Here is a 141,951-nt window from a genome sequence, read left to right as displayed (position 1 = left end):
TCAGGGTACAGTGGTGTAGTGGTTAAGTTATTGGTCGAGCAGGTAGATTTCTGGACCATTGATCCAGAAGCACAAGTTTAAATATCGTAGAGGCTGGGAAATTAAAAATAAATAATCATTTAAACTTGGATTTAAAAAAAAATCATGGTAACTATTAGCTTAGCTTAAAACCACCACTGCTTCAGTAATATTAAGATATTCTGTACCCAAACTGGGTGCCATTTTTTTTTTTAAGATCGTTCCACATTTTTATGATTTTTGTTTCCGACACTTTTTTTGTAGAAAATTCTATATCTTAAAAACAACTTGCAGAGAAACAACTTTTCTTACTTTTCGTGCTTTTAGCAATGAAATTAAATTTGTACCCAACAGTACCAATTCAACCAGCCATATTTTTCCTATATTAAAGAAGAGTCTCAACCTTTCTTGAAGAAGGGTCTCAATCCGAAAAGTCGCCCATTCCTTCTCTCCAGAGATGCTGCCTCACCCGCTGAGTTACTCCAGCATTTTGTGTCTACCTTTTTCCTATACTAAAATGTATCATTAGTATTGAGCAGTTCCATATGATCTCATAGCATTTCTCTGCTCTAAATGAATTTGATCCCACTAGACACCTCTCAATCCTGATACCATTTCAGTAATATATCTCTACAACTTTGATATTATTTCTGTAGCAAAGTACAGGAGCTGGGTTGAATGGGGAGGATTTCATGCCTGGTTCAGGTGGACATTAAGTGCCTCTAATTTTCATTGCCATTGAAGGGAGGGCTGTTATGGAGAGTCATAAAAGTATTACTGACATTGGTATTTAATCTAGGGTAGGCAAAAATGCCGGAGAAACTCAGCGGGTGAGACAGCATCTATGTAGCGAAGGAATAGGCGACGTTTCAGGTCGAGACCCTTCTTAATCTGATGGGTGTATTATTGTTTTCAAGGGAGACGTAAACATCAATATTGTTTTGGGAGTCAAATCTAATATTTTCCTTCATTTTTATTTGAAGGGTTGCATGGGTGTTTTTTTTTGTAATGAAGTGTATGTGTAATGTTTTCATGATGAACAGCAGTAAACACAGTGAAACGTGCTTATGCTGTATTGTGACTGAGGATAACTATATGTTTCTTCCTCATTACATGTCAGATGTAAATTTGGGATTTGGTGTCTGCTTAAAAACAATCCGAAATGATTCAAAACGTAGAAGCACCCGAGTCACACAAGCTTATCTTACTCGTCTTACATGCCCAAAATTGCAGATCACATAACTCCTTAAGCCACTACAATCACCAACCATGATTGATACTTCCTACAGTATATGCTGCTCTATTTCCTCAGTCCCAGCATGTGCTTTTCATCTTTACTTATTACTGTACGAGGCATTACTGTACGAATGGCTGTCTGCTCTATTCTAGGACATAGTTATAACAGATCAGCCTTGCTTTCAATTATGAGTTTGTCTTAATATTTCTGTATGGGATCTTGTAGCTGTCAGCATTGCAGCTGATTTATTCGGTTTTAGGTCCATTTTTTTGTCCAAATTCTACACCTGAGAAGTACCAAACAAGATGATTTTACCCTGCTCAAGGAAGATCTAGTTAACTTCTTTAGTAACAGTTGACAGTCTTATGTTTCATTATTGTAAGGGACAACTAGCACCACTAATTATGTCAACTTTATCCCAGCCTGAATCCGCAAATACAACTTCCCAAACAATCGGGATGGAGGAATATGGAATGAAAGGCTCCTTCTCTGAGTTAGATTCATCGTTACTTGTGGTGAATATTTGTGTTTTTTAAAAAAAAATAATGTACAACCCAGGTTACATTTTTATGTCTCTATTTTCTTTTATGTATTTTAGTATCCAACTATTTACCTTGATTTCATTTGCAAATTTATCTCACACTTACTTTTTAGATTGAGTTTTATTTGTCAATTTTGGAGCAGAGGAGGCTGAGAGGAACTTTATTGGGATATACAAATTATGATGGGCAGAGATTAGGTGGATAGTAGGAAGCCTTTCTCCCAACCAGAGGATTCTAAAGCTACATTGGTTTATTATTGTCACTTGTACCAAGATATAGTGAAATACTTTATTTAGCTTGCTATCCCGACAAATCAAACCAAACGTAAGTACAACAGGAAGTGCAAAAGGGAAAATAAGCAAAGTTCATAAGTTTACAAAGAAAATCCAGATTTAAAAAAAATGCAAGTCTGCAAGGAGATAGATTGGAAGATTAGGAATTCATCCTTAACATATGAAAGGTCTATCGCGGAAACGTGGTTGGGAGAGGGACGTGACCGGCAGCTCAATGTTCGGGCTTCTGATGTTTCAGATGTGAGCAAGGGAGGCAAAAGAAGTGGACGAGTTGTGCTACAACTCAGGGAGACTGTCACAGTGGCATTCCGAGAGGACATACTGGAGGGTTCATCCACTGAGGCAATATGGGTGGAGCTTGGAAATAAGAAAGGTTTGAACATTCTAATGGGATTGCACTACAGGCCTCCCCAATAGCAAGTGGGAAATAAAGGAACAAATATGTAGACAGATTATCGAAAGATACCAAAGCAACTGGGTTGTCTTAGCAGGTCATTTTAACTTCCGAATATTGATTGGTACTTGCTCAGTGCCAAAGGCTTAGATGGGGCAGAATTTGTGTGGGGTATTCACAAGGGTTTCTTGCAACTGTATGTGGGTAGGCTAACCCGAGAAGGGAACATACTGGACCTTGTGTTGGGAATTGAGCCTGGCCAGGTAACTGGTGTTTCAGTGCTAGAGCATTTTGGGGATAGCGATTACAACTCCATAGTTTTTGACGGTAAACAAAAATGCTGGAGAAACTCAGCGGGTGAGGCAGCATCTATGGAGCGAAGGAAATAGGCAACGTTTCAGTTCGAAACCCTTCTTCAGACTGACGTGAAGGTGGGGGGGGGGGGGGGGGGGGGGGGGGGCGGAAGGAAGAGGTGGAGCCAGAGGGCTGAGGGAGAGCTGGGAAGGGGAGGAGAAAGTAAGGACTATCTGAAATTAGAGAAGTCAATGTTCATACCGCTGGAGTGCAAACTGCCCAAACGAAATATGAGGTGCTGCTCCTCCAATTTACGGTGGTCCTCACTCTGGCCATGGAGGATGCCCAGGACAGAAAGGTCGGATTCGGAATGGGAGGGGGAGTTGAAGTGCTGAGCCACCGGGAGATCAGGTTGGTTATTGCGAACCGAGCGGAGGTGTTCGGCGAAGCGATCGCCAAGCCTATGCTTGGTCTCACCAATGTAGAGCAGCTGACATCTAGAGCAGCGGATGTAATAGATGAGATTGGAGGAGGTGCAGGTGAACCTCTGCCGCACCTGGAAAGACTGCTTGGGTCCAATGCTAGTTTTTGAGATTGTTTTGAACAGGATAGTACTAAATTGGAGTAAGGTAAACAACAGCTTTTTTAGGCAGGAGCTTGGGTGGGTACACTGGGAACGGTAGGCCTAGCTCACGCACAGCGGAATCCAAGATGCGTAATGTGGCTGCAGATGGCTCCTGAAATGCACTACGTCTGTGCCCGGGCTGTATTAGACAGGAACTACGTGCTGTCCAGGGGCACCCTGGGCGATTTCCGGGACTGCTGGGCACCGGGGGGGGTGGAATGGAATGTACCCTCAGTAAGGATGGGGAAATAGTAATTTGAGAATATTTGTTTTGCTCGTATTGTGGTGGTGAGTTTGTTTTGAATAGTTTAGTATTGTACATATTGTAAATAGTTGAATAAATTAGAGTGAGGAGAGCCGCTGAGAGCCAATGGGGGGGGGGGGGGGGGGGCACTGAGACAGAAGGGGGGACCCGGCAGGGTCTGCCTGCTGCCACGTTTGATGGCAGACCTGGTTCACTGTTGCGAGCAGAAGATTAGTGTAGATTGGCTATTTCATACTAGCCAATTATAGTGTTTGTTAGTAGTGACTCCGCCTACTATGTACTTCATATTATCAAGAGCCTGCTTACGCTAGTTAGAAATGAATAGCAGCTCGAAGATGTGATGACTGCAGATCCTTGATGTATGTAGATTTAATAAATATGTGTTGTATCTTAAAGTGTGTATGACTTGACTCATTACAATTAGACTGTTCGATTAACTTTTGGTAACTTTGTCGGTGCCAGAAACTTGGCTACTCTTGTATGAATATACTTGTACTAATGTATGATTTTACTGGGTTGTATTCAAAACAAAGAATTTCACCGTATTAGGTACATATGACAATAAAGTATAATTGAATCATTGAATTGTTATTGGGTAAGTCTACATCTGGTGTGAGTGTTTTTTAAAGACCAGTTGAACAAAATTTAGAACTGGCTTGTACCAGTGAGGAGAAGGGATAAGGAGGCCAAGGTAAGCGAACATTGTATGACCAAAGATGGTGTAAATTTGGTCAAAAAGAAAAAGGAATTGCATGTAAAATTAAAGACGATGGAATCCGACAGGGTCTTTGAGGAACGTAAAGTAAGAAGTAAAGAACTCAAGTGAGCTATTCGAAGGGCAACAACGGGCCACAGAATTGCTTTGGTGAGTCAGATTGAAGAAAATCCCAATGCTTTTTATACCTTTATTAAATTAAATACAAGAGGGTAACCAGGGAGAAGGTAGGACTACTCAAGAATAAAGAAGGAAATTTGTGTTGGAATCGTGGGATATTAACCAAAGAGAATGAGCTAGAAGACAGTGAGGTCAGTGGAGAATATTATGCAAGGGCATCGAGATTAAGAAAGAGGTGTTCGGGCCCGTGAAGAGCATTAAGGTTGATAAATCCCCAGGACCTAATTGGATTTATCCTGGGTTATTGAGAGAGGCAAGAGTTTGTGGGTGCCTTAACAAAGATATTTGCATCTCCTCCAGCCACAGGCAAGGTCCTGGAGGACTGGAGAGTAGCTAATGTTGTCCCTTTATTTAAGAAGGGAAGTATAGAGAATCCTGGTAATTATAGGCCAGTGAACCTCACATTTGTGGTGGGGAAGATATTCGAAAGGATTCTTCGAAATAATATTTACTCCCATTTGGTGAATTAAGGACAGTCAGCGTGGCTTTGTGCATGGCAGGTCATGTCTTACTAATTTGATCGTTTTTTTGAGGAGGTGATAAAGGTGATCGTTGAGGGGAGGGTGGTGGATATTGTTTACGTGGATGTTAGTAAGGCATTTGATAAAGTCCCCCATGGTAGGCTGATCCAGAAGATTAAGATGCACAGGGTTGACAGTGACTTGGTCAGATGGATTCATAACTGGCTTACTGATAGAAGACAGAATTGTGGTGGAAGGACAATATTCAGGCTGGAGGTCTGTGACCAGTGGAGTTCTGCAAGGATCAGTACTGGGACCACTGATGTTTGTGGTATATATAAATGACTTGGACATAAACATGGATGAATTGGTTAGTAAGTTGGCAGATGACACCAAGATTGTTGGGATCGCAGACTGTGAGTAAGGCTGTTAATGTATATGGTGGGATATAGATCAGCTGCAGAAATAGGTGGAAAAATGGCAGATAGAGTTTAATCCGCGCATGTGAGGTGTTGTACTTTGAGAGATCAAATGTAAGGGGAAAATATGCAATTAATGGTATGACACTCAACAGTATTGATGTACAGAGGGATCCTGGGGTCTAAGTTCATAACTTCCTGAAAGTGGCTACAGAAGTACACAGAGAGGTGCTTTCATAAATCAGAGCATTGACCATAAGAGTCAGGAAATCATGTTGCAGCTTTATAGAACTTTGTTTCGGCCACATTTGGGGTATGGTATGCAGTTCTGGTACCCAGAAGGATGTGGAGGCTTTGGAGGGTGCAGGGACGATTTACCTGGATTAGAGAGAGGGTAATAGCAACAGGGGATGTTGGACAGACATGTATTGTTTTCTCTGGAATGCTGGAGGTTGCGGGGAGACCTGATAGAAGTATTTAAAATTATGAGAAACATAGATAGGGTGGACAATCAGAACCTTTTTCCCATGATGGGCACAGACATCGAGGGCCAAAGATCTTGTTCTTATAGCTGCAGTGCATAACAGGTTAAAAATGTTCTGCTGTTACCTACTGAGGCCACGCAGGCAGCACCTCCCAAGCTTGTGCCCTCTACCACCAAGGACAAAGGCTGCAGAGGCATCAAAGGTCACCACCTGTAGATTGTCCTTGAAACCATAGACCAACCTGATTTGGAAATAGTTTGCCATTCCTTCATATTAACCAGGTCTAAGTCCTTGAACTTCCTCCCCCATAAAATTCTGAGATTCTGTTTCGCAGGAGTTAGAAGAGGGAGCTTACCACCGCCACCATCGTAAGAACAATTAGCACTGGGCAACAACTCTTGGCATTTCCCAATGCTACTGCGATCCAAAAAATAAATGTTGTACCAAATAATAATTTGCAGAGACAAATCTAAAATGAGAATTAAAAAACAAAAAAATTATAGTTTAATACCTTCTGGTCTGGTTAGATTACATGTGTTTTATGAAAGCATCTGGGAAAGAGACAATACACAATTCTGCGATTTAGAAAACACATCATGAGCTTTTCCTTGCCTTGTACAAAAGGTTGCAAATGAAGTGCCGTGAGGGCAATGGCATTTTTTAAACAGAAACAGCAAATTGCATTTTTTCTCCTACAGTATACTATTACTAAAAGTCTCATCTTGACCACTTCCAGCCTACGTTGTAAATAAATTTTAGAAAAAACACTACCCTATATCGCTATGATTTTTTTCGCCTTCTTACTCACCGTCCTCTCCTCTAAGCGCCCCAAGGTTTTTTCCGATCGGTGAAATAATAAAAAAGTTATGAATGTTTAAAAAATTATAACAACATAATGGTTGAACACAAACTCAAAACCGACGCTAGGGTCGGGTGAGCGGGCGTATGGAAGGGCAGTGGGATATATCTCCGCTTCTTTCACTTCTTCGTTAGTTCTGGGGTTTTTCTTTTTCGTGTCTTTCTCTAAATTCTTTCTTTTCTTTTTCTTTTCTTTCCCTTTTTTCCTTTTTCCTTTTTTCCGATTTAGTTATTAGTTTAGAAAATGTTAAAATTGAAGCAGTACGAAAATTGTATAACTGTTATGTCGATTACTTTCTCTTTGTACAATTGCTTCTAATAAAATAAATATTAAAATTAATGTTTAAAAAATCGTGAGATCAGCAGATTGGTCTTCTCGCCTATCAGTCACCATGATGAAGATAATGCCCCTTCCGGGGGGCCAGGAGAATAAAGCCCCGGAGGCCGGACTTAAGTCAGTCACCCCGGAAGACTGTGAGTGAGAGTTGAGTCCAGAACTGTTAGTCTAACATCGGTAGTGGGGAAACTGCTGGAGTCAGTTATTAAAGATGGGATAGCAGCACATTTGGAAAGTGGTGAAATCATTGGACAAAGTCAGCATGGATTTACAAAAGGTAAATCATGTCTGACGAATCTTATAGAATTTTTCGAGGATGTAACTAGTAGCGTGGATAGGGGAGAACCAGTGGATGTGGTGTATCTGGACTTCCAGAAGGCTTTCGACAAGGTCCCACATAAGAGATTAGTTTACAAACTTAAAGCACACGGCATTGGGGGTTCAGTATTGATGTGGATAGAGAACTGGCTGGCAAACAGGAAGCAAAGAGTAGGAGTAAACGGGTCCTTTTCACAATGGCAGGCAGTGACTAGTGGGGTACCGCAAGGCTCAGTGCTGGGACCCCAGCTATTTACAATATATATTAATGATCTGGATGAGGGAATTGAAGGCAATATCTCCAAGTTTGCGGATGACACTAAGCTGGGGGGCAGTGTTAGCTGTGAGGAGGATGCTAGGAGACTGCAAGGTGACTTGGATAGGCTGGGTGAGTGGGCAAATGTTTGGCAGATGCAGTATAATGTGGATAAATGTGAGGTTATCCATTTTGGTGGCAAAAACATGAAAGCAGACTATTATCTAAATGGTGGCCGACTAGGAAAAGGGGAGATGCAGCGAGACCTGGGTGTCATGGTACACCAGTCATTGAAAGTGGGCATGCAGGTGCAGCAGGCAGTGAAGAAAGCGAATGGTATGTTAGCTTTCATAGCAAAAGGATTTGAGTATAGGAGCAGGGAGGTTCTACTGCAGTTGTACAGGGTCTTGGTGAGACCACACCTGGAGTATTGCGTACAGTTTTGGTCTCCAAATCTGAGGAAGGACATTATTGCCATAGAGGGAGTGCAGAGAAGGTTCACCAGACTGATTCCTGGGATGTCAGGACTGTCTTATGAAGAAAGACTGGATAGACTTGGTTTATACTCTCTAGAATTTAGGAGATTGAGAGGGGATCTTATAGAAACTTACAAAATTCTTAAGGGGTTGGACAGGCTAGATGCAGGAAGATTGCTCCCGATGTTGGGGAAGTCCAGGACAAGGGGTCACAGCTTAAGGATAAGGGGGAAATCCTTTAAAACCGAGATGAGAAGAACTTTTTTCACACAGAGAGTGGTGAATCTCTGGAACTCCCTGCCACAGAGGGTAGTCGAGGCCAGTTCATTGGCTATATTTAAGAGGGAGTTAGATGTGGCCCTTGTGGCTAAGGGGATCAGAGGGTATGGAGAGAAGGCAGGTACGGGATACTGAGTTGGATGATCAGCCATGATCATATTGAATGGCGGTGCAGGCTCGAAGGGCCGAATGGCCTACTCCTGCACCTAATTTCTATGTTTCTATGTTTCTATGTTTCTATGTTAGTCTGCGCCGTGAGTGAACTGAATGTGAGTCTGCATGGTGAGTGAACTGAACTGTTAGTCAGCACCGTGAGTGAACTGAACTGTTGGTCTGCACTGTGAGTGAACTGAACTGTTGGTCTGCGCCATGCAAAAGAGAAAGTATTAAATCAAAATGTCACTGAACATACAGCAAATATTCTGCAGACATAACTGCAAAGTAATTTATTGACTAGATCTTACATGAGCAGTGTAAAACCGCCAGAAAAAATAGCAGAAATATAAAATTCTTAATTTGCCTCAGTAGTTACCATTATGATCAGCTGTAGGTGGCATATTAAATAAGCGAATAAAATCCATACATTAAAAGCTTCAGTTCTGATCACACTATCAGGTCACACCGGCAGGTCAGGAGTGCTCCCGGCAAGCAGCGCGGTCCGAGCCAAGCCTTCCAGTAGGCCCGGCTCGCCCACCACAGACGTCGACGAGACCCGCGCCGTAAGAGCGAGGAGGGTCCTGCGAGCAACCGCCGAGAGTAATGAGTGCCGTCGGAGAGTGAGGAGGGCCAACATAGAGCTACCTGGCAGGGGGCCGCCGAGAATGAAGAGGGAGGAACCCAATGGAGCAGCTGAGAGGGGACCTGGCTGCGGGGGCCGCCGAAAATGAACTGGGAACCCAATGGGGGGAGGTGGGGCCTGCTGCCATGAGCAGCGGCAGGCAGTAGATGGGACTAGTAATGTTGACGCATCCAAGATGTGGCAACACTTGTGTATTGTCCAGGTGAGGACTGCGATATTATTTTATCGGGTTGTATGCAAAACAAAGCTTTTCACTGTACCTAGGTACATATGACAATAAAGTATCACTGAATCGTTGAATATACTGCCACATTCCAGAGGACTAGTGAAGTTTCCAGTTGAAACATTATTACTTGTTCAATAATTCATAAGCTAAAGGTATCATGTTGTGAGATGGCTGATAATTGAACTATAGGAGCAACAGCTCAGTTGGCTATATATTGATGTTAGGAACCCTCACCATCTGGGAACAAAAGTAAAAAGGATAAAAAAATTAATGATGTGTAGTAAACATCGATTTCAAAAGGAAACATCTTGCTTGATCAAGCGTTTAATTATTTGACCATGTAACAGACAGTAGCCTAGGGTAATGAAATAGGTGTAATTTATCTACATTAACAAAGCAATTGAGAACAAGTAACAGAACTGATAGCTAGTAGTAAGGGACTGCAGATGTTGGAATCCAGCAGATAAAGGAGAGCTGCCGGTGGAAATCAGTGGGTCAGGCAGCATCCCTGGAGAGAGATGTGAAGAGTTGACGTTTCAGGTCAAGACATTTATATAAAGGGTCGCCACTGGATAAGTCAACTGTCAATTTCCCTCCACTGATGCCAACTAACCAGTTGAGTTCCTCGGGCAGATCTCTTTTTGCTTCAGAACAGATAATTATCTGGCTTTTAGACGACAAGGTGTGAGTGAGGGTTAATCAGTTTCTGTGTAGGAAAGAACTGCAGATACTGGTTTAAATCGTAGATAGACACAAAATGCTGGAGTAACTCAGAGGGGACGGGCAGCACCTCTGGAAAGAAGGAATGGGTGAAGTTTCGGGTTGGGATCCTTCTTCAGACTGATCAGTCTGCTTGTATTATTGTAAAGCCATGTGCAGGCATCTTCGATCACCAGGCGTAGTTCAGTGCTCCTTAGTTGAAATCGATTATTGACGGTGTAACAAGTCTGGCGCGTTGTCTCAGCTGCATTGTGAGTTGTCACAAAGATCCTAACAGTGGACATGTAGCACCCGTATTTTCGACAAAACGTACAGATGCAATGCAGATTGAAGTCAGGGATGCAGACTCCAGAATCTGTCACAAAGGAAGGTAAAATAAAACTTTCCTTTGTGGCAGAAGATGGAATGAGATCCAGTCAGGACTGGAACTACTATAGCTATTGCAATAAGAGCTTGATTATCTAGCATGTCCCACAGTTTACCAATGCTTACAAAACAATATGTCAATTAGTCCATGAAAACCCACCTTTCTGCAACTTGAAACAAATAAATGATCTTTGACCTGAGGCATTAACTCTGTTTCTCTTTCCACAGAAGGGGGATTTCCATTGGACAGCACAGTGGAGCAGTGGTAGAGTTGCTGCCTTACAGCTCCAGAGAGTCGGGTTCGATCCAGATCTACAGGCGCTATCTGTACATTCTCCCCGTGACCTGTGTGGGTTTTCTCCGGGATCTCCGGTTTCCTCCCACACGCCAAAGACGTACAGATTTGTAGGCTAACTGCCTTGGTATAAGTGTAAATTGTTGCTAGTGTGTGTAAGATAGTGTAAGTGTGCGGGGATTTCTGGTCGGGGTAGACTCAGTGGGCCGAAGGGCCTGTTTTTGCGCTGTATCTCTAAACTAAACTATACTAAAAGAAGGAGTATCTGGTGTACAGGGAGTCAGCACTGGGGATTGTATGGTCCATGTGCGGAGTGTCTGATCCATAGAATGTTACTGACAGGGGAGTGTGTGGTCCAGAGAGTGTCAGTGCTCGAGGAGTGTCTGTCCAATGACAGTCAGTGCTGGAGTAATACTACAGCATCGTAATATCAGTTTTACTGTAGTGATATAGTGAACATTTTTGTTTTGCGTGATAGCCAGTCAAATCATACCACAGAATAGTGCAATGAAGACATAAACACGTGCAACAGATAGTGTAAAGAGCAACATAGAGTGCAGAATATAATATTACAGCAACTGTGAAAGTGCAGATAACAAAAAAGTGCAAGTGCTACAACGAGGTAGGTCAGTAGATCGGGATTACACCCTTAACTTATGAGAGGTCCGTTCAGTAGCAGGGAAGAAGCTGTTCCTGAATATTAAGGGAATAAAGGGATTCGCGTTTCTGCTGAACATTATGGCTGAGTTAGAAGAACAGCCATGATTTTCTCAAATAGAGGAGAAGGTGTTAGGGTCCAATGGACTACGCCTGGTTCTATTTTGATATTCTTGGCAAATAAGCTATTTGCAAGCAGTGATGCTGTGGGTTTTGCAGAAAGAGACCTTCTGCAGATCCTCTCTGATCAGACTCTGTTACCTTACTGCGTCCATAAGACTGAACCTATCATCTTAGAGAAGTGTGGATTTGACTGACAAGTTCTTGCATGTTGCCTGAGTCTTATTCAACATAACCAAGTCACGTGGACTGACCAGAACAAGTCCTCCCCACAAAACCACTCAGAAAAGGGCAGCGCAGTGGGACAGTTGTTGCCTCACTGCGCCAGAGACCCGGGTTTGATCCTGACTACAGGTTCTGTCTATATGGAGTTTGTATGTTCTCCCTGTGACCACATGGGTTTTGTCTGGGTGCTCCGGTTTCCTTCCACATCCCAAAGACGTACATGTTTGTAGGTTAATTGACCTGTAAATTGTCCCTTGTGTGTAGGATAGAACTAGTGTATGCGTGATCTATGGTCGGTACAGACTCAGTGGGCCAAAGTGGTTCCACTCTGTATCTCTGAAACGAAAACACTTGGTTAATGGCAAAACCCTGAGCCCAGTTTCATTGTCTGTCTAAGCTGGCATGCTTTCACAATGGTATTGAATATCCCTGACGTTCAAAAGCAAACAAAAACTTCTACTGTTGAAATTAATTATTAAAAGCATTGCTAGAAGCAAGAACCTACGCAAATTTAGGGCTTCCTCATTTGGATATACATTCACCAATGTTTAGAACTTGCCTGTGGAAGATTGAATGTTAAAGAAGTGAATAGTATGCAAAAGTAGAGAGGGCAGTCTTGCATATCTTGCTACAAAACCCAATTTTGCTCGCCAGATATCTTGGCAAATGCGCATGAATTCCTATTTATTCAGATGTGTAAAGCTAGCTAATATTTTTAGGTATTTCACGGTTGGCAAACTAACAGTTCAGATAGTTGCTGAGGACCTGCAGGATGCCATTTGGCCCATCAAGCCTCACCTACAACTGAAGTCCAGCTTCCCACATTGACCCATTTCTCTTGATTTCTGAGGAATTTAAAAACCTGATGCAGGGTTTTGACTTAAAAAAATATATATATTTTTATTAGAAGCATATACATATCAAAATGTGAAAATCAAAACACATTTTGTATATCAATTACATATTGTTAATAGATGGGATTCCAGCCATCAAAGTAATAGGGGTCCTCATTTATCAATTGCATATTAACTCTGCTTCTATTTGTTTATTTATTTATTTATAGATAGGATGAAAAAAGAAGAAAAAAACACGATAAAAAAGAATAGAATAAATTACCAATAATACAACTTTGGAGATAGGTCTGTAGATTATAAAACATAACTATTCATCTAATCCTGGGCTCAAGCTTCAGTCAGGCTTCTGTGCCGGACAATTTACCCTTTCAAAAAATCAATAAATGGAGACCATATACTAGCAAATAATTCTTGTTTGTCAATTAAGACAAGTCTAGTTCTTTCCAAATGTAACGTCCCTGACATCTCCATAATCCACATTTTAATTGTGGGGGTTGTTGGATTTTTTCAAAATGTTAATATTAATTTTTTCCCAGTTATTATACTATAATCAAGGAGGTTTCTTTGGCTTGTAAGTTTTAGGCTTTGTTCTGATATTCCTAATATTATTATGTTTTGAATCGGGGTCCAATTGGGTATTAACAACTTCAGAAATTATTCTAAAAATATCTGTCCAGAAATGTTTGATTTTTATACAATTTACAAAAGTATGAGTTAAATTACCCTCTGAGTATTGACATTTATCACAGATGGGAGAGATGTGTGGGAAAATTCTATTTAATTTTGTTTTAGAGTAATGCAGCCTATGTAGGATTTTGACTCTTAAGGTTCACCATTCCTCCTCCCCCCCCCCCCTCCCACCACATCCCCTGCTGGAGTTACTACAACATATTGTTTGATGATTCAGATTCCAGCATCTGCAGAGTATTGAGTCTCATATTTAAATACCCTTTGCATCCGTGAGTTGAGACAATGCAGTAGCTGAACAGTTACAACTGTGAGTGAAAGTAAAATGAAAGTTACAGCATTTAGAATAAAATTTCTCTTCATCTCAACCAAAATGGTCAATTCAGAGCCTAATCTCTTGCTCTTGCCTCGCTATTCAGGGGAGATATCGCCCGCAGCATCTGTCCGGTCCAACCACTCATCTGCCTCAGATGTAGTAAATGTAAAACACACTTTTGCTAAACAAGAACATCGTGAATGAAGCTATACCATTATCCCACTGAATTCAGAAGGTGACTCCTAAAATTATACACGATTGACAGGTAATTCACAGAAAACCCTTTAAATTCGTGCCCATGTTGTCATTGATCTTAGTGGTCTGAATAGCCACATTTGTGCAGTAAATTGCTTCTTGTAAATGAGGCGTTCAACTCTCTCAAAATCCTGTGTCATTCTGTTGTAAGTTTTGACATCCACTGCAAATGTAATGTCCTGCAGAGCTATTGCATTGCATTTGCCAGGAACAGCTGCCATTCATCTTGTGGCATCTTGATAATGCATGTGTTTGCCGACACAGAATGTAATAAGGCCTTGGAGGAAGGAAATAATTGGGGCTGATCTTCTGCACTGACCTGCTGCCAGATACGTCTGTAACTGTGCTATTTCTGAAACAAGGCTACAATTTAGCCTTCTGCTCAGCAGAGGCATTGCCACGGGACACCTGCAATGCACACAGACTGGGAAACCCGCCACTGAACCCTTGCCAGTGTAACCTGGCGCGGTTGCAATGGGTATATCCAAATAAATGGGTGAATTTGGCTGCTGGAGTAAGGTAAGAGCAGATTTTTGTTTAATTAAGGCAGTTGAAATGTTTTAAATGTGTGTATATGTATATATGTGTGTGTGTATATGTATATATGTGTGTGTGTATATGTATATATATGTATGTGTGTATATGTATATATGTGTGTGTGTATATGTATATATATGTATGTGTATATATATGTGTATGTCAAGTCAAGAGAGTTTATTGCCATGTGTCCCTGATAGGACAATGAAATTCTTGCTTGCTGCAGCACAACAGAAATTGCAGTATTGACATTTATCACAGATGGGAGAGATGTGTGGGAAAATTCTATAAGCATAAACACAGAACAGTTCAGTGTGTCCATATAGCATAGACCATATACATATATACACATAAATAAACAGATAAAGTGCAATAGGCTGTTATAGTTCAGAGTTTGTTTGATGGTGAGTTTAATAGCCTGGGGAAGAAGCTGTTCCTGAACCTGGATGTTGCAGATTTCAGGCTCCTGTACCTCCTACCTGATGCAGCAGAGAGGTGAGTGTGTGGCCAGGATGGTGTGGGTCTTTGATGATGCTGGCAGCCTTTTTGAGGCAGTGACTGCGATAGAACCCTTCGATGGTGGAGAGGTCAGAGCCGATGATGGACTGGGCAGTGTTCACAACTTTCTGCATTCTTTTCCGCTCCTGGACGTTCAAGTTGCTGAACCAAGCCATGATGCAACCAGTCAGTATGCTCTCTACTGTGCACCTGTAGAAGTTTGAGAGAGTCCTTATTTACAAACTGACTCTCCATAATCCTCTCAGGAAGTAGAGGCGCAGATGTGCTTTCTTTATAATAGCATTAGTGTGCTGGGACCAGGGAAGATCTTCGGAAATATACCAAAGATAGACAGAAAGAGCTGGAATAACTCAGCGGAGTAACTGGCAACCTCTCTGGAGAGAAAGGATGGGTGACATTTCAGAGTGACTCCCTGTGTGTATATACACTAGCACTATCCTTCACACTGGGAACAATTTACCAAAGTTAAACACACTTTGGAGTGTGGGAGAAGCCGGAGCACCCTGAGAAAACCCATGCAGTTACGGGGAGAACGTACAAACTCCGTATAGACGGCAACCGTAGTCAGGATCGAACCCGGATCACTGGGTAAGACAGCAACTCTACTACTGTGCCATCGTGCCACCCTATTGTTTAATTGATCCTGAGCTGTTTTCAATGTGTGTGAATTGCAATGATATTTATGAACATTTACAAATGTCACAGTTGTTGAACCTGGAGGCTGATGATAAGACTGAAGAGTCATGTTCAAAGAAACAGCAATATCTTACGACAATCTCAGGGAAGAGCAGAAACTCTAATGTAAGTTGATCAATATGAAACATTAACCATATTTATCCCTGCTCTCTGAACTGGTTACTCTTTCCAGCATTGTCTGTTTTTACTTCAGACTTCCAACATTGGCAGTACTTTGTTAAGGCTTGGTAATAAACTCCTCCTCAAACTAATGCTTAGGAGTTATAATCCCAACTGAAGTGTTGTGAAATGAAGCTGGCCATCTATCACAAAGTGGGAACTAATCATTAGTAAAGCCACATGTGGCCAGTTTCCAGAATTAAAAAGTGATAGAGCATGAAAGAAGGCCCTTCTATCCACGATGTGTGCCTCGGTTCAAGGAACCGGCAATCACTTGCACACAACCCTACAACTCATCTCTATTCCACCAGAAATCTGTGTTTGATTTTGATCTCGGGTGTTATCATCCTAGAGTTTGCACATTCTCCCTGTGACCACGGTTTCCTTCAGGTGCTCCAGTTTCCTCCTACTTGCTCAAAACGTGCAGGTTTGTGGGTTTATTGGCCTCTGTAAATTGCCCCTAATGTGCGTTGGGATTGGTCGAGAAAGGGCCTGTTTCCATGTTGTATCGCCAAAGTAACAAACTAAAATCAGGGATTTATCCAATTCCATTCTAAATGTTATTATTGAATAATCTTCCTCTGCCCGTTCAGGCAGCAGTCCCTGATTGTAACTTGCTGTGTGAAAGAAATTCTCCTCAAATTGCCACTGGCCCTTTTGCCAATTCCCATAGATCATTTTTTCTCCAGTTACCAATGTATCTATCAGTGGAAACAACGTCTCCACTTACTTTATCAAAACCTTTCATGATTTTGAGAACCTCAACTTAAATCTCCCCTTAACCTTCTCTTAGCAGGGAAACCACAGCTTCTCTAGTCTCCATGGGATATAAATTCCTGCCTCCCAGGCACCATTCAAGCAAATCTCCACTGCACCCACTTGAAGGCTTTTATATCCTTTCTAAAGTATGATGCTGTCCAGAATTGGATAACATGTTCCAGCTGAGGTCTAAGTGATTTATAAAGGATTACTATAACATTGTTGCCTTTGTACTGTAGACCTGTGTTATAGAGCCAACAATTCAGCATGCTTTATCAACGTGAATCTCAACTAGTCTCGCAACTTTCTGTGTGTACCTACCCTCGGGTCTTTTATTCCTTAACTCAGTTGAAAATTGTAGCAAGGAGGCAGGCGTGCCGCTTGGATTATTTTAAAGTAGTCCTCAGTCTCCTAGCATCCTCCTCACAGCTAACACTGCCCCCCAGCTTAGTGTCATCCGCAAACTTGAAGGCAATATCTCCAAGTTTGCGGATGACACTAAGCTGGGGGGCAGTGTTAGCTGTGAGGAGGATGCTAGGAGACTGCAAGGTGACTTGGATAGGCTGGGTGAGTGGGCAAATGTTTGGCAGATGCAGTATAATGTGGATAAATGTGAGGTTATCCATTTTGGTGGCAAAAACAGGAAAGCAGACTATTATCTAAATGGTGGCCGACTAGGAAAAGGGGAGATGCAGCGAGACCTGGGATGTCATGGTACACCAGTCATTGAAAGTAGGCATGCAGGTGCAGCAGGCAGTGAAGAAAGCGAATGGTATGTTAGCTTTCATAGCAAAAGGATTTGAGTATAGGAGCAGGGAGGTTCTACTGCAGTTGTACAGGGTCTTGGTGAGACCACACCTGGAGTATTGCGTACAGTTTTGGTCTCCAAATCTGAGGAAGGACATTATTGCCATAGAGGGAGTGCAGAGAAGGTTCACCAGACTGATTCCTGGGATGTCAGGACTGTCTTATGAAGAAAGACTGGATAGACTTGGTTTATACTCTCTAGAATTTAGGAGATTGAGAGGGGATCTTATAGAAACTTACAAAATTCTTAAGGGGTTGGACAGGCTAGATGCAGGAAGATTGCTCCCGATGTTGGGGAAGTCCAGGACAAGGGGTCACAGCTTAAGGATAAGGGGGAAATCCTTTAAAACCGAGATGAGAAGAACTTTTTTCACACAGAGAGTGGTGAATCTCTGGAATTCTCTGCCACAGAGGGTAGTCGAGGCCAGTTCATTGGCTATATTTAAGAGGGAGTTAGATGTGGCCCTTGTGGCTAAGGGGATCAGAGGGTATGGAGAGAAGGCAGGTACGGGATACTGAGTTGGATGATCAGCCATGATCATATTGAATGGAGGTGCAGGCACGAAGGGCCGAATGGCCTACTCATGCACCTAATTTCTATGTTTCTATGTTTCTATAACAACAATTACGGCCATTGCTCAGGAGATTTGTACACCTCAGGCTGGCTAATATTTAAAAATTGGTCAAGGTCAAGGTTCAAGGCCACAGTTTATTGTCACATGTACCAATTAAGGTACAGTGAACTTTGAATTACAATACAGCCATACTAAAAAAAAGCATCAAGACACACAACTACTTAAAGGTTAACATAAACATCCACCACAGTGGATTCCCCACGTTCCTCACTATGATGGAAGGCAAAAAAGTCCAATCTGCTTCCTCTTTTATTCTCCCGCAATTGGGGCAATCGAACCATCCGCAGCCGGCCGTCGAAGCCCCCACGTCGGGGCAGTCGAAACTCCTGTGGCTTGGAGTTCCCGAAGTCGGTCTCTAACCAGAGACCGCGAGCTCCGCGATGTTAAAGTCCGCAGGTTCCTGCGGTTGGAGCCCCAAAGTCGATCCCGGACAGGGATCGCGAAATTTTGTGATGTTAAGTCCTGCATGCTCCCGCAGTGGAGCTCATGAAGTCGGTCTCCATCAAAGACAGCCAACTCCTCAATGTTAGACCGCAGTGCGGTCAGAGTTACGATATGGAAAAAAATGGCATCTCTGTTGAGGTAAGAGATTAGAAAAAGTTTCCCCCATCCCCCCCACACAAAGAACACTAAAAACATACATTTAACACATACAAACAAACAACAAAGAAGGAAGGGACAAACAGACTATTGGCGAGGCAGACATTGCCTCTTTGGGTGAACTATTGCTAAATTTACTTCAATCCAAATGGTTTCAAATTTATTTGACTCCGAATCTTGTGAGCTGGACCCTGTAATATGGGTTTTGCTGAGTGAAATCCATCAGCATCAATGAAACACTCTGCTTTAACAACTTCCAGTTTGAAAAGAGATTTGGCAGGCGATATGGACTCAGTCCAGATTACAATATTTGGTGTCCTTCCCTGTAACACAATACAATTCATGAAGGTACAAAGCATTTCCAGATATTTGGTTCAGATAGGTTATCAAACTGTGTTCCTCCCAAAGTTTGACAAGCAAGTCAACTCTGTGGTAAAAGCTGGTTTGTTCCAGCTTCGTACAAGAGCTGTAATCAAATCATTCCCCAAATTCGTCGACCTTGAAAAAAATCATCCACGCATTCATCTTTTCCCGCCTTGACTACTACAACTCCCTATACACTTGCATCAGCCAATCATCCATGTCCCGTCTGCAATTGGTCCATAAACGCCGCAGCAAGACTTCTGACGGGTATCCGTAAAAGGGACCCCATCACCCCGATCCTGGCCTCTGTCCACTGGCTCCCAGTACGGTACAGCTCCTCTTATACGTATACAAAGCCCTTAACGAGCTTGTCCCCCCCCACCCCCCATATCAAAAATCTTCTAACCCACCATTCTACCTCCAGGTCCCTCAGGTCGGCCGACTTGGGGCTACTGACTATCCCGCGGCCTAGGTTTAAGCTCAGGGTTGACCGTGCTTTTGCGGTTGCAGCACCTAAACTGTGGAATAGCATCCCGCTCCTCATCATAACTGCCCCCACCATCGACTACTTTAAGTCATGACTCAAAACCTATTTCTACTCCCGAGCGTTTTTGAGCCCCTATCAGGGGGCGCTGTAAACAGTTTATGTATGTTTTGTTAGGTCTGTCTACTGTTGTATGTATCAAATTAGTACCTGCACTGATGTGAAGCACTTTGGTCAACATGAGTCGTTTTTAAATGTGCTATACAAATAAATGTTTTATTATTATTATTATTATTATTATTATTATTATTATTATTATTATTATTATTATTATTATTATTATTATTATTATTATTATTATATGATGCCTTATTTGTTTTCCTGACATTGTTTTTCTTTATTTCATATCTCCAGGTACCTTCAGGATTGTGTCTGTGCAGAGGTGCAAAGGGACTTGGGAGTGCTGGTGCAGGATTCCCAAAAAGTTAATTTGCAAGTCAAATCGGCAATAAGGAAGGCAACTGCAATGATTTTGAGAGGACTAGAATATAATAAACAGGGATGTAATGCTGAGGCTGTATAAGGCATTGGTCAGACTGCATTTGGAGTATTGTGAGCAGTTTTAGGCTCCATAAATGAGGAAAGATGTGTTGGCGTTGGAGAGAGTCCATAGGAGGTTTATGAGAATGAACCTGGGGATGACTGGGTTAACATATGATGAACGTTTGATGGCACTGGCCCTGTACTCGTGGGAGTTTACAAGGATTGGGAGAGGGGGGCTCATTGAAACTTACTGAATAGTGTAAATCCTGGATAGTGGATGTGGAGAGGATGTTTGCACTAGTGGGAGAGTCTAGGACCAGAGGCCATAGCCTCAGAATAAAAGGACGTACCTTTAGAAAGGAGATGAGGAGGAATTGCTTTAGTCAGAGGGTGGTGAATCTGTGAAACTCATTGTCACGGAAGACCGTGGAGGCCAAGTCAATGGATATTTTTAAGGTGGAGATTGATAGATTCTTGATTAGTAGTACGGGTGTCAGTGGTTATGGGGAGAAGGCAGGAGAATGGAGTTGAGAGGAAAAGACAGATTACGGATGATTGGATGGCGGAGTAGACTTGATGAGTCGAATGGCCTAATTCTGCTCCTTGAACATATAAACTTCAGACATTCTGCCTGCGACTATTCATTTCCTCTGGGTGGTCCATTTTCCACCTACATTTGAGTTTAGTTTAAGTTTAGTTTATTGTCACATGTACCGAGGTTCAGTGAAAAGCTTTTGCTGCGTGCTAACCAGTCAGCGGAAAGACAATACATGATTACAATCGAGCCATCCACAGCACTCGGATGCAGGATAAAGGGAATAACGTTTAGTGCGCGATAAAGCCAGTAAAGTCCGTTCAATCCCCAAAATCCACAAACCCGGCTCTCCCGGCAGACCCATTGTCTCTGCGTGTTCGTGCCCCACCGAACTCATCTCCACATACCTTGACACCATCCTATCCCCCTTGGTCAAATCCCTCCCCACCTATGTTCTAGACACCTCAGACACTCTCCGCCGCCTCCACGCATTCCACTCTCTGGGCCCTCACCCCCTCATCTTCACCATGGATGTCCGGTCACTCTACACCTCCATCCCCCACCAGGATGGCCTCAAAGCCCTCCGGTTCTTCCTCGACCAGAGGAGCAACCTTTACCCAGCCACTGACACTCTCCTCCGCTTAGCGGAGTTGGTCCTCACCCTCAATAACTTTACATTTGACTCCTCCCATTTCCTCCAAACACAAGGCGTAGCTATGGGCACATGCATGGGCCCCAGCTACGCCTGCCTCTTTGTCGGGTACGTTGAACAATCCTTGTTCAATGCGTACCAGGGCCCCATCCCCGACCTCTACCTCCGCTACATTGACGACTGCTTTGGTGCCACCTCCTGCACCCACACACAACTGACTGACTTCATCCACTTCACCACCAACTTCCATCCGGCACTCCAATACACCTGGACGATTTCCGACACTTCCCTACCATTCCTTGACCTCACCATCTCCATCGCAGGGGACAGACTCCTGACCGACATACATTATAAACCCACTGACTCACATGGCTATCTGGACTACACGTCTTCCCACCCTGCCCCCTGTAAAGACTCCATCCCTTACTCCCAATTCCTCCGCCTACGCCGCATCTGTTCCCAGGATGAGACATTTCATACCAGGGCATCGGAAATGTCCTCGTTCTTCAGGGAACGGGGATTCCCCTCCGCCACCATAGATGAGGCTCACACCAGGGTCTCATCCATACCCCGCAACACTGCTCTCTCTCCCCATCCCCGCACACGCAACAAGGGCAGAGTCCCTCTGGTCCTCACCTTTCACCCCACCAGCCGGCAAATACAACACATAATCCTCCGCCATTTCCTGCCACCTCCAACGTGACCCCACCACTCGCCACATCTTCCCATCTCCCCCCATGTCTGCCTTCCGCAAAGACCGCTCCCTCCGCAACTCCCTCGTCAATTCTTCCCTTCCCTCCCGCACCACCCCCTCCCCGGGCACTTTCCGTTGCAACCGCAAGAAATGCAACACCTGTCCCTTCACCTCCCCCCTCGACTCCATTCAAGGTCCCAAGCAGTCGTTCCAGGTGCGACAAAGGTTCACCTGTATCTCCTCCAACCTCATCTACTGCATCCGCTGCTCTAGATGTCAGCTAATTTACATCGGTGAGACCAAGCGTAGGTTGGGCGACCGTTTCGCCGAACACCTCCGCTCAGTCCGCCTTAACCTACCTGACCTCCCGGTGGCTCAGCACTTCAACTCCCCCTCCCATTCCCAATCCGACCTCTCTGTCCTGGGTCTCCTCCATTGCCAGAGTGAGCAACAGCGGAAATTGGAGGAACAGCACCTCATATTCCGTCTGGGGTCCTTGCGCCCTTATGGCATCAACATTGAATTCCCCCAATTTGGCTAGCCTGTGCTGTCCCCTCCCCTTCCTTCACCCTCTAGCTGTCTCCTCCCACCCTCCCATCCACCCGCCCTCGGGCTCCTCCTCCTCCCTTTTTCCTTCTTTCTTTCCCCACCCCCCATCAGTCTGAAGAAGGGTTTCGGCCCGAAACGTCGCCTATTTCCTTCGCTCCATAGATGCTGCTGCACCCGCTGAGTTCCTCCAGCAATTTTGTGTACCTTCGATATTCCAGCATCTGCAGTTCCCTTTTGAACACTTTGTCTACTCCACTGCGATATCTCTTCAAGGTATGCCTACTTTGAAGAAGTTCTCCTCCTCTCTCCGGAGACAGTTTCACAACCTCCTCTCTAACTGCACACCTTCTGTGATCCCCCCTGCCCTCCAACTGTACGACCATACCCTTACCCAGACTCGATACCACAGCCACATCTGCTTCCTCGGGTCCTGCCTGCGCCATCATCTCATACCCCACGGCTTCCAGCTCCAGTTCCCTACCTCCCAGTTCGGACCCCAACCGGACCATCGGTACCGACTGGTTATCCACCGGCATACCCAGCAATTCTCCAACCGGGCACTGAGATCCACCCTGGTCGCGATGCGCCGGCACCAACAGGACCTCACATCGACACTCCCTGGACTTCAGGCCTCACTAACCCAGACCTGCAACGGACCCCAGCTGTATTTCATCCGCCGGAAGATCCACCTCTTAAATAAAAAATTCCTGGCCTACCTTAATTCCACCAAGGACCTTAAATTATCCCGACTCCAGGCCGCTCCCGACGCCTACACTCCACGACTCGACCGCCCGCAGACTCCGGGCCCCAACCCTGGCCCGCATCGCCTGCCCGAGTCCCGCGACGCCATCTTGGCCTCGAGGAGCGACTTCCATACGCACCGGGACGCCGCCTTCACCGACCTCTACATCGATGCCGCCGCCGACCCTCACCTGCCGACCGATGACGCCCAGCCTCGCAGCTTCAACGGTAACTTGGACTCGCTCCCCCTCGCCGATTCCTCCGGGATCGCCACCCGACCCGACAACGCCGCCGGACCGGGGCTATCTCAACATGGCCGCCGCTACGCACCCGATTCATCTCGCCGCCGACCCGCCGACCATCCGCCCACCGGGACCACCCACGCATCGCCCGCGGACCCCGACTCAACCACCACTGGACTCCGACCATCGGGTCCGGTGACCCGCGCCGCTGGACTCCGACCATCGGGTCCGTTGACCCGCGCCACTCCACCCCCCTCCAGCAACCCACAGCCGTCGCCTTACCTGGAGCCTGGACTCTGCACTGGGCCTGCAGCCTTCACGCTGCTTACTCCCACTCTCCTCGATTTAATTCCACCGGGTCCTAGCGCCCGTCTGCCCAGCCGTGCTAACCTCAGTGGCTGCTCCACTGACCCTCCCCCATCCCCCCCCAACCATGGCACACCCGCTCTTCCCCACCCACCTCACAGCCCTCTCTCCCCCCCACCCCCTGACCACCCACCACCCCTCCAACACCCACAACCCCGTTCCCAGTCTACCCACCTGCCTTCCTCTGGCCCCAACTCCCACCCCTGCCGGGTGTTCACCATCCCCCCCGACCTCCCCCTCTCCCCCACCCAATGGTCTGTCCTCAGCAGAGGTCCCACCTTTGTCCCCCTCCGTCCCCATCTCAATGAGTTCCGCGCCCACCATGACTTGGAGAGCTTCTACCGTCGTCTCCGCCTCACAGCGCACTTCCATGGGAAGGAGTCCTCGCCCCCTAATGATGACCCCTTTTCCCGTCTCCAACGCACCCCCTCCTCGTGGAACCCCCCTCAGAAAGTCCCGGCTCTGGAACTCTTTATCCCGAACTGCCGCCGCGACGTCAACCGCCTCAACTTCTCCACTCCCCTGTCTCACTCCAATCTTTCCCCCTCTGAACGCACTGCCATCGAATCTCTCCGCAAAAACCCAGACTGGGTCATCAAACCAGCCGACAAGGGAGGTGCCGTGGTAGTCTGGCGCGTCGATCTCTACAAAGCTGAGGCCACGCGCCAACTCTCGGACACCTCCTCCTACTTACCCTTGGACAATGACCCCACTGACGAGCACCAGGCCACCATTTCTAGCACCATCACCGACTTCATCAATTCCCACGCCCTACCTGACCAAGCCTCCAAACTCATCGTTCCCCAGCCCCGCACGGCCCGTTTTTACCTTCTCCCCAAAATCCACAAACCCGGCTCTCCCGGCAGACCCATTGTCTCTGCGTGTTCGTGCCCCACCGAACTCATCTCCACATACCTTGACACCATCCTATCCCCCTTGGTCAAATCCCTCCCCACCTATGTTCTAGACACCTCAGACACTCTCCGCCGCCTCCACGCATTCCACTCTCTGGGCCCTCACCCCCTCATCTTCACCATGGATGTCCGGTCACTCTACACCTCCATCCCCCACCAGGATGGCCTCAAAGCCCTCCGGTTCTTCCTCGACCAGAGGAGCAACCTTTACCCAGCCACTGACACTCTCCTCCGCTTAGCGGAGTTGGTCCTCACCCTCAATAACTTTACATTTGACTCCTCCCATTTCCTCCAAACACAAGGCGTAGCTATGGGCACACGCATGGGCCCCAGCTACGCCTGCCTCTTTGTCGGGTACGTTGAACAATCCTTGTTCAATGCGTACCAGGGCCCCATCCCCGACCTCTACCTCCGCTACATTGACGACTGCTTTGGTGCCACCTCCTGCACCCACACACAACTGACTGACTTCATCCACTTCACCACCAACTTCCACCCGGCACTCCAATACACCTGGACGATTTCCGACACTTCCCTACCATTCCTTGACCTCACCATCTCCATCGCAGGGGACAGACTCCTGACCGACATACATTATAAACCCACTGACTCACATGGCTATCTGGACTACACGTCTTCCCACCCTGCCCCCTGTAAAGACTCCATCCCTTACTCCCAATTCCTCCGCCTACGCCGCATCTGTTCCCAGGATGAGACATTTCATACCAGGGCATCGGAAATGTCCTCGTTCTTCAGGGAACGGGGATTCCCCTCCGCCACCATAGATGAGGCTCACACCAGGGTCTCATCCATACCCCGCAACACTGCTCTCTCTCCCCATCCCCGCACACGCAACAAGGGCAGAGTCCCTCTGGTCCTCACCTTTCACCCCACCAGCCGGCAAATACAACACATAATCCTCCGCCATTTCCGCCACCTCCAACGTGACCCCACCACTCGCCACATCTTCCCATCTCCCCCCATGTCTGCCTTCCGCAAAGACCGCTCCCTCCGCAACTCCCTCGTCAATTCTTCCCTTCCCTCCCGCACCACCCCCACCCCGGGCACTTTCCGTTGCAACCGCAAGAAATGCAACACCTGTCCCTTCACCTCCCCCCTCGACTCCATTCAAGGTCCCAAGCAGTCGTTCCAGGTGCGACAAAGGTTCACCTGCATCTCCTCCAACCTCATCTACTGCATCCGCTGTTCTAGATGTCAGCTAATTTACATCGGTGAGACCAAGCGTAGGTTGGGCGACCGTTTCGCCGAACACCTCCGCTCAGTCCGCCTTAACCTACATGACCTCCCGGTGGCTCAGCACTTCAACTCCCCCTCCCATTCCCAATCCGACCTCTCTGTCCTGGGTCTCCTCCATTGCCAGAGTGAGCAACAGCGGAAATTGGAGGAACAGCACCTCATATTCCGTCTGGGGTCCTTGCGCCCTTATGGCATCAACATCGAATTCCCCCAATTTGGCTAGCCTGTGCTGTCCCCTCCCCTTCCTTCACCTTCTAGCTGTCTCCTCCCACCCTCCCATCCGCCCGCCCTCGGGCTCCTCCTCCTCCCTTTTTCCTTCTTTCTTTCCCCACCCCCCATCAGTCTGAAGAAGGGTTTCGGCCCGAAACGTCGCCTATTTCCTTCGCTCCATAGATGCTGCTGCACCCGCTGAGTTCCTCCAGCAATTTTGTGTACCTTTTAAAGTCCGTTCAAAGATAGTCCGAGGGTCTCCAATGAGCTAGATAGTAGCTTAGAGGTTCTCTGGTTGTTGGTAGGATGGTTCAGTTGCCTGATAACAGCTGGAAAGAAACTGTCCCTGAAACTGGATGTGTGCGTTTTTATACTTCTATACCTTTTGCCCGATGGGAGAGGGGAGAAGAAGGAGTGTCTGGGATGCGACTCGTCCTTGATTAAGCGGCTGGCTTTGCCGAGGCAGCATGAGGGGGTAAATGGAAGTTGGTTTGTGTGATAGTCTGGGCTGCGTCCACAATTTTCTGCAATTTCTCACGGTCTTGGATGGAGTTGTTCCCAAACCATGCTGTGATGAATCCTGATAAAATGCTTTCTACGGCACATCTGTTGAAGTTGGTTAGAGTTGTTCGGGACATGCTGAACTTCCGAAGCCTTTTAAGGAAGTAGAGGTGTTGGTGAACTTCCCCAAAGCAGGCTGCTGTAAATTGCTCATTATGTGTACGTGAGTGGTGGAATCTGGAGACGATGGAGACGTGGGCAGAATGAAAAGGTGTCAGTAAAGGATCAGTGTAGCTGGGGTTCTTGATGGTCATTTGATGGTCACCTAATGGGCTGAAGTGTCTCTATGTGCTGCATGACTCTATTTACCTCTGCTTCATTTTCTACGTCAGTGACTCCTACAACTGTAAAAAAGAGATGTCACTTTATCCAATCAGATTGAAAAGATTGGTTTAAGCTGTGAAAGGGTATTGGAGAGAGGGTCATCCTACATTGATGTGAAATTATCACATAGGCAATGTTTTCACAAGCAATATTGGTCTCAGATTGATGCAGACACTCTGCTGTTAAATAAACTGCCAAAAATATAACATAGAGCATAGAACAGTGCAGCACTAGAACAGGCACCTCAGCGCACAATGTCTGTGCTGAACATGATGCCAAGATCAACTCTTATTAGCTGCACATAAGTCATATCCCTCCATTCCATGCATATCCACATGTCTATCCAAAAGTCTCTTAAATGCCACTTTCATATCTGTGAGTAGCAAAAATGCTGGAGTTGGGAGCTTCTCCTGTTATCCTATAAATGTCACTTTCTAAAAGGAACTATGCTTTGAAAAGCATCACTTAACTTACACACTGCAGGGGGATGTGCAGATTTTGGCTGTCATTTATATACTCTGACAACATTTCACCAACTGCTGTGTTTTAATCAATCACTTCAGAAAGAAATGGATTTGTCTGCCAGTCTTTTATGTCATGCAGAGTAACTTAAGAATCCACGATAAAGTAAGTTTATTCAATGGAGCAGGCTTGATGAGACAACATTTTTATTCAATGCTTGGTGTTCCTTGTACTTATAATTTATTAGCCTCGTGAGATTGCCACACCAGGGAGGAGGTGAAATCTTCTGGATGAGATGATAAACTAGCTTTGTGCTTTATGAATTTCCATCTTGGCTTATGGAGATTGCTGGAGGATGGCCAACATGTACCGTCCATCCAATTATCTGTTGTTGGATATCTAATATATTTGGCCTGCAGTTTTCAAGAGAAAATTAGATTTAGCTCTTAGGGCTAAAGGAATCAAGGGATATGCGGAAAAAGCAGGAACGGGGTAGTGATTTTGGATGATCTGCCATGATCATATTGAATGGCGGTGCTGGCTCGAAGGGCTGAATGGCCCACTCCTGCACCTATTTTCAATGTTTCTATGTCATATATCGAGCACTGTAGATTTCCTTCTCTCAAAGATAGTGGTAAATCAGATGGGTTTTATAATATTCCAAGGGCTTTGTAGCTTTTCTTTAAATTCCAAATTTGATTTGCTTTTTTGTTAGCAAAATTCAACTTGTCAAACTGACAATGATGGGATTTCTCTGGACAATTCATTTCCAGTTCTGTGGAAGATCTCACGGCACGGGTTGAAGGAGGTAAGGAATACATCTGGATAACATTTCCCTCTCAGTTAACGTCACAAAAATAGATGATCTGGTCCTTGACACCTGTTCTCATACTGCATTTGTCTACAATCGTGGGAACACTTCAAAAGCACTTTCCAATGTCCTGAAGATGTTATAAAAACACCAAAATAAATTATTTCCTTTCATTAAAGAATTGTTTCTCATGTTTGTTTACTGCTTTCAAATTCCCAACTATTATAACAAAGAATCATTTTAAAATATTGTAATTTCTCCCATTGTAAACTCAAGATTTAAAGCACCTTTATGACAGAGTGCAGTTTGGGGTCCAGGGAATATAACACTGACATTTCAGCTACTTTTCAAACTTTTCAAAATGTAAAATGCCTGTCTTTTAAATCTGCCCCATGTTTTCTTGTGATGCACCCTCTGTTGAAAATATCAAGTTACAGCACACCAAACTTTCCCAATATTCCCGAAGTTTAGAGGTCAGCTTATTCAGTATTATGTTGTCAGAGGCTGAGCAGTAGTCAGTGACTTTACTTTAGAGATACAGTGTGAAAACAGGCCTTCAGCCCATCATGTCGGTGCTGACCAGTGATCACCCTGTCCACTAGCACTATCTTCTACACGAGGGACATAGTACAATTTACAGAAGCCAATTAACCTACAAACCTGAACGTCTTTGGAGTGGGGGAGGAAACCCACGCTGTCACAGGGAGAACGTACAAACTCCATACAGACAGCACCTGTGGTTAGGATCAAATCCGTGACTCTGGCACTGTAAGGCAGTAACTGTACCACTACATCACTGTGCCACCCTGTCAATAGTATCCTGCCACCAGGTGTACTTATTGCCTAGGTGATCCAGTGCTGAATATTAGTGCAAGATGACGGCATACCGCTAAATAGCGTCTGCCCTGTAAGATTCCATGAAGAATGTAGCAAAAACAAAATAAATAGGGAATGTATTTTGGTATAGGAAATCTCATAAAGATAGTGTGGTGATCTTGAATTTATTATATATGTAACACCACCATCAGAACATGAAATCAGAGTATATTCACATCCAAGATTAGTAACAAAGAAAGACATAAAGTGCTGGAGTAAATCAGCGGGTCAGGCAGCATCTGGAGAATATGGCTAAGTGACGTTTTACGTCAGGTTATCCTGCTGGGAAGAAGGGTCCCATCCCACAATGTCACCTATCCATGTTCTCCAGCTTGACGCGCTATTCCATGCAATTAAATGGTGTGACTGTATTAGGATAGCTTTATTGACAGAATGTAAGATAAAATTCTCAAACCTAAATATAATGAAACATAAGTAATATTTCAATTTCTGATGTGCTGATAGAAAGTCAGCAGACTGATACTTTATAAATTAAAACCACAGTGCCCTCTAAATTATCAGCATGTCAAACTGCAACTGTGGGTAGAAAGAGAGTTGATGTTTCGAGTCGAGGACTCTTGGACAGAATGTGGCCAGAAGGCAGGAGATGGCGGGCCGTGACCTGCAGAGGGAGCCGCCGAGCCTGGCCCCTCCTCATCCCCGAGAACCGGAGAGGATAGAGGAGGCTAGCGGACACAAGAGAAAGGGCTGGTAGGAGAGTGAACCACTTGTCTGGAAAACTGTGTTTGACTCTTGTTTTCGAAGGGCTTGGAATGCAGTGCTGCTAATTTAGCTGACTACTCCGTTTTACATTTTACTTGAAATTGTCTGTTAAACCCTTACACTACAGAAACATTGCCTGTCCATTCCCTCCACAGATGCTGCCTGACCTGCTGTGTTACTCCAGCACTTTGTGTTTCGCTTTCCTTCAACCTCACTCACTTTCTCCAAATCAAAGATGTATCTGTGGCCATTTACAAGGCTCCAAGCAATGCCTCTCTTTATTCGGGATAAGTGGGATAGTTTTTGTGTCAGTTCCCTCCAGCTACACTTCCTCAACTTTTTCTAGAACATTATTGACTGCATTTGTTCTGTTTTCAGTACTCATGCGGAACTTGAGCATTTCATAATTTTTGTTACCAGTTTTCACCCTGCTCTCGCCTTTACATGGTCAATCTCTCTTCCATCCTTTTTTTGGATCTCTCTGTCTCCCTCTCAGGAAATAGCCAGCAACTAGCATCCAGTTCAAGACTACTGACATCCACAGCCATCTCAACTCTTCATCCTGCCCTGCCTCTTGTAAGGACTCTTTTCCGTTCTCTCAGTTCCTCTGCAACTGTTGTATGACTTGAATGTTAAGGCTTTCAAAGATAGTAAGGAATTCTATCCTTTCCAGTTAATATTGCATGGAGGCAGCAACGTTATACTCTAATATCATCACAACGAATATTAAATTCATCAGGGCTGTGGAAATTGTCTTACATATTTGGCACCAAAATATAAAATCTGTTGACGGTGTATAATTTTATTAATTACTCAAAGACAACTACACATTGTTAGGTTCCATAGCACATTATCCATATCTTTCTTTTCAAGATTTAACCCAATTATAAAGCAAAATATATTTCTAGTACTGTGACAATAATCCAATGTTTGTATTCCACAGGATGTTGTATTTGTCAAAAATTTAAGGGAGGATTTAGTCATAGAGTGATACAGCAGGGAAACAGGCCCTTCGGCCCAACTTGCCCACACCAGCCAACATGTCCCTGTCACACTAGTCCCACCTGCCTGCGTTTGATCCATATCCCTCCAAATGTGTCCTATCCATGTACTGTCTGACTGTTTCTTAAACGTTAGGATAGTCCCAGCCTCAACTACCTCCTCTGGCAGCTTGTTCCATACACCCACCACCCTTTGTGTGAAAAAGTTACCCCTCAGGTTCCTATTAAATCTTTTTCCCTTCACCTTAAACATATGTCCTCCGGTCCTCGATTCCCCTCCTCTGGGCAAGAGATTCTGTGCATCTACCCGATTTATTCCTCTCATGATATTATACACCTCTATAAGATCATTCCTCATCCTCCTGTGCTCCAAGGAAGAGACCCAGCCGACTCAACCTCTCGCTATATCTCAGACCCTCTAGTCCTGGCAACATCCTCGTTAATATTCTCTGAACCCATTCAAGCTTGATAATATCTTTCCTATAACATGGTGCCCAGAACTGAACACAATTGTTTTCAATGAGTCTCTTTATATTATGAATAGCAAATTATCTGCTGAAACTCTCTTTCTCAAACTAATTCATCAATCTTTGTGTCATTTCTGATTTGTGTGTTAGAATATAAAGACAAGTTCAAGAAATAACAATTGTCTGTAACTTGGGGTGAGATATAAAGATTCAATAAATCTTCCCTTTTTATCTCATTGGAAATAAGATGTTTCAAATTTCTGGCCAACAACAAAATATTATGATTTTGCATTTCGATTTGAAGATTGTTACTAATAGTTCTATTGCGAAAAGATACAGGTAATTCTGTGATCAATGTGTTCCGAAGAAATCTCGTAGAAAATCGAATTCGTAGAACAATTGTGTCAATGGGTAAAAGGGGATTAGGGGCTAGAGAGAATTTCAGATTTACAATAACAATGCTTTTTTCCCCCGGCAGGATTTTCAAAAATAATGGTCTTTTTAATAGCTTTCAATTTATATATTTGTTACTACAAAATAGTAATTGTTACTACAAACTACTAAAAATGCTGATGGCTGTTTAATACATTGTTTAATAGAGTATCATTGCACAAATGTCAATGGATTGCTTATTGATTTCAATGGTAATCTGTGGTGAAACTGACAGATTGTGTTTTTAAAAATCATGGTGCCTGATTACTGTAGGGAAGCTACATAGAAACATACTTTTTCCCAAGACTGTTTTCCTTTGGAAGACAGCTTTTTTCTGCTTGCCAATTTCCAAAGTAACTTTCAAGTAGTTCTCTCATTTCCCATCAAAATCGCATTTCAACCAGTTCAGCTTTTGTAATACAAATAGTGTTCCCTAATTCATCAATTACGTCATATGGAAAAACGTATGTTGTTAGTGCTTTGACTGACAAATGTTAAATATCCAAATAGCTACCAAACTTGTGCATTTTATATACAGCCAGTGTTATTTATTGTATGTCTTTTCATTATACTTGAATTCTATTGAACTGTTAAAATTTTTACAGCAAGTTAAAATTACAAATTATAACAGTAAAATACATTGTTTATTGTTGTAAATTAAAGACAAGTTGACCTGAAATTATGCTGAGCAATTGATAGCAAATATTTTTGTATAACATTTTCCCTTTCATCAACAGGGATATTGTGCATAATAGATCCATTTGCACCGTGCACTGGATCAAAACTGTCTGTTCATCCACAACTCTCAATAGCAAGGGGAGGTGAAATTTTCATCTCATCCATTGGAGTTGAATTCAAATCAAGTCTCATGGAAGCCATCATGACTCCAAGTCACTTTAAACCTGCATTAACATCTCAACTAGTACACAAAGCAGTTTTGGTCTTGGTTATATTAATTGTCCAAAGACATGTTACCGTATATGCTGCAGTATTAGTGTTATGATAGCATCCACCTGAAACAATGAAGGGTTGTCAATTTTTGATTTAAAATAACATGTTTCTATAGACGGCCCAGGTAACAGTCAACCATTACATCCAGATTTGTGAACCATGGTCAAATTTAGGATGGGTACACAAACTTTGAATGGTTTGTCTACCATGTTGTGTCCCACCTAGCTAATGTGTGTTCTGCATTAACACAGCACAATTATAAAGATGAAATCAAAGAATTTTCTTTTTTCACAGTAGAAAATGTTTGATAAGTTCAGCATGCTGATGTGCTCCTGTGTTTTTTTTTACAAGTCTCAAGTAATGAAGGTTGAAAATTCCTGTGTATTTTGATAGAGGAATACAGTTCTGTGAAGTACATTAAACATGGACTGAATAGCCTGGTAGAGAAGTAATTAAATGAACCATATAATTGCCAGGCTGCTCTCCATCCCGGCTGATGATTTTCCATCCACTTGTTCTAAATGGCAGAAAATCATTTGCAGGAAGCAGAGACACAATATAATCCAGCCCCTGCTTATATAAGAATCACCAGGTCGTACTACACGAGTTGGTATGAAGGAATAAGTCATGTATACGATCTATTCCTCCTAAATAAATATTCTGGTAACAAATAACAGCCTCTTTGGGCTTTTTGCCGACACCTCAAGAATAATGCAAGTACAGTTTATTAACACTCAAAGCACCTTGAGTGAAGCCCTGTGAAGAAAAAGGCCAACTTATTAGTCGATAACCTTCCTCTAAATTGGCAAAGTGTATTGTTTAGGTGTTTGGAATGTTTTCCATTTACACAACAATATAGTTACAGTAGCTTCTCATTAATCTGTTGCATTAACAGGATGATGTAGCCACAGTACAGTTCACAGACTTACAGCGGGAATTTTAACAGTAATGTGTGGGTTTGCGAAGACTGTTAAGATCAGTGAACTGTCAAATGCTGCCGTTTGGATTTAACTCAGACATGCTTCAATATGTGTGTTTAAATCTCTCTGGAGAGATGGGTTACTATGTAGAATACTTAAATAAGACAATTCCAGTAAGATTTTCATCAGGATTTAATTTTAACAAGGCATGCATGAATTTCCCAGATTTCCAGAAACTTGACAAAAGAGTAGTTTGTGGCTTTCACTGAAAATCACATTTCAACAGGGTATTACTGTTGCTGACCCCACAGCTGCTTTCAAGCCTTCCACTGGGGAAGGGGTTTGATTTAGATTGAGAGGTTAATTTGTGCACTTCAGAGCTAAGAGACTTTTCATAATAGACAAAGTTGTGGCAACTACAGCTGGGCTTTTTGGTGTAATACTAGTTCTAATAAGCATATTTTTGGATAACCTTCAGAGAGAACTGAGGTTGCTAGAGACAATGCCCATATAATGGGATGTAGAGGCAAAAGCTCTGCTTTCTTGACCTCAAAAGTAGTAATGTGTGTAGACACTGAGCTGTCACATCACATGAGACACAAGAGACGGCGGGTGCTGGAATAAATAGTTGGAAGAGCCTATCGACTCAAGCAGCATCTGTAGAGGCAAAGCGAGGGTCGATGATTTGGGTCACAACCCTGCATCAGGACTGAGAGGAGAGAAGGAAGATTGTCAACATATTAGAAGTGATAGAAGTGAGAAGGAAGGTGAAACACAGGCTTGGAGGCGATGGGTAAAGCCAGATTTTTTGGGGGTGTGAGTGGGAGAATGTTTGGCAAATGGTCCCTGTTGGGGCAGGGCAGGGGACAAGGTAGAGATGGAGGCTAGTAGGTGCGGTAGCAGCAGATAAGGGAGGGTTGATGGGCAGATGAAACCAAATGTGAAGTATGAAAAATGAACTAATGGGGGAAGAAATCCAGATAGGTAGCTGGGTATGTGGATGATCGGCAGATGGAACAGATAGGGGAAGGTAATTAATCCATGAGATGAGATGAGAGGTTGGGACAGAAAAGGTTAATAAAGGAAGATAGATGCTGAGTGATCTATTTGGAATGGGAAAGAAATGCAGGAGGTGTGGGGTACCTGAAATGGGGAAATTCAATCTTCATACCTTTGGGTTGCAGGCTCCCGAAACAGAACACAAAGTGCTGTTCTTCTAGCTTGCATTTAAGCTCAGTGTGGAAGAGGAGAAGGCTGAGGTCAGAAAGGTTGGTGGGGTGGGAGATTGCAACCTTCACGCCATATGCAAGAAGAAGAAGAAAGGTTGGTGTGGGACCGGGAAGGAGAATTGAAACGACGTGCAACTGGAAACTCAACGATAGTCATTGCAGGTCGATCGCAAGTGCTCAGCAAAGTAGTCACCTAGTCTAGGCTTGATCTCTCCAATATAGTGGAGGCCACATCTTGACCACAGACTGCAATAGATCAGGTTGGAGGATGTGCTTGTGAACCTCAGCCTCACCTAATAGACTGTTAGGTCCCTGGATAACGGTGATAGAGGAGGGGCAGGGTCAAGTGTTGTAGGGAGAATACCTTGCAGTATTGGTATATATTTGCATCTTTATAAAATATAATCTGTGCCATAAAATCTTGTTAGCCGCATATTGCCAATGTCTGTCCTTGACTATTTTGCCTGTGGGTCCCTGCAGAAAGCTGGTGGAGGCATTCCCAGGATATTCCCATTGACTGTATGTAAGTACCTGAGATAGATCACTGATGGATAGATTACCAGGGCAGGCAGCTGTGTGAATGATGCCCCGGCCAGAGTGGATAGAGTCACAAGAAATTGCAGATGCTGGAATCCTGAGCAAAACACCAAGTACTGGAGGAACTCAGCGGGCCAGGCAGCATCTGCGGAGGGAATGAACAGGTGACGTTTTGGATTGGGTCCCTTCTTCAGATTGTTCAGTAGGTTGCTGCTCAGTTTTCCATTTTCTGGGTAGATTTCCACAGCTGCATGCTGCATTGGCTCCAGGCAAGCATTCTCATTATCCTCTGTATGTGTTGAATCCTTTACAGCCCACCTCGATTTACACTGATATGTGCCAGGTTTCTAGAGTGCTGCCATGATCATTTTTTCCTGCTGTATTTGATGCTTCCGGGCCTATTCCCATCACCAGCTGGCTTAGGATCCTCCCCCCCCCCCCGGGATTCAGTATCAGAGACTAGTTGTGCGGAACTTGTAGAAGATTGTGGCTCTAATGTGGATTCCGCTATTTGCGGATGTTACTACTGTCTGCTTGTGTGAAATGCAAGATGACATCCCAACTTACTACCTAGCTGACTGCACCAAGACGTGACCACACTGGGCCATGGTGACAGATTCTCCTCAGAATGAACCTGCTCCACTGACGATTCATCACCAGGGGATCTACTAATTGCTATGATGGGCCTGGCAGAGAGAAGAGGTAGTAATTAATGACAATGTACAAAGGACATGGCTAAGCATGACGATGATTGTATTTCATTCACTGCTGAAAATTAACTGGGCGGTTGCAAATTCTTCACCAGTTTACCGTGAGGTCAAGCTCGTTCCATCATTAATAACAATGATGTTGGAACATGACTAATTGTCTGAAGAAGGATCTTGACCTGAAATGTCACCTATTCCTTTTCTCCAGAGATGCTGCCTGACCCACTGAGTTACTCCAGCATTTTGTGTCTATCTTCGGTGTAAACCAGCACCTGCAGTTCCTTCCTACACAGGACTAATTGCTTCCTGTTCGGTAGTAGTCAACAAGGAATTGGTAAGTCTTCTTTCAGGGTCATTTGTATTCTGTATCCTCCTGTATCAGAGGTGACCAATGACAGTAACAGACTGAGTTCACCTAAAAAGCGGTCCAATTTTGGTCATGAAAACTAGTAGGAAATCAATAAAATCACACACAAATAAAATGAAGATTGTGACCATAATAGATGAATAGACAAACCCATCCATCAAGGACACGCACATCTTTTTGTGATTTTGTTGCCATGCAGAATAGTGCACAAAAAACTAATGAGGCATAACTCTTAGAAGTTATGAATTCTTCTAAAGGAGTGTGTTGAAAATAAGAATTGTGTAGGGAGCAGAATACTCTGCCCACCAGGCTGCAATGGATATATACCTTTCCTGACCTAAATTGGTGATTAACACACATCCTGCATTGAAGCACAATTGATAGGATTGTAGCACAATGCAGCTGTAACTTCAATGGCCACTACCAGTAACAACTTCATTATTGCAGCATGTTTATTCTTCCCAGCTGTGCATCAAAAGATGTCTCAACAAATTGTGGTGCCACCCATGACTGCCCAAATCCATTACAAAACTTATCTGGTGCATTCAACAACTTAAGGGCCTGTCCCACTCTCACAACCTAATTCACAACCTTTTTTACTCGTGGATATTTTTCACCATCCTAGAACAAACGCCCCGACCTACTTGATGCGACGAGTACCTACGAATTGTATCACTGCCTGCTACAACCTACCTACGACCTCGTGACGACCAAGCTGCGAGTATGAGTCAAGGGCAAACTCGGCAGAGGTCGTGAATTAGGTCGTGAAAGTAGGACAGGCCCTTTATACTTCCTTCAACTTCCATCCTTGGAAAATGCTACAGTTGAGATTGTACTATTCAGACCCACGCCAATCCTTCCAGTAGTGTATTTAATGTTCTGCCCAGAAGACGTATCAGTAAGAACTGGTACAGACAGACCACAACAATCAGATATGCGCTCAATTTCAAATTGAGTGCTATCCCACTCAAACCCTATTCAAACATGCCTGAGTTATTCCTGGGGCTATTGATTCTAATTGTAATATATTACAATAAGTTTTAAAATGCCCAGTAGTGAATGTTCTGTGGATATTTCTCATCATCTTAGTTTCACAACTTTCTGCTAAGACCAGGTGGCAGAAAATAACTCAACATTTAAAAAATTAATTTTACATATCCATAAGTTAAATTGCACTGATGACGTCAATAAGCAGCTGTACATTTCATATAAAATTTAATTTCCATAGTTTCTACTTTTAATGTATTGATTATCATAAGCATGCTCGTGCCAGTGTAATTTCTACATTGTCCTGACAGATATCTCTAATCAGATGTAGTTGAAGGTGAACTTAGAAAGAAATTAAATAAGCACCATTAAACATTAGGCATGAATTGCCGTCTTCCTTTTTGGTAAAACATTTTACCATTTTGTTTTATCGTGTTGAATTCCAATGCAGTTGAAATCAGTTGTTTTTCAAACAAACTTGACATCTGCTGACACTTTGCCGTTGTAGTTGCTCGGTCTTCAGAGTTTCTGAAGGGGCATTTAGTCCGAACTGGTGGTTTGGTTGCACAGTTGTCAGCCAGAAGCTGTATTTATCTGAAAAGTAGTGGCAGGTGCCACGTGCCCCTTGGCACTCGATGAATAGTGTCGAGCGGAAATCCTCTAGGCAGCTCCCAGGTGATGTTAGAGACTGACCCCCACCTTCTGCACCAGATCCAGTAAGCTACAAGAAGGGCAAATACAATACTCATTTTAATATGCTAAACTTCCATGGCATGCCCCACCCCGTGATAATAACCACAAAAATGAGCAACTGTTAAAGTTTGGTGCATTCTTCCAAAAATCAATATAAAATGGCATGCAGAAATTATTATGAAGTAACAACAGTAAATGTTGGAAATACTGAGCTGATAAAACAACGTCTAAGAAAAGAGAAACAGTTATTAATTCAGGCCCTTGATATTTCTACTGAGGTCCCGAGCCTGAAACGCTAATTCTGTTTCTCTTTCCATAGATACTGCCTGACCCGTTGAATGCTTACTGTCGACAGTGAACCCCATGGGAAATCACTACCAAAGTGTCTGCCCACACAGTCAGTACACCTCTCCTACGCTTGTCTCCCGTACTAAGTCACCCCAACCCCCCCCCCCCCCCCCCCCCACCCCACACCCCACCTTTCCCTCCCAACTCCAGTCCTGTCCCGATCCCCTGGGAAACTGAAGGGAGCGACAATCAACTGCCACGGATACAAATAATGTCATACACAAGAAAGGCCAGATGCTGGTTGACAAAAAGTGAACACACAGAGCTGGAGTAACACAAAGACGCAGCAGAATTTTGGAAACGTCATCCCGTCACCCATTCCTTCTCTCCAGAGATGCTGCCTGTTCCGCTGAGTTAAAGAGTGCCCACGGTAGACTCACCAGTCGCTACGGTAAACTCAGGGGCTACTACGTTCTTACAACGAGTTTAAAAATTAAAAATTTTTACTTCAAGAGTAAATTTGACTTGTGGAAATCTTTCATCATGTTGAAAGATTTTCACGAGTTAACAAGTTTCCCGAGTACCTGCGTTAGCGTTACATAGAAAATAGGTGCAGGAGTAGGCCATTCGGCCCTTCGAGCCTGCACCGCCATTCAATATGACCATGGTTGATCATCCAACTCAGTATCCTGTACCTGCTTTCTCTCCATACCCCCTGATCCCTTTAGCCACAAGGGCCAAATCTAACTCCCTCTTAAATATAGCCAATGAACTGGCCTCAACTACATTCTGTGGCAGAGAATTCTAGAGATTCACCACTCTCTGTGTAAAAAATGTTTTTCTCATCTCAGGCCTAAAAGATTTCCCCTTTATCCTTAAACTGTGACCCCTTGTTCTGGACTTCCCCAACATCGGGAACAATCATCCTGCATCTAGCCTGTCCAACCCCTTAAGAATTTTGTACGTTTCTATAAGATTCCCCCCTCAATCTTCTAAATTCTAGCGAGTACAAACCGAGTCTATCCAGTCTTTCTTCATATGAAAGTCCTGACATCCCAGGAATCAGTCTGATGAACCTTCTCTGTACTCCCTCTATGGCAAGAATGTCCTTCCTCAGATTAGGAGACCAAAACTGTACGTAGTACTCCAGGTGTAGTCTCACCAAGACCCTGTACAACTGTTACGAGTCGTTAAGTTACGTCCACGAGTTCCGACGTTCCCGCTATGTTAATTCTACGTGATTACCACGAGTTTGATTTGTTTTAAACTCGGGATCACTCGTGGGTGGACTCGCACCATGAGACAGGGCCATTAGGCATTCATGCTACAAGTTCACGATCTTTTAGAGTTTTTTCCTTTGCAGTTCTCTGACCAATGATCCATGTTACTGTCTCCATTTTGTAAAATTTAAAAAGAGTTTAAAAGCCAAATGTGTCATTCCACCCCCCCCCCCCTCTCCCCACCCCACCCACCTCTATACCCTGTGAAAATTGTTGAAGCTATGCCTGATGATGCCCTGCAGTTCCTTCCTACACATGAATGTGTAATTATTCATTTGCAGAGATAATGCACCATGAGAAATTTTAGATCAATAGAAATGATGTTGATTTTTTTTCCCAGTGACAGGGGGCAAGCTCACTGTGAGTAGGCAACTTCCTTCTGTTATCCTCTTTAATAATATCAGTTGAAAAAGTAGCTGCCTTGGTGGGTTCATTTCCGTAACTGGTTTACAGCAATTATATAATAAACATATATGAATTGGTTTTATGCTGATACAGGTCCACCATTTATTTTCCTGCACCCTTGGTTCCATAGTCTTTCTGGATTATCCGTTTTTGATATTCGGAAAATATCTGTTGGCTCCAACTGAGCCAGAGTTCCAGAGCCCCGGCCACAGGGGACTAATTCGACCCGCTGATCAGCAAGGAAGTCCCGATGAGGTTGAGATCGGCCGCCTCACCCGACCTAGGTGCCACATTTTCGGGGGGGGGGGGGCCCCTCTGGGTGGGGGGACAGATTTAAAGTATGCTCTCGTAATTTTCTCTGGATTAAAGGAAGTGCCCGTGGTACCAGTTGCCGAAGAATCGGTGGTGGACCTGTAACTAAGTACATGACTTATGATAAAGCTCAGCTTACCATCAAGAATGAATATCCAATCCATAAGCTGATCCATCCTGAGGGGCAAGGAGGGATAGCCTGGTCCTGGCTGTGTACAGCCACTGCGACAGAAGGTGCCTCACAGACAGAGCACCTGCTGATGTGAGGCTTTACCTCACTATCAGCGAGAGGCATCATGGGGAGAGGCGCCGTGGTGGACAACCAGTAGGATTTGTCGTTTCTAGTGGCATAGTGGCAAACTTCATCAATGCTGCAATATGCAAATGGCACAGTACTGAACATTGGCAGGCAAGAGCCCGCTAGACCTGGGAGAACAGCAAGATTGCAGTAGTGGTTAACAATAACTGTCTGATAAAAGCATCAGAACTAATATTAAATATCCTGAGAGCAAGCCTCAAAATAAGTTGCCAAAATAATAACCAAACAAGTCTCTTTTTACAACCAAACACTGCAACACCTGGGTATAGAGTATCACTTGTATGCAGGGGTAGATTCAGACACACTCCTGTATGTAGCCCACTGGATACACACTCTTGGATACAGCCCATCACACAGACAGAAACAGATACAGACAGGTACACACCCCTCAGTACAGTCCATCATATACACAGACACATACACACAAACACACATGCCAGACTCATTCATACTTTGAATGCAACTTATCAGTATGCTTAGCCCTGGCTACAGCCTGTGAAGTGTACAGGGCTATTTATAGAGAGCTACTTGCGAAGCAAGAGCACACACTCCTATTTCTGGGTGGGTTTATACTAATTAGTGGGGGGTGGGGGTGAGGAGACAAATTGGAAATACAAGGATGGAGTTAAAGGGAAAGAGAATATGGGAAAAGTTAAGAAAGACACCAGAATTAACGGGACAGAAAGCTCACGAAGGGGGAGGAGAGTATGGCCAAGTGAAATAGGAATCGATGTGAAAGGTGAGGTGAGTAATGGATTAAAAGTATTATATATGAATGCGCAAAGTATAAGAAGTAAAGTGGACGAGCTTGAGGCTCAGTTAGAGATTGGTAGATATGACAATGTGGGGATTACAGAGACATGGCTGCAGAAGGATTGGGACTGGGAACTGAATATTCAGGCTTATATGTCCTATAGAAAGGACAGGCAGGTGGGCAGAGGAGGTGAGGTTGGTGAGGGATGAAATTCAGTCCGTTACGAGGGGTGACCTAGGGACTGACGATGTAGAGTTGCTGTGGATAGGATTGAGGAATTGTAAAGGTAAGAAGACGCTGATGGGAGTTATCGGTAGGCCCCCAAACAGTAGCCTGGACATAGGGTGCTAGTCGCAGCAGGGGTTAAAATTGGCATGTAACAAAGGTAATGTCACTGTGGTTATGGGAGATTTCAATATGCAGGTAGACTGGGAAAATCAGGTTGGTTCTGGACCCCAAGAAAGTTTGTAGAGTGCCTCCGAGATGGATTCTTAGAACAGCTTGTACGGAAGCCTACCAAAGAGAAGGAAATTCTGGATTTAGTGTTGTCTAATAAACCCGATTTAATGAGGGAACTCAAGGTAAAGGAACCGCCAGGAGGTAGTGACCATAATATGATAAGTTTTAATCTGCAATTTGAGAGGGAGCAGGTTAAATCAGAAGTGTCAGTGGTGCAGTTGAACAAAGGGGACTATGAAGGCATGAGAGAGGAGCTGGCCAAGGTCGACTGGCAAAGGGTCCCAGCAGGAATGACGGTGGAACAGCAACGGCAGGAATTTATGGGCATAATGCAGAAGATGCAGGATCATTTCATTCCACAGAGGAAGAAAGATTCTAAGAATAAAACTAAAAGAAATGGTGTATAAAAGAGTAGCGGGAAGCCAGAGGATTGGAAAATTTTCAAAGGACAACAGAAGGTAACAAAAAGAGCAATACGGGGTGAAAAGATGAAGTACGAGGGTAAGCTGGCCAAGAATATAAAGGATAATAAAAGCTTCTTTAGGTATGTTAAGAGAAAACGATTAGTAAAGACAAATGTGGTGTCTTGAAGGCAGAAACAGGTGAAATTATTATGGGGAACAAGGAAGTGGCAGACGAGTTGAACAGGTACTTTGTTTGTGTCTCCCTTAGTGAAGACAGAACCAATCTCCCAGTTGTACTAGATGAGAGATGATCTAGGGAGACAGAGGAACTGAAATAAATTTGCATTAGGCAAGAAATAGTATTGGGTAGACTGATGGGACTGCATCCCAGGGTACTCAAGGAGATAGCTCTAGAAATCGTGGACGTACTGGTGATCATTTTCCAACGTTCTATAGATTCAGCATGATTAAAGAAGTAATAACGGCGCATTTGGATAGCAGTAAAAGGATTGGTCCAAGTCAGCATGGATTTATGAAGGGGAATTCCTGCTTGACTAATCTTCTGGATGTGACAAGTAAATTGGATGGAGACACAATGGATGTAGTGTATCTGGACTTTCAGAAAGCCTTTGATAAGGTCCCACACAGGAGATTAGTGGGCAAAATTAGAGCACGTGGTATTGGGGCACATGGTATTAGAGCACATGGATAGAGAATTAGTTGGCAGACAGGAAACAAAGAGTAGGAATAAACCGGTCCCTGTCAGGCAGTGGAGAGTGGAGTGCCGCAAGGCTCGGTGATGGGGCTGCAACTATTTACAATATATATTAATGATTTAGATGATGGGATTAAAAGTAACACTAGCAAATTTTCAGATGACACAAAGCTGGGTGGCAGTGTGAATTGTGAACAGGATGCTAGGAGGTTGCAGGGTGACTTGGACAGGTTGAGTGAGTGGGCAAATGCATGGCAGATGCAGTATAATGTAGATAAATGTGAGTTTATCCACTTTGGTGGCAAGAACAAGGAGGCAGATTATTATTTTAATGGTGTCAGATTAGGAAAAAGGGAAGTGCAACGAGACCTGCGTGTCCTTGTACTCCAGTCACTGAAAGTAAACATGCAGGCAGTGAAGAAAGCTAATGGCATGTTGGCCTTCATAACAAGAGGATTTGAGGATAGGAGTAAAGAGGTCCTTCTGGAGTTGTATAGGCCCTGGTGAGACCACATCTATTGTGCAGTTTTGGTCTCCTAATTTGAGGGAGGACATCCTTGATATTGAGGCAGTGCAGCGTAGGTTCACAAGGCTAATCCCCGGGATTGTGGGACTGTCATATGGGGAAAGATTGGAAAGACTGGGTTTGTATTCACTGGAATTTATAATGAGAGGATATCTTATAGAAACGTATAAATTTATAAAAGGACTGGACAAGCTAGATACAGGAAATATGTTCCCAATGATGGATGAGTGCAGAACCAGGGACCACAGTCTAAAAATAAAGAGCCATTTAAAACTGAGATGAGAAAAAACTTTTTCACCCAGAGAGTTGTGAATTTGTGGAATTTGTGGATACAAGTTTCCGAGCCATGCAGATGAAAAGAGCTGGATTTCCATGCAGGCTTCATTTTTACTTAGCTATTCCAGGGCAGCCGTATTTGTGGGTATTTATTATCCACCTCTCAATGTTTTGGATGGAGTGGTTTGCTGAACCATTTCTGATGGAAATTAATAGTTGATGATGTTTTAGTTGTGCTCTGGAATGTTAAAGGTAACCAAGGCAAGTTTCATGTTTTTTGGCCAGTGAGCCAAGTGGCCTTTTATGACCATCCAATTTATTTATGGTCACCATAACCGATGCAAGGTTTAACTAATAGAATGAATTTAAAGCCAGTGATTGTTAGATTTTGACAGTGTCTCTGGATTCCAGGTCGATATACTCTTGACCATTCCAGGGTCTTACTGCTACACTGAGGTTTAATTTCAGTGTGCTTCATGCAATGCCAGCCTCTCTGCACCCACTGTCATTCAGACCTGAAGTCAAGACAAGACTTGGGAGTGCTTGCTGTCTGGGGAAGAGTATCCATTTGAAGGATTAAGGAGAGGAGAGGAGGGGAGGGAAGAAATTGGAGAAATCTTCCAATGTAGGGAAGGTTTGCCCAAGCTAGGTTTGTAATGCAAAACAGTACTGCCACTGCTCAGACAACATACAATACTGGGTATTAGTTGCATAAAACCAAGTGCATTTTGAAGCCTGTGTCAACCTCTTGTCCAAAGATTTACAACAATAAGAGTCAAAGCACAAATGTAACAACAGTAAGATGAACATGTACTGTGGTTTAAAACATCCTGCGATTCCTCAAACTAAAATTCTCTATATTATTACCCAAGTTATAATGTGGATTCACAATCAGACCATTGTCACGGCATTTGAAAGAAATTGAACTCAACTGAAATAATTTATAATTAAGATATTCAGTGATGTAGATAGGGTGGGGGGGATGTTATTGAAACACAGCATAGTGAGGAATAAGATGTGAGTTTTAAACTCAAAGCATCAGGTTTCAGTGTAGTTGGCAAAGGTGGAATTGGTGTGTGAGATGTCATGGTTGGTGGAGATCTGGATTTGCTGAAGATTAGAGGGACTAGGGTTAAGCTCTGTCAGGAACAATTATATCTAAAGGCATGGATGAAATTGGATGGATTCAGGTGATGTTAGGGAGGTAAATGTAAGCAGGAATTGTGATGGATAACGCATAGGATCAGATGTCAGGTGCCTATCCCAGGAAGTTAAGATTGGGAATAATTTGAGATGGGAGTTGGAATCAATAGTGAAGATATGGATTATATGATGAGGGCCAAAATACATGCAGAATAACCTTGTATATTTTACTTGAACATTTCTCACCTCTGATTTGCGTTGCACGAAATCTCAGGTTCTATTGAGAATTATGCCAATTGATTATGGTATAATAAATGTTTCACAGTGACATTAGTAATACATCTCCCCTAAATATCAGTTTCTTTGAAAGCAGATTCAGATTTACCAGATCTCCCTGTGACTAGGGTTGGCTTCCTCTGGCTTCCTCCCACATCCCAATGACGTGCAGGTTTGTATGTTGTTTGGCCTCTGTAAATTGCTCCTTGTTTGTTGGGAGTGGATGTGAATGTGGGATAACATCGAACTAGGGTGCTGGGTGAATGGGTGATTGATGGTCAGTGTGGGCTGAAGGGCCAGTTCCCCTGCTGTATCGTTTCCCTGCTGATCAAATGAAGCTGGATGTTGCCTGGACAACATTTTGGCTACTATCATTTGCAAATATATCAACGTTAGTAAACATCTGAGGGATGCCAAGTACAACATTGAAGAAAGGGCAAGACAATCATACAAACTGGTCTTAAACTTACCAAGATCTTGACTATGAGACTTCCCCTGGCCCTCCAGATAAAACAAACTGTATCCTTCCCAAAGGCTTTGCATGTTTTGAGGACATGTAGGTATTCTGTCTGACTGGCTGTGCACCACAATCAGAAACCCACCAGGGGTCGGAGTGCAAAGTCTCAGATCTCCTGGTGGCCCTTGTTCTCCAGGAGGACCTAAAGTAAATGACAAAAATATAATGTCAATGGTGGCACTTCTGCATGTCCAAATGGTAAGATGAGCAAATGGTAATACATTTGCTGGACGCAGATATATTGGCTCAATTTTGAGAGTACTTTGGAATGAATCCCTGAGGAATTGCCACTTCTTCTTTTGCTTTGTAGAAACTATATTACTGTGCCAAGGTGTTAGTGAAATGATGGCTAATTCAACCACATAAATTGCTGTGACGACAGGACTCATGTGGACCACGAACACATGGAAATGGTAGAGTTAGTTGGACCAAAGCTAATATAATTCTAAGCTGCCAGCGAGCATTTCTTGATTTGCGGTGTTGAAATGTCTGAACCGTTTCATACTCCTGTCTCATTCACTCCTGGGAATTTAAAGGGGAAAATTTATATTGCAACTGGATTCTTCCACTAATTCTCTAAATTCCTCACCAGCATCCACATCTTACCCCCTGCCACCTCTCTCCACTTCCCTGCAATTTGACTCCATTCTTTCTGCTGTTAGAGCCAAACCCTTTACCACAAGAGGAATTCAGCAGATGATTTTGGAATGACGTTTATAAAAGGGAAAGAGAATGGTCTCGGAGAATTTGTTTTATAAAATGATTCCTGGATAAAATGAACAATGAATACGAATTTGTTTCTCACCTTGGTCTCCGGTGATTCCACATTCCCCGGGTCTGCCGGAGTCTCCAGGAGGTCCAGGGGGACCAACTGGGCCATGGTGACCCAGCTGGCCAGCTTGGCCTTTGTGCCCTTTGGGTCCTGTGGATGTGCAGAGAATAAACATTTCCACATCTGTCCAAGGCTTGGTGGAATATTGATAATTTTCAGGTAATTGAACTTTGTAAAATAACACTTTTAGCAGCAAAGTTGAAATAAATAATATCTTTATTGAATATCAGAATGAAAAAAAACGGAGGAGAAAATATTTGCATTAGTCTATACACATACACGGATGTAAGAGTGTGTGTGTCACGTGCGAGACCATATCTATGTGTGAGAGTGTTTGAAGATATGAGTGTAAGAGCATGTGCAAATATATAAATGTTTACAAGTGTGTGCATGTGTGTATAAGTGTGATTGGCTGGATATGTGTGTATGTACAAGGGGTATTGTATGTATGTGCAGGTGGGTATACACAAAGGAAGAAGAGTTTTTTATTTCCAGAGTGTAAGGGTTTGTGTGTGCACAAATGGTATATTTTGTTACTCGGTGCGTGTGTGCATGGCTGTTGCAAGTTGCTCAGGTACTTATGGAAAAAAACAGGACTCTCCAACAGGACTTCCAAGCTAATATAAGGGTGAATCAAGAAGGTAAAAGAAATGGTTGATAAGGCAGAAGTTATTTAGTTCAAATGCAGATAAAACAGGGGAAATTGATTTTTGGAAGATAGAAAATAGCAATCAGAAAATAATAGCCAGAGAACAATGTTAAAAGTATATCTTGAAAACACGGGCTACAATCCTGGAAAGAACACAAAGTGCTGGAGTAACTCAGCAGGTCAGGCAGCATCTCTGTAGTACATGGATATTTGACATTTTGGGTATAGACCCTTCTTCAGATCAGTAAAGGGGTCTCGACCCAAAATGTCAATTGTCCATGTTTTCCAGAGATGCTGCCTGACTCGCTGAGTTACTTCAGCACTTTGTGCCCTTTAGTATATTAACCAACATCGGCAGTTCTTTGTTTCTACATTTGGGCTACAATCGTGGTAGTTGGTCAAAATTGCAACTTTCATTTTACATGAATTCGTTCACAGAATCTGGACATCATTGTTGAAGCCAACATTTGTTGGCCATTCTTAATGACTCCATTTATGGATCTGCATTTGAATATCAGCCAGACCAGATAGTGATGGCAAATTTCCTCTCTGAAGTTCATGATATTCATGAACTCACTGGAGGTTTGCAATAATCCAGTTGTTTCATATTTACTATTACCGACTAGATTTAACTCCAGATGTTATTAAGTTACTTGCATACACATTCCCCAGCTGTGGTAGTGTGATTCAAACACATATCTGCACGAGTGGTCCAGACTTCTGGCTCTGCTAGTCTGGTAACGTAACCATTATACTACCACACCACATCAAGTCCTTCTTTTCAATTTGGACTTGATTGGAATCCACTAGGTCAGTCATGGGGTAGCTCATTCACGTTGAGTTGGTGGGAAATCTTAGCAGATTTTCCAATGGCCTGTAATGCCTTTACCATGCTCTTTGATCGATTGTGAGCCTGGGGGCAGATTCCCACAGGCATCTCAGCTCCAACACAGTACAATCTCAGCATAGACAGCCCACTGCAGTCACAGAACTGCCAGCGAAACCTCACTACCACCACCCTGGGCTCTCAAAGATGGCAATGTGGTTGAGAGAATGCATTTAGAATATTTTTGACACCCAAAGAAAATCAATACCATTTGGAACACATGGAATAAAAGCTAAAACCATTTGTTAAAAAAGTTAAAATGTTGATTTTCAAATATATATATATATGTAAACTGTGAGTTTACAATGGCATACTCACAGAACAAAAGTCCTTTCAAGTCATTTATTTATTTTAGTCACCTATTCATTTGAACAGGACAATTGGCAATTAATCCAGTGTGGCCTCAGCAAGGAGGCTTCCCAGCCAGAAGTCAGCAAGAGTTCTAAAGGGCCTGTCCCACTTGCATGCGATTGCATGCGTTTGGCGCGACCAAACGGAAGCGGAGTTCACGCGAAGTTCGCGCGTGACGTCATTTGCGTCATACTTATCAATCAGCTGGGCAGGAGGCGGGCCGACTGAATTTGGGCGTCGGGCGGTGACGTCATCATGCAACGCAACGCTGGGCGGTGACGTCATTGCGCAACGCCACGCGCTAGGCGTACGCCATCAAGACATTGCATACGCCGCCAAGACGCTGCGTACGACCGCAATGCGCCTGCGTGCCGACAGGTTGTAGGCGTGCAAAGATTTCGGACACTGTCAGATTTTCGGAGCCCCGCGCGATGTCGGGACCAGCCCCGCACAACTCTAAGTGGGACCGGCCCCGCGCGGCCATACGGTGCCCGTACGCCTCAAGCGACCACGTTTGGTCGTGCCAAACGCATGCAATTGCATGCAAGTGGGACAGGCCCTTAATGCTCTTGGGGGTTCCATGAAGAGTATATTGGTGCAGAAACATCACAACTACTATTGGGAATGTGCAAGTTGCCACAGTTGGCCTTTCTGTCCACCAATGCTGGAGGACAAAATATCTGCATAGATACTGGTGTAAACCCCTTGGATTAATGCTGGCATTGGATCTGAAAATCTACTCAATTACTTTCAGTAATTGAGTCACGGTGGCGCAGTGATAGAGTTGCTGCCTTACAGCGAATGCAGTGCCGGAGACCCGGGTACGATCCCAATTACGGGTGCTGTCTGTACGGAGTTTGTACTTCACCCTGTGACCTGCGTGGGTTTTCTCTGAGATCTTCAGTTTCCTCCCACATTCCAAAGACGCACTGGTTTGGAGGTTAAATAGCTTGGTAAATGTAAAAATTGTCCCTAGTGGGTGTAGGATAGTGTTAATGTGTGGGGATCGCTGGGCCGTAGGGCCTGTTTCCGTGCTGTATCTCTAAACTAAACTAAACTTCAAATATTCCACCGACGCTGTGCCACCAAAATTATGACATTGTCTTTTATAGATGTACTACAGAAATTTGAATTGACACACCACAACAATAGGTTAATTGACCTCTGTACATTGCCTCTAGTATGTTGGGAGTGGATGGGTAACCATAGAGCTAGTGTGAAAGGGTGATTGATGGTCAGTGTAGACTCAGTGGGGCGAAGGGCCTGTTTCAATACTGTATCTTTGAATTAATCAGTAAATCCTGAGGGAGTGCAGTGCCATCAGAGTTCTGTATTTTGCCACTAATCAGAGCCTCCCTCAGGGGAAGTAAAGATTCAATGTTTTTTTTATAAACAAGTGAGGGTGATCTTCAGGGTTTCTTTACTCCTGACTATCGATTATCTAATCCCCCCAAATATTACGAAAGACTACTTGTTTGATCATTATTATATCACCCTCCGTGGAATCTTGCCATGCTTGAGATTGTCTGCCACATCTACCCATGTTTCTACAATAATATGTTTAAGAAGGAACTGCAGATGCTGGAAAAATCGAAAGTAGACAAAAAATGCTGGAGAGACACAGCAGGTGAGGCAGCATCTATGGAGAAAAGGAGTGGGAGACGTTTCAGGTCGAGACCCTTCTTCAGACTGAGGTCGGGGGGGGGGGGGGGCGGGAAAAAGAAAGGACGAGGCGGAGACAGTAGGCTATGTGGGAGTGCTTGGAAGGGGGAGGGGAATGGGGAGGGGAAGGAGGGCGAAAGCAGGGACTACCTGAAATTAGAGGTCAATGTTCATACCGCTGGGGTGTAAACTACCCAAGCGAAATATGAGGTGTAGTTCCTCCAATTTGCGCTGGGCCTCAATGGCAATGGAGGAGGCCCAGGACAGATTCAGCATGGGAGGGGGAGTTGAAGTTCAGATTCAGATAGCTGACTCCCACTGCTATCTTGACTACACTTCTTCCCACCCTGCTTCCTGTAAGGACTCTATCCCCTACTCCCAATTACTCCATCTACGCCGCATCTGCACCCAGGATGAGGTGTTCCAGACCAGGGCATCGTTCTTTAGGAAACATGGGTTCCCCTCTTCTATTATAGACAAGGCTCTCACCAAGGTCCCCAGTGTAACCCGCAGCTCCGCTCTTACTCCCCATCCCCCTACTCGTAACAAGGACAGAGTCCCCCCTGTCCTCACCTTTCACCCCATCAACCGGCGCAAAATATAATCCTCCGACATTTTCGTTTCCTCCAACGGGATCCCACCACTGGCCACATCCTCCTATCTGCTTTCCGCAAGGACCAATCCCTCCGTAACTCCCTGGTCAAGTCGTCCCTTCCCACCCTGACCACCCCTCCCCTGGTACTTTCCCCTGCAACCACAGGAAATGCTACACTTGTCACTTTACCTCCCCCCTCGACTCCATCCAAGGACCCAAGCAGTCTTTCCAGGTGAGGTAGAGGTTCACCTGCACCTCCTCCAACCTCATCTACTGCATCCAGCGGCTCCAGGTGTCACCTTCTCTACATTGGCGAGACCAAGCGTTGGCTCGGCAACCGCTTCTCCCGACACCTCTGCTCAGTCCGTACTAACCAAACTGATCTCCTAGTTGCCCAGCACTTCAACTTCCCCTCCCATTCTGAATCTGACCTTTCTGTCCTGGGCCTCCTCCATTGCCAGAGTGAGGCCCAGCACAAATTGGAGGAACAACACCTCATATTTCGCTTGGGTAGTTTACACCCCAGCGGTATGAACATTGAAATCTCTAATTTCAGGTAGTCCTTGCTTTCTCCCTCCTTCACCTCCCCCTTCCCAGCTCTCCCACAGTCCACCGTCTCCGCATCCTCCTTTCTTTTTCCTGCCTCCCCCCCCAACACCAGTCTGAAGAAGGGTCTCGACCCGAAACGTCACCTACTCCTTTTGTCCATAGATGCTGCCTCACCCGCTGAGTTTCTCCAGCATTTTTTGTCTACTTTCTACAATAATAAATTGGTTTGAAAATAGTTGTGGAAGCAGACACAACAGTGTTAGTTAGACAGACATGTGAACATGCAGGAAGTGGAGAGATATGGATCATGTGCAGACAGTTGGAATTAGTTGTATTTGGCATCGTGGGCCCAAGGGTCTGTTCCCGTGTTGCACCGTTCTATGTAAATGCTTTGCAAAATGTTATGGTCATGCAAAGCACTGTACAAATGCAAATCTTTCTCTCTTCCAGTGCTTCCCAACTCCTGATTATGCAGTTCCCCCACTCTCATGAAAACAAAGATAATGTCTTCACTCAGAACTTTAAACCTAAACTCCCAGTGAAATATTGATTAGTGCAGTGGAATATCCAGAATCACAGATTAATTACAGATATTCCACTTACAATCATTTGGTGCCATAAATGGTGTGTTTTCAACAAAGGCTTTTTATTTTTTTAAAAGAGTGCAAAATAAACTAGTGAAACTCGGAATAACCAAAACGAAGGGAAACAACATGTAATAATGTGGTGATCATACCTGCCTCAACTGCCTCCTCCGGCAGCTCATTCCATACACCCACCAACCTTCATGTAAAAAATGCTACCCCTCAGGCTCCTATTAAATCTTTCTCCCCTCACCTTTAACCTATATCCTCTGGTTCTTGATTTCCCTACCTTAGGCATTTACCCGATCTATTCCTCTGATGATTTTGTACACCTCTGTAAGATCATCCCTCATCCTCCTGTGCTCCAAAGAATAGAGTCCCAACCTGCTCAACCTCTCCCTATAGCTCAGGCCCTTGAATCCTGGCAACATCCTCATAAATCTTCTCTGCACCCTTTCCAGCTTGACAACATCTTTCATATAAGATGGTGCCCAAAATTGAATACAATACTCTAAATGTGGCCTCACCACCATCTTATATAACTGCAACGTGACCTCCCAACTTCTATTCTCAATACGGACCTCCATTTTTGAATTCAACAGGGCCTCACCAATGTCCGCGGCAGCATCATAAGTACACGGGCTCTTCTGCATCCAGGTATTTAATCCCTATTGAAACGATTTTAACCCTGCTGATATTTGAGAGCCTAAAGGAACTCACTAGAGGTCACGCCATATGAGAGATCCAAGACAGTGAGTCCTAGGCTTCCATTTCCTCAGTAGATTAACGCTGTTTCAAAATCACATGTGGCAGATGTGGACAACTGACATACAGATGGATGTTGAACCCATTAAATATGTGACTGTGTCGATCAGGAATGGACAATGGAACACCGAATGGAACAATGAGAGTGGTAATTGCCTTGAATGTGCTGCCAGGGGTGATGGTGTAAGCAGATACAATCATGGCATTTTAAGAGGCTTTTAGATGGACATTTGAATATGCAGGGAAAGGAAGGATATGGATTATGGTATGAGTAAAAGTTTAGTTTAGTTTGGCATCATGTTGGACACAGACATTGTGGGCTGAAGGGCCTGTTCCTGTGCTGTATTGTTCTCAGGACGCAGGAGCAAGCCATGAAGATTGAAAAGGTAACATGCTGCCACCAAGGTGCAAATATCTGGCTTCCACGTCTCAGCACAGATTATTATTATTTTTTTTAATATTTTTTATTAGAAGCATGTATACAAATAATAATAAGCGACAATTTAATTACAGATTTCTTACATAGCTTCAGTTTTTTAATTTTTTTTAAAGAATAAAGATAAAGAGAGAAAAAGATAAGAGAAACTATAATCTAATAGAGAGAAAAAGATGATGAAATTACAAATAACAAGATTGTGGAGATAGATCCAGGAGATGTTGAGTATAACTATTCATCCAATCCTAAACTCAGGTTTCAATCCTGATTTTGTGTGAAACCAATTCACTTTTTTAAGAATTCAATAAATGGAGACGATATTCTAACAAATAATTCTGGTTTGTCAATTAAGACAAATTTTATTTTTTCCAAATGCAAGGTCTCAGTCATTTCCTTAATCCACATTTTAATTGTGGTTTTTTCCAAAATGTTTGTATTAATTTTTTCGCAGTTATTAGACTGTAATCAAGAAAGTGTCTCTGACTTATCGTAAAGTTTGTGGTATGTTCTGATAATCCTAATATTATGAATTTTGTATCTGGGTTCAGTTGGTTATTGAGAATCAGCGCAGATTTTAATTATTGCTCGAGTCACTTCAGAGAACCATGTGGAAAGAGAGAGACGGACATTTCAACATGGTTGCTCTTTTGCTTCCTCTACCCTCTGTTGTGTGTTGCCACCAATATGCCTGTCCTCATTTGTACCAAGATTTGATCAATTCCCACAGTGTGTAGACTTCAAAAGTAGGTCGTACCTGGCTGGCCGAGGGTATCGGAAAAGCCCATGGATCCTGGTCTTCCTGGAGAGCCAGGTGGTCCTGATGGTCCAGGATCTCCTTGGTATACACTTTTGTCAAACCCGTCATCAAAAATACCAGGACTAGCTGGGCCTGCACATCAATCAACAAACAAGTATGTTTACAGGCATGGTCATCTGAGGAGCCCAAAATCATCAGGATTCAGAATCAGAATCACACTTTATTCGCCAAGTATGTTTTTGCAACTTATGAGGAATTCAAACATAAATAAGAACAAAAATCTTTAACGATCAGAGGATTTTCAAAAAATCTAGTGTAGTTTATCATGCAACAATAGGGAGTAATGATTAGTTTTGTTTTGTGTAGTTTAATTAGGTTTAGTTTATTATTGTCACATGTACTAAGGTACAGTGAAACGCTTTTTGTATGCTATCCAGTCAGTGAAAAGACTAATTACAATCAAGTCGTCCCTAGTATACAGATACAGGATGAAGGGAATATCGCTTAGTGCAAGATGAAGTCCTATAAAGTCCAATTAAAGATAGTGCTTAATACATAAATTGTGGCTTTGCAGATTTTTCTTTGGTGGGGTGTTGGGAGGGGGGGGGGGGGGGGGGCATGACTTATTTAAGGAATTTTAAGTAAACTCCCAGTGTTAGCTGCAATGCTGTTAACCTAATCTGCATGACTGGAAATACATAGGATCAGGTGGGCTCACTCCTTTTGGTGACCCAACTGCACTTTGTTTTACACTGAAGTAAGATTAGTAAATCTGTATAAACCAGCATTCCAGCCAACACTGGGAATTTGCTTAAATTTCCATAAATAAGTCTTGCACACTCCCCAAAATTTGCAAAGGCACAGTTAGTGCACTCAGCATCGACACTGCTGGAAATGCACGGCAATAGAGAGGGAGACAGATAGTGCCTGATATGTCCATTCTATATCTTCCACCACAGAGACTGCCAAGTATTTCTACCATTTGCTGTTTTTACTTCAGATTTCGAGCTTTCGCTCAATTTGTTGAACAGAATACAGAATTGTAGAATGCAGTAAAACCGGATTTCAAACCTTCCCAGACGCCACAACGTAGGAATAACTTGTCTTAAAATACAAATTGTGTTTTCAAATACAGTATCTGAGTGGCCTTAAGAATTCCTGCCACTGTAACCTCCTCTAGCTTCCCAACTTTAAGGTCTCTGGAACTCCTCCAATTTTTGCCCTATATTCCATCATTTTAACTGCAGCACCAATGGCCAGGTCTTCATCTAACAAGTTGACAAATTTTGGAATTATCCAAACTTCTTTCAATTGCCTCAAGTCTTAAATAAACTCTTTTGCACCACCCTATCACACCTGGAATAATACTCACTACCTTACTCAGTGTGAACTTCTGTTTGATTACGCTCCTGTGAGGTGCCGTGGAATTTAACTTGCTGTACCAAAAGAACAAGAAAACTGCAAGTTGTTGTAGGATCACTCATGGTGGCTTACCTAGATCACCTGGGGAGATGACAAAGTCCAGCACCATCAGGCAGCGCAGCATGAAAATCAAAACAAAGAAGGAATTAATGCAAACACTCTGTTGAAAGCATTCAAGGTTTTCACCCATCACTGGGTTCGACCAACATCTGATGTGCCAGGCCTTGTTTTCTGAGCTGGCATTATTTGTCTACATTTCCCAAGCTCACACACTGACTAGTTCTGGATGCGGACAGAGATCTTGCTGACCAAAGCATCTCAATCTCCATCAGCATGATGTGAGCAGCAGCAGCAGAGCCTCCATGATGCTGGTAATAGCTGGCTTTTGATATTTAAAGACATTTTGACAGGTTCATGAATAGCAAAGGTTTAGAAGGGTATAGGCCATATGCAGGCAGGTGGGACTAGTGTGTAGATGGGGGATCTTGTCAGCATGGGCAAGTTGGGCCAAAAGGTATGATTCCATGCTGTATGACGTTAAGACTTTATGTCTTAATCTGGAATAAATCACCATTGTGGCAATTTCTGGGGATGATTCACTTCGATGGGAAATTTAGATGGGGCACCAGTACGTCACCGTATTATTCAATGGTTCTTTGTTTTTTTATAGGTGACTTTAACATTGGTGCTGCACAGAACACCATCATTCCACATACAGTGCTACTGATGGTTGGCCATTCCTACAACAACATGGCCCTGATCTCAGGGTGCCCACCGTAGAGACCTGTACATAAGAGACATACGTAGATCCTCAGGCCTCTGTGGAGTCTCTGGTTGTGCTGCTTGAATAAATAACCGAGAGAGAGCTCCCAATAAAACCTAACTATCTACCTCTCCTAAAGCCTATCTCGTGAAATCAGCCACAGATTGGTAATGGTAGGAGGCTGGGGATTGGGAATGGGAAAGCTAGCAATGGTACCAATAGGTAGGCTGTTTTGGAGAAAAGAAAAACCTCCTCAATTTAAGACTTACAATGTGTAAGAAATCAAACTACATGGTGCATACAGTTCTTGAAAGAACCATCAGGCTTATACATTCCACCCATGACATTGCCTTTCCTCCACCACCAACCATCTGCATCTTGATACAGCCCACCATTCCTAATATTCCCTCCTTCAAACATGCCAGCTTCCCTGCTCCTCTTTCTCCTTCATCCAAAGTGGCTCCTGAGCCCTCCCCCCCCCCTTTCCTGATGCCCCTCCAGTTTCCCCTCCTATCTTGATGCTGCTCCTGATACCTCCCTCTCCCAATGCTGCTCTTTATTCCCTTTCATTCAACATGACTCACAATATCTCCCTCCCACCTTCCCAATTCAGCTCCCAATCAGTCCTACTCTCCCGACCCAGCTCCCAATGCCTCTTCTCCAGATGCTGCCTTTAGTCCCGATGCTACTCTTAATGGCCTCCTCTCTCCATGCCAGTCCCAACCCACACCGCTCATTGATCTTGCTCCCAATCTTCCAAGCCCCATGCCTATTTACACCACAGCAGGCCTCCCCGTTCCCAATCCCAATCCACCCAAACCAGCTTCCCACTATCACCACTCTGTGGCTGATTTCCCAAGACGTACTTTGAGAGAACTATACTGGATGGCACATTGTCAAATTGTCCCTTGTCTGTGTTTTGTTTACAACTCTCAACTGGTTTTTAATGTGTGGAACGGGAATGGTTCTGGTCACTGATGTTCTGGTCACTGTCCCACCACGTCAAAGCCATTGTAGCTTGCACTATAGATTCCAGGCCACTGGGTATTATGGGGGGCACAGTGATAGAGTTGCTGCCTTACAACGTGAGTTCGATCCTGACTACGAGTACTGTCTGTACAGAGTTTGTGGTTCTCCCTGTAACTGCGCGTGTTTTCACCGGGTGTTCCAGTTTCCTCCCATACTCCAAAGTCATGTAGGTTTGTAGGTTAATTGGCTTCAGTAAAATGGCACCATTGTCACAAGTGTGTGTAGGATACGGGGATCGTTGGTCGGTGAGGACTTGGTGGGCCGAAGGGCCTGTTTCCACGCTCTATCTCTAAACTAAGCTAAACCAAAGGTAGAGATGATGGGATGGGTCCTACGAGCACCTGAATATTGTCAGTGTTTTAATAGTTTTGAGGGAATGCACACCAAATATCGTTGACCGACCCATTGATTTTTCATGCTTTGTTTGGTAAATATTGAATGCATTATCTTCAGATATTGAGTGCGTTATCCGATGAATCTGTAGCTTTTACTGATATTATTCCATTCAATTTATACTTTCTCCAACTGATTGAAAAGTAACTTACCTTGAGCGCCCTTGGGACCTGGATAACCCCGTTCACCTTGATCACCTGGTAATCCCAAAGGTCCATCGAGCCCATGGAACCCAGAAAACCCCTGCTCTCCTGGTTCACCTGGGCAGTAAACAAAAGACCATGGCTGGAGTCTACGTCATGAAGTGCAAAGTAAAAAGCAATCATTTTGATTTTTAAAAACAACTCTTGTAAGGGGAGGAGAAAATGAACCCCATACCAAGAGTGAGTACATCTTTGAATGCAGTTGGACAGATAATGTGTGTGTGATATGTTTGGCTGGTGAGAGTGAGATGCAAGGTTGAAATTCTGCTCATGGCTTTCAGCTTAAACACAGATGCAAGGAAATGCAGGGAACCCTTGCACCACATTAGGTGTCTTACTGAGCTGTCTCAATCTATCTGCATAAAGAAAGATTACTTAAAAGATGGAAAAATACTACACTAAGTGCTGGAGTAATTCAGCAGGTCAGGCAGAACCCCTGGAGGACGTGAATGTGGCACATTTTGCGTCGGGACACTTCGGCCGACTAGTCTCCCTGTGACTGAGGCGGAAGAAAGGTCCAACCCAAAACATCGCCTATCCATGTCCCCTCTCCCCCTTGGTTTCCCTGAACACTGTGGCAGCTTTTAGGCAGCTGTCTAGTGTGACCAAGGAGAGGGTATCTGACACATCTCCCACGTTAGCAGGCATCTTTTCTAATAGCCCCTGTTAAGAACCCCACTGGTCCTGTTTGAGTATACAATTCTGTATGGAAAAACAGTAGCTTAATTTCCTATGCCCCTTTACCAAGTGCAATGACTTTTATAGAGAATTTAAGAGGTATCATCACCCTAAAATAGTGTGTGTTCAACACAACTAAAGAGAGTGAGATCCAATCTTTAACAGGAGTAAACAGTGAAAGCCAGATGTTTTGTAGGTTCAAAATCTTTGCATTTGTCTCTTAATTTCCCTCCAAAATTGATTAGACAACCGCTCAATTCAGGAAATTAGGGCTGACAAATAAAACATTGTATGGAAGTATTTGAAGCGGTGAAATATTAGCAGCAAAGAGAATGGGGTTGGGATGTGATATTAAACATAGTATGTTGTATTGTCCAAGAAAGTAATGATTGGTTGTTTACCAAAAATCTGAATCAACAAACCATTACCAATGTGTGGAAGAATGAATATTGGATTTTTAACCTTTTCGTGCGGAATATTTACATATGCCACAAGACGATATTACTAAAAATGTTAGATTTGAAATACCTTTTGGACCTGGTGGCGCTGCTAAGCCATGAGGTCCACATGGACCCCAGTCCCCGGGTGGTCCTTTAGCACCACGTTCTCCCGCTGCACCTGGTTCTCCGGGATCCCCTTGAAATGTGATATCAGGCAGCCCGGGAGCACCTGGAAAACCAGGAGGACCTGCAAAGAAAGATAAAATGATTGAATGAGGAAAATTAAGCAGATAATCTGAATATGTAATGCAAACTATACTGGTCCCATTTAATACCATGAACATGGAACACAGATGGTGCTATAATTCTTCCTGATTACTGAAGCAAAGCCTGAGTCCTGTTCCTGGGTCCTACACCTGATCCATTGGCTTTGCAGGGCCAATTCTTGTAGCAGTTCAAAGCCATGCGGAATGTATATCGATTAGAGAGTTTCACCTTGAAGGAGAAGAGGGATAGACTTGGATTGTTTTCTCTGGAACTTCGGGAGGTTGAGGGAATACTTTATAGAAGTATATACAATTATGAGAGGCAAAGATAGGATAGACAGTCAGTACCTTTTTCCCGGGTTGGAGATGTTCATTGCTAGAGGGCATAGCTATAATGTGAGGTGGAGAAAGTTTAATGGAGATGTGTGGGACAAATGTTTTTACACAGAGTGTAATGGAGGCTTGGAATGTGTTGCCAGGGGTGGTGATGGAGGCAGATACGTTAGTGACATTTAAGAGGCTTTTAGATAGGAACATGGAAGTGCAGAGATATGGATCATGTACAGTCAGATGAGATTAGTTTCACTTGACATCATGTTCGGCACAAACATTGTGGGCTGAAGAGCCGTTCCTGTGCTGTACTGTTCTATGTTTCATATATAGTCCATGATCATCAGCAGAAACTACATGAGGAACATACAAAGCCATTTGTGTTAGTGTCACAGTCCTAAGTCCAGTTCATTCAACCATTCCAATTTGTAAGACTAGGCAGACTTACAGACCGCGGAAATGGACAGCCCTAATAACACGTGGGTAGCCTATTTAAAGAATCTCTTCAGGAATGGACAGATGCAAAATAAAAAATGAGAACATTGTAAGAAAGTAGAGCGAGTGCATAATCTAGAAGTTGACACATTTGGGGGTTGGCTACAGAGGAGAGACGAATTGGGTGCTCATAGGAGGAATTCTCAAATGAATGTACCATGCCTCCTGCCACATATGCTGATTACTGCAGCCAATGTCCAAGTTCCTGATGCCAACCACTGGGAACTAAACAGTACATTCTCTCTACTTTCTTGAATTTCATGCTGTCAAAAAGATGGTCATCCTCAGAAGTCATCCTTCATTACGCTAGCTGATACGTCCGATTTACATCCCAAACATATAAAAACGATTATTCCAACTCAGTAAAAGCGTTATGCATATTTCCAAATGGCCAGCAGAGGGCAGAAGATCCCAGGGAGGAACCAAAAGGTATTTCACTGTCTCTGTTGCAAAGATAATTGTCATCATGGAAATATCTGCTCATGTGGCGATGCGTCATTCATGTTATATCTCAGCCTACCCCTTATTCCCCTGTATTCATCATCAAAAAAGCATTTCTGGTTCTATAATATCCTCTAAACCTGGCTGCATTATAGTTATTGAGCTCCTAAGGCCTCTTTCTTGCAGTGATTAACTTTAGACTCAATCATTGTAAAGTTGTGCATAGCTGGCTTCCCATTTTCACCTGAAATGTTGCTGCCCTTGTCTAATTCGTAGCAGGACCTACTTTTGTTCACAGTTAAGTGAAGCTTGTTTGTCAGGCTTGGATACTATTCATGTAAGGAATATTGGGGGAAATATTCAAAAGACTTGGTCATAGAGATAGGTCTTAAGGAGCATTGTGATTCACACACAAATATAGTACATGTTCCATCAGCGGACAGTGCAGGTATTACTATGACCCAAGAAACATGGAGAACTGCTGGAACGTATCCATCTTGCTTACTACAACCTTGAACTGCCATGTACAAATGTACAAATACCATATATACATGACATTTAGTTTTCAACACTACAAGCATGCTTGCTCTCAGTCCCCTTGTCCTTTCTTGCTCTGTGACCTCTTCCAGCCTTGCTCTTCCTCATATATCTGTTCACCAAATCTGATCTATTGTGTGTGCCTGATTTTACTTCTGGCTCAGATCGTCAAGTCTGGAGTTTCCTCTCCAGATCTTTCTCCCCCTTTACGGTATTCTTTAAAATGTACCTCTGACCCAGGCACCTGATCATTTGCTGCAATACTTCCCCAAGTGGCTTGGTGTTGAAGTTTATTGCGCAACGCCCCAATGCTGTTGCCTGGGAACGTTGATCATGCTGTGCTTCTATTGATACAAAGTTTTGAAAGACTTGAAGAAGAGCAATGAAATGTTCCTTTTTGTGCATTGTGGCACCTGTATAGGGAAGGAATTGCAATTGGGGTTTAATTACTTATCTGCAAAGTAAAAAGGAAAGCAAGGCATCATGCATTATATTTGTGCCATACAGGATACACATCCTTTCTCCTGAAGATGTCACAAAAAATTCCAATCATATGATAGGTAGATATTAGTGAGGAACTCTGTGAGAAGGATGAACGTCAACTAGTGTGGCTGCAAAGAAGATCAATCACCAAAATGTCTACACAAGGTACACACAGAAACACAATTATCCCTCCCTAATCCTCACCATTCATCTGAAGGAATAATCCTGAGTAACTAAAACAATTCACAATGACTGGAGCTCAGCGATGTAATATTAACACATTCTAATTTTATCCAAACTTGCTGGTCAGGAAACCCATAAGATCAAGTGGAATGACATTTTACACAATGCTCCTCAATTGATTTCAATAAAAAACAAAATCTATTGCTATATTGACCAACATTGACCTGTTGCCATTTGTAACAGGAGAGTTGAGAAATGCGTTCCCATTTATTTGAAAGCAATTAATTATCCAACTCATTTATCAAAATTTAATAATATTCAGTTATAAAAATATTCAAAAAATATTTTAGTTGTCTGTACGATGCTGTCTTGGCAAATGCTCTCCTACCTGGTGGACCATCAAAACCTGGTAGACCATCACTTCCTTGAGGTCCGTGAGATATAATACTGCAGGTTGGTCCTCTTGGGCCTGGAGGTCCAGGTGGCCCACTCTCACCTGTAATGTCAATTCAAAATTACTGATGGTCTTGAAGTAATGATCCCATTTATTAAAGTACTCAAAGAAAGGTTGTGTCATTGTTACAGATTTTAAATTTGGATGTTTTAGAATACAGCCACTGATAAATCTGTTGTATTCACATTTTTCGGGAGTGGTGAAAGTAATTTTAATCTGAAACTGATTGTTAAAGATGATGGTGCCACTAGTGCTTGGGTTGTGTATTTACAAAAAATAGTTCTGGAATCTCCATGTTATATATCTAAAAGGAGTTACCTGGGTGCATAACTATAAGACATCTGCAATGCAACCTTTGAAGCCACCTGCACAAAATTTATTCCCACCTCTGGTGGTTATGGACAACACAAATCACTCGCACAGAGGCATGGCTGAACTGGAGAGCTGACGTCTGCTTCTGTATTAATTATAGGGACATAGTTGCCTGCTTGGCTGCTAGGAAGTCCATGCTGAGAGATTTCCGTAGGGAAACGCTGTTTGGCATGTTGTTTGCTCCCACCACTCCTGCTGATATCTTCAGGGCCACTGACTGTATAACCAACCACCACACTGAGCTTCTCAACCGCAGGACATGTTGTGAACTTAGTCCCATTACAAATGGTGAATCCCATCACCCGTCTCACCCACTGATTTCCCTGTCACTCTGACCTGATATTGACACTTCCCTTGATGCCCCCGACCCTCCATCTTACGACAGGCTCAATCCTGTCACCTCTCCAACTCCCACCTGTAACTCTTCAGTCTGGCGTGCAGCGGATTGTTGCTACTGTCATGGTTGAAGGCTCGCTTCACACAAACTGACCCTGGAGCAACTGAGGACTGAAGCCTTTTTAATCCTATTTTGCTGCTTTTGTCGATCATTGGTTCAGGACTCCAATAGAATGGGTTTTATAGTGCATGGAGCAGCTATCCGGGGCTCTAGGGAGTTTGCTGTACAATGAACCGTCATGTGAGAATCGGCATTCGGCCCTAAGTGTACTAATCGGCATGTCAGGGTGAGAGGGATAATGGAGAGCATGCTGACAGACCCCTGAGGTGCTGTCGGTGTGGTGTTTGCACATTCTCCATGTGACCGGTTTCTCCTGGTTTCTCCAGTTTCTTCCCAACATCCTAAAGAGGTTTGTAGGTTAATTGGCCTGTAAGTGCAAGTTGTCCCTAGTGTGTGGGTGAATGGTGGAATCAGCAGGGAGTTGATGGGAATGTGGGGAAAATAAAACAGATTAAGATTTGAGTAAAGATGGTGCTTGATCGCACACTTCCCCGACTGTATCTCTTACTATGGCTAGAGGTTGAGAGAGATGTAGCAGTGGCAAAGAGAGAGTGACATATCTTGTTTGCTTCAAGAGGGTCCTGCAGGCGGCCTTGTAATGATAAAGATGCCATTCAAATAAAATCTGCTGTTGTTTTGTTGACCTGTTGAAGGCTGGGGCTCAGGTGTGTTGTGTCCTAACATTGGTGAGCTTGGCATGTCAGGTAGACAGACTTCCAAAGCTAAAAGCCTTATGTTATATTTTGCTCACAGTCACAGATCTTGTATAATAATCTCAGCGATGAGGCATTCTGACAAATGACGTGTGTCCGGTGTGTCCACGAAGATTCTCTCAAACCTCCACAGATATGCTCTATTGTGACAGGATGCATCTCAGCCTAGTATGGCAACTGCTCTGCTCTTGATCTATCTTTCTTGTGCCATCTCCCCATAACCCCTGACACTCGTACAAATCAAAAATCTATCAATCTCCGCCTTAACAACATCCATTGACCTGACCTCCACGCGTTGATGATTCCTTCACCATCTGGAGAAGGTGGGGCCGAATGATGGAGACATTGGGATGATGTGTGCCAAGCATAAAAATGCCTGGGCAGTTTGAACCAACTCTCCTTTATACAGTGAATGAGGTGAGCACAAAATTCATTCACTTTGGTGAGACCGCAAATAGAGAATTGGGTTTACAAATATGCCTATCCACAATGATTTCTAGATATAGCATTGCATTATTCTGTAACGGTGGTTTAGGGCCAATTTTGGGAAGGAGATGCAACGGAGAAATTCCTATTTAAAGAGAAACCTCATGGTTTGTCATTACACAGAGGGACTGGACGGGGAATTCTACACAGTGAGCGTTAGTACAAGAGATCCTGCAATGTGCCTGTAAATACAAGGGGCCCCACAGGGACCAGGATAAGTAAGTTATACTAAGTATCACATGTTATCCTTTACATATTCACATAAAAGATTAATCGGGCAAATCACTATTCACAAATAGTCTCTCAATGAATCAATATACTCGAGTGCTCACCTGTCGGACCTGGATGCATAATGCAAAGATGAAGCAGCAGGTGGTAGTATGGATTCAAGTGATGATATTAGTCAAAGCCAAATGTAAACATGCAAATCAAAACAAGAATTAATAAAACTCAACAGGTTTCTTCTTTTCCTTTAATACAAGCAGGAAATGGTGATCAGACACAAATGAATGAGGTAATGTGAAGCAGCAACAGATTTTGCCAACCTTGCAACAGTACCAGGTAGACAAAAATGCTGGAGAAACTCAGCGGATGAGGCAGCATCTATGGAGCGAAGGAATAGGTGACGTTTTGGGTCGAGACCCTTCCTCAGTCTGATAGATGCTGCCTCACCTGCTGATTTTATCCAGCATTTTTGTCTACCTTTGATTTTTCCAGCATCTGCAGTTCTTTCTTAAACAGCAACAGTACAAGATCGTTCATGGTTCCGATGATCAGGGCTAGAATTGATGGTTGGATAATACTCTAAACACTCCCATGATTGACACTTGACTTTAATTAAAGTGTTAATTGATTCCTTTGTGCATGCGCATATATACCAATCTCAAAAATATCTCTTCAAACTGGAAGGAGATTAAAGTTTTTCATAATCTTCCAATTACTTTAAAAGTTCAGCCAGGTCTAATAGAGACATCAGTGTCATTCCTTTACCTGCGATCTGAACTGAGAGCACATTCAACGTCCTCAGCACACAGTACAGTTTGTGAGGCCGGCCAGGTAATCCTTTCAAAGCTCGGCAGGTTAAAGTTTGTCTTAAATAACTATAACTCAATGCATTGCAATGCAGGCTTCCACTTGTGTTTATAGTGAGATGTACCACATATGCACCACAGAAAATTATAAAAGGTCACGGTGGCGCAGCAGTTGAGTTGCTGCCTTACAATTCCAGAGACCCAGGAGGTTCCATCCTGACTACTGGTGCTGTCTGTATGGAGTTAGTACGTTCTCCCCGTGACTGTGTGGGTTTTTTTCGGGTGCTCCAGTTTCCCCCACCTCCAAAGACGTGCAGGTTTGCAGGTTAATTGGCTTGGATAAAATTTGTAAGTTGTCCCTAGTGTGTAGGATAGTGCTAGGGGATTACTGGTTGGCACAGACTCAGTGGGCCGAAGGGCCTGCTTCCTCGCTGTATCTTTCTACTAAACTAAACTAAACTAAGCTTAACCAAAACACTTGCAGGAAGTACTGAAGCACAAATCACTAACTAATGCAATGTTTTCCTACGATGCTGAAGGCAAAGCATTCTCAAGCTTTTGATATTGATTTCATTATTGAAAACATATTGTGGCGAAAATCAATCTTCTGCTCTACAAGTTAAATGATGTTGTAACATATGCTTGTTGAACTCTGCTTCTGATCAGTGACATGTGCATGAGGAAGAAGCAGGATAAGGGGATCCTCAATAATCATCTAAGAACAGTCTGCAAAATGGAGATATAAACACACCTGAACACAAGGGTTCTAATGTTAATGACTCGTGCATGCCAGTCTAAAACCCAGAAAGCTACAATTCCTGCACAAACTTGTGCTTTCGGTATTTGGTTCATTTGGAACAAAATTTCACAAAACAACATCCAATGGAGAAATGGCATTAAAGCATGCATTTTGCATGTATAACAGAAAAGCAATTTTTTTCATTTAAAATGCAAGGTGTTGCCAGGCACTCAGTATTCAACTGAAGATTAATCCTTTAATGTACTTTCCTACCTTCTGGGCCTCGAGGTCCTGGCGTTCCTCTTGGGCATGGAGTAGGTCCACCAGGAGGTCCTGGAGCACCCTTTGCACCATTAGGACCCTGTGGTCCTGGCGATCCTGATGGTCCAGGTTCACTGGGTCCTTTAGACAAACAAGATCACAGCTCTTTTAATAGATCAAGCAACAGTTCACAGGATAATGCTAAATCGACAACTTGGAGACAATTCAAGCTCTAGTATGGGAACTTGACCCAACTGGAGATCATTCCATAACAACAGCAGAGACCTCCGTTCAATCCTAGCCGTGAGTGTAATCTGTGTGGGGTTTACCTGTGACTGTGTGAGGTTCCGCCAGAATGGTCACACATTCCTAAAGATGTGCAGGTTGGCAGGTCAATTGACTGCTATAACATGCCCTTAGTGTATCAGTGAGTAGCAGCATCTGAGGGCGATTTGATGAGAAAGTGGGATTGATGTTGGATTAGTTTAAATGTGTAGTTGATGGTCAATGTAGACTGTGGTCTGAAGGGCCAATTTCCATTCTATGCACAATTCACATTAATGCATTTGATGTTGGTATTCACAGGACAGTATAGGTATGAAGGGTATAGATCGTGACGAGAAATTCACTCCACTCAGAAGAGTCATAGAAGCAACAGAAGACTTATAAAAGAAGTACATTTTCCAATGGAAATTAATGGAAACAAATACCAGAAACTGTACATCGCCATTGTTCAGTTCATTTAGTTAGTGGCTGCAAATACATTTTTGAGTAAAACTGTTTTACTCAATGTGATAAACCAACATTGCATGTACGCCAAAGAGATGTGATTTTTCTGATTGGAGGCTTGTCACCAAATGAATGCTGCAAGGGTCAGTACTGGGGTCCACTATTATTTGTTATATGCATTAACAACTTGGATGGCAATGTGGTTAACAATTGTTAGTAAATTTGCAGATGGCACCAAAATTGCTGGTATGATGGACAGTGAGGAAAGATATCTCAGTTTACAATGAATTCTAGATCAATTGGGAAGGTGGGCCAAGGAATGGCAGAAGGAATTTAACTCTAACAAGTGTGAGATGTTGCACTTCGATTATGTCAAACCAGGGCAGGATTTACACAGTGAACGATAGAGCACTGGAAGTGTGTGGGGAACAGAGAAATCTTGGAGTACAAGTACAGAGTTCCCTGAATGTGGCGGTTCAGGTGGACAGGGTGGTGAATAAGGCACTTGGCACACTTGGAAAGATATTGAGTACAAAACTGGGACATCATGATTCAGCTGTACAATTTGTAAGTGAGACCACACTTGGAGTACTGTGTGCAGTTCTGGTCGTTTAGCTAAAATAAGTATGTCATTCAGTTCCTATAGACCAGTTCAGTTGGAATGGGTGCAGAAGTGATTCACTGGGATGGTACCTGGTCTTGAGGAGCTGCTGGATAAGGTGGGACTGTATCTATTAAACTTAGATATCTGAGAAACCATGATGCAATCTACAAAACCAGTATGGCCATGGATAAAGTGAACACTCTTTTTCCCTCAGAGTAGATGCTAAAACTAGAAGGCATAGGCTTAGGGGGAGAAGGGAAGTTACCAGGGACCTCAGAGGCAACTTTTTCACTCCAAGGGTAGGCCATAGCTGGAATAAACTGCTAGAAAAAGCTGCAGAAGTAAATATAATTACAACTTAAAAGACATTTGGATAGATACATGAATAGGAAGAGTTTAGAGGGACATGGGCCAAATGCAGGAAAATGGGACTCGCCCAGCATGCCAACTTGGTCGACATGCATAAGTTGGGCCGAAAGGCCGGCCTCCATACTGTATAGTACATGACTATGTGGATTCTATCTGTTCAGAATGAATCTATTCAGAATGCAATAAACTGGAGGACATGAGTTTGGATGCATCTGGAATCCACTAAAATAAGAAATGACAACACTTGTCCTTACCGGGAGGTCCACTTATTCCTTTCTGTCCTCGTAAACCATTTAATCCATTTAAACCAGGGGATCCAATTTGACCTAGAGTCAAGAGAACATTCTTTACAAATCATTTGTTTTCATGCTCAACATTTAATAATTTTTAAGCATTGCACTCGACATATCTGTTTATATTTGTAGTTGTGAATCTTTACGTCTCAGTGTTAGGGTAAGGGATTGTTACTTTTCCCAAAAGACGGCGGAATTGAGTAGAGGAGGAACACGTGGGATTTATAAAGCAGTCAGTAAGATAAGGGCTTGGTAGTTTCAGAATAAAGGGGATTCAGGAGCAGCCAGAATGAGAGTGGTGATAAGCAATATCCACGTAGGAAGAGTTGAGGCTTTGTATTGTGAGGCTTTGACAAAGGAACTTAGCAGAAATATAGCAGGTAAGGTATTTTAACTTTACTCTTCAGGCTTATTATTGGCATTGGTATAGAGTTATTATTGTCACATTACGGCAGTGATATGCTTCCGAAGAGACACAAAATGCTGGAGTAGCTCAGTGGGTCAGGCAGCATCTCTGGAGAAAAGAAATAGGTGATGTTTCGGGTCAAGACACTTTTTCCGATTCTGCGGGATATGGAAGATGAGGGAAATAGTTTGTATCTGGGTGACTACACGTGTGGGAAATGTGTCCAGCTGCAGTCCCTGACTGACAGCCTCAAGGAAGTGGATCTGGTATTGGATGCACACAGGATCACCTGAAATGCTGAAAGCACCATAGCTAGGAGTTCTCATGAGGTGGTCACAACTAAGATGCAGGCTACAGGGAGTTGGGTGACCACCAGGAATTTAAAAAGAGCAAGTCTATAGTGCAGCCTGGGGCCATTCCTCCTCAGTAACAGGCATTTGGATTCTGTAGCAGGAAATGAGCTTTCAGCGGGCGGCAGCAGCAGCCAGGTCTATGGCACCATAACTAGCTAGTCAGACAGAACTATAGTGAGACGAGACTCAATAGTGAGGGGGGTAGACAGGAGATTCTGTGGCCACAGCCAGAGGTGGTTGTGCACATTGGTATCAACAATAGAAGTAGAAAAAGGGATCAGGGCCTGCAAAGTGAATATAGGGAGATAGCAAAGAGGTTGCAGGAAGATTGCTCCCGATGTTGGGGAAGTCCAGGACAAGGGGTCACAGCTTAAGGATAAGGGGGAAATCCTTTAAAACCGAGATGAGAAGAACTTTTTTCACACAGAGAGTGGTGAATCTCTGGAACTCTCTGCCACAGAGGGTAGTCGAGGCCAGTTCATTGGCTATATTTAAGAGGGAGTTAGATGTGGCCCTTGTGGCTAAGGGGATCAGAGGGTATGGAGAGAAGGCAGGTATGGGATACTGAGTTGGATGATCAGCCATGATCATATTGAATGGCGGTGCAGGCTCGAAGGGCCGAATGGCCTACTCCTGCACCTAATTTCTATGTTTCTATGTTTCTATGTTACATTTTTGATTTGATTTGATTTGATTTGACAGGACGTTAAGGGTAGGAATATCTAGATTGATAGTGATTGTTACTATTGAGGGCGAGGATCATGACAGAAGCCTCCTCGTGGCGATCCCCGGGACGACGACACAATGCACTTTGTGACGTGTCAGGCGACCAATTCTGTCAACATGTTGGATGACGGCAGAAGCCAACAGCAAGCTATGCGCCGTCTGCACACGAGCGAACGAACTATTGAGGGCTTACTCCTGAATATTATCTGTTTTTTATGGGCTGCCTTTGATTACATTGGTGAGATGTCTCCACAACTTACCTTTGGGGCCTGGTGCACATGGAGAGTCCACAGGTCCTGGTTGTCCCTGCACACCAGGTAATCCTGAGGGACCTGGCACTCCTGAATCTCCTGGAGGCCCTTGAACACCTGAGGAGCACAAGCAGCACGATGATTATTGCACAAGTGATTACATGAAGCTCAATCTTATTTCCAGCTCGTGTAACATCTTTGGCATAACATTACATACATATACAGCCATTCATCTCAGCTGGGAGTACACATTGAAGGGGAGGTGACAGCTTACCTCATGTCAGGAAAGTCAATTTCTCACTCCCAGCTCCCTCAGGGTAACTAAATATTTCTATCAAATGCTAACATTCTTCTCGTGCTAGTCCCTGTGTCCATGCTAGTTTTCTTCAGGTGCTCCGGTTCTTTTCCACATTCCCAAAGATGCGCGGGTTGTTTGATTAATTGGTCACTGTAAATATCCTTTGGCGTGTGGATGAATGGGAATGGCTAGGGGAGGGGTTGCAGTTTACAGGAGTGTAGGGAGAATTAAAATTGGGATTAGTGGAAAGGGACATTCAACAGTTGGTGGGCAATTGGTGGCCAAAAGGGCCTAGTTTCAATTGATTGAAAGTTACAACATGGAAACAGGCCCTTTGGCCCTCCAGCGTCACCCAACCATCAATCACCCAATCTAAGGTAGACAAAAATGCTGGAGAAACTCAACGGGTGCAGCAGCATCTATGGAGCGAAGGAAATGGCAATGTTTCGGCCCAAAACCCTTCTTCAGACTGATGTAGGGTGGGGGCGGGGAGAAGAAAGGAGAAAGGAAGAGGAGGAGTCAGAGGGCTGAGGGAGAGCTGAGAAGGGGAGGAGACAGCAAGGGCTACCGGAAATTGGAGAAGTCATTGTTCAAGCCGCTGGGGTGCAAACTGCCTAAGCGGAATACGAGGTGCTGCTCACTCTGGCCATGGAGGAGGCCCAGGAGGCCCAGGAGTCCTTCTCAGCTCTCCCTCAGCCCTCTGGCTCCTCCTCTTCCTTTCTCCTTTCTTCTCCCCGCCCCCCCCCCCCAACCTACATCAGTCTGAAGAAGGGTTTTGGCCCGAAACGTTGCCTATTTCCTTTGCTCCATAGATGCTGCGGCACCCGCTGAGTTTCTCCAGCACTTTTGTCTACCTTCGATTTTCCAGCATCTGCAGTTCCTTCGTAATCACCCATTCTATGTTATTCCACTTTCGCATCCACTCCCTACACCCCAGGGGCAATTTGCAGAGGTCAATTAACTACAAACCTGCAAGTGTTTGGGATGTGGAAGGAAACAGAGAGAATGTGCAAACTCCCCACAGATAGCACCTGAAGTCATGCTCACACCTGGGTCTCTGGCGATGTGAAGCAAGAGCTCTACACGCAGGGCCAATTGGAACCTCAAGGGTGAATAAAGAAGTCAGAAGAAGTATCTGTACAAGGAGTGACCATGGATTGCCTTGCATCAGACTATGGTTGAGACAAACAACATTGTCCTCATTTTGCAGTTACACCTTTGGTGAAATTATCAGCATATCTGTGTGCTATGTTGTGACAGTAGCATCAGGATCCCACACATCAGGTTTAATACAGAAATTCTAATATCCACCAGGTATGGTGTTTTCAACCATCTTCAATGTAATCAAGGAAAATCAACAAATTCAAAATAAAAAAATTCCAACCATGATATTTTATTGCATGAGGTTTACTACAAAACTGTGCTTAGTAAATTGTCACCAAAAAGCAAACCATATCCATGTGATTTATAGTTCCTTCAGGTATATAATGGATAAATAAAATGGATTCTGAAATTACAAAAATATTCTTGTTTTCTGTCACTTATTTCAAGATTTCACTTATTTTTGTTAGTGTCCTCCCATTGTTCATGCCATACTCTATCACTAAAGATCATGCTTCCTGCTTCCTGACGTGATGCCTTTCACAATTCCACAACGTGATTGGGTTTCACAGCCATTTTGATGACATCATTGTTTCTCAAGGCCAGGGACACCCTTAAACTGAAGCTTGCCAGCGAGAAATATCAAAAATAGTCCCCGCTACAGACATCAATTGATCTTCACGCACAACTCTCTTCCCCATCCCCAGAGAGCAACACCACTTTATCACTCACTACAAAGTGTAACGTATGTTTTCGTGGATGCATATTTCGTAGATGTACCAGGGACAATTTTACTAAAGCCAATAAACCTACAAACCTATATGTCTTTGTTTAGTTTAGTTTAGAGCAGGCACGTGCTGTCAGGGAAGGCAAGGTTTTCTGCTCCATGGCCACCCTGACTAAAATTATAAAAAGGTAATTATTAAATATAAATAGTAAAGATTTCCAATTCATTTACAAAATTCAGAATTTATTACTAAATGGTTATTATTTTATTAATCGATCTTAGGAAGGCATAATTCTCCCGTGCCTTTCATCCGCAGTACACGTAATACGAGTAACTATGTTCAACTCACGTGCGGTGGACGCTGCTTCAAGCCGTCACTTACAACGGGCAATAAAGGCAGCTGACATTCTGCCTTTGCACGTGTGCTACAGGAGAGGAGAGCAATCTGTGCATGCGCGGTTTTTAAAGATTGTTTAAAAGTCGATTGACTGCCTAGAGGACCAATCTGCGCCTGCACGGTTTTCATGATTTTCTGCGCATGCGCGGATTTTTATCATTTTTTGAAAAGTCGACTGACCGCCTACTGCCTACCCTCATTACTCACAGCACGTGGCTGCTTTAGAGATACAGTACAGGAACAGGCCGCTCGGCCCACCAAGTCTGTGCTGACCAACAATCGTCGCACACGAACGCTATCCTACACACCAGGGACAATTTACAATTTTACTAAAGCCAATAAACCTACAAACCTGTATGTCTTTGGAATGTGGGAGGAAACTGGAGCACTCGCAGAAAACCCACCCAGGTCACTCAGGGGAGAACACTCAAACTCTGTGCAGACATCACCCGTGGTCAGGATGGAACTCAGATCTCTGGCACTGTAAGGCAGCAACTCTACCGCTACGCCACCATGCCCCCCTTATTTCATACAATTTAATACGTTTGAAATACAGGAAAACATTCCGGAAGGAAGCAGGGGAGTGGAATTAGACCTCAATCTCCTAAATACCCCACATAGATACAATGGGTCATCATTCAATAAACCTCTTCATCAAATTCTTCTTGCAAAGTCCACATTTGACTGGTACACTTGCATTATAAAGTTAGAGTTATATAACACAGAAACAGCCCCTACCCCCCAACCTGTCCTTGCCAACCAAGATGCTAGACCCATATTGCTGCATGTGGCCCATAGCCCTTTAAACCGTCCTAATCCATGTATCTGTCAAAATGTCTTTTAAATACTGTAATTGTACCCGCCTCTGCAAGCTTCCTCTGGTATCTCATTCCATACACGCACCACCCCCTGTGTGAAAAAGTTGCCTCTTATGTCTCTTTTAAATCCTTGCCCTTTGAATTTACATCTATATCCTCGAGGGCTTTTGATGTCTTCTAAGTGTTGGTGGATCCTGTTCTTCAGAATCCCCTCCAGTAACATTCCCACCAGTGATGTTAGGCTCACTGGCCTGTAGTTTCCTGGCTTGCCCTTGTAGCCCTTCTTAAATAGAGGAACAACATTAGTCACCCACCAGTCTTCTGATACCTCACCCGTAGCGAAAGATGCAGCAAATATCTCTGCCATTCGCCACTACAATTTCTTCCCTGGTTCCCCACAATGACAACATCTAAAATAATTGATATTGATAACAGAGTTAGTGGGTCAGTCATTCATTTTAAATAGCTATCGTTACCTGGGAAACCAGGGGTCCCGGGAACTCCATGGATTCCCGTTGCTCCAGGTGGACCCGGCTTTCCATTTGAACCATGGAGACCACGTTGTCCAGGTAACCCATCTAAACCTACAAAAGAGAAATAAAGTAATTGCACACATCGTGTTAAAACATTATAGCATCAGTAAATATTTATTGTTCATCGGTCAGAGTATAGAGTATAGGAGTTGGGATGTTATGTTACAGGTGTACAAGACATTGGTGATGCCACATTTGAAATATTGTGTTCAGTTTTGGTCAACTCGTTGCAGGAAGGATACAATACAATACAATACAATACCGTTTATTGTCATTTGAACCTAAGTTCAAATAAAATTTCGTTTCTGCAGTCACACGAACAAGGAAAAAACCAAGACACACAATTTACACAGACATCATCACAGTGAATCTCCAAACACTTCCTCACTGTGATGGAAGGCAAAGTCTTGTCTCTCCCCTGTACTTTATTCTTCTCCCGATGGTGCTAAGCTGGAAAGAATGCAGATAAGATTTGCGAGGAAGTTGCCAGGACGCAAGGGCCTGAGCTATAGGGAGATGCTGAGCAGGTTAGGACATTATTCCTTGGAGAACAGGAGGATGTGGGGTGATCTTATAGAGGTGTATAAGATCATGACGGGAACATAAAGATTAAATGCACAGAGTTTTTTATTCAGAGTAGGGGGATCAAGAACCAGAGGACATAAGTTTAAGGTAAGAGGGGAAAGATTTAATAGGAAGCCACGGGGCAACTTTTTGAACTATATGGAACAATCTAACAGAGGAGGTAGTGAGGCAGGTACAATCACAACTTATACAATAAATTTGGATAGGAAAGGTTTAGAAGGATATGGGCCAAACACAGGCAGGTGGGACTAGTGTAGATAGGGCATCTCAGTTGGCAGTGGCATGTTAGGCTGAAGGGTCTGTTTCATGCTGTATGACTAAATAAAATAAAAACAGAATTCACTATCAGCCGACCCAAAACATTGAACATTAAACATGAAAGAGCATATCACTAAAACAAAGTCCTTTATATCATAAATGTGGCTATTGTTCCACTGGCCACAGTCCTGGTTGGAAATTCAAGAGAGATGCAAATATGATTTTTTTCCCTGGACTGTAGTGAATCTTTGGAGATCACCACCTGTGTAGACTTAATCCTTGAGTATATTCAAGGCTGACATCAAATTATTTTTAGTCATTAAGATAACCAAGAGATATGAGGTTGGTCAGTGAACAAATTTGATTCTGAGGTGAAGGATCAGCCATGATCTTATTGAATAGCTCAGTAAGGGCTGAATGGCCCATTCCCACTCCCATTTCTTATACCTGGACAGTCATACAGCATGGAAAATTGTCCATTCTATAGCTTCAACCTTTCTATAGTTAGGCAACAAGAACTGCCTACAGTACTCCAAGTGTGGTCTCACAAATGACTTTGACAGTTGCAATATGAGATCCCAACTTCTGCACTCAGTGCCTGATTGATGAAGGCAAGCATGCCATATGCCTTTCTTACTACTGTGTATCTCTGTGATGCCACTTTCAGGGAACTATGTACCTGTACCCAAAAGTTGATCTGCTCTACAACATTCTCCAGGACCTTTCTATTTGATGTGCAAGTCCTTCCCTGGTTCAACTTACCAAAATGTAAAACCTCGCTCTTGTCTGAGTTAAATTCCTTCTGCCATTCCTTTGCCCACGGCCCCAGTTCATCCAGTTCCTGTTGTAAACTTAGATAACCTTCTTCACTGTCCACTACACCCCAATATGGATGTCATCCTACTAACCATGTCAACCACAGCAGGCTCCAAATTGTTAATATAAATGACAAACAACATGGATCCAGCAGCAATCCCTATGGCATACCACTGGTCACAGGCCACAAATCCAAATAACAGTCCTCTGCTACCATCCTCTGTCTCCTTCCACAATTACAATTTCGAATACAACTGGTTATCTCAGCTTGTATCCCATGCAATGTAACCTTCCAGACCATCCTACCATGCAGGACCTTGTTAGACACCTTGATAAAGTCCATGTATCATCTATCGTCTCAATAAAAAAACTTGATTACAATTTGTTGGGCAAAAGTTCCTATGCACAAAACTTTGCTGACTTTTCCTAATTAGTCCTCGCCTTGCCAAATGCTACCCCTCAGAATTTGTTCTTATATTCCAGGTTGCATGGGACATTTCAAATGAAAGACAAACACATTGCCAGCATTTAATTAAGTTAAAAATTCTGTCAACATGCTAACTGCAACATAAAATAGCGCGAATGATGGAACTGCAGATGCTGGTTTAAACTGAAGATATACACAAAATGCTTGAGTAACTCAGCGGGACAGACAACACCTCTGGAGAGAAGGAAGAGGTGACGTTTCGAGTTGAAACCCTTCTTCACACGTTAGGAGAAATGGAAACGAGAGATATAGACGATGATGTAGAGAGATGAAGAACAATGAATGAAAGATATGCAAAAAAGTAACGATGATTAAGGAAACAGGCCATTGTTAGCTGTTTGTTGGAAGAAAAATGAGAAGCTGGTGCAACTTGGGTGGGGGAGGGATGGAAAGGGTAGTCACGGTAGCACAGCGGTAGAGTTGCTGCCTTACAGCAAAATGCAGCGCCAGAGACCCGGGTTCGATCCTGACTACGGGACGGCAGATGACGCAATTGGGACGGCAGATGGCACAATGGGCTAAGTGTTCGGCTGGCAACCGGAAGGTAGCCGGTTCGAATCCCGTTTGGAGTGTATACTGTCGTTGTGTCCTTGGGCAAGACACTTCACCCACCTTTGCCTGTGTGTGAATGTGTGTGAATGTGTGTGAGTGATTGGTGGTGGTCGGAGGGGCCGTAGGCGCAGATTGGCAGCCACGCTTCCGTCAGTCTGCCCCAGGGCAGCTGTGGCTACAGAAGTAGCTTACCACCACCGAGTGTGACTGAGGAGTGAATGAATAATGCGATGTAAAGCGCCTTGAGTATTAGAAAGGCGCTATATAAATCCCAACCATTATTATTATTATTACGGGTACTGTCTGTATAGAGTTTGTACGTTCTCTCCGAGATCTTCGGTTTCCTCCCACACTCCAAAGACGTGCAGGTTTGTTGTTTAATTGGCTTGATTAATTGGCTTGATAAAAATGTAAAATTGTCCAAGTTGGCGACATGCAGAGTACTGCCCTGCCGACTACAACATTCAGAAGGTTCAGAAGGAAAGAGAAGGAATGCTGGAGGTACTTGAAGTGAGAGAAATCAATATCCATACGAAGTTGCCCAAGCAAAATATGAGATGCTGTTCTTCCAATTTGTACTTAGCCTCACTGACCATGGAAGAGACCTAGGACAGAAAGGTCAGTGGGGGAATGGGAAGGAGAATTAAAGTGTTTAGCAACCGAGAGATCAGGTGGACTGAGCGAAAGGTGTTCAGCAAAACGAACGCCCAATCTACGTTTGGTCTCGCCGATGTATAAGACTCCACATCTTGAACAACAGATACAGCAGATGAGGTCGGAGGAGGTGCAAGCACCACACCAGCGCCCAAGATGAGGTGTGTATGAAGGAACAGCAGATGCCGGTGTAAATCAAAGATAGACACAAAATGCTGGAGTACATCAGCGGGACATGCAGCATCTCTGGAGAGAAGCAATGGGTGACGTTACGGGTCAAGACCCTTCTTCAGACTGACGTCAGGGGCGAGGAATAGGAAGTGTGTAGGTGTGAAAACAGGGCAAAGGAAACAAAGATCAAGGAAATGTAGAATAGATCATTGTTAGCTGGGAGAAGTTAACAACAAAGCAAACAGAGTCGAAGACAGTTATGCCCCTGTCCCACTTAGGAAACCTGAACGGAAACCTCTGGAGACTTTGCGCCCCACCCAAGGTTTCCGTGCAGTTCCCGGAGGTTGCAGGTGGTTGCCGGGGGTTGCAGGTAGTGGAAGCAGGTAGGGAGACTGACAAAAACCTCCGGGAACCGCACAGAAACCTTGGGCGGGGCGCAAAGTCTCCAGAGGTTTCCGTTCAGGTTTCCTAAGTGGGACAGGGGCATAAAAGACTGGTTGGAGAGCTGGGATGGGGGAGGGATGGAGAGAGGGAAAGCAAAGGTTACTTAAAGTTAGAGAAGTCAATGTTCATACGGCAGGGGTATAAGCTGCCCAAGCTAAATATGAGGTGCTGTTCCACAAAGATGGTGCGTTGTGCATTACTTTCAGTATCTTCTGCTCTGAAAGAAATGTACACAGTGTTCATCTTCCAATAATGATGAACCACCTTGCATGAAGCTTGCCTGTGTACTTCTGCACAATTTTAAATGTGAAGGCTGTTCCAAATTAGGAGACCCAAAAGAATGTAGTGCTGGAATGGAGCAACAAACAATATGCCAGCGTAACTCAGCAGGGCAGGCAGCGTCTGGGGGTAGAAGGGAATTGTTTTGGCCCTAATGCAGGTTTTCCGCCCGAAACATCAAGCATTCCTTTCCACCCACATTTGGCTGCTTAGCCAGCTTGGTTCCTCCAGATTCCAGCAGATTGTTTGTCTTTTCCAGATTTGTTTCTCTAGGAGAGTTGCCCTTGCATTCTGACACAAAAATAACTAAATCAATGGAGGATACCAAGCCCCATACCGCGCCATTTGTCACCTCTATGTATTATATTCACAAGCACAATCTTTGATTGTGGAAGTAATACTCAGATAAAGCTGAGATCAGATCAAAGAATCCTTCAACTGGTTTGCTGGTTCTGCTAAATGATATTTCTCCCCAAAAGCTTTATTTCCTTGGATGACAAAGAAGATAATGAATATGATAAAACAACAACAGTGGGAGTATGAAGTAAGTCGGGTGAGTTATTTAGCTGAGAACAAGACTGAGAGTGGAAATAAGATGGGTTAAGTGAAAATAAACGTAGCCTCATCAAGTAAACCGCTTCTCAATGTCATGTAACTTGGATAGTTTTTAATTCAATTTTGCATGAACGTTAAATCTTTTCCTTTATGTTGCAATGAAAACTTGGAGATTGGCATATTTACATTCAAAGTTAGGAACATGCTGCGATCAAAAGTTGACTGAATAAAACACTGAAGCTTGGAGTCACCACTTCCAATCATTTTCAATTATTTCTTCCCTATTCTTCAGCTAATTTCTATCCATGCTATTATTATTCCTAACATGCTTCACACTTGAATCTTTCTAGCATGTCCTGTGACGTACTACACTGAATATCTTCTGATAATGCTTCAACACACTCACCGCATTCTTCTTATCTTATTTCTAAATGGCACATGGATATCTATGGAATTAAGGTGACAAAGATCACGTGCAGGCAGAGGAAATTAGATTAACTTCCCATCATGTTTGGCACAGACATTATGGCTGAACGGCCTGTTCGTGAGCTGTGCTGTTCTATGTTTGATGTGTATGTTCTAAATGATCATTATTTCAACTCCAATATTGCATTTTAAGAATTTGGTTGACCGTAACCCTGTGAAGCACATTATTTTCTACCATTAGATATCTGACCTTATTATTGCATATTTCCTCATGAATCATTGATCAGATTAAAAGTAAAACTGCTAAAGGGCCTGTCACACTTTCCCGAGTTATTCACGAATTCTCCCGAGTTTTCAAACTCGCAGAATGTTCGTAACGAGCCCGTGGGAGGCCGTAGGAGTCCGTGGATATATCGTAGCGGCTCGTTATGCCAGCCGTTGGTACTCGGGGCTATTTTTGTTTTACTCGTGGACATTTTTCATCATGCTGAAAAAACGTCCCGGCTTACCTGATGCCCCGAGTACCTACTGCTGGCATAACGAGCCGCTACTATATATCCACGGACTCCAACGTCCTCCCATGGGCTCGTTACGAACATTCTGCGAGTTTGAAAACTTGGAGAATTTGTAAATAACTCGGGAAAGTGGGACAGGCCCTTAAATGGAACTCCACTCCACCCTGGCAACATGACTAAACTCCATGTTCAAGAAAACGCCACACTCATCCATGGGAAATATTTCTAGATCAGTATGGTAATTATGTCGTGCCAAACAAATTGATAATATTAAGCAGGCTGACTGGTGTACCACAGTTTTAAAATATATAAACTATTAAGCCAATGAAATGGTCTGGAAATATTCAGCAGGTCAGGCAGCAACAGTATTGTGGGCAGATCTTTAATCTCATTAGTAGCTTTGGGTTTTTTGAGAGGTACAGTTTGACCTGATGAGTGTTTCCTGCATTTTCTGTTTTTATTTCAGATTTCCAGCATCTGTAGCTTTTTTTCACAATCCAAATATCGGGTGGTTTGTGATGTGTGCCTTTGTCTAATGGGAAACGAGACAAGTTAGTCTTATCTGTCATTGAGCAGTTGTTAGGTAAATCCTTGAACAATGTATTTAATATCTATAAACCAGGGATATCTCAGGTCTAGACAGGGCAACTTCCCATAGGAGTGCATGTAGAATTACAATGTTCTATCTGGAACATATGACAATAAAACACTCTTGACTCTTGGTTGGGAGAGTAAGGGCAAGGCAAGAATGCCATAAATGACAAAGAAGATCATGAATTTGATGAAATAACAGAGGTTGATTTAGGTTGCATGTCAGGTGAATGTCAGGATCGAATCAAGCTGAATGCCCTAATCTAAGGGTGGAGACTCTTTTCTCGAAAATTGGGGAAAATAAAATCAGGTGCTGAAAATCTAAAACAAAAGCTGAAAATGCTGGAATCACTCAGCGGGTCAGGCGGTGTTTGTAGGAAGGGAAACTGTCAACATTTTGAGTCGGAGACAGAGCTTCTTTTCTCTCCTTTGCAGTTCTGATGAAGGGTCTTCAATCTGAAATGTTGCCTCTGTTTCTCTTCCCTAACCTGCAAAATATTTCCAACGTTTTATGTTTTCATTAAGGACTTTTAATCAAAGGCGTGTGGTTCATTGACATTTGAAAATTTTCATGAGGTAAAACTGACGAGATAAATGCTGTGGGTGCTATCTACTGAAATCTTCAGAAGACAAGTGATAATGTCCCCTGCCCTTCCAACAGAGGGGCCATAAGCAAGGTAGAGGGCCATGGAGACAAAGGGGTCCATAGCAATGTGGTACAATGATTATCTTAAGAACATAGAAACATAGAAAATAGGTGCAGGAGGAGGCCATTCAGCCCTTCGAGCCAGCACCGCCATTCATTGCGATCATGGCTGATAGTCCCCATTCAATAACCCAAACATAAACCAAGAGTTGTGGTAAAGATAAATACCAGGGCTTCATGCTAAGACCAGAGGCTTGTAATGGTGGTTGTAATCCTGACTTATAAATGATTTGGATATGCAAGATCAACATTTGCGGATAGCACCAGACTTGTAGGTGTGACAGGAAGCAATGAGAACTGTTAACGGACCATTAGGGGACGAAAATAGAAATGCAGATGTAATGGATGTCATTTATTACAGATGTGAAAAAGACGAAAGAGGAGAGAAGTGACACAGATGTAAAAAGGTCTGAAGGTACAGAGAATAATAATTCCATTCAACTCAACTTCAATAATTCAACTCTTTATCCTCTCCGCTTCACACCTGCCTCCTCATCTCTGGCATTTGTCCACCAATCTGCCCACCAACTGAACCCCCCGCCTGTGTTCACATTACCGGCCATGCTCTGTCCTGCCGCATCTCCTTCCCAGTTTTCTTTCACCCCCCGCCCCCATGCCCCCACCCCTACAATCAGCCTTAAAAACGGTTCCAACCCACTGAGTTACCCCAGCTTGTGTCTATCTTCGATTTAAACCAGCATCTGCAGTTCCTTCCTACACATTTTCTGTCTATCTTTGGTATAAACCAGCATCTGCAGTTCCTTGTTATTGATATAATAATATAATAATTCCATGATGTTTCATTTGTCCACAGTCATTTTGCTGGAAAATAAATGGAAGTCTTAGAAAACAAAACAATGCCAGTGGTTTCAAATGTCTCTCTGGGGTCTCGGTTACTCTTCTTTCAAAACTGCAGGTAAGGAGAAAACCTGAAGTTAATTCATTGCACTGGGTCCACATTCACCTCAGTTAGTGCTGGATTCAAATGCAGAGACAATGTGTCCATGGATGGTGCCCAGTAGCTGGAGATGCTGATTCTTGGAAAGAAATAACTTACCTGGCAATCCAGAATCACCAATCTGCCCTTTCGGTCCAGGCAATGCCTTCAAATTAATAGATTCCCCCGGGTCACCTGGTGAAAGATGCATTGGTGGTTTACTTTTAGAGGAAGCTTTTAATAAAATGGCCAATTAGAAATACTAGCAGGCTGATCTTGTTCGATAAGAGATAAATATTTCTTCTTTCATTGGATTGTGAACATGCTCTTTTAAGAAACATTCATTTTTATCTCTAATTTCAAGTTATGTTAAGCATTATATCCTCCTTTCCCAATTCTGTTATCTGCTATTTATTATCGTACGAATTTGTCAGCTCAACAACCCAATGGATGTGGCTATGGAGAGAGGGAGACTTCTATATGGACATTGATTTTAATTCCACCTGAGACTGGGAATCATTCGATCCAACTCTTTCCCAATTCCTATCTGTCTGCCTGCAACGTCAGCAGCAGTGGAGAATCCAGGTGATGTCTTCTTCCCGTTTGGAACCCTGAGCTCGGCCTGATCTGGAACTTCACAGTGGTGGGAGTGGGGATTCATGATAAATGAGGCAGTACTTTTACACATTGAATGATCGGGGCAAATCTCCAAGCATGGAAAAATGAAAGAAAACAGGAGCAGGAACGAGACTACCAGGCCCTCAAGATTGCCCCAACATTCAATGTGACCATAGCCAAACTACCTCAGAATCCTTCTGCTCCTCTGTGTTTCCAAAGGTGGACAGTTTGTAGGTGAATTAGCCTCCATTCCAAAAATTGTCCTTAATGTGTCCGGAGTGGATGTGGAGGTGGGAATAACGATAACATAGATCTAGTGTGAATGGGTGATCGATGTTCAGCATGGTTTCGCTGGGCCGAAGGGCCTGTTTTCATGCTGTATCTCTAAACTCTAAGCACACAATTCCCTGATCTTTCTTAACTATCTACCTCACTTTAAATTATTTTAATGATCTAACCACTGCAACCCTCTGAAGGGTAAAGAATTTCTGAGATTCACTATCCTCTATGAGAGGAAATATCTATGTATCTTGGCGTTAAATATCTGGGTCCTAATCCTGAAATTAAATGATGTCACCCGTTTGAGCGCCTCCTACTGGTGGAAACATCTTGGCATCTTCTCTGTCATATTTCCCGAGGATCCCGCAAGTTCCAATAAGGTCACCCCTCATTCTTCTAAACACAAAAACATACGTTTATGAACATTTACCTGACTAGAAGCTAAGATGCCAAATGCGGCAGCACAGTGTGCAGAGGTAGAGTTGCTGCCTTACAGCAGTTCGATCCTGACTGCGGGTGCTGTCGGTATGGAGTTTGCATGTTCTCCATGTGACTGCAAGGGTTTTCTCTGGGTGCTCCGGTTTCCTCCCATTCCAAAGACATGCAAGTTTGTAGGTTAATTGGCTTTTGTAACTTGTCCCTAGTGTGTTGGATTGTCCCTAGTGTGTACGGGTGATCATTGGTCGGTGTGGACTCGGTGGGCTGAAGAGCCTGTTTCCACACTGTATCTCTAAACGAAACTAGACCAAGCTAAACTAAATCATGCTCATTTGAGCTGCAGAGGTCAAGTATTTCAAACCTGAGGCCTCCATTCAGGAAGAGTGACTGTTAACTACATGGGACGAGTGTACGTCATGTCCTAACCAGGAACCCACGTGTCCACTGATACCTTCTGAGGAGCTACTCTTGTACACTCATACCTTTCGCTCCTTTACAACCTGAGGTCCCCGGTAATCCAGGAATTCCGCATTCTCCACTGTCCCCCTAAATGCAAATAAACCACAAGTTGAAATCACCTCGAATCCATTACCAGCGTCTGTTTTGATATTACAGCAGGAATCAGATGAAGCAATTCTATTCAATCAAAGACTTACTTTCTCACCATTCATTCCAGGAAATCCAATGATACCTCTTTGACCTTTTGGTCCCATTGAACCCTGTCGTCCGGCTGGTCCTGTTGGGCCCCACATCCCAGGTAAGCCTTTCTTGGATCCTGGTAAACCAGGCCTACCAGGGAAACCAGGGATTCCTGGAATGCCAGGAAAGCCCTTTTCACCTGAAAGAGTTGCAATTATGTATTAGTGATATATATATATACACAAAAATATATGCACTCTTGCAGGCAGGACTATAAAATAGCACAGCACAGTAACAGAGCTGGGCTTCGACAAGTAAGGATAGCTTGCCTCAGTGACAGACATCAAGCTCACGATGCAGCTACAGTTCTGAGCAGATGTACTGGTTGGCATTGGTCCACCTGTTAGTCCAGATCTCCCCACCTGATCACTGCACTGTGGAAATATTTAATGGCATGGTCCAGCTTTATTGGTTAGGCCGCATTTGAAGTATTGCGTATAGTTCCGGCTGCCCCTTCACAGAAAGGGTGTGGAGCCTTTGAGATGGTGCAAAATAGGTTTTCCAGAATGCTGCCTGGATTAGAGGCACTAGCTATAAGGAGAGGTTGGATAAACTTGGATTGTTTTCTCGGGAGCGCCGGAAGCTGAGGTGAAACCTGATAAAAGTATATTAAATTATGAAAGGCGTAGATAGGGTAGACAGTCAGAACGTCTTTCCCAGGGTGGCAAGAGTAATGCCAAGAGTGGTGGGTATATAGAATGAGCTGTCAAAGGAGGTCGTTGAGGCAGATAAACAACATTAAAAAGGCATTCGGACAGGTGCATGGAGAGGAATGGTTTAGAGGGATATGGATTAAACGTGGGTAGGTAGGACTAGTGTAGATGGGGCATCTTGGTCGCAAGGGTGAGTTGGACTGACGCGTCTAATCCCATTAGAGTATGACCTATGATTTGTGGGCATAGCTTTAAGGTGAAGGGGCAAAGTTTAAAGGAGACGTACCTGGAACATGCTGCCAGGGGTCGTGGTAGAGGCAGATGCAATAGTGGCACTTAAGAGGCTTTTAGATAAGCAGATGGAGGGGTGTGGGTCATGTGAAGATAGAGGAGATAAGTTTAGCTTGGCATCGTGTTTGACACGGACATTGTGGGTCAAATAGGGGCTGTTCCTGTGCTGTACTGTTCTATGTTTCATGTTAAGTCGAGGTCTCTCCTTACCTCTTGATCCTGTAAATCCAAATTCTCCAGGAATGCCTGGGATTCCACGATCACCTTTTATATAAATTATATTTGGTGCTGACTTTTCTCCTGGTTCCCCGATGGCTCCTGAAACAAAGCAGTTATTCCTTTCTTAATGGTGTAATTTTAAAAAATCCAGTAGATTAGCATTCATATAACAAATTTCACAATATCCGGACATGCCAAAGCACTGCGCGATTTCCATTCCTGCTCCAGATATTCTCTTGGGGCCTATGGATCAGGTTAACTTATAGACATACGGTAACTAAAATCATGAGGGGCACAGATAAGATTATTAGTCACAGTCTGTTTCCCGGGGAAGACAGTCCCACCTCATCCATGCCAGTGCGATGATGACATTTATCCCATTTGCCCACATTAGCACTATATCCGTCCACACCTTTTCCATCTAAGTACCAGTCCAAACACTTTTGTTATTCAGTATAATCAAAGTATGAAGAGACTGACTTTGGTGCCTTCCCTCACAGTGGGAAACTTTGATTCTGCTGTGTGAGGATGTTTTTATGTTGAATTCTATCGTGTGTTGCGTTCTTTATTTTTATTGTATGGCTGTATGGTTATCTCATTTCACTGTGCCATCTGGCACATGTGACAAATAAATGTATCTTGTATCTTAATGGGTAAAAAATAATCAAACTGCTGGAGGAACTCAATGGGCCAGGCAGCAACAGTGGAGGAAAATGGACCAACGATGTTTCGGGTCGGGACCCTTCTCCAGACTGATGGAGTAGAGGGGTAATTGCTGGTAGATAGATATGAGAGGAAAGGGAGGTACATGTAAACCTTTGTCTAACCTGGAAGGCCTATTGGAGGCTTTGAATGGAGGTGAGATGGAATGTAGGTAAGATTCCAGCAATGGCAGTCTCTTGTGTCTCTTATTACATGGATGAGTTGGAAGAAAACACCAAACCTAGCTAGAAACATCATGTCAGTCTAACGTCCAATGTCCCGTACCTTTCATTCCAGGAACTCCTTTCTCTCCATCAGAGCCTGTCGTTCCATCATCCCCATTTGGACCATGTTGTCCAGGAAGGCCTGGAAGTCCCTGAGGACCTGGTACTCCTGCAAACCCCGAAATACCTTGGCTGCCAACGCTGCCTAATACACAAAGGAGAGAGGCTCAAGTAAATGAATTAAATATAAAAACACATACATTGTCAGAGCTGCCTTGAATATTACAATAAGATACCCAGAACATCCCAGCGAGCTACTTGCATTTGCTAAAGACTTAGGAAGCAAGTCTGCACATGCCATTGATGAATCCTTTGGTGTCATTATCCTGTAAAGTGTCAGCACAATCTTCAAAGCAGAGATCCTTCTGAATGGCAGAGTGAGAGAGTGAGAGAGAGAATGGGGAGGATGTGTAGGAAGGAACTGCAGATGCTGGTTTACACCGAAGATAGACACAAAATGCTGGAGTAACCCAGCAGGCCAGGTAACATTTCTGGAGAAAAGGAATAGGTGACATTTTGGGTCAAGACCCTTCCTCAGACTGATAGTCAGCCCTTGCTTGACCCGCTGAGTTACTCCAGCATTGTATGTCTATCTTCACAGAGAATGAGGAATTTGGTTTGTGTTATTAGGAAATATTATACTTGTGTGCATGCACGCCTCAGACAGAGAGAAAGAAAATGAAAAAAATAGATATGTGTTACCCAGAAAGATGTGTGTATGTGTTATGTGGTAGAAATTGAGAGTGAGAGAGATTGGAAAATTTGGTATATCTATGCTACTGGAGATCATTTGCGAAAGTGTATATAATCAGAAATGTTTTTCTTATCAAGTGGAAAATTGTATATGTTTAGTATGCTCCCACATTCTAAAGAAGAAGGGAACACATTTATTGTGGAGGAAAACATATCTCGACACCTTCAATGTAAAACTAGCGTTTGACTCAAGATTAGGAAGATAACCTATTTAGATTTTTAAATGACCAGGTCAATCTTTTCATCCCATTCTTGAATAGCAACGAATAAAGTTAATGATTTGACAATGGTACATCTTTCCAGAGTTTTCGTTTGCTAATAATGTTCTTTCATGAACTGAACTGCTGACAAAATCAGGGTAAAAGAGAACCAGAAGAAATGGTTAAAGGATAGCATTTGGATCTGTGTCAGATGGGATGTTTGTTACGAATTACATGTGGCTCCGTTATACCAGAAAAAGGTGAACACGCGGGGTTCACCACAGTTGATGAACCTTGTGAATTTTGTAGTCGACAGGGCAGTACTCTGCATATCGCCAACTTGGACAATTTTACATTTTTATCAAGTCAATTAACCTACAAACCTGTCCGTCTTTGGAGTGTGGGAGTAAACCGAAGATCTCGGAGAAAACCCACCCAGATCACGGGGAGAACGTACAAACTCCATACAGACAGCACCCGTAGTCGGGATCGAACCCGGGTCTCTGGCGGTGCATTTTGCTGCAAGGCAACAGCTCTACCACTGTGCCATGGTGAGCTGGATTACTCAAGTATCAATTCAGTATCCAATAGATGAGAGATTATGAAAATTCTTGTGTCAACATGAAGGCAAGTGTAACATTGCATAATGACTCATTGTTGGATAGCACCATTATTTCACACAACCTGAGAACTGAACTGGCCTCTCACCATCCAGAGAGCGGTCCTGACCTCCTGTCAACCTCATTGGAGATCTTTGAACTATCTTTAATTGGACATTACAGGACTTTATCTTGCACTAAACATTATGCCCTTAATTCTGTATCTGTACACTGTGGATGTCTAGATTGTAATCATGTTTATCCCCTCAAAATGCTGGAGTAACACAACGGGTCCAGCAGCATCTCCGGAGGAAAGGAATAGATGGTGTTTCGGATCAAGACCTTTCATCTTGACTCGAAACATCACATATTCCTTTTCTCCAGGGATGCTGCCTGACCCGCTGAGTTACTCCAGCATTGTGTGCCCATCTTCGGTGTAAACCTGCACCTGCAGTTCCTTCCTACACACTTGTAATCATGTATAGATTTTTCGCCGACTGGATAGCACGCAACAAATAGCTTTTCACTGTACCTCACGTGACAGTAACAAACTAAAGCGAAACCCACCTGCAGAACCACGAGTGCCGGGTCTTCCCCTCGTTCCCTCAGGACCGGATTCACCTTGTTGGCCAACTGGGCCTGGGAATCCTGGATTGCCAGACATTCCTGGAATACCCTTCATCACTGCTGTGCCCAAGGAACCTGGGTTTCCCAGAAACCCTTTTAGAGACACTCCTGAAACAGGAAAGACGTTCACGATTCAGTCACTTATGTTACATACATCAAAAAGTTGAACATAAAAGACAGGAACAGAGGTTGGTTCATCAGCTCATCCTGTCATCTAGTCTGCTCCACCATTTAGTAAGATCATGACTGATCTTGGCTTCAATGCCACTTTCTTCCTCTCCCTTCAACTCTTTTCTAGTTCACAAATCTGTCAATTTTAATGGCTGGATGATATTATTGCGTTTATTTTAACAACTTGCCCAGAGCAGGGGAATGTGTGGTGTGGCCCTGGGAATTGAGAAGGGTCATGGATCGGACTGTGGGCTGAGGGAGTGAGTCCAAGGATTGACTGGGAGTGGATATAAGGCAGAAGGACAATTGGGTGGGATGGCAGAGAGGAAAGGAGGCTGACAGATCCAGAGGATTTGCCTGAGGGACCAGGAGTTTCGGGGGGGGGGGGGGGGGGGGTTCATTTTACTGTTGGGTTCACTATAATTACATTTTCTTCGGGTTGATTTAAATATCACAGAGGGTTATCTCATCCTCTCAAGCGGAATGGGACAAAGATTGGTCATAGAAATGATCGCAGACAAATGTAGAGGGTTTCATTTCTATTTCCATACTCTCTCCCAATTATTATGGGGGGGCATGTCGGTGGCACAGCGGTAGAGTTGCTGCCTTACGGCACAAGACACCCAAGATCCTGACTACGGGTGCTGTCTGTACGGAATTTGTACATTCTTCCTGTGACCGCGTGGGTTTTCCATGGGCGCTCCAGTTTCCTCTCACATTCCAAAGACGTACAAGGTTGTATGTTAATTGGCCGGTAAAAATTGTAAATTATCCTTGGTGTGTAGGATAGTGTTAATGTACGGGGATCACTGGTCGGTGCGGACTCGATGGGCTGAAGTGCTTGTTTCCGCGCTGTTTCTCTAAACTAAACTAAACTAAACTATTAATGAATTATGTTAGAATTCTACATTCAGTCCCTTAAGGTGAAAGCAAAATACTGCAGATGCAAGACATCTGAAACAAAATAGAAAGCATGGCAATATTCTGCAGGCCAGGCAGCATCTATGGAGGGAGAAACAATCTTCACATTTCATGTTGATAGAGAAACGAGAGATAAAACCATTTTCAAGATGAGAAGAAAGAGGGGGGGGGGGGAGGAGCGAACAAAGAGGAAAGGTCTGTGACAGGGTGCAGGCAAGACAGGTGAAGTGACAAAAGTGACAGAGGGAAAGTAGGAGATAGAGGCATGAACGGACAACAGGTTAGTTTGGGCGAAGCATCTCCTAACGCAAGTCAGCTTCTGCCCATGCAGTTAGGAAACAAAACTCAAATAAGCCTTCACCTTGGGGGCCACGTAAACCTGGACGTCCTGGAGGCCCAGGTGGACCTGGATCTCCATTCACCTGGTCACCTGGAAAACCAGGATCCCCCAACACTCCTGCCAGGCCTCTCTTGCCTTGCAATCCTTTAAGTCCTGGCAATCCAGGGACTCCATTGTTTCCTGAAAAAATGACAAGAACAAGTAATTCAGAACAGAGACTGGATAATAAGCTGAACTGCAACACAATAACCACAAAGTGGAAACATTTAGTATATATATTCATGTGTTATTTTTGCCGCAGATTTAAATTGTTTTAAAACGCATAATTCCCACAGAGAATTTCATAAAGTCACTTTCATAAGGTTACATACACTTATCATTAATTTCCAATAAAGCAACATATAAAGAAATTCCTCAATGCACAGACAAATGCTGAATATCTATTTTAACTAAATAAGAGCAGATCATTAAATGTGTTACTGGTTTTGTTAAAATAATCTGCATACAAATTCATTGAAAATGCATTTGTTAAGTTTTAAAATGAGTGCATGAAGGATGTTCAAACCATGAGTATGCTTGCTCTGTACAAAAATCATGAGTATGCTTGCTCTGTACAAAAATCATAAGTTGAAATCTCAATGCCGCGATCAATTGGAAAGGGTAAGGGATGAAAAAGAAACCACAAAATGCTCAGAAAGCCAATATAACTAAGAAGCAAACCAAATGATTTGAAACTGGCAAATACATTATAAATAATTCATTATCCTGAGTGACTGGTGGTGTGTCTTAGGGTTCGGTGCTGGGCCCGTTACTGTTTGCCATCTACATCAATGATTTGGATGAGAACATACAGGGTTCTCATTAGCAAGTTTGCAGATGATACAAAAGTGGATGATTTTGCAAGTAGTGAAGATAGTTGTGAAAAATTGCAGCACGATCTTGATCGATTGGCCAGGTGGGCTGAGGAATGGTTGATAGAATTTAATACAGAGCAATGTGAGGTGTTGCATTTTGGGAAGTCTAACATGGGCAGGATCTACACAGTGGATGGTAGGCTCTGGGTAATGTTGTAGAGCAGAGGGAACAAGGAGTGCAGGTGCATCGTTCCTTGAAGGTGGAGTCCAGTTAGATAGGGTAGCAAAGAGGCATTTGGCACATTGGCCTTCATCCATCAGAGTATAGAAGTTGGGAGGTCATGTTGCAGTTGTATAAGATGTAGGTGAGGCCTCATTTAGAATATTGTGTTCAGTTCTGGCCACCATGTTATAGAAAAGATGTTGTCAAGCTGGAAAGGGTACAGAAAAGATTTACAAGGATGTTGCCAAAGCTAGAGAGCTATAGGGAGAAGTTGAGGAGGCTGGAACTCCATTCCTTGGAGTAGGATGGTGATGAGGAGTGATCTTATTGTAATGTATAAAATCATGATAGGAATAGGTCGGTTAGATGCACGGCCTCTTGCCCAGAGTACGTGAATTGAGGACCAGAGGACATAGGTTCAAGATGAAGGGGAAAAGATTTAATAGGAATCTGAGGGGTAACTTTTTCACACAAACGGAGGTGGGTGTATGGAATAAGCTGCCAGAGGAGATAGTTGAGGCTGGGACTATCCCATAATTTAATAAACAGTTAGACATGTACTTGGATAGGACAGGTTTGGGGGGATATGGACCAAATGCAGGCAGGTGGGACTAGTGTAGTTGGGATATGTTGGCTGGTGTGGGCAAATTGGGCCAAAGGGCCTGTTTCCACACTGTATCACTCTATGACTAATTAATTAGCATATCCATCAATGAAAAAGTCCAGGAAATTAGAGATTCATTACATTTTATTCAAAGGCAAACAGATGAACAAAAAGTTAGTCAAGTTTACTCATAACTTTTCTCCTTCATTCTCTCCATAGTTGGGCTATAAAATTTAGAATGGTAGCAAAAGGTCTATCTGAGAAAATATGCATTTAGATTTTTTGTAGTGTTGAAGAAATAAACATGAAAAACTGAAAGTACTATTCAATATCAATATTAAGTTTGATTCATAGTTACATTTAATACTTGAAATGAAATGATGTGTATAATGACCTATAACTCTCCACAGGGATGGCAGCTTCGTTGCTTTTAAAAGTTACCTTGTCCTCCTCGAGATCCAGGACTTCCAGGCTCTCCTCTTGCACCGAATAAACCGTCTCTTCCAGCTTGTCCAGGAGGCCCTGGAAGGCCATCACCTGGATCACCAGGAAGACCCGCTTCTCCTTGAACACCTTGAAGTCCTTGAAGGCCTGGAGCTCCATTTTCAGAAGATCCAGGAGATCCAGGAGGACCTGGGTCACCAACGCATCCTTGGGAACCTGAGAATAAGGATGAAGCTGCAAATTATCCCCCTGACCACAAACAGACAGAGAACTGAAGCTAAGAGAAAACGATTTCAAGGCATGGATCCAAGAGTAGGGATGGTGTTGATCCTATTTAAAGCTAAGTACCTGGAGGTCCCTGCATTCCTTCCTGATCATCAGGACCTGGGGTTAGAGGACAGGTGGAGTCACCAGTAGAAGAAAAAAATAATGGTAACAAGTAATAGATTTTATGTAGAATCATCTTTCTGCATTAATGCAATACCATTTGATGCTCTTTGTACTGATCAATGCTTTTCCTGATAGTCCTGCTGCTCTGCATCTGTAAGTTCCACAATCACCATTGCAACAGCAGGAGGTAATAACAGCGTCGGACTCGAGAAAGCTAATTTCAGTTTCAAGCTCTGTCCTGTTTTAAATCGAGTAAACCAGTGCAAGCAGAGATTCAAAACGGTAACATTCTTCTTCTGAATGACAATACTAAGTATATTTAGTGTTTCTTTGGTAAAACATCAGGGAAGTGTTATTGCTGTTAATGCAAACCAAGACGAGAGGTTGAAACTATGACCAGTAAATGCTCGATATGTTTAACTCTTTAAATGAGCTCACAGCAACACAATACACATAGCTTTTCCCTTTATTACCAGTTGCAGCAATACACACAAATCAGGAGCTTTAAGACCTTGTCCCACTTTCCCGAGTTACTCATGAACTCTCCCGAGTTTTCCCCTTGATTCGAACTCGGGGAATGTCGGTAGCGAGCTCGTAGAAGGCCGTAGGAGTCCGTACATGTTTTGTAGCGGCTCGTAATGCCAGCCATAGGAACTCGGGGCATCAGGTAAGTCGGGACGTTTTTTCAACATGTTGAAAAATGTCCACGAGTTAAAAAAAAAAGCCCCGAGTACCTACGAATGGCTATTACCGTAATTCTCCGAGTTCGAATCAAGGGGAAAACTCGGGAGAGTTTGTGAGTAACTCGGGAAAGTGGGACAGGGTCTTTAGAGAATTGGAGCGGTAGTGATTCAGATTGACATTTTATATTCCCTGTGTTCCCACCTGGTGCTCCAGGATGCATTGTCAGGCCGGGATCGCCTTTGACACCTTTATGCCCATCTAAACCATTCTGCCCTCGTCTGCCAGGTATCCCTGGATAACCTTTCAGCCCTGAGGAAAGGAAAAAAGAATGGATGAGTTATGGCATGAGTTCAGTCTTCACCTGAATTACAACAATGACTGCCAACTGGACAACAGCGGCGTAGGTTCCTTTTCTTGTGTATTATACTTGGACTGATGACTACGCAGTTCACCAAGACAGAACTGGATGGTTCTCAAAACTGTCCTTCCATATCCTATCCATTTACATGGCTATCGAATCATGCAATGACACTGCTTTTCACTAAGTAGGAAGGAACTGCAGATGCTGGTTTAAACTGAAGATAGACACAAAAAGCTGGAGTAACTCAGCGAGACAGGCAGCATCGCTGGAGAGAAGGAATGGGAAACATTTCAGGTCAAGACCCTCAGACTGAAAGAGGGCATCGACCTGGAACGTCATTCCAGATTTTTATGTCTATCTTCTGCTTTTCACTGTGTTGGAACTGGCACGCCATCAGTTAAACAACAGTTAGATATTAAGTTCATGAATGTTATCCATGGATCCAAGAATAGTGTTGCCGCTGATCCCATGTAAAGCCTAATACCTAGAGGTCCCTGCATTCCTTTCGCACCATCTGGACCTGGGATTGGAGTACAGGTGGAGTCACCTGTAGAAAGAAAATAAAACAATGGTGATGAGTAATAGATTTCATATATGACCATATTTCTGCATTAATTGGCTGTAGATTAAAAATGGATGTTCAGATAACACTAAAGACAGCGAAGGAGCTTGCCTACGGCTGCCTTCGACTGCCTGTAAGTAAATAGCAACCCCACTCCACTGCCCTTCGGCCAAACGGCAACCTATTTTTAGTCGAGGCCGGTTTTATTCATGATGGAAAAAAAGCAGCAACCTAGATAAAGCCTCAACCACGCGGAAAGCACTTTCGACCATTAGGGAGAGTGATCAAAACCTCCTGTGATCTCGTGGCGACCTTGCAGTGACCATGGGTGGCGGGCAAGGTCACCAGAGGTTGCTGTGGAGGTCTCCTAAGTGGGACAGGCCTATGTTACATTATCTTCTGTTTTAATAATTATCTTTATATGGCATGGATAGGATGAGATTAGAGAGATATGAGACAAACACAGGCAAGTGGGACTTGTGTAGATGGGATATGTTGAACGTTGTGGGCAAGTTGGGCCGAAGGGCCTGTTTCCACACTCTCTGACTCTATGGCATATCTCATGTACAATTGAATATGCAATTCAATTCACAGATGGATATATTCAGGATACGTTACCTCTTTGACCTTTAATGCCGTTATGTCCTGGATGTCCTGGAAAGCCAACATCTCCCATAGGACCTGGTTGACCTTCTGAACCACGAATGCCCACTCCTGGAGGTCCACGTGGTCCTGGGAAACCTGGAGGCCCCGGAAAACCAAGTAAACCCTTGTTTCCTGGAGATCCAAACATAGCTTCACCCTGCAGGAAATGTAAACATACAACAGAAAATACAGTACTATAAACTTCTGAAATAAAACAAAAAATACAGCAATAATTCATTTGAACCTTACCTGAATAGCTGGTTAAAATTGCTTTGGTTACTACTCCAGCCCAGAACAACTAGATTATTATTGGTTTCAATTTTCGCTGTCACTTCTTGGCAACAAGAGTACTTTTGTAGCATACATGTGATGACAGCTCAATGATGCAGCTGATGGAGTTCCAGCAACCCAGGATCAAGTACAATCTTTGATGCTGTCTTTGTGGAGTTTGCACGTTCTTCCTGTGACAGCGTGGTTTTCCCTGTGTGATCTGATTTCCTCCCATATCCCAAAGATGTATAGGTTGGTAGCTTAACTGACAATTATATAATGATGCCAAGTTTGTAGATGAGAGGTAGGATCTGGGGCAAGTTGGGAAATATCAGGAGCAAGATTAGTGCAGCTGGGTGCTTGATGGTCAGCCTGGACTTACTTGGTCATGGAACCCATTTCCATACCATATCACCATGATACAAAGGTCTACTCCCCAACTACATCACTGGGAAATGATATTTGCTCTACAGGGCAATTTGAGTGGGAAATACAAGTGAGCTTCCTGCAAGGACTGGAGCTGTGCTGGACTAAGATGGGACTATTTCTTGAGGGCGAGGGTTCTAAGTGCTGCCCAACACCCCATGATGATTAAACATCCATGCATCTCATCCACCAGCACCATCCTACAGCCCCACAGCGGAAGGCCGATACTGCCACTGAAACATATGGTTCATTGTTATTGCCTAATTCAAACAGATGTTGCAGATGTCTACTGAGAATTGTGAGATCTGGCCATTTAGTTCAACCTGGTCCCACTCTCTAGGCTGCTGGTGGGGGATCTCTCTTCAGATCAGTCCCACCCATTCAGTAGACCTCAGAAGTTCCCATGTCCACCTATAAAGTGCCATTTGCACCAATGTTGAATAGTTGTGCAGTAGCAGTTCTTGAATTGAATTCCAGGCTCGTTCCTGACTTTGGTGCTCTCTGTGTGCAAGTTCGCTCTATAGCTGCATGAGATTCCTCAGGGTGCTCTGGTTATAGGGCAAATCCATCGAGCGGGGGATGGCGGGGAGTGGTATGGGAGAGAGGATAATTTAGCATTAAGAAGACCAATATCACCATTGCAATTTTCTGTGCAACTGAAAATGACCCAGTTGAGATTGGCAATTAAAGAATCCTTGCTGCTCCTCTGCTCCTTGGGATAAAGAGGTTTAACATTTTTATTACACCTTAGGGCCTCAGAATCCCTTAAAGAATTTCACAACAGGTAAAATTCTGCCGATGTTTTAGAAACATAAAAACATAGAAAATAGGTGCAGGAGTAAGCCATTCAGCCCTTCGAGCCTGCACCGCCATTCAATATGATCATGGCTGTTCATCCAAAATCAGTACCCCATTCCTGCTTTCTCTCCATATCTCTTGATTTCTTTAGCCCTAAGAGCTAAATCTAACTCTGGGTTACGTTTCGGGTCAAGACCCTTCTTTCACTGAAGAAGAGTCTCGACACGAGACGTCACCCATTCCTTCTCTCCAGAGATGCTGCCCGTCCCGCTGAGTTACTCCAGCATTTTGTGTCCATCTTCAAATGACGTCACGCATTCCAAACGGCTGTGCGGGCGCACGAAATCGCGCGCGACCTTCGCGGGACCGTCGCGCCTCAATGCGACCACGAGGTCGCGTAATTAGCATGCCAAGGACACGTAAGTGGGACAGGGGCTTACCAACACATGAAACCACAATGTCCTAACCCCATGAGAATGCTCTATAATTAAGCCATGGTTTACGGTGAGGCTTTCATGACGTGCTATGGTGTAGCATATTGCATACTCCTCAGCACCAACGTTTGTGGATGGGACTTAAATTGGTGTATAGTGGACAGTGAAGAAGGTTATTTAAGATTACAATGGGATCATGAATATCTAGACCAATCGATTGAGAAATGGCAGATGGAATTTAATTCACACCAAAGTGAGGTATTATATTTTGGTAAGTCAAAGCAGGGCCAGAGTTACATCTTAAATAATAGGGCCCTGGAGAATGCATGTACATTGTTTCATTAAAGTGGAAACACAAACAGGATGGTAGAGAAGGATTTTGGCACATTTACCTTTATCTGTCAGGGTATTGAGTACAGGAATTAGGATGTCATGTCACAGCTGTACAAGGTATTGGTACGGCCACATTTAGAATATTGTATACAGTTCTGGTCACTCTGGTTTCGGAAAGATGCCAATAAACTCAAAAAGGTGCAACAAAGATTTACGAGAATGTTACTGGGTCTGGAGTGTTTGTGTTACCAGCAGAGGCTGGATAGGTTCGGACTTTTTCCCTGGAGTGCAGGAGGATGAGCGGTGACCTTATTGAGGTTTATAAAATCATCGGGGGGCAGAGATAAGGTAAATAGGTGAGAGGGGAAAGATTTAAAGGGACCCGAGGGGGCATCTTTCTCGCACAGAGGGTATGGAATGAGCGGAAGTGGTAGAGATGGGTACATTATGAAATTTAAAAGTTACTTGGACAAATACATGGATGGGTAGGGTTTGGAGGGATGAAGGCCAGATGCAAGCATCTGAGATTAACTGTGAAGTTACTTGGTTGACCTGAACTATTGGGTTGAAGGGTCTGTTTCTGTGCTGTACGGCTCTATAGCCCTACGATTCTAGGAGAGTGTGGTGACATATGATAACACCATAGGCACAACTAGTATACAAGACCATTCCATACACGGATTCCAGGGTCGCCCATCATTCCGGGATTTCCATGTTGACCAGGCTGACCTGGTGTTCCTCTCACACCAACAGCTCCAAGATCACCCTGATCTCCGTTCTCTCCTGTCGAAAGACAATACACAAATATTTCAATGTCCAAGGCCTTGTTCATCTGCTTAACAGTATCCGCATGTTAAAAGTATTCATCTGAACATGAAGCAATTTGATGCTTCTCAGAGGTGTGTGGAGGTGTTCTCTAGGTACAAACTGTTCCTGTGCTTAGAGTGGTGAAACTGACGTTTGGTTTGCTTGCCTTCATCGGTCAAGGCATTGAGTATAGGAGTCAAGAAGTCATGTTGCAGCTTTATCAAAATTTGTTTGGACACATTTTGGGTATTGTGTGTAGCTCTAGTAGCCCCATTACAGAAAGGATGTGGATTATGTGTATTTTATCAATACTTATGCAAATGTACACAATGCAAATTGTCTAAATCAATAGTTAAAAGAACAAAAGGCAATGCGCCTACCCATCTAAAATCTGAATTGGCTATTTCTGTGTTTGGTGTAGTGTATTATATAAGTTAACTCTTCCATTATACTATTCATTTAGCTGTCATTCTACTTCCAGACACGACACGCGCTTCCAGTCATGTTTTCCACATATGGTGCCTGACCCACTGATATACTTCAGTGGAAGGTAAACTGTCCTTAATCATATCTTAAAATGTTTACACTGTTATTCAAAAGCGCACAAATAAGTTTGTCCCAATGAATCATATATGAGAATTTAGGGGCAAACACCATGTGAATGATCAAGGCGAGGGAGGGGCTGGTGCGTCCCTGGGTCGAGGTGTCAGTGAAGTGGGTCGCGGGCGGCCCTGCAGCTGCCCAGGGATCGCATGGATCAGGCGTCACCGAATGCCCCACAGAGGTCAGCGCATGGATTGGCCGAGATCTGCAGCAGCACGGACAGGCAGAGCAGCAATGGAAGACACCGGCAGCATCGCCAGGCTATGCCAACCCCTGCAACACCGACCCAATCATGCCGCCAGGACAATGGGCTTCTGCCAACATAAGACTCTTCAGAACTTTCAAATTTGAAGGGCGCAAGTTGGTGCCAGTAACGTGAATGGCTGCATAGTGCATCGATGAAGTCTGCTATTCTTACACAACAATCATTGCACTTTTGTACTTATCAATTAGTGACTAGTGGGGTACCGCAAGGCTCAGTGCTGGGATCCCAGCTATTTACAATATATATTAATGATTTGGACGAGGGAATTGAATGCAACATCTCCAAGTTGGCGGATGACACGAAGTTTGGGGGAAGTGTTAGCTGTGAGGAGGATGCTAGGAGGCTGCAAGGTGACTTGGATAGGTTGGGTGAGTGGGAAAATGCATGGCAGATGCAGTATAATGTGGATAAATGTGAGGTTATCTACTTTGGTGGCAAAAACAGGAAAGTAGGCTATTATCTGAATGGTGGCCGATTAGGAAAAGGGGAGACGCAATGAGACCTGGGTGTCATGGTACACCTGTCATTGAAAGTAGGCATGCAGGTCCAGCTGGCAGTGAAGAAAGCGAATGGTATGTTAGCATTCATAACAAAAGGATTTGAGTATAGGAGCAGGGAGGTTCTACTGCAGTTGTACAGGGTCTTGGTGAGACCACACCTGGAGTATTGCGTACTGTTTTGGTCTCCTAATCTGAGAAAATACATTCTTGCCATAGAGGGAGTACAGAGAAGGTTCACCAGACTGATTCCTGGGATGTCAGGACTTTCATATGAAGAAAGACTGGATAGACTTGGCTTGTACTCGCTAGAATTTAGAAGATTGAGGGGGGATCTTATAGAAACGTACAAAATTCTTAAGGGGTTGGACAGGCTAGATGCAGGAAGATTATTCCCGATGTTGGGGAAGTCCAGAACAAGGGGTCACAGTTTAAGGATAAGGGGGAAATCTTTTAGGACCGAGATAAGAAAAACATTTTTCACACAGAGAATGGTGAATCTCTGGAATTCTCTGCCACATAGGTAGTTGAGGCTAGTTCATTGGCTATGACTTAAAATGTTTTGTGTATTTTTTTTATTTTTTTTTTTATTTTTTTGTTTTTTTTGTTTTTTAATCAACTTGATTTTAATATTGATAAATGTATTGTGCTGGCTTTACCTTTCCATCCACGTTGAGTGAATTCTCCTTTCTGGCCCTTCACACCGTCAGGCCCTTGCAATCCCGATCGTCCCTGTGGAATTAAACAACGCTATTCAGTTTGAAAGCCTTCATATAGGTATGCTGCAAAGCCTACCTGAAAATCTCTCCCAGCCCGTGTGCGCGATTTTGGCGCCTTTTAGAGGCGGGCGGATTTAAAACGCAATTTTCCCTGGGCTGTTCAAATCGAGGTTTTTCAGCCTAGTTAATTATTAACGAAAAATCGCTGGAAGATTCCGTAGCTGGAGCTATTTTTAGTTTTAAGAGTTTTCTTTACTTGTTATAGTAGGTTAAAAATTAACCTCTAAACCCGCGACCGCCGACAACGGGTCGGATCTCATACAGGGGAAAACGGAAGGTAGGCTGTTTATTTTTACGTTAAAAAGGGCTTCTTAAGATCCCTTTATACAAAGTTTAATGTTGCGAGTAGCTAATTTGGGCCCCATTATATCCCGCAGTATTTTTCTGGGCATTTGAGGGCACAAATCTACCGCAATGTGAACGTTCTAAACCAGCGCGTTCACAGGATCCCACTAGAAAGTGGGATCCCACTGATTTAAATGGACTTTAATTTACAGCAATTGAACACTAAATTCCTTCCATTTGGCCCATAAATTAATGTAAATGAGATTTAAAAATCATGTTTTGTCGTGAATTATTTGTGAATATTATTTGGACACTTAGGCTATTTAAAAATGTTAATCATTTATTAAGAAATGGATAGATGTTTAGATCTAGTAATTGAAGTTTGAAATTAGCTACAATTGGGTAACTAACTAATTATATGCTTTAATTTCAGGTCATCCAAGTAAGATTATTTTATATTTGTTTCAGAATGCTTCAATCTATGATAACTGAAAATTTCATTCAGTTCTCTTAATTTTTAAGAAAGTTATGTGCTTTTGACTGTCCACGATCACAGCTTTTTTGTTATGTCCATAGAAAATCAATAGGGAACAAGATGCTAATTTCCGAGTATGAAAATGGCCATAACTTTTTAAATACTTGAGATATGAAAGTGAATTAGGTGTCAAATTAAACTTCTTTTTTATGCTTTATCTGATGGGATAAATTGCAGACTTGATTTTTAAATCTCAAAATTTTGTAACATTGCTACATCATAACCTAGTTTCATTTTGGGACAATTCACTTTTTCTTAATTCTTGAAGAAGAATTCTTGTTACTGGGCAATGAGTTAGCTGTGCCTATCAATCCCTTTAATACCAGGTCTACCAGAAGCAACTCATAGCTCATTCTGCATTGCCTCCGTACTGCATTCATTTTGGCTTCAAGGCAGCACTCCAGGAGAGCAATTATGCTTAAATTTAATGGACAGTACGTATACATTGCAGTCCAAGTCACACGTTATCTCTCACTTTCTGCTCTAATTTGATTTCAGTTAACATTAAGATGAAGGCAGCTCAAACATGGAATCAGAGAGCCCCCAAACCATCATAAACATTCACTCTCTCCACTATCAGGACACAAGGTACAATATTGGATCAGTATATAACTCCCAAACCTATAGCCTCTGTCTCTTATAAAAACATTGTGTGGGACACATTGCTAGCTCTGATCCCAATCAAATCCCATCCTTATGTGGAAATGTCTAACATTCCTTCGCCATCAAGACATAAAAGGCAACAGCGCAAGTGTTGGAAAGTGGGATTAGTACAGGTGGGTACATGATGGTCAGCATGGACAAGATGGGCTGAAGAGCCTCTTTATAACGCCGTCAATGGATCTTAATTCTGGAAATTTGTACCTCAGCGCATTTTGTGAATTCTCCCCAACACTGAGATGAAGATGACAGCGCACTCATTCCTTCCCTAAGGCAATTAGTGATGAGTAATAAATACTGGCTGTGACAGAGACTTCCTTATCATCTAAAGGAACAACAAAAAGTTCCTCAGTTCTAAACTAGATTTGGGCCAGTTTTCCTGCTGTCAATGAGTTCCTACAAACATCACGTAGAATTATAGCCAACGTGTCTATTTGAAGTAACAGACTCCATAAATTACTCTTTATTTAAGAATAATAACTCCAAATGAACAGCAGTTCAAGAAGTTACTTTCCCTTAACTCTAGACTACGATGCTCACACCAAGTCCCGACAATCCAGGAAATCCTGGGAGTCCACGGTCTCCCCATTCTCCCTTTCTTCCAGAAATTCCAGGATCCCCAGGCATTCCTGGATCACCTGGTTTTCCTGGAGTTCTTTCCTTATCCAGACAGCAGCGACATTCCCCCTCATCTCCTGCCAAAATGATACATAAGAACAGAAAAGAGTATGTGAGTAGGAACAGTCCATATGCCGCGAGTATCTGAACCATCATTCAGTAAAGCCCTGGCTACCCATTTGGCTGCCCAATCCCTTTACCAAAAGTTTATCTCTGCTTTGAAATACCAAATGATTCTCCAGACTTCCGAAAGGTTCAGAGTTATTTGAAAGAAGAAATTCCTCAACATCGTGATATTGACAAGTCCCTTCAAAATCATGCATGTTTCAATGAGAGTTTCTCTTCTTTACTTTAGACTTTAGAGATACAGTGTGGAAACATGCCCTTTGGTCCACTGACTCTACGCCAACCAGCTCTCACCCCTAACACTAGCAATATCCTACACACTGGGGACAATTTACAATTTACAGAAGGCAATTAACATACAACCTGTACGTCTCTGGAGTGTGGGATGAAACCAGAGAACCTGGAGAAAACCCACGTGGTCACAGTGAGAACGTACAAACTCCGTAGAGACAGCACCCATAGTCAGGATTGAACTTGGGTCTCTGGCGCTGTAAGGCAGCAACTCTACCGTGGTGCCACTGTGCCGCCCTATCCTGCCCAACATTTCCTCATCCAAAGGATTAATCTAACTAAGCTTCACTGCATCACTTCCAAAAAGATTTTTCATTCCCATTGCTTTAACAAAATACGACTTTAAATCTAACACTTACCCTTTAAACCAATTGCTCCTTTCTGGCCCGGAGGTCCCTGTGCGCCACTTTGACCTGGTGGCCCCTGCGATCCCAGTGTTTCACAAAGGACACCTGTACTTTCATCCAGACAAAAGCTATCAGTGTGCGTATTGGTTAAATTAAACTTTTAACATATTATTGTGATTATTTCTTCGGCTAAATAGTTTATCAATCCTTGGTTACATTTCCATTTTGTGGGAAAAGCAAGGAACTGCAGATGCTGGAATCTTGAGGAAAATATAAAGTGCTGGAGTAACTCCGCAGTAGTGGAGAGAATGGACATGCAATATTTCGGGACCCTTTCAAGACCCATCATCAGATGCATTTGAGGGAATGTTTTATCGGTGATGGTATTTGTCAATCATTAGAAGTCATTCTAGATCATCATCATAGAGTCATACAGTTTGGAAACAGGCACCAGCCCAACCTGCCCATACCAACCAAGATGCCTCATCTCTGTTAATCCCACCTACCCGCTTGGCCTATATCCTTCTAAGCCTTTCCTATCTATTTCTCCGTTTATCTCTGCTTTGAAATACCAAATGATTCTCCAGAATACCAAATGGACTCCCTTTCTAAGAGTCCAGAACCAGGGGCCACAGTTTAAGAATATGGGGTAAGCCATTTAGAATGGAGATGAGGAAACACTTTTTCACACAGAGAGTTGTGTGTCTGTGGAATTCTCTACCTCAGGCCGGTTCTCTGGATATTTTCAAGAGACAGCTAGATAGGGCTCTTAAAGATAGTGGAGTGAGGGGATATGGGGAGAAGGTAGTAATGGGGTACTGATTGGGGATGATCAGCCATGATCACATTGAATGGCGGTGCTGGCTCAAAGGGCTGAATGGCCCTATTCCTGCACCTATTGTCTATTGTTTATTATCCATGTACCTGTCCAAATGTCTTTCAAATGTTGTTATAGTACCTGCCTCAACTGCCTTCACTAGCAGCTCATTCCATATACCCACCACCATCAATGTGAAAAAGCTGCTTCTCAGGTTGCTATTAATCTTTCCCCTCTCCGTAAACCTATTCCCTCTGGTTCATGATTCCCTACATATGCCCTATTTATTCCCCCTTTCTATTCCCCTTATGATCTTATGCACCTCTATCGATCATCCCTCATCCTCCGGCATTCCTAGGAATACAATCCTACTCTGCAAAATCTCTCCCTATCTCAGACCCTCAAATATTGGTAACATCCTTGTAAAAAAACATATTATTTGACCTAATTTATGGAATAGAGAATGATGGAGTTGAAGGTCTATGTTATGCATTCTTCGTGTGATGGAGAGATGTGGATCTCTGTGCTTGAAATAAAAGGCTTTTAAATACCTTTCATTTCAGCTGCAGTGTTCTGCATGACTGACACAAAAAACTCTCGACACAAAAACAGAAAGTGCTGGAAGCATTGAGCAGATCAGGCAACATTCACAGAGAGAGTACATTTTAGGTAGGGGTCTTCAAGGATCTGAAAACATCCAGATTTATTCTGGTTCTGGATCAGATTTCCATGATTTACTTCTCCAAGTACGTTTTTGACAGTTGTTCATCCATCAGATATCTGGTCATGTTTTCATACCTGAGCGGCCTTTAGCTCCGGGGAAACCTGGTGGACCTTCCATTCCCGGATTCCCTGGAGGACCAACTATTGGTTGTGGGCATTCATCCCTTCCTTTTAGACCCTTCTCTCCTCTCGGGCCCTGAAGACCTGGAAACCCTGCAGGGCCCGGTAAACCTGAATAAAGAAGATATCGCCGTGATCATTTGAACAACGATGTTAGCTGGAAATTCTTTTTAAACAATGTGTCGTGTTACAAACAATAAAACATTCTGAGGACTTTAGAGATACAGCGTGGAAACAGGCCCTTCGGCCCACCGAGACTGAGCCAACCAGCGATCAGCCCGTACGCTGGCACTATCCTACACAATAGGAACAATTTACAATGTTACTGGAGTGTGGGAGGAAATCGGAGCACCTGGTGAAAACCCACATGGACATAGGATGAACATACAAACTCCGTACAAACAGCACCCGTAGTCAGGATCGAACTGGGTCTCTGGCATTGTAAGGCAGCAACTCTGCTGTTGCGCCAATGTGCCACTCCCTCTATATTCCTATTCTCTTCCTTTTCACAGAATCACATAACGATTGCAGCATGAAAATCGCCCATCAATTCTGTATCAGCTCTATGTTAGAGCAATCCAGCTAAACCCAACCCCTTGCCCTTCCCCGTTCCCTGCAAATTTGTTACTTTAAGATGCTTATCCAGCTCCCATTTGAAAGGAGCAATTGAATCAGCCTTTGCTAATACCATGGGTATATAATCCAGCTCCAAAACATGCACCCTTGTGTTAGTTTTTGGATCTGCGGCTAATCACTTCATTCAATGTAGCTTAGTACTTGACCAATCGAAACAGTTTATTTTAGTTCACTTGCTTTATAGTCTTCAGATCTCAGATCCTTTAGACTTTAGACGTGAGAGTTACAGCACAGAAACAGGCCCTTCAGCCCACCAAGTCTATGCTGACCAATGATCACCCCTTATGTTAACACTGTCCTACACACTAGAGGCAATTTACAATTTTATGGCGCACCAGAGAAAGTCCACACTGTCACAGGGAAAATGTATAAACACAGTACAGACAGCACCCGTAGTCAGGATCGAACCTGGGTCTCTAGCGCTGTAAGGCAGCAACTCTACCGCTGCGCCACCATGCTACTGCTAATCACTGTTTACACGTACCCCCATCCTATCCCTTCATAATCTCCGGTGTACACGGAAAACAACCCAGTTTCTCCCATTTATCCACAAATCCAGTCTTTAACCCAGTAATATTCATTAAAACCATTCGGCATTCTTCTCTAAAGCCTTTGTACCTTTAGTTAAAGTTAATGCCCAGAACTGGACACAATACTCCAATAACACCCGGCCAATGTATTTTTAAGATTTGTATTGCTTTCTTTTAACCCCTTTCTAGCGGCTCAGTGGTGCAGCAGGTGGAACAGCTGCTGGTGCAGTGATGCTGCTTTCTCTCAGCTCCAGAGACAGGTTCAATCCTGATGTCTGGTGCCATCAGTGCGGAGTGTGCACGTTCTCCCTGCGATTGTGTGAATTTACTCCTGGTGCATCAGTTTACTTCCACATCCCAAAGATAAGTAGGTTACTAAATTAATTGGCCACTCTAAATTGCCCCTCACATGTAGGTGAGTGGTGGGATCCTGTTCTCATCTACTCCCTGAGAGTAAAAGAGTAAAGTGAAAAACAGAATCATTGGTGAAAAGTCAATCCTTTGTATCCTGGTGACTAGTTGAAGAAAGGAACCAGTGGAGACTGGCAAATAGCCACTGTCCATAGGCTTCATTCAACCTTAACAGCATGCAGCACGACAAAGTACAAAATGATCATTTAATTTTCATTTCAATCATGGCAACTCCAGAAGAATGAAATCAGAACTTTCACCCAATGAAGAATGATTTACAAATCTAAAGGTTGGAAGGTAAATTGTTATCGGTATCATCACAACCTTGGTAACCAACTGTTTACGAGTTTGGTGATATTTAGGTCAAACCTTCTACCCTGCCTCCCAGTAATGTGCCTTAAATATGCCCTTAGTAAACATTGGCAAGTTGTTATCTCTGTTATGTCTCACATTTAACATGAGAAAAGATCGGTATAGTCTAAAACAAAAGTTTAATTCAAAGTGGGTCAGAGATCTTTCAGCTGCTTTTGAAGCTTAGAGTCATTTCTTTCAGTATATAACCATATAACCATATAACAATTACAGCACTAGTTGCCATTCCTTTGGCTAATTATCAAAACAGAGATGCAGAACAATTTCTCACTTTATCTTCCACATCAGCCATAATGGGGCTTCTCTAAATGAGAGTCCATTCTGGGCAATATCATATAACATTCTGGCAGCTCTGGTTCTCATTACTCTGCACCTAGTGCATGGCATCCCTGCCTATGATCTGCTGAATTCCTCCAAAAAGCATTTAACAGAAACTTATTGTAGGAAATGCATATTGAAATCCTTCCACCAATCCATTCAGGTCAAAGGCAGATCTCAGCACTAGAGAGACCATGCCATTCACAGTGCCACAACAAGGACGGCACAGTAGGACAGCGGTAGAGCTACTGCGTTAGATCACCAGATACCTGGGTTTGATCCTGACTACAGATGCTCTCTGTACAGAGTTTGTACATTCTCCCTGTGACGACGTGGGTTTTCTCCAGTTGCACCAGATCCGCGCACATTCCAAATACATACAGCTTCGTATTTTACAGATTGGCTTTGGTAAAAACTGTAAATTGTCCCAAGTGTGTTAGTGCACTGGGATCGCTGGTTTGTGCAGACTCGGTGGGCCGAAGGCCTCGTTTCAGCTTTGGGTTTCTAAACTAAACTAAGATTTTAACACTTAATTCATGCTGTCTTGTATGTTTTTGCCATTTTGATCTGTAGATAATGATATCAGCGCTTGTGCTTAAAAACAGGTGATAAAGTGCTACCTGGTCCAAACGAGTTGCCGGGTGGTCCTGGTAGACCACGAGGGCCTGGAATTCCTGCCTCTCCATTGATGCCTGGGAATCCTGGAAGACCCGGATTTCCTGCAACACAAAGCTAATGACATTAAGAAAGATCCTATTTCCCTTACTCAATGTCTGGCTAACAACATTTAGAACAGATTACATAGATAACAACAACGTAAATAAGCATTGATTGCTGACACCGTGATATGTATATTTATTTACAAGGATCTCAACCTCATTCTTAGTAATGTTCTCTCAGCATTTGAATTTTTTTTGTTTTATATGATTCCGTCACATGAGTCTCGTGCTGCAATCAATCAATCAATCAATCAGTTCAATCAGTATTTATTTGTCACATTGCACATAAAGTGCAAGTTAAATGAATTTGTCAGCAGCGGTACAATGATAAAGAACACACAATACACAATAAAAATTTAACACAAACATGTGGAATGTTAGTTATTCGAGCCCAGTGTATTTTTCTTTGTTTCAGCCACCTCTGCCCCATTGAGAACATTGAACATTTGTCCATGGAATTGATGCACTACAAAGCTGCAAATAATATTCTGCACCTTGTATCTTCCGTTTGCTCTAACTATTGTATTGAATTTGAACTGATCTACGTCTGATACATCTGATCTGTTTGGATAACATGCAAAACAAAGCTTTACAATGTAGCTCAGTACATGTGATAATAATAAGCCCAAGTCTAAGCCTAAACCTAATCCAGCCATGCTATGCATACCACCATATGGTATTGATAATAGTCTTAGCAGTCAGAGGGGGCTCATGTTGTCGCCCTCCCCGTGGTGAGCCCCTGTCAACTGACCTCAGTCAGGTGAACAACAACAAACAGAGACAGCAGCAGCAGCGCCACAGCTTGGCGCCAACCCGGAGCATGCGCCCTTTTTAATGCGGGCACCCATGGATGGCATCACCCTGCTGCAGACTTCTGCTGCCTCAAACGCAAGAAGAAGAAGAAGCAGTCAGAGGTTTGAATGAGATCAACAGTCACAGTACAAGTTTGGAGATAAAACCATTATTTAATTAAAATTAGGCTAATGATTGGAATTATCAATTTGCACTTTCAAACCTTTCTGAGCGTCACAGGTAAAAGGGGTGCCTGGTGGTCCTTGAGGTCCTGGGTCACCCATGTCGCCCTAGAAGAACCAAGCAGAAAGTAATCCCTTCAGATACACATTTATATCACATGAAAATAGTAAGATTAAACGAGAACTTACCAGTTTGAAGTTTGATCTTTATTTTATGAGGAGTAACGTTGAGGGATACGTGAAGACCCCGCCAGTACGCATGTGTGTCAATCTTCAAAGCAGCGGTGTGAAATCACAGACAACAGTTATTGAACTGTACATAGTAAGATAAGAGAACCATAATACCAGTTGACCTTTATGATAGAGGGCTGGGAGCGGAGGGCACGTAATCCCTCAACGTTACTCCTCATAAAATAAAGATCAAACTTCAAACTGGTAAGTTCTCGTTTAATCTTACTATTTTACTTCGGAGTCACGTGAGTGACTACATGAAGATTTTAAAGCTCTGTGATTTCATGCCGTGGAAAACGAGTCCAGGCGTCATACACTGCATCAGTAGGCCAATGATGAGTGAACATTAATATTGCATTCAGACATGACATTGATATAGACATGTTGATGCTATTAATGAACAATAGTAACCTCCCTCAACCGGAAGGAAACATACCTAACATAGAGTTGGCAAATACCCCCAATCTGGCAATGAGTTTGATCTGAATATTTGGACAGATCAATAGTTTGACCATCCTGCAGCCGCTAGGATGTGGTCCATAACCCTGCTGCTGAGGTATAGCGGTCCTGGTGGAGTGAGACTCAAAATGTCAATGTTCACTCCAGTATATGCCAGACCCATTTAATCCTCTAAAGAAGGTTTGTAGTGATTCCTTCTAACGAGGTTTATGTAACTAACAATATAGCTAGTCAGAGTCTATAAGACTCTTAAGGACCTTGACATACTGGTGTAGATGCGTGATTACACGCAACCCAAGGTCCATGGGATATGCAACATCTAGTTTGGTCTTATGTCCCGTGTCTACTCTGCTTGACTAATCATGAACAAAACATGTTTATTATAGCCCACAGATATGATCATCCTATCCAGTGCAGCAATGACTGGACCCGTAGCGCTGTACTCAGCGCCATAGCATAACCACTAGTACGTGAGTTTGACCAAGGACAGGGATGTTGCTGGTGCCCATCGGCGAAGTGACGTAGCACAATGTTAACAACCCATATCTCTGCGTCCCTAGGCCTAGGAGGTTTTAAGTTGATGATACCCTTCATAATCTAGATGTCAGAGGGTGAGACCGGACAGAGTGGTGTATGTTCACCGCAGCCAAATGATGAGGAGGTACTTCAGGCGCAGTAAATGGAATATTAACTTAATGTTATAATCCCATAAGACTGAATTTCAAGATGTCAGTCATCCGTGCCTAGTTAAACGTAAAGAAGCATAAACAATACTTCCCATCTCCTATGAGGAATGCTGCTATTTGATGCTATTCCTGCAATCTGCAGTGAGCACTCCCAATGCTTTAGGTTTGACAACCCGAGCCGCAGGAACGGTCTCTCAGAGTCTGTAAGTCAATGAATTGATTGTATCATGCACAGGATGGTTTCAACATCACAACTGAACCAGCATCTTTGTGCCCAGAAATAACCATGTAAGGTTTTATGCTCATTTCCCACATTAGCGGGAACCATGGGTAAATCACCCAGGCAGGCACTATGAAAAGCCGGAAGCGGGAATTTTGCATGACCCGTCCTATGAGGCCAAATGTAGGAAGACATAAAAGACCATTCCTCCCTTGTGTAGCGAGAATGCACCCTTCGCCACTGATATGCCTCGTATTTTTGCAACTGGTGATTGAGCCTGGATGCAAGCATCTCGATCGTTAGTGTTCCATCGATTCGCAATGTCATTAAATACCTTGTGATCGCACATTCATTCTGTGTTGTCATTGATTTGCATGATAATACACCAGTGCTAAATGCGGTTAGGTAAAACTATCACCGGATACTTTGATTTGATTGTACATTAGTGATGAACATATTCCTCCACCAAAGTGTATCACCTTGGACTGTGCATGCAGATTATGCATATTCACACACCCTTTAATGCACAGAACGCACCTGGTGTCCATTGGCAGTTGATACCATGACTGAACAATTGATAACTCGTACTAATTCCATCTGCCTCCGTAACTAGAGATGGTATTAGTAAATTCCCCATCTTTGAGCAATAGCATCAGTTTGTGAATGACTGAAGATTTACGGATGAGAGGTTTAGTGGAGCAACGCTGACTACTGTTCGTCCACCATTGTGACTTTGATAGTTTCAGCTGCGAATAGCAGATGTCTAATCTTTTGTCTCAGAGCCGAATCCCAGACAAATAAATGAATTGATTGTATTCCAATAATCAATAGTTTGAGTTGGTATCAGCTTGATTTAAATGTAACTGGACGGGTTAGAACCCCAATTTATCAAATATAGCTATGTGCTGATAGCTAATTAGTAAATTCAGTATGTTCAATATCATCCAGATTGGTCATAACACTTATTTGTTAGCTCTGTGCAGTCAAAGCACTGATTGTAGTGATTTGGTAAATAATCTGGAACCTGAAGTTAGCCCATTTTGCAACGCCACTGAGTGTCTCATTGCCTCATCCAGTTAAATTTCAATTATCTCCGAACACTGTGAGCGGAAATGATCACATGGAAGTTATTCAGAAATGTCTATACTGCACTTGCGGTTTGAGGCTGTTGACAATGATCAGTCCACATCTCCATAATTGTGAGCCTGCCTTGAAAGGCTACTCCAACCATACCTGTTGTGCAGTATAAACTAATCTTATGTTATCCCAAACCAGGGTAAATATTCAAACCAGTGTAAATATTACCAACTTGTATCCGTGACAGGAGACATCATGATGTGGCTCCCTACCTTCACACCGCCGGATGGGGAACTTCCAGGAGTTGCCTCAATCAGCTTCATCCTTCCACATCCGAATGGGAGGACTTATGCAACCCGACCCAGGAGCTGCCTCAACCATGTGTGCATGATTTTGCACTTCTGCTCCTGGGAGGTAGAGGAGCTCGAGTACGGGGTTGGCGCATCTTCCAGGAAGGCCGTTCTGGGCTGTGGCCTAAAAAGACCTTTGTCCTGGTTGTACGGCCTTCAAGCTTTCACCAGCTTCAGTGTATCGTGGTTTGCTGGTGGGTGCGTAGGGGTGCTGCTGCTGGAGATGTGAGGTCTTGCGTGATGATGTGGCCTTCATGAGCCCAACGGCCCTTGTCGAGCTTCTTGACTTGTTTCATCAGGTTGCCCAAATGGCAGTATCCCCCTGATAGCTGTTCACCGCAGGGACACTGAGCGAAATACAGTTCCCTGGTGCTGGGTATTTGGTAGTTGTTATTCAACAGCCTTCTCCTACTGCTGGTTATGTTGTTCCTGCACCCCGAGCACACTTGTGGTATCTTCAGCCAAACCCCTGTCTTCAGAGTCAGCCCAGAAGTGACTCCTAATGCTCCCCTCTGTCGAGAGAGATGCATTATGCAGCCCTCGATAAGGTGCTGCCATGGGCGTCCTAGGACCCCATGGTGACTAGAACTCCATATACCGGAGCATGTCACATTGGAGCATCAGCTCCATCAACCGCTCCATGCGGGATATGCGATCATAGTCACTCCCGACGGCGGTGAGTCTTCACAGCCCGACTCGTCCGAGTCTTCGGGCCTGTCCGACTTCTGCTTGGCCTTCCCGCCAGTTTGTGGCGTCGATTCCGACTGTGCAGGTGCCAGGTCGGAGACGGCTGATCAATAGCGATCCAGGTGCAGCCTACCGCTGCTGACTGCTCGCAATTCCGCGGTCCTCCTCAGTCAGTCTGGATGCGGTCCATTCCTGTAACATTCTCATAATAGCACAAAACAACCTTTGAGTTAGGATTTTACCTGCATGTCCTGTTTTAAACCTTCTGCTGCAGGGGCAACGCTCCTCCCGAGCCTGGTCTCCTGGTCTTAGTTGTTGCAGCTGGGGTTCCCTCTGTGGTCCTTGTAGAAAGGTTTCCATGTCGGGTATTTCTCCCCCGAGCTTTACCTCCGCGGTCCCTATAGCAGGGCTTCTCCGCGATGTTCTCCAGTCGGGGCTTCCCCCCCCCCCCCCCCCCCTCTGAGCTGGGTATCCCCGCAGTAACTGCAGCCGGGATATCCCCATGGTCCCTATAAAAGGGATAGCCGCGATTTGCAATGTCGGGGGGGGGGGAGGGGGGGGTATCTGCTCTGGGTGCCATCAGCACCAATATGAAGCCGCTGGTTTTCTGCCAGCGGCTCGGAAGGCGCATCCACCGCCGCCCGCTCCCCGCGTTCCGCGGTCTCCGGAGCGGTTCTCCAGGTGCCCCCGGCACCAATATGAAGCCGCTGGTTCCACCGCCAGCGGCTTGGTAGGCGAATCCACCGCTGCCCGCTCCCCGCATTCTGCGGTCTCCCGAGCGACTTGGTCCGTGGGCAGGCATCCCCATGACCGGGGTTCCCTGGAAGTTGGTGACTGGGGTTCCCCCTAGTTCCGACTTTGCCCCGGACTTTTAGCAGGACCTCTAAGTAGAGGTTCCTGCAAGAAGATGAAAAATCTGAAAAAGTTTTTTAAAAACTTACCTCAGGTCTGTTGCTGGCAGGAGAATCACATCCATCCTGCCAGTCGTCACGCAATGTGATAGACGATATGACACACAAGCGTACTGGCGGGGTCTTCACGTAGTCACTCACGTGACTCCGGAGTAAAATTCCTTATGCTTAGGCACCCTCAACCCTTTTTGTCAGTTCTGCCTATTAGTGGATTATATATGTAGATTTTTAAACAAAGTTCTGTCATTAAATTCATGGCCAATTTATGCTGGTCTCAACATAGAGCATAGAACAGTACAGTACATAAACAGCCCATGTTGCCCACACTATCTGCACCGAACATGATGCCAAGGCCATCTCCTATCTGCCTGCAAATAATCCATATCCCTGCATTCCCTGCATATCCAAATGGCTATCCAAACATCTCTTAAATGCCTTAACTCCTCTTCTGTGCCATTTCTCCATGTTCTTTTGTCCTCAGTCAAACAAATAACTATCCATCTCTGCGTTCAATATTTCTAATGATCCATCTTCCAATAACCAGTGGAGAAGAGTATTCGACAGATTCATCACCCTCTGCGAGCCAATATTTCTCTGCTCCTCAGCTATAAAATGACTGGTCCCCTATTCGTGGATCGCAAGGAAGGTGATCAAAGGATTCAGCAGGCTTCGGACCAGTTGGAAACGTGGGCAGGGAAATGGCAGATAGAGTTTAATCTGGACAAGTGTGAGGTGCTGCACTTTGGGAAGCCAATAGACAATAGACAATAGGTGCAGGAGTAGGCCATTCGGCCCCCTCGAGCCATTCAATGTGATCATGGCTGATCATCCCCAATCAGTACCCCGTTCCTGCCTTTTCCCCATATCCCCTGAAGTCAAATGTAAGAGGAAAGTATACTGTAAAAGCCAGGATCTGGGCAGGCATTGATGTACGGAGAGATCTAGGGGGTGTAAGTCCATGCTCTTTGAATGTGGCAGCACAAGTGGATAAAGAGGTAAAGAAGCATATGGTATGCTTGACTTCATCAGTCGGGGCATTGAGGATAAAAATCAGGAAGTCAGACATTGGTTGGGCCACATTTGGAGTATTGTGTGCAGTTCCAACTGCCACACAATAGGTAGCTGTGGGGGGTTTGGAGAATGTGCAGAGATTCACCCGAATAGATACAAAATGCTGGGTAACTCAGCGGATAAGGCAGCTTCTCTGGATTAAAGGAATTGGTGACGTTTCGGGACTAGACCCTTCTTCCACAGGCAACAATGACCCATTGTGGGCTCCAACTTTCCTTGGTCATCAGTGGTGGCTCTGATTTGTTCTGAACTTTTACATGCCTCTAGTTTCCCTTTCCCCTAACTCTCAGTCTGAAGAAGAGTATCGACCCGAAACGTCACCTATTTCTTTTCTCCAGAGATGCTGCCTGACCTGCTGAGTTGCTCCAGCATTTTGTGTCTATCTTCAGTGTAAACCAGCATCTGCAGTTCCTTCCTACATATTCACCAGGATATTCCATGGATAGGAGTGTATAAATCATGACAGAATAGACAAATTTGCATTTTTTCTTTGGAGCACTGACAGGCGAATTGATAGTAGTGTATAAAATTACAAAAGGCATAGTTAAATTGCAGAGAGGGGGAGGAGTGGTGATAATAAAGGGAACGTCCATCTTAGGCTGGAGACTGAGGTTGTTGTCAGGAAAGAATGCTTCTGGAGAGTCTAGTTAATAGATTAATAGATTCTAGTTAATAGTTAATAGATTTGTGATGCATGAGGTTGTTGGGACTGTGAGATGCAGACACAGCAAATGTTAGATTTCTGAAACACAAGTGAATGCTGGAAATACGGAATGTTGGAACTCATTCTCCCATTTATCCAGTTTCAATGAAGGATCATTGACCTGAAACATTATCTCCACTGAATGCTTCTTATTGAGTCATAGTCATACAGCACAGAAACAGGCCCTTTGGCCCAACTTGTCCACGCTGACCAAGATGCCCCATCTACACTAATCCCACCGGCCTGCAGTTGGCCCATATCCCTCTAAACCTGTCCTTTCCATGTATCTGCCTTTTGACCAGCTGAGGATTTCCATTATATGAAAATCAAACAAAACTGCACATGTTGAAAATCTGAAATAAAAGCAGAAAATGCCATTAAAATGCATGTGAAGCAGCACCTGTGAAAAGAGAAACCACCAACATTTTATGTATTTGAACCTTCATCAAAGTTGACCACTTCTCGTTGCACAGGTCCTGCATGATCTGCTGAGTTTTAATGGCATTTTCTGTTTGTATTTGAGTTTTTCCAGGATATTGATACACAGCAATGTTTGATTCAATTATTGTTCCTTTTTGTTGGCTCCAGAATCTTGCAAAGGACAAAGGACATTTATTGTCACATACATCAATTGGTGCAGTGAGATTTGAGTTACCATGCAGCACACAAATAAGATAAACACAACACTTTAGAATTTAACATAAAACATAAAAAACATCCCCCCACAGCGGAATCAACGTTTCCCACTCTGAGGGAAGGCACCAGAGTTCTGTCCTCTTCCTCTGTTCACCCATGGTCGGGGCCTATTGAGGCCACCACTGTTGCCGCAACGGCGGCCCCGATGTTTCAGGCCCTCGAATGGAAGAACACTCTCAGCGGCCTAGAGCCTCCGAATCGGCCGCTTCCTTTCGAAGTCCACAGGCCAAGCTGGGCAGAGATTCAACGTTGGTGACCTTGGCGAGAGATCCCAGTGGCTGGAAAGTGAGCGCCGCCAGTGGCTGGAAGCTCCGCAGACCACAGCTCCACGGTGTTCAAAGTCGGCAGTCCCAGCACTCCGGAGCTCCAACACGGCAATTCCAGGTAAGGCATCGCTCGCTCCGCGATGGAATCCAGTGCTGCGTCGCTGCTGAAGCTGAATCTCTGGCCGGTCTCCGGCAGGAAAGGCCGCGCCAATCCAGATGGTAGGCCGCGAGGAGGGGGCGAAGATGCGGCTCGGAGAATAGTCGCATCCTCGACCAGGAAGTGACTAAGAAAAAAGTTTCCTCCTCCCCCATCTAAAAAAGACCAAAAGACCTCCAAAAACAAACTTTAAAATAGACTAAAAATAACAAAAAGAATGATAGAACAGACAGTTGCAGGCGAGGCAGCCACACTCAATGGCGCCACCACTCGACGCCATCATTACAGCATTGATCCTGTAATACTTGTTCACACCTATTCAAGACCTTCCTGAAAAGATTTCAATACCATAGGCCCACTAAATTCTGCACTAATTTACAACTACCTAAACGCACTTCTCCACAGCTAAATTAGAGTATACAAAGCATTACTTTTGTATTAATTCGAAGGTAAAATGAATGTATCAGCTTATTACACTTGACAATTTCTGGAAATAAGATTATTCTCTACAATTGTCCTCAGTTGATGAATATTAGTTTTCCAATTCTAATATAGAATTTCTATTGAAACCACAGGGAATGTAAAATCCATTTTAAAAAAATCAACAAGAATTATCAGAGATAGTTCATGCAGGGATTGGATGTAAATTAATTTGATAAATGCGTTTTAATTAGCTACTTTGATGCAGGTAAATACGCTTTAAAACAGGAAAAGTACCTCAGCTCCTGGATAACCATCGAGTCCAAGTCTACCACTGGGCCCACGCTTTCCCTGTAATAGAAAGGGTAAAATATTGTGGTTAAGCTGTGAATGCAAACTTTACATTCTGAAACGTACATTTATTTTAGAGAAACACGTCTATTGCCTTATTGCTGAATTGTTGAAGCTAAGAAAGTTAAAACAAATGACCTATTTCATTGGTGGAATATGATAATGTTACCAGGAACAAATGGATCATTCTCCAAAAGTCTCAATGAAACAGCTGTCTGGTGTTCATGACCCATTGAGTTGTGCACCATAAAGTGGATCCTGGCAATACATTACTTTCCTCAGCAGTCACTGGACAGTGTAAATGTTTCTCAATGACAGCAAATGTTATTGAAACAATGAAAGTACCTTTCTCCATCGTCTCTTCATTGGTCTGTTTCAGTCCACTTCCTAGCCATCTTATGTGGCTCCACATATACAGTATCTATCTATCTATCTATCTATCTATCTATCTATCTATCTATCTATCTATCTATCTATCTATCTATCTATCTATCTGCCTATCTATCTATCTGCCTATCTATCTATCTATCTATCTATCTATCTATCTATCTATCTATCTATCTATCTATCTATCTATCCATCTATCCATCTATCCATCTATCCATCTATCCATCTATCTATCCATCTATCCATCTATCCATCTATCCATCTATCTATCCGACAGATGGCACAATGGGCTAAGTGTTCGGCTGGCAACCGGAAGGTAGCCGGTTCGAATCCCGCTTGGAGTGCATACTGTCGTTGTGTCCTTGGGCAAGACACTTCACCCACCTTTGCCTGTGTGTGAATGTGTGTGAGTGATTGGTGGTGGTCGGAGGGGCCGTAGGCGCAGATTGGCAGCCACGCTTCCGTCAGTCTGCCCCAGGGCAGCTGTGGCTACAGAAGTAGCTTACCACCACCGAGTGTGACTGAGTGAATGAATAATGCGATGTAAAGCGCCTTGAGTATTAGAAAGGCGCTATATAAATCCCATCCATTATTATTATTATTATTATTATTATTATTATTATTATTTATCTATCTATCTATCTATCTATCTATCTATCTATCTATCTATCTATCTATCTATCTATCTATCTATCTATCTATCTATCTATCTATCTAGATATTTAGATATAGATATAGTATATATATATATAGTATCTCTCTCTATATACATATATATATATGTGTGTGTATATATATAAATGCAGTACCACCACAATAAACTGCATATGGTTTGAGATCAACAACTACAGAAGCTGGGTCAAACTATAGAGAGCAGACCAAGCAGAATGATTGAAGTGTAAACAAATAAACAAGAAGGGGATGGCTGCAATCATCAGTACCACTATTGTTCAAGCAATACCCTTTTAAATTGTCCTGTCCATGTCCGCATCAAATCTAGCTATCAGCTGTGAAGAACTACTGTGGTCCAGTTGCCCCTCAGAAACATTTTTGAGAAATCTATACTTCAAAATTATCAATTTCTTAAAACTTACATCGCAAGCAGACATATATTAAAGGACATAAAATAAATTAGTTTTAAACCTTGCTCCCCAGAACACCTGGCAATCCTTCCATTCCGGGATAACCCTTAAAATAAAAAGATTATCATTAGAACAGAGGACATTGACTGCTGCTAAATTATATTTTATTTCTAAAATGTTGCTAACAAGTAAACTTAGTGTAATGTTGTAATCCAAAGAAAGTTGTGTTAACCCCAATATATGAAAATGTGTTCCTCCATGCGAATATGAATTTTTAAATTCCAGTGAAAGAATTTATGTAGCAGATTGCCAGTCTAATGCTTCGTTTAGTCCAGAGATACAGCGTGGAAACAGGCCCTTTGGCCCACCGAGTCGATGTCCACCAATGAGATAGAGCCAAACAGAGATGAAAAAGCTCTTCTGGTGAGAGTCCAACACGGGGAAACATCTCTGTAAATTAGAGTAAGGATGAACAGAGGTGGAGACAAAACATCTCACAAATGATAGTAAAATCTGAAGTCATTCAGGCATGGGTTGTATGTTCAGGTTCCAACACATGGAAAATCCAGGAGGCATGTCTCAGGGTAATGAACATGTACTGAGACCCACGCAGACTATCACAAAATGAAAGGTAGACACAAAATGCTGGAGTAACTCAGCAGGACAGACAGCATCTCTGGAGAGAAGGAATGGGTGACGTTTCGGGTAGAGACTCTTCTTCAGACTGATGCCAGGGGAGTGGGTGGTACAGAGATAAAATGTAGTCGGAGACAGTAAGTCTGGTAGGCGAACTGGGAAGGGGGAGGGGATGGAGAGAGAGGGAAAGCAAGGACTGCTTGAAGATAGAGAAGTCAATGTTCATAGTGCTGGGGTGCAAGCTACCCAAGAAATGAGGTGCTGTTTCTCCAATTTGCGTTGGGCCTCACTCTGACAATGAAAGGTCAGCGTGGGAATGGGAGGGGGAGTTAAAGTGTTGAGCAACCGGGAGATCGTGTAGATTTAAGAGGATCAAGCGGAGGTGTTCAGCGAAAAAATCACTCCGCCAATATACAGGAGTCCACACCTGGAACAGCAGATACAGTAGATGAAGTTGGAGGAGGTGCAAGTGAACCTCTGCCTCACCTGAAAAGACTGTTGGGGTCCTTGGACGGAGTCAAGGGGGGAGGTATAGGGACAGGTGTTACATCACCTGGGGAGGGGGTGGTTTGCGTGGGAAGGGATGAGTTGACCAGGGAGTTGCGGAGGGAACAGTCTCTGCGGAAAGCAGAAAGGGGTGGAGGTGGGAAGATGTGGCTTGCAGTGGGATTCCGTTGGAGGTGGCGAAAATGTCGAGGGATTATGTGCTGTGTGCGATGGCTGATGGGGTGGAAGGTGAGGACAAGGAGGACTGTATATCGGCGAGACTAAGCGCAGGCTCGGCAATCGTTTCGCTGAACACCTCCGCTCGGTCTGCCTAAACCTACCTGATCTCCCAGTTGCTCAACACTTTAACTCCCCCTCCCATTCCCACACTAACCTTCTGTCCTGGACCTCCTCCATTGTCAGAATGAGTCATGGGTAGCTTGCACCCCAGCGGTATGAACATTGACTTCTCTAACTTCAATTACCCCTTGCTTTCCCTCTCTCTCTCCATCCCCTCCCCCTTCCCAGTTCTCCCACCAGTCTTATTGTCTCTGACTACATTTTATCTCTGTACCGCCCACTCCCCTGACATTAGTCCGAAGAAGGGTCTCGACCCGAAACATCACGCATTCCTTCTCTCCAGAAATCCTGCCTGTCCTGCTGAGTTACTCCAGCATTTTGTGTCTACCTTCGATTTAAACCAGCATCTGCAATTCTTCCCTATCACAAAATGAAGTTCTATTTATTTCCAATTGAGTATTTTAGTGAAATGAAATCACATGGTGCACATAAACCTTTTTTACAGTGTAGTATATTTTCAAGGCAATTGTAGCCAGGTCAATAAAAACTATAATTATAGAGGCCAGCACACCTTACTTAGCGAAAATACTGTAGAATTAAGAAATCAATGCAAGTAGATGGAATCATGATATGGATCAGGCTCAATTGAATTGTCAGAGAAAATAGGGTGAAGCCCTATTCCTAATCCTATGTCCTTTCTGTTTATCTGAAGATATTTCCTCCTGTGGTCTGATATGGTAATCGCAATTTGTGACTTAAAAAAAATATCAAACATTAATCAAGGCTCTTCTGTCATTTACACTCGAGTCCCATCCATACTGTAGATTCACCTTGCAATGTATTACACACTACCATCCATTGCAATACATTTGCCACTGGCAATGATTCTGTAATACAGGAAACTTCTGAACACTGACCAAAAATCAGTGTACTGTTTCTTACCCGATCCCCAGGAAAGCCAATGATGCCCTTTTCACCCTTCGTGCCCTTTGCTCCGGGATAGTTGGGAAAATTCTTGATGTAAATAAAGAGGAAAAGAAAATGTAATCAATTATTTATAATCAATTTTACAGTGACCAATCAATAAAAATACATTTATTCAGAAGTAGCAGCAATAAAGGCAGACATCCATATTTTGAATTAGACTTTAAAGATACAGCGCGGAAACAGGCCCTTCGGCCCACAGTCCGTGACGGCCAGCGATCACCACGCACACTAGCACTATCCTACATAGGGACAATTTACCTTTTTTACCGAAGCCAATTAACCTACAAACCTTCTTTGGAGCATCCGGAGAAAACCCACATGGCCAGAGGAAGAAAGTACAAGCTCTGTACAGACAGCACCTGTAGTCAGGATTGAACCCGTGTCTCTGGCGCTGTAAGGGGGCAACTCTATCGCTGTGGCATGAAGCCCATTATATACTGTAGTTATCAGCACCAGTTAATAAATACAGAAGAGAAATATGTTTCACTCACTGTAGGTCCAGGAATACCAACAGGTCCAGAAGGCCCTCTGGGGCCTTTCTCACCCTGAAAGAAAAGTGTCTTTGTTTAAACGAATACCTGATTTAGTGGTTCAATGTGATCAAAGCCAAGAGATGTAACATCATTTCATCATGGGTGAACAAGTATTTTATACATTGGCAGAAAGTACAAATGTTGGTCTTCATCTATCTTCTATATTACTAAAAGCCTGATCTTGACCACTTTTGGCTCGCTGTGCTGTGAGAACGCCACCACCTACGGCCGTCATTTTTGGCCACCTCACTCAGCGCCCTCCTCCACCTGCCTGCACCTGTTGGTGGGAGGGGGAGGGACTATAAAACCCAGAAGTGGTGTGCCTCACTCAGTCTCTGCAAGATGGAGGAAGCGAGAGGTTCACGTCTCTCTGAGCTGTGAATAACACTGAACACATGTCTACTCAACTGTGTGTGCCCTTAATGGGGTTTGAAAATGAAAATATCGTTGGTTTGAAGTAAAAAGGCAGTGCAAATGGTTGTTTGGGGGGTTTTGGGGTTGAAGTTAAAAGGCAGTGCAAATGGTTGTTTTGGGGGGGGGGGGGGGGGGTTGGGTTGATGTAAAAAGGCAGTGCAAATGGGTGTTTGGGGGGGGTTGGGTTTAAGTAAAAAGGCAGTGCAAATGGTTGTTTGGGAGGTTTGGGTTGAAGTAAAAAGGCAGTGCAAATGGTTCTTTGGCTAAACTTGACAACTTCCTGTTTACTACATTGATTTTAGATGAACCTGAATAGAAACATAGAAACATAGAAACATAGAAATTAGGTGCAGGAATAGGCCATTCGGCCCTTCGAGCCTGCACCGCCATTCAATATGATCATGGCTGATCATCCAACTCAGTATCCCGTACCTGCCTTCTCTCCATACCCTCTGATCCCCTTAGCCACAAGGGCCACATCTAACTCCCTCTTAAATATAACCAATGAACTGGCCTCGACTACCCTCTGTGGCAGGGAGTTCCAGAGATTCACCACTCTCTGTGTGAAAAAAGTTCTTCTCATCTCGGTTTTAAAGGATTTCCCCCTTATCCTTAAGCTGTGACCCCTTGTCCTGGACTTCCCCAACATCGGGAGCAATCTTCCTGCATCTAGCCTGTCCAACCCCTTAAGAATTTTGTAAGTTTCTATAAGATCCCCTCTCAATCTCCTAAATTCTAGAGAGTATAAACCAAGTCTATCCAGTCTTTCTTCATAAGACAGTCCTGACATCCCAGGAATCAGTCTGGTGAACCTTCTCTGCACTCCCTCTATGGCAATAATGTCCTTCCTCAGATTTGGAGACCAAAACTGTACGCAATACTCCAGGTGTGGTCTCACCAAGACCCTGTACAACTGCAGTAGAACCTCCCTGCTCCTATACTCAAATCCTTTTGCTATGAAAGCTAACATACCATTCGCTTTCTTCACTGCCTGCTGCACCTGCATGCCCACTTTCAATGACTGGTGGCCTTGCACCCTGTTTGAAGTGGTATGAAACTGCACTGAATTTGGTGGCCTTGCACCCTGCTTGAAATGATAAGAAAATGGATTTGAATTTGGTGGCCTTGCACCCTGCTTGAAATGGAATCTCAAGGAATAGCCGTGAGTCAACTGCCAGCCCACCAGCCGTGAGTGAGCTGCCAGCACATCAGGCTTGAGGGACTGAGCTGCCACCCCAAGAATCCATTTGGCCCACAATGTCCATACTAGCCCTCTGGAGACCAGTAGTCCCTGCAGCCAACAACGCCCATACCAGCACTCCAGAAAGCCCCCCTCCACTGGCCACCAATATTGGAATTGGTGGAGAGGTGGAATATTGCATTGGGAGACCAGCCCTCCCGTGTGAACATGGGACCCAACAGGCCCCACTTAGTCTAGTATACTCATAAAACTCTCATCTTGTCCTCTTCAAGTTTGCGTTGTTTTTAAATTTGCGCAAAAACGATCCCCCATAACACTACGATTTTTCGCCACCTTATTCGCCATTCTTCTGTGCTGCAAGTGCATCAAGGTTTATTCTGATTGGTGAAATATTACAAAACTTATTGGTTTGTTATTCGCCGGGACGGCGACTCCCCTTCCAGCACCCGCTGTCAATCACCGGCGACGGGAATAAAGCTGAAGGTGCAGAGTGTAGGTGGGGCCTGCTGTGTTCGCGGGCAGGGGCTGCTGTGTTCGCGGGCTGCTGTGTTCGCGGGCGCGGGCTGCTGTGTTCGCGGGCGCGGGCTGCTGTGTTCGCGGGCGCGGGCTGCTGTGTTCGCGGGCTGCTGTGTTCGCGGGCGCGGGCTGCTGTGTTCGTGGGCGGGGGCTGCTGTGTTCGGGCTGGGGCTGGGGCGGGGGCTGCTGTGTTCGGGCAGGGGCGGGGGCTGCTGTGTTCGGGCAGGGGCGGGGGCTGCTGTGTTCGGGCAGGGGCGGGGGCTGCTGTGTTCGGGCAGGGGCGGGGGCGGCGACTACCACGAGGAGCCGGGTGCCGGTGACTGCAATCGGGGCTGGGAGTCATCGAGTGCGACAGGCGCCAGGTCCTGGAGCCGGTGAGTGAGTCCAGTGACGCGTCCTGGAACTGGTGAGTGCGGTTGGAGCACCCACACCACACACCCTCCTACATACACACCCTCCCCTACCCCCACAACCCCCCCCCCCCTCCCACATACACACCCTCCCCTACCCCCACAACCCCCCCTCCACACACACACACACCCCTCCCCCACACACACACCCCCTCCCCCACTCCCCCCGCCATACACACACCCTCCCCCACACACACCCCTCCCCCACACACACCCCTCCCCCACACACACACCCTCCCCTACACCCACCCCTCCCCCACTTCCACCCCTCCCCCACACCCCTGGCTGCAGGCCGCTCCCCGTGTTAAGCCGTCCCCACTCCCTGACTACAGAACGCTCCCGCCGTTGCGTTGGGGGAACAGGTGAGTGGTGGAATATTGCATTGGGGAATGGGTTGCGTTGGGGGACCAGACCTCCCGTGTGACTGGATCCCACTTAGTCCAGTTACATAAAAAAAGTAGGAGTGATTTTTTGTTCATCTTTACAGGGCACTGGTGAAACAGCTCATGGAGTACTGTGTACAGATTTAGTCTCCATATTTAAATGAATGATACACTTGCATTGGAGACAGCGCAGATAAGGTTTACTAGATTAATTCCTGGGATGAAGAAGTGGTTGAGTAGGTTGAGCTTAAACTCATTGGAACGAAGAAGGGGAGATGATATTTTTGAAACACAAGTCTAAAAACTGGCACAGTACTGCTGAATATAATGGTGGGTCCTTATGTGAACACTAATACAGTATATCTGCTGTATTTCCCTATATTCCATCAGCATTTTATTTGAAAGAAGTGTAGATATGTCAAGAGCATGACAGATATTGTTTATATGCATTTTCACATAATTAAAGGGAGTGGCTGAAACACAGATAGTTCAAAGTACAGAAGATATAAACTGAAAATGCTGGAAATACTTGGCACGTCAGGCTGCACCTGTGGGAAGTGAAACGGTGTTGTAAATCCTGGCCAAAACAAAGCTGAAATAAAGCAGAGGATTCATGCATCTACAAGGCCAGTTAGCCTTTTCCTGTGTAAGAAGCCACAAGCTGTGAGCTGGTGCCAGGAAGTCTAGGTCACAGATCAATACATCAGATAAGGAGAGGTCCAGATGTCCTCGTAATTGATAATATGTATGAGCACTTTGCAGAGAAACTCTAAGGTGTTGTAGATGCATGGGTGTGATTGGATTACTGCAAAGGGATTGTAACTAATGTTGCAAAACAGTTAACCTGCTGTTTGGCCAAAGTGTGAAGCCCTGGCTGAATTGTTTGTACTGCCAGGGTAAATGGTGCATTATTCAGTTAAGTTGACTTCTTTCCAGAAGCTTCTGTAGAAACATTGTGTTGGGACTCTTTGCAATTGGGTTGGGGGACTGTCAATAAAAGTTTAATGTAATCGATATGTGTGATGGTTAGTAAGGGGAACCACCCCTATGTAGTTCGGCCCCTCAGGGTTCGTTGACCTATAAAAGGTAGCCCCCATTCGGATTTGTGTCGATCTTCTGGAAGGGCGCTTGGGACTGCGTGACCTTTTGGTAGTGTCTGGTTGCATGAGGCTGAAGAGCTTGGCCTGGCAGAGACAAGGATCGAACCCGTGGTGGTTTAGGTATCGTATAGGGGGATGTGTTGTTCGTTCAAAAATAAAGTTTAGTTGGTCCAGTGCTTGACTCAGTGTTTTTACTGAACTAGATTAAGGGGGGTAAGCTTTAGGAGCATATTTGACAGTGTCAACATTTCAGGTTAAACCCCTTCTTCAAATCTGGTTCTTCAATAAGGGGTATTTGAATGGAAATGCTAACTCTTTCTCTCCTCGCACATGTGGTGTGGTGTTTGAGTAATTCCACCATTTTCTGTTATAGATTTCCAAAGTTTCAGTTCTTTTTTTAAATGTTCACCAAAAGAAGCCTGTGAAATCCATACAATCCAGCCAGTTCCATTCCAACCACTTTGTGTTCTTTGTAGATGTTCTTCAAGCAAGGTCACGTTTGTATTTTTCACAGATTAATTTTATATTTTGTAATAAGGAAAACATTTTTTTTTTTTTTGCAATAATGGCACTTGTATGAATGGACTTTACAGCTAAAAATGAATGAAGGTAAAAGCCACAGAAAAATGTTGGCAAGCCTTTGAGCCAAGTGTACGCCATTATTGCTTATTTTTCATGTTAATTTATCATTGCTTATACCTGATCGCCTTTAAAAAAAACTTCTTCAGGAAGCTGAATTAGTTCAACGTGTCCTGGGTCACCTTCTTCACCCTGATGATAAAGAATGAAATAAACAGGTAGTTAGCACAGTGAGAATAAAGAACACAAAGGTCAACATCTTCTGCTTGTGGTTATGGATATCAGGCAGAATCCCACAGCAATAGTCAAATCTGCAGGAATAGTCCGCATTTGTCTGCAAAGGAGCGGATTTTCAAAATGAACACTGATTATACCGAAGAGGAAATACTTTCAGAGGTCAGTGAGAAGATCAGTAATGCCCGTCCCACTTAGGGAACCTGAATGGAAACCTCTGGAGACTTTGTGCCCCAACCCAAGGTTTCCGTGCGGTTCCCGGAGGTTTTTGTCAGTCTCCCTACCTGCTTCCACTACCTGCAACCTCCGGCAACCACCTGCAACCTCCGGGAACCGCACGGAAACCTTGGGTGGGGCGCAAAGTCTCCAGAGGTTTCCGTTCAGGTTTCCTAAGTGGGACAGGGGCGTTAGGATACACTGACAATGCTCCACAAGGTGACCACTGTACCAATCTGACAAGGATCATTACTTTGTAATCCAAACATCTATATTTAAGGAATAGAATGAAGAAACTTCTACAGCTCTGTTCACTGTGAAACATTTAAGGTAATGCACTGAAAATATTAGGAATGGCACTTTCTGCCAGGAACCTAACTCAATGGCATACACCTCTTGTTTCTTGCAAAGGTTTTGTCTACCGTAAAAGAACATTCAAACTATCCAAATCTATGACCTTGTTGCAAAATCTTCACATTGGAAAAACCTTTTTTTTCTACGCTTGTCCTTATCAGTTTAAATAATAAATTGTTTTTTCCAAAAATAAGATGCTATTTTGCAACATTGAAGCAGCAACAGTGCTAGACATCAAACACTGTCCATTCGTAAGCAGGGCTGCATCCTAAAGACCCTGCCAGTACCACAGTGGAGAACGTGGACTTCTGCAGATTCACATGCTCTTTTCATTATCTGTCAGCATTAGAATAATGGCAATAGGAGAGAAAAGGAGGTTAATTGTTTTCCTTAGCATTCCGAAGTAATTAAAAGTCAGCTGTACTAATATATCCATTTAAGATGATTCAGATGAATATTTCCTTAAGAGTGGAATTAATTGATACATCATGAGTGGGCGGCACTATGGCACAACTAGTAGATTTGCTGCTCACAGTGCCAGAAACCTGGATTCAATTCTGCCTTTGCGTACTGTCTGTGTGGAGTTTGCACGTTCTACCTGTGAGCCCTTGGGCTTCCTCCGGTACTCCAGTTTCCTCGCACATCCCAAAGGCGGCGGGTTTGTAGGTTAATTGGCTTCCGTAAATTGTCTCTGGTGTGTAGGGAATGGATGAGAAAGTAGGATAATAGAGAACTAGTTTGAAGGGGTGATCGTTGGTCAGTGTGGACAGTGGACTGAATGGCCTGTTTACAAGCTGTTTAGATTAAAATAAGCTAAATACATAATGTGCCCAATTACATTAAGAAGACATGAGTCATAGCTGAGAAACCCATCTATCTAAACATGCGTTATACAGTTTAAAGGGTATTTGGATATCTGAACATGTCCAAATTGGAAATATTATGTTATTCATGCATGAGATTTGAAATGGCCATGGGAAGTATCCTCTTAATTGCAACGATAGTCCCAGTGAAATGAAAGTTGCAGTACAAAATTATGTACAGTTTCACTTACCTTCTCACCTTTTTGTCCTGGAAATACAATGCCCTGCCAAAAAAAAATATTAAATATAACTTTCATAAAATTAGTTTACATGGTTGTCCATGCGGAAAGGTGTGTGTTAGCATCCGTCCTCTGGGGCCATAACAGACTGAAATACAAAACCAGCAACTACATTTCAGATATTGTAATCATTGACAATGAATGAACTCATTCATCCACATACACTCATGAGGGCATTCATTTTTTCTGCATATATTTACAGAGTTTTGGTCCGTAATCCAGGAGTCCATTTTGGGTCTCAACCTGAGGCATCACCCAGTCCTTCTCTCCAGAGATGCTGCCTGCCCGCTGAGTAACCCCAGCATTTCATGTCTATCTTCAGTCTGTTTTACAAGTTGCTGTTTTGACAACACCATATGCATCCTGTTTTTGTTTTGTTTCAACCTATAATTTACTGCATTGATTGAGTTTGAAGTTAGAGTGAGATTTATCTTTCCAAGTTGCTTACAATACAAAAGATGATAGAGAAACATCGTCAGTTCACTTTCCTCCACAAATGTTGCCTGACCCGCTGTGTTCTTCCACTAGTTTGTTTTATCTTGCTCAAGATTCCAACATCTGCCGTCCATTGTGTCCACATTTCTGCCTCTACCTGATACCGCTCACCTGCCCATTCCCTCTACAGCAAAACAGCAATGGGAGCCTTCAGCTATCTATCCCCACATGAATCTAATCCTTAAACCTAAAATCTCAACGTCAAAGAACAAATTAAAATGTATCTCTTATTGTTCTATCATTTATTTCATCCGGATTTGAGAAATCTTGGTACATTCTTGGAGCATCCACAGAATCATTGTTGCACATGAAGCAACCATTCAACCCAGGCACAGTGGGATTGTTGCCTCCTAGAGCCAGAGACCTGGGTTCGATCCTGACCTCGGGTGCTGTCTGTGTGGAGTTTGCATATTCCCCCTGTGACCTCGTTGGTTTCCTCCAAGTGCTCCAATTTCCCCCTACTTCCCAAAGATGTGCAGGTTTGTAGGTTAATTGGTCCCCAGTAAAATTGCCTACATTGTGCAGGGAGAGGATGGTAAAGTAGGATAACATAGGACGTGTAAATAGATGTTTTGCTGGGCTGAAGAGCCCAATTCCATGTTGTTTTTTTAGCTAAATCCCATTGATTCTATGCTGGCTCCATTTCCCCTGGCTATGCAAATTATTTTCTCTCAGGGTTCTTGATTTTACAGTGTACATGCTGTTACTTTTTAATGTCATCCCTTAAGTACCAGTATTACCATCTTTTTCTCGCAGATTACAATGTTTTGTATTTATGTTCTTATTGAACTTCATCCACCATGGGTCCAGCATTTATATAAACTAATTATTTTAGCAAGACCACTGTCAGCCATCATACACTGAGCTTCTATTCCCATTTTGCATTACTGACAATATTAACTGTAAGAGATGCATTCATTCAATCACATCTCCCTAGGCCCCATCCCCAATTCAGTCCAGATAGCTGCCTCCAAGACATTATTCAGCTACATAATTGAATCCAGTTCTTATCCCAAATCTTCCCATTTTGAATTTGTGTTAATTATGAATTATCTGATCTTTTACCATTTCAAGAAATCTTATTTTCTTCAATAATCACCAATTCCATCATTTTACCTGGTGGTGATGTGAAAGTGTCAGGTTTCTTGATATATTTTGTCACCTTCTTTAGATGCAGGTATCAAATTGTCTGTCAGGTCAATCCAATCCAATCAATCATGCAATCCTAGAATGTAGAGCGGTACAGCACAGGACCAGGTCCTTCGGCTCATAATGTCTGCGCCGAACGTGATGCCATAATAAAAGTATCTCCTCTGCTTGCACATGATCCATATCCCTCCATATCCATGTGTCTATCAAAAGCTTCTTAAATACTACTTTTGTTTCTGTCTCTCCCACCAGCGCAAAACAGGCATCTACCAATTTATGACTAAAAACATCTCCTATATAACCATATAACCATATAACAATTACATCTCGGCCCTACAAGTCCGTGCCGAACAACTTTTTTCCCTTAGTCCCACCTGCCTGCAATCATACCATAACCCTCCATTCCCTTCTCATCCATATGCCTATCCAATTTATTTTTAAATGATACCAACGAACCTGCCTCCACCACTTCCACTGGAAGCTCATTCCACACCGCTACCACTCTCTGAGTAAAGAAGTTCCCCCTCATGTTACCCCTAAACTTCTGTCCCTTAATTCTGAAGTCATGTCCTCTTGTTTGAATCTTCCCTATTCTCAAAGGGAAAAGCTGGTCCACATCAACTCTGTCTATCCCTATCATCATTTTAAAGACCTCTATCAAGTCCCCCCTTAACCTTCTGCGCTCCAGAGAATAAAGACCTAACTTATTCAACCTTTCTCTGTAACTTAGTTGTTGAAACCCAGGCAACATTCTAGTAAATCTCCTCTGTACTCTCTCTATTTTGTTGACATCCTTCCTATAATTGGGCGACCAAAATTGTACACCATACTCCAGATTTGGTCTCACCAATGCCTTGTACAATTTTAACATTACATCCCAGCTTCTATACTCAATGCTCTGATTTATAAAGGCTAGCATACCAAAAGCTTTCTTTACCACCCTATCTATATGAGATTCCACCTTCAAGGAACTATGCACGGTTATTCCCAGATCCCTCTGTTCAACTGTATTCTTCAATTCCCTACCATTTACCATGTACGTCCTATTTTGATTTGTCCTGCCAAGGTGTAGCACCTCACATTTATCAGCATTAAACTCCATCTGCCATCTTTCAGCCCATTCTTCCAAATGGCCTAAATCACTCTGTAGACTTTGGAAATCCTCTTCATTATCCATAACACCCCCTATCTTGGTATCATCTGCATACTTACTAATCCAATTTACCACACCTTCATCCAGATCATTGATGTACATGACAAACAACAAAGGACCCAACACCGATCCCTGAGGCACCCCACTAGTCACCTGCCTCCAACCCGACAAACAGCCATCCACCATACTCCTCTGGCTTCTCCCATTCAGCCACTGTTGAATCCATCTTGCTACTCCTGCATTTATACCCAACAGTTGAACCTTCTTAACCAACCTCCCATGAGGAACCTTGTCAAAGGCCTTACTAAAGTCCATATAGACAACATCCACTGCTTTACCCTCGTCAATTTCCCTAGTAACCTCTTCAAAAAATTCAAGAAGATTAGTCAAACATGACCTTCTAGGCACAAATCCATGCTGACTGTTCCTAATCAGACCCTGTTTATCCAGATGCTTATATATATTATCTCTAAGTATCTTTTCCATTAATTTGCCCACCACTGAAGTCAAACTAACAGGCCTATAATTACTAGGTTTACTCTTAGAACCCTTTTTAAACAATGGAACAACATGCGCAGTACGCCAATCCTCGGGGACTATTCCCGTTTCTAATGACATTTGAAATATTTCTGTCATAGCCCCGGCTATTTCTACACTAACTTCCCTCAATGTCCTAGGGAATATCCTGTCAGGACCTGGAGACTTATCCACTTTTATATTTTTCAAAAGTGTCAGTACTTCTTTTACTTTGAAACTCATAGTATCCATAGCTACTCTACTAGTTTCCCTTACCTCACATAATTCAATATCCTTCTCCTTGGTGAATACCGAAGAAAAGAAATTGTTTATTATCTCCCCCATCTCTTTTGGCTCTGCAGATAGCTGTCCACTCTGTCTCTCCAATGGACCAATTTTATCCCTCGTTATCCTTTTACTATTAATATAGCTGTAGAAACCCTTTGGATTTACTTTCACCTTACTTGCCAAAGCAATCTCATGTCTTCTTTTAGCTTTTCTAATTTATTTCTTAAGATTCTTTTTACATTCCTTATACTCCTCAAGCACCTCATTTACTCCATGCTGCCTATAATTATTGTAGATCGCCCTCTTTTTCCGAACAAGATGTCCAATTTCCCTTGAAAACCAGGGCTCTTTCCAATTTTTACTGTTTCCTTTCAACCGAACAGGAACATAAAGATTCTGTACTCTTAAAATTTCCCCTTTAAATGTCCTCCATTTCTCTTCTACATCCTTCCCATAAAACAAAATGTCCCAGTTCACTCCTTTTAAATCATTTCGCATCTCATCAAAGTTAGCCTTTCTCCAATCAAAAATCTCAACCCTAGGTCCAGTTCTGACCCTCTCCATAATTATATTGAAACTAATGGTATTGTGATCACTGGATTGTTCACATCTTAAAGCTATGCTCTCTAGTCTTTCACATTTCCGCCCCAAGAAATAGGTTCTAAAGGGCCTGTCCCACTGTATGAGGTAATTCAAGAGTTCTCCGGAGTTCTCCCCTGATTCAAGCTCGTGTAATCAACGTAGCGGGTTCGTAGGAGCTCGTGGATGTCACGTGGCGACTCATACGAGTAACGGTAGGTACTCGGGAAATCCGGTAAACTCGTGACGTTTTTTCAACACTGTGAAAAATGGCCATGAGTAAAAAAAATACTCATGATGAAAAAAATTGTTACTTTTTACTCGTACGAGCCCCTACGTACCCGCTACCTCAAATCATAAGGCAATACATTGGAAGTCCACTTACAATAATTCTTCCAACTGGGAGTAGTTGTAATCCCAACATTCATTCCAAACAAATAAGTATTATTGTGCTATTCATGCTATTGTGTTATTCATTCAAGTTTGACATCATTACTAAGCAAAATAACATTTAAATTAAATGATTCTTCCAGACTCCAAGATAGTTAAAAACATACCTGTTCACCTGGTGGCCCTTGAATACCTGGGTGTCCCTGAAAAGAAATTTGATTTGTAAATATTCAAGTTCTCTTCCTTTGTAACTTCAAATCTGGGTATATTACAAATTATTGTTATATTTAATTCTTTATGTATAGGTGCACAACCTTTTATCCGAAGTTCCAAATAACGAAAAGCTCCGAATAGCGGACATTTTTTCGGTCCTTGAAGAAAGGTCCTTGAAGACGTTCACCGAGGGCGGCCCGCAGAGGTGACAGCGGAACCTCCGGTCGGTCCTCGAAGAAAGGGGAACTAAATCCCCATTCATAAAAGAGAAGATGAGGGTATATTGCGCGGGAGGGTTAATAATTGACAATCTGCTGCTGCCTGCCCGCTGAGTTAAAAAGTTCCCACGGTAGACTCACGATACACAGTGTATCGTGAGTCTTGCATGGGAACTTTTTAACTCAGCAGGCAGGCAGCAGCAGATTGTCGCTCCCTTCAGTTTCACCCCACCTACACCCCTCTGCTTCCCGGCCATGTGTGTGACCCCTTCCCTCCCCTCTCCAGCCCCCCGCCCATTGCACCGGCACGGGGGCTTTGCACTATCTTCACGGCGGCGATGCCAGCAGGTCAGTGCCAGTCACCGGAGACGTCAGGACCAACGGGACACCGACCCCCAGGCCCACTGCAAGCACGGAGATCCCAGAGACCCACAGCCAGCAGCAGCCCAGCCCCGTTCCAACTCCAGAGGAACACGCTCCCCGTAGGGACAGAAGCTGATGGTGTGCAAGGTACGTCTTGGTCTTGGGGTTGCGGATGAGGGGGCGCAGCTCGGGCTGTGACGTCTCCGGCCATCCCCATGTACAGGAGCTGAGACTGGGAACTGTGGGGTTGTTTGCAGTTGCAGAGGGAGGGGGCAAGGGCGGTACAGTTCCCAGTCTCAGCTCCATTCCAGGGGGGTGGCCGGAGACGTCAGGACCAACGGGACACCTGACTGCAAGCACGGAGATCCCAGAGACTCACAGCCAGCAGCAACTCTAGCCCAGCCCCGCTCCAACTCCAGAGGAAACCGGGGTTGCGGATGAGGGGGCGCAGCTCGGACTGTGGGCGAACTGCCACTTGTCGCTGTAGCGGCCCATCGGGGAGCGGGTTCCTGTTGGTCCTGACGTCTCCGGCCACCCCCCTGGACAGGAACTGAGAGACGTCAGGACCACCAGAAGCCGCTCCCCGATGGGCCGCTACGGCGACAAGTGGCAGTTCGCCCACAGCCCGAGCTGCGCCCCCTCATCGGGACACCGACCCCCAGGCCCACTGCAAGCACGGAGATCCCAGATCAGCAACTCCAGCCCAGCCCCGCTCCAACTCCAGAGGAACACGCAGGGGCAGAAGCTGATGGTGTGCAAGGTACGTCTTGTTCTTGGGGTGGCGCAGCTCGGGCTGTGGGCGAACTGCCACTTGTCGCCGTAGCGGCCCATCGGGGAGCGGATTCCTCTGGAGTTGGAGGGACAGGGAGACACAGCGGCTTTTGAGAATGGTGGGCAATCACTTCCAAAGTTCTGCCCACACAATCAGTACACCTCTCCTACACTTGTCTCCCGCACTAAGATCATCTCGCATAGAATTATCCCAACCTAACCCTCCCTATTCTCTCCTATACTGCAAGAAAAAACTACATTGAAGACTCAAACTCGCGATCGAGTAACTGCCGGGATCGAGGCGCAAACTCGCGACCTTGCGGATATGAGCCGAGCACTCTACCACTGAGCCAGCCGTTAAAATCTACGCTAAAAATCTTCCATTCCGAAAGCCGAAAAATTCTGAATTACGAAAAGTGTCTGGTCCCAAGGCTTTCGGATAAAAGGTTGTGCACCTGTATCACATTTCAATGTCATCACTTTTTTTCCCCCAGTACTTTTGTTAAATTTGTTTTGTTTACATTTGGATACATTGTTAATGTTAATGTTAACCTGTTAGACCACCAAATACATGAGAAAGAGATTTCCCAGGGATTTTGCAATTAAAACCAAAGCTACAAAACCTTTTGCAACAATACAAATACATTATTGATATTGGAAATCTGAAATAAAGTGAAGGAAATATTCAATATTCTATAAAGATAGATAGATCATAGAACATAGAATAGTACAGGTCAGGAACAGGCACTTCTGTCCACAATGTTAGTGTCAAACATGATGCCAGGTTAAACTAATCTCCTCAGCTTGCATGTGCATTTTTTTTGCTCCACATCCCAGTTTCTCTTGTCTCAACTTACATGTAAGCCTGGGAGTCCTCTTGGTCCGGCAACACCTGGCAACCCTGGGTTTCCTGGAAGACCCTAGGAGAGAGGAGGAAGAATTAATATCTACCACCTACAACACATCACAGTCTTCACATTCATAGTTAATAAGTGATAGCAGAATTAGGCCTTTCAGCCCATCAAGTCTACTTCACCATTCAATCATGGCTGTCTAACTCTCCCCCTCAACCCCATTCTCATGCCTTCTCCTCATAACCCCTGACACCAGTACTAATCAAGAATCTATTTATTCTGCCTTAAAAATATCCATTGACTTGGCCTCCACAGCCTTTGGAGGCAATGAATTCCACAGGTTCACCACCAATGGGTCAGTCATGCATCTTGGATCTGGTGCATGACTGATTCAATATGGGACATATTCACATATTTGATTATACAATGGTCCCTTCAGTCTATACAGAATGCAAGTCAATCACAAATGAATTATCCTGCTTTTGTCGGCAGGTGTGGGGGGGGGGGGGGGGGGGGGGGGGGGGGGGTTCTGCCACATGCAGCAGGAAATAGGACTGTTTGGTGAACTTTTGTAACTTTGTCAGCGCCAGAAACGTGGCAACTCTTGTGTACTGCCTGGGTGACGTCTGCTACATGATTCTACCTGGTTGTATGAACAACAACGCATTTCATTGTACCTATGTACACATGACAATAAAGGTTATTGAATCATTGAGAGTGTGGAAGGACAAGAAGCCAATTGTAAAATGTAACCATTTTACAAATGCAAGCAATTTAAAACAGAGTACAGTTTGAAAAAAATGAATCAGACCCCTTTAAAACGTGTTTTATTGTCATATGTCCCAGATAGAACCATGACATTCTTTCTTGCAGCAGCACAACAGAATGGTGGTGTGGGACTCTGATTATGTTGGCTGCCTTTGAGGCAGCGACACCGGTAAATCCCTTCAATAGTGGGGAGGTCAGAGCCAGTGATGGACTGGGCAGTGTTCACAACTTTTTGCATTCTTCGCTCCTGAGCATTCAAGTTGCCGAACCAAGCCACGATGCAACCAGTCAGTATGCTCTCTACTGTACACCTGTAGAAGTTCAAGAGAATCCTCTCTGACATACCAAATCTCCATAATCTTCTCAGGAAGTAGAGGCGCTGATGTGCTTTCTTTAGAATTGCATCAGTGTGCTGGCTCCAGGAAAGATCTTCAGAAATATACACGCTCAGGAATTTTAAGTGTTTGACTCTCTTCACCATCGTCCTTTGATATAAACAGGATTGTGGGTCCTCATCCTTCCTCTCAAAGTCCACATTGGTCTTACTGACATTGAGAGCCAGGTTGTTGTGCTGACACCATTTGGTCAATCGGTCGATCTCACTTCTATACTCTTACTCATCACCATCTATAATTCGTCCCACAACAGTGGTGTCGTCGGCGAACTTGAAGATGGAGTTCGTACTATGTCAGGTTATACAGTCATGAGTATAGAGTGAGTAGAGCAGGGGGCTGAGCACGCAGCCTTGAGCGTGCAAGAGAGAACACATTGCAGGGCTAAGGTAATAAGGAGTGGGGAACTGGATGGATGAGATGGCTCTGCTGGGAGCTGGCATGGACCTAATGATCTGAATAATTTCCTTCTGTGTTGTAAGGAATGTATATTAGGTTAGGTATGGAAGGTTTTTTGGTAAGTGAGAGTTACAGTCAGTTCTGACAAAGGGTCTCTGACCTGAAATATTAACTCTTTTTCCATTCTCACTGATAGAATAGAATGCTATTTACTGTCATTCAAACCTAGGTTTGAACGAAATATAATTTCTACAGTTTTTTACATTACAAAACAATCCAAGACCCACACTTAACACAGTTTACATAAACATCCATCACAGTGAGTCTCCAACATCTCCTCACTGTGATGGAAGGCAAAGTCTTTATCTTCCCTTTGTTCCTTCTCCCATGGTTCAGCAGTCCAACTGCAGTGTCGAGGCGAACTGGGGCTCCGATGTTAAAGCCCCCGGCGGGCGATGGTAAGTCCTGAGGCCGTTTAAGCCACGCCGGGCGATGTTAGGCCCCGGCTCCATGTCCTTTAAACCCGCGGTTCCAGCGGGAGAAGTCGCCGTTGCGGAGCTCGGAAAAGCGGTCTCCCACCAGGGACCTGCGAGCTCCCGATGTTCCTGTCCACCGGGTCTGCGGCCGGTGCCTCCGAACTCCAAAGTCCGGTCACAGCCGCAAGCCACCACAGCTCTTCCCGCTCCGAAGTTGGCCAGCTCCGCGATCTCAGTTCCGCAGGCTCTGCAACTGGAGCCCTCAGGTTAGTCCCGGCCAGAGGTCGCCGCCGGCTCCACGATGTTAGGCCCAACGACATCCGAGACCCGACAGGGAATAGTCGGGTCCCCGACAGGGAAGAGTGCTATTTCCAGCACTTCTTATTTTCAAACTGCAAGTTGCCCCTGTGTATAGGGATGATGGAAATCAGGGTGGAGTTATGGGCATCCAAGATAAATTAGGTTACAGGCAAATAAGAGGAAATAACATATTTTCTCATGAGCAAGTGAGAGCATGAGGAAAGAAATATGAAAAAAAATGTTTAAAAAGTCAAGAAATTAGCTTCTGGTGTGTAAGGAGTGGATGAGAGTGGATTGAACTAGTGGTAACATGTGATCAGCGGTCGGAAAGGGCTTTGGTGGGACGAAGGGCCTGTTTTCATACTATATCTCTAAATCTAAACAGAAAACTGATCAAAGCGCAAATTTGCCAATGGAACCTTATTATTTTAGATGTTATCGTTTGATTGTTTGCTTTCTAGTTTGATAGAATATTTGATTAACAAATCCATCACATATAATTTCCTTGACATGGACTTCAATCTGATCACATTCAAGTAGTGTATCCTTATCTATTTAATTGAATAAAAGGAACCAATTAGTGCAACATTTGCTGTAATTCCTTAGAGTCTTTCACATCTATATGCAAGCAAAACATTTATCTAATCTTTGGGTTATACTGAGTTTGTTACATTTAGAATGTACATTGAGCTTCTGTTCGCACTCCAAATTAAAAAGCAAACCACAGCTATCTTACGTATTCTTGATTTCTCAGGGGCAGTCATGCCCCCTCACACTACATTTTAACTCCTCTTGATTAGCAGAGTTAGATGAGGTCTAGTCCTAGTATAGTCCTAGCTCCAAGTTCCAGAATTTAGAAAATTGAGAGGGGCAAAAATGAAACACAATATAATAAGAAGGAACTGTAGATGCTGGTTTATACCAAAGAAAGACACAAAATACTGGAGTAACTCAGCAGGTCAGACAGCATCCCTGGAGAATATGGCTAGATTACGTTTTGGGTTGGAACCCTTCTTCAGACTGATCAACCATCAAAAATCAAACATCATTGTTGTGGGTTGGATGGTGATGGGGGTGAAGGTCACAAAGCAGTTGCTCACAGGCCCGATATCTTTCCGAACAACTTCAACAAAAGGGAATATAAAGCTGCATCTTTAAGAAGCAGTCAGTTCTCTGTTGCATTCAGTCTCCTCTCTTGAAAGATTTGTATCTCCAAAGATTAATTCCATTCCCAATATTTGTTGAAAAGGCACAGAATGTTTAACTTAGGGCCTTCGTTCATGACCTGGACAAAGTCACGATTTTTGTTCGATAAAATGTCTTTGAGGCATTCCCTGATGCTGGATTATCATTGCCGTGTATAGTTTTGTGTTTATTGGCAGATTTGAATGAATGGTTCAGTATCACCACTATACATTTGTTTTTTTTTTTATTTTGCATTCAATCACGCAGAGCAATTTCCTCTTTCAAAATTGGCGGAGGAGGGGAACCCCCGTTCCCTGAAGAATGAGGAACGGGGGTTCAGGGAACGGGGGTTCTCCTCCTCCACAGTAGATGAGGCTCGCACCAGGGTCTCTTCCATACCCCGCAACACTGCTCTCTCTCCCCATCCCCCCACTCGCAACAAGGGCAGAGTCCCCCTAGTCCTCACCTTTCATCCCACCAGCCGTCACATACAACAAGTAATCCTCCGTCAGTTTCGCCACCTCCAACGTGACCCCACCACTCGCCACATCTTCCCATCTCCGCCTATGTCTGCCATCCGCAAAGACAGCTCCCTCCGTAACTCCCTTGTCAATTCTTCCCTTCCCTCCCGTACCACCCCCTCCCCGGGCACTTTCTGTTGCAACCGCAAGAGATGCAACACTTGTCCCTTTACCTCCCCCCTCGACTCCATTCAAGGACCCAAGCAGTCGTTCCAGGTGCGACAGAGGTTCACCTGTATCTCCTCCAACCTCATCTTTAGTAAGATTGTTACACCTAAGGTACTGGAAGAGAGAAGGTGGGAGACAGTGAGAAAGGGAGGGAAGCATGGAATGCAAACGTCCCCGGGTGTTGTACCTCTTGTGAACAGGTTCACCCACTTAGAAGCTGTCGGGACAGAAGACGTTTATACACTGAGCGGCGGACTGGCTTGCGATGCGAACAGGGCTGTTGAGCCCAAACCAAAAAGGCCAAAGTCAGGCAACGCCATTGTAGTGGGAGACTCCAATGTGAGAGGTACGGACAGGGGTTTCTGCGGCAACAGACGGGATTCGAGGATGGTGTGCTGCCTTCCTGGTGCCAGGATCCAGGATGTCACGGACAGAGTGCAGAAAATCCTCAAGGGCGAAGGTGAACAGCCGGAAGTGGTAGTGCATGTCGGCACAAACGATGTTGGAAAGAAGGGGATGAGTATTCTGCAGCGTGACTTTAGAGAGCTCGGAAAAATACTGAAAAGCAGGACCTCCAGGGTTGTTATCTCCGGTTTGCTTCCAGTTCCTCGTGCTGGCGAGAGCAGGAACAGGGAGATACGGGACCTGAATGTATGGCTGAGGAACCGGTGCACGGGGCAGGTATTTAGATTCTTAGATCACTGGGATCTGTTTTGGAGTAAGGGGGAACTGTACAAAAGGGACGGATTGCATCTTAACAGGTGGGGGACCAGCATTCTGGCAGGCAAGTTTGCCACTGCTACACGGGTGGTTTTAACTGAATAAGGGGGGTGGGGTGTCAAATGGGATAGTTGATGATGGAGTTAAAGGGAAAGGGTTTCTTAAATGTGTGAGCGGAGAGACAGAGGGGTGTAAAATGAGGGTAGGTAGCAAGGTAAAAAGTAAAAGTGGCAGGCAGACAAATCCAGGGCAAAAATCAAAAAGGGCCACTTTTCAACATAATTGTCTAAGGGGACTGAGCGGAGGTGTTCGGCGAAACGATCGCCCAACCTACGCTTGGTCTCACCGATGTAAATCAGCTGACATCTAGAGCAGCGGATGCAGTAGATGAGGTTGGAGGAGATACAGGTGAACCTTTGTCGCACCTGGAACGACTGCTTGGGACCCTCCACTCAGTCCGCAATAACCTACCTGACCTCCCGGTGGCTCAGCACTTCAACTCCCCCTCCCATTCCCAATCCGATCTCTCTGTCCTGGGTCTCCTCCATTGCCAGAGTGAGCAACAGCGGAAATTGGAGGAACAGCACCTCATATTCCGTCTGGGGTCCTTGCGTCCTTATGGCATTAACATTGAATTCTCCCAATTTGGCTAGCCCGTGCTGTCTCCTCCCCTTCCTTAACCCTCTAGCTGTCTCCTCCCACCCTCCCATCCGCCCGCCCTCGGGCTCCTCCTCCTCCTCCCCTTTTCCTTCTTTCTTTCCCCACCCCCCATCAGTCTGAAGAAGGGTTTCGGCCCGAAACGTCGCCTATTTCCTTCGCTCCATAGATGCTGCTGCACCCGCTGAGTTTCCCCAGCAATTGTGTGTACCAACAATTGTTCATCCCAGTTTGGCAAAAAAATAAATCAGGGAAGGTAGTGCATCCGTGGATAACAAGGGAAATCAGGGATAGTATCAAAACAAAAGATGAGGCGTACAAATTAGCCAGAAAAAGCAGCCTACCAGAGAACTGGGAGAAATTCAGAGTCCAGCAGAGGAGGACAAAGGGCTTAATTAGGAAAGGGAAAATAGATTATGAAAGAAAACTGGCAGGGAACATAAAAACTGACTGCAAAAGCTTTTATAGATATGTGAAGAGAAAAAGATTAGTTAAAACAAATGTAGGTCACTTGCAGTCAGAAACAGGTAAATTGATCATGGGGAACAAGGTCATGGCAGACCAATTAAATAACTACTTTGGTTCTGTCTTCACTAAGGAAGACATAAATAATCTGCCGGAAATAGTAGGGGACCAGGGGTCAAATGAGATGGAGGAACTGAGTGAAATCCAGGTTAGCCGGGAAGTGGTGTTAGGTAAATTGAATGGATTAAAGGCCGATAAATCCCCAGGGCCAGATAGGCTGCATCCCAGAGTACTTAAGGAAGTAGCCCCAGAAATAGTGGATGCATTAGTGATAATATTTCAAAACTCTTTAGATTCTGGAGTAGTTCCTGAGGATTGGAGGGTAGCTAATGTAACCCCACTTTTTAAAAAGGGAGGGAGAGAGAAAACGGGGAATTACAGACCAGTTAGTCTAACATCGGTAGTGGGGAAACTGCTAGAATCAGTTATTAAAGATGGGATAGCAGCACATTTGGAAAGTGGTGAAACCATTGGACAAAGTCAGCATGGATTTAAGAAAGGTAAATAATGTCTGATGAATCTTATAGAATTTTTCGAGGATGTAACTAGTAGAGTGGATAAGGGAGAACCAGTGGATGTGTTATATCTGGACTTTCAGAAGGGTTTCGACAAGGTCCCACATAAGAGATTAGTATACAAACTTAAAGCACACGGTATTGGGGGTTCAGTATTGATGTGGATAGAGAACTGGCTGGCAGACAGGAAGCAAAGAGTAGGAGTAAACGGGTCCTTTTCACAATGGCAGGCAGTGACTAGTGGGGTACCGCAAGGCTCAGTGCTGGGACCCCAGCTATTTACAATATATATTAATGATTTGGACGAGGGAATTGAATGCAACATCTCCAAATTTGCGGATGACACAAAGCTGGGGGCCAGTGTTAGCTGTGTGGAGGATGCTAGGAAGCTGCAAGGTGACTTGGATAGGCTGGGTGAGTGGGCAAATGCATGGCAGATGCAGTATAATGTGGATAAATGTGAGGTCATCCACTTTGGTGGCAAAAACAAGAAAGTAGACTATTATCTGAATGGTGGCCGACTAGGAAAGGGGGAGATGCAAAGAGACCTGGGTGTCATGGTACACCAGTCATTAAAAGTAGGCATGCAGGTGCAGCAGGCAGTGAAGAAGGCGAATGGTATGTTAGCATTCATAGCAAAAGGATTTGAGTATAGGAGCAGGGAGGTTCTACTGCAGTTGTACAGGGTCTTGGTGAGACCACACCTGGAGTATTGCGTACAGTTTTGGTCTCCTAATCTGAGGAAGGACATTCTTGCTATAGAGGGAGTACAGAGAAGGTTCACCAGACTGATTCCTGGGATGTCAGGACTTTCATATGAAGAAAGACTGGATAGACTCGGTTTGTACTCGCTAGAATTTAGATGATTGAGGGGTGATCTTATAGAAACGTACAAAATTCTTAAGGGGTTGGACAGGCTAGATGCAGGAAGATTGTTCCCGATGTTGGGGAAGTCCAGAACAAGGGGTCACAGTTTAAAGATAAGGGGGAAATCTTTTAGGACCGAGATGAGGAAAACATTTTTCACACAGAGAGTGTTGAATCTCTGGAATTCTCTGCCACAGAAGGTAGTTGAGGTCAGTTCATTGGCTATATTT

General features: G+C 43.8%; 2 protein-coding genes across 2 annotated transcripts; both read right to left on the bottom strand.

Annotated features, from left to right (window-relative positions):
• Positions 1–37,806: 37,806 nt before the first annotated feature.
• col4a4 (collagen type IV alpha 4 chain) lies at positions 37,807–62,262 on the bottom strand. The gene is made up of 10 exons (XM_033031011.1): positions 62,074–62,262; positions 61,470–61,473; positions 59,039–59,197; positions 57,782–57,889; positions 55,517–55,525; positions 54,074–54,154; positions 46,762–46,878; positions 45,910–46,098; positions 40,707–40,993; positions 37,807–38,310 (listed from the first exon to the last, which is right to left on the bottom strand). The coding sequence occupies exons 1-10, from the start codon at positions 62,260–62,262 to the stop codon at positions 38,047–38,049; spliced, it is 1,407 nt and encodes a 468-aa protein (XP_032886902.1). The 3' UTR covers positions 37,807–38,046.
• A 23,704-nt stretch (positions 62,263–85,966) lies between these two features.
• Positions 85,967–137,327, bottom strand: LOC116979501 (collagen alpha-1(IV) chain-like). The gene is made up of 15 exons (XM_033031010.1): positions 137,286–137,327; positions 134,262–134,294; positions 120,689–120,736; positions 108,076–108,142; positions 106,962–107,060; positions 104,030–104,185; positions 101,573–101,727; positions 99,433–99,505; positions 97,278–97,384; positions 94,323–94,497; positions 92,974–93,063; positions 91,696–91,914; positions 89,579–89,753; positions 88,082–88,190; positions 85,967–86,107 (listed from the first exon to the last, which is right to left on the bottom strand). The coding sequence occupies exons 1-15, from the start codon at positions 137,325–137,327 to the stop codon at positions 85,967–85,969; spliced, it is 1,689 nt and encodes a 562-aa protein (XP_032886901.1).
• Between the last annotated feature and the right edge of the window lie 4,624 nt (positions 137,328–141,951).

Source organism: Amblyraja radiata, chromosome 13, assembly GCF_010909765.2.
Source record: "Amblyraja radiata isolate CabotCenter1 chromosome 13, sAmbRad1.1.pri, whole genome shotgun sequence".
Classification (NCBI taxonomy): domain Eukaryota; kingdom Metazoa; phylum Chordata; class Chondrichthyes; order Rajiformes; family Rajidae; genus Amblyraja; species Amblyraja radiata.
This window is presented reverse-complemented; position numbering and strand designations above follow the sequence as displayed.

Excerpts from the sequence above, each read along its gene's own strand:
- col4a4 (XM_033031011.1), bottom strand. The coding sequence starts at position 62,262 with ATGACACAACCTTTCTTTGAGTACTTTAATAAATGGGATCATTACTTC. Across the intron at positions 57,890-59,038 it reads AGCGCCACCAGGTCCAAAAG|GTGAACCAGGAGAGCAGGGG; the intron begins GTATTTCAAATC and ends TTTACTGCCCAG. Across the intron at positions 40,994-45,909 it reads GTCTCATAGTCAAGATCTTG|GTCTAGCGGGCTCTTGCCTG; the intron begins GTAAGTTTAAGA and ends CTGTTCTCCCAG.
- LOC116979501 (XM_033031010.1), bottom strand. The coding sequence starts at position 137,327 with ATGACTGCCCCTGAGAAATCAAGAATACGTAAGATAGCTGTG. Across the intron at positions 134,295-137,285 it reads GAATACGTAAGATAGCTGTG|GGTCTTCCAGGAAACCCAGG; the intron begins GTTTGCTTTTTA and ends CCTCTCTCCTAG. Across the intron at positions 104,186-106,961 it reads CGGCAACTCGTTTGGACCAG|GTTTACCGGGCCCTGCAGGG; the intron begins GTAGCACTTTAT and ends TTCTTTATTCAG.